Raw genomic sequence first — 141309 nt, forward strand, 5'->3', positions numbered from 1 at the left:
GTAGATTCTGAGTTTTCGCCTACTGCTAAATCCTCTTGAAGTTATATATGACATTGCAATCATTTTCAAAACAGGAGTCTCGAGTGCATGGAATATGTGGCTATTTCTGACTTACTAGATTTCTGACTTACTAGATTTCTGACTTACTAGAGGTGTTGCATCATGGAAGATTCGTGAACTACTCACTTTTATGTTTGGAGTTATTGAAATTATTGGACCTCAATAAAAGTTATCAAGTAAACTTTATATTTCATAAACATGTTTATATGTGTTTTGATAGAATAAAAAGGGTACTTGATAGTAATTTATAACGTATTGTGTATTGTGTTTTAATTTGTGAACTACTCTCACCTGGGAAGTGATTGATTGTTGATTATCTATCAATTCAATTTAATTTGTGATAAAGTTTTGATAGTTGTTTGGATATTATCATAATTATTAATACTATTATTATATTTTTATCCTCCTTCCAATTCAACTGTGCTTTCTCAAGTCTATGTAAAGTGTTTTGACTGTAACATAATTGCATATTGTCGACTCTCATGATTTATGCCATAAAAAGGTCGGATTGTGACACAAATATAGGTCAGACCAAAAACCTTTTTCCTCTGGGTTCAATTACCATATTTCGCCCAATTAGTTAGTTTCCTGTAGTGCAACCTTGCATCCTTTCCGCCTATCAAAATAAATAGGTCATTGCTGGCTGCCGTTTGATTCATGTTTGTTTGCTACAGTGAATCGATCTCACTCCTGTCATGGTTTACTTCACCTATTAAATACGATGATGGTGAAATATTGCATGGTTTTATGTTTGGTGATAATTATTGTTATTGTGTGATTCACTTCAAATTGTCAACCTTTTGCAGTAAGTTAAAAGTGAATCCTACTCTGTTTACTTTTTGAAGTGCACTTTCATGCAAGGCCTGGTCTTCTGAAATAATGAAGATGGAATTTTTCCTGATGTTTTTTTTTTAATTTTGTGTAGATATTTGTGATTTAGTATGCGAGTAACAGTAGATTCTGAGTTTTCGCCTACTGCTAAATCCTCTTGAAGTTATATATGACATTGCAATCATTTTCAAAACAGGAGTCTCGAGTGCATGGAATATGTGGCTATTTCTGACTTACTAGATTTCTGACTTACTAGAGGTGTTGCATCATGGAAGATTCGTGAACTACTCACTTTTATGTTTGGAGTTATTGAAATTATTGGACCTCAATAAAAGTTATCAAGTAAACTTTATATTTCATAAACATGTTTATATGTGTTTTGATAGAATAAAAAGGGTACTTGATAGTAATTTATAACGTATTGTGTATTGTGTTTTAATTTGTGAACTACTCTCACCTGGGAAGTGATTGATTGTTGATTATCTATCAATTCAATTTAATTTGTGATAAAGTTTTGATAGTTGTTTGGATATTATCATAATTATTAATACTATTATTATATTTTTATCCTCCTTCCAATTCAACTGTGCTTTCTCAAGTCTATGTAAAGTGTTTTGACTGTAACATAATTGCATATTGTCGACTCTCATGATTTATGCCATAAAAAGGTCGGATTGTGACACAAATATAGGTCAGACCAAAAACCTTTTTCCTCTGGGTTCAATTACCATATTTCGCCCAATTAGTTAGTTTCCTGTAGTGCAACCTTGCATCCTTTCCGCCTATCAAAATAAATAGGTCATTGCTGGCTGCCGTTTGATTCATGTTTGTTTGCTACAGTGAATCGATCTCACTCCTGTCATGGTTTACTTCACCTATTAAATACGATGATGGTGAAATATTGCATGGTTTTATGTTTGGTGATAATTATTGTTATTGTGTGATTCACTTCAAATTGTCAACCTTTTGCAGTAAGTTAAAAGTGAATCCTACTCTGTTTACTTTTTGAAGTGCACTTTCATGCAAGGCCTGGTCTTCTGAAATAATGAAGATGGAATTTTTCCTGATGATTGGTCTGTATTGTCGAAAAGCAGTGAAGCATTTGAAATTGCTGGACACTTCAGAAAATTATAGTGTTTTTTGATAAACTAGGTTTCGTTGATCCCGATTGAAAATTAATATTTCTGAAATAATTATTGTTTAAATCCACTGCATGAAAGCATAGATTAACGACTAGTTACTCTATGATTAAAGTTTAATAGTTCCATTAAAGTATAGTTTCTTTCCCAATAATTCATTATGAGTTATTAAGAATGTATTAGTGTATCTATGAATTTAAGAATAAATCAATAATATGATAATGTGTGGTGAAACTCGTAGACTAGTAGAGTGTTGATTATCCGCAGCTCATCCGTTCATCATGAAAGTTGGTCGTTGAAAGTTGATAACTAAAATCTTTGGAATTACCTCACCGAGCTCGCGCACGCGTTGTTAGCACAGCTATCCCACCGGGCTATCAAATATGGGACATGTCAAGAGCTCACACCCTCGCAAGAAGTGCAGCGGTGGACTTTCCACTACTCTTGCCGGGTGTTTTTTCTAGACGTCCGTCGCGGTACTTCCGCGATCTCTGTATGAAGTCAACTTTGATAACATGTTGGACATTTTTAAAATTGCTCTACTTATCAGGTCATCGGTCCTCTCTCAGTACTAGAGAGGACCGCTGTGAGCGCGAGCTCGGTTGGATGGCCTGGCTTACGAAGAAAATGTCCGCTAGCTCGCTACCGCGTAGGTACTAACAGACGTCGGTATGGCATGGTCTTCCGGTTATCAGAAAGATTTTTGAGCGAGCCTTGACTACCCCGAAAAATCGGGAATCGGGAACTCAAAAAACAAACAAATATATTGTAGGCAGGTTCTTTTTTCTGTGTTATGTCAGACTGCTTTCAAAAATGAGTTACACAAAGTAAAATGAAAATGAATACACGTTCAGCGATCAAATACTGTATATTTTGGGTTTATACTTTTGATTCTTTCCCAGTCATTTATTTAATATTGTGATTGTGTAAATGACATGAAATTGTATTTTCGCTCAGCATTTTCCTTGTCAATGATAGAAAGTTCGAGAATGCTTCGACGTAAACACCAGCAGTCATCAATTTATTGTTTGGAATGAATGTCAGTTTGTTTAAAATAATTATTTTAATGAATCACTTTGGTACGTTTGCACTTTCTTAATTAGTTTTTTTTTGTGATCAGTAAGTAGAATAATTATCAAACTAAGGTGTAAATTCTATTTTTGAGATGCTTTGTGCGTACAATAGAAAGTTGTCAGTTGGATAGTGTTGCTATAGTGAGATCCTCTTCGAACTGTCAGCATTGATTGAATGGGAAGCATTGATGTTATTTGTATGGAATGCTGACAGCTTGAAGTGAATCGGACTTCAACCTAGTTATGCTGTTGAATGAACCTTGACTTTATTGTAGTGAACCTTGTTCAGTAGAAGCCATCCTCACCTGATACTTGTGTTGCATTTTTGCATTTCAAATGCACTTGCTAGTATTTATTTATTAGCCATGTCATTGCCGAACCCATGCTGACGAGAGAAGCTCGTGTGCCTACTTTAATGTATGCATATCATAAAATTCGACTCAACTCCAAATAAGGGATACAATAAATTTATTTTGAGACGCAATAAAACTGTCCATCGGTTTTCGTATTAATGTCAATGTGATTTTACAACATTAGTCCTGATTCGGTTACTCTGCGTAATTTGAATAAGCCTTGAATATGTGATGCAAATTCTTGTATCATAAGACAATCTGATTGATAGATTTCAATATTTCATCCATGACAATAAAGTGTTGTATATTTACTGTTTACCGGAATCCTTGATTCATTGGTCAACATAAATTGCGGCTGCTAAGTGCTAATAGTAAAGTCGTCGAATGAATGAAATCAAACATTCGTGAATTGTAAAGATGTATTTAAGAGATAAAGCAAATCATCATCTCATACTTGATAATATTAGCAGATAGTTTTCTGTTTTATTCATTATAGAATTGTATCATTGGTTAACTAAGGAGATAGGTAAAATTCTATCTTGATCTTTCATCCAAGATTATTTTGATTGATCGTATTCACTGCCTTTCACTAAATCTTGATTGAAACTTGATCATTGTGATTAATTTCCTATGGTTCTGGCAGATTTGACTAGGCTTTGGCCTAGTTGGATTGGATTTTGAACAAAACTAGGTTTGTAGTGTTGATTCTCCTACGTTTTACTCTTATTTCTTGTTAATTCTGTTCGATTCGACTATTTTTGATGCAATGATTGGCTAAATTTGTTTTTTTCGCAATAGCTGAGTCGTTGACCTGTTTCGCAACTGTTGACCAAGGATTTTCTCGGCGACCGGAACGAATAGTTTTTGTATTGCGCATCTCGACTCTGCCCCATGGTACAGTTTCCCGTCATTATAGTCGACACCTCATCAGCTTTATTGGTCGTAACTATTTCCTATGTTACGATTCTGATGTCCGGACAGAAACTACTGTCCCTTTATTTCCGTTGCTTCTTTTTACTTTGCCTTGTTTGTCTGTGGAATCATCGTTAACTTGAATCGCTCATCAGTTAGAACAGTAGCATCATTGTGCACCATGTTCCCCATATGGCAAAGTTGAAAAACTCAAAACATTGAAAGCTCTTGATATTATAGATTCATTAATATTATGAAAATTAATGTGATCTGTGATTATATTTAGTGATATCACCAGTTGAATTAATACAAAATATTGAGATACAAACAATAATGTTGGGCTCTCATTCTTCATCGACTTGAAATACAGTAGATGTTCAATGATGAATTTCCCTGAAAGACATACATCAAATATCATTGCTGAGGAACTAAATTAAGGCCACTATATAACCCCCAAACTCAACTAAAAACTAAAGTAGAAAGTTATAGTAAATGTTAGACAGTTCTCCAAATTTTTTGTTAACTTACATAATTTTGTTCACATATTAAGGTTAATTCTATTCAACTATTTGTCTACTAGCTTTTTTGCACAATTAGTCGCTGCTCGTCCCAGTTCTGTTATTAGACGTAGGAGAAGCTATCATTCTAGCTAGACAAGTTTATAGCTAGAAATGAGTAGTACCGCAAAATTAATGTTACGAAAAAACGTAATGTGAAGCAGACATTGAACCTGAGTGAATTTCTTTTATCCATAGTTAGATACTGGCAGCTTTCCGTATAAACATTAATGCTATCATTGGTATCATCAATGCTTCCCATATTCTATCTACATACAGTATATACAAATGAATGTCTGTTTGTGTGTTTGTTTGTTCCCTATAGACTCGAACACTACTTGACAAAACGGGATGAAACTTTGGGAATATGTTGTGTGAATATTGGGGTTGGTTTCTGACCAGAAATTTTAATAGGGGGGCTAATAATAATTATTTATTAATCCATTTTACAGACCTATGTTTTCGAAATTTTCGGCCGAGCGGCTACCTATAATTTAGCATCTCAAGTTACCAGCTGTATAATAAACACGTCACCCTGTAATAAATTGTGTACTGGTATTAAAACGGTAGTTAGGAGTTGAAGTTAGTGGATTGGTACCAGCTGTAGATAATGTTTCCTTAGAAGACCTATACAAATAATAATTATCACTCCCCTATCATTGAGAAACTGTAAAATGTTGGAAAAAAATTATTCATCTCATGAAAGAGAGTTGTTCATATTGCATTCATTAATTACTGAAGAATGACAGACTAAATTACATTTTTTTTAAATTCAGCTTAGCTTATATTCATCCTAAAATGGAAGATGGAAAGAATATGGAATTCTGTGTAATTCATCGTACATCGCATATTTCTTGGACAATCTATTGACAATCAACAACCATGAAAACATAAAACACTGATTTAACCTATCTATTTTTTTCTAATTCACACTCTACTTATAGATATTACTACCAATTGATTGAGAAGAATATGTTTTCGGAATAATAAATGTTGCATGACTAAGCACATAGGAAGTCTGTATTGAGATGTAAATGAAAATATTGATTGTCAGATAAATTTCATGATTCACGAAATCATGATTTCATGATTCACATAAATTTGTCGATCGTTTGACCAGTCTCATCAATCAATGCAAGAAGGTAAAAGTGATACCTAAAAGACTTCGTCCCCTGAAGCTCTGGATATCTGAAGGCATCATAAGATCAATAATCACGCGGGACAAAATGCATTCTAGACTCAGAAGAGATCCTAATAACAATATCTTAAAGAATGAATATAAGGCTTATCGTAATGGTTTGAATAGGATCATAAATCATGCAAAGGAAGTCTACTATAAAGGGAAAATTGAAAATTGTAATAACAACAGCATGAAGTTGTGGAAGTGCATAAACGAAGTTATAGGTGAGGCCAGTATCAAGGAAAAGAGTACTGAACTTGATGCTCAAATCTAAAGAACAACTGCAGTCCTGGTATTGATGGTCTAGGTAATATTACCCTGAAGAAAATAGCCAATTTTATATCTCAACCTCTCGTTTTCATTTTTAATAGATGCTTTGAGGAGGGATATTTTCCCGAGCACCTCAAATCAGCCAAAATAAAACCTCTATTCAAACAAGGTGACCCGACTAATCCCTGCAATTATAGACCGATTAGTCTTATCAGCAACCTTGCTAAAATAATGGAGAAACTAATAAAGTCAAGAGTTGTTTCTTTCTTGAATCTTAACAAAATAATCAACAAGAACCAATTCGGTTTCCAAAATGGTAAAAGTACATCTGACGCTCTAATAAAATTCATCAATACTTTATCTGATAAAATAAACTCCAATAAGAAAACTATTGCGGTCCTGGATATACGCAAAGCTTTTGATACAATACCTCATAATACTTTGTTCAATAAACTGGAGTCCTATGGTTTCAGAGGAGTCTCGCTTAAATTGTTCAAAAGCTATCTGAGTAATAGAACCCAGTCCCTAACCATAAATGATCAATCTAGTGTAACTAACTTAACTTCTTATGGTCTTCCTCAAGGTACTGTACTTTCTCCCATCCTTTTCATACTCTATGTAAATGACTTTTTAAATTTAAGACTTCTAAACTAAACTGTGATATCCTTTGCAGATGATACTGCAGCTATTTTTCACGGTAATTCATGGAATGAAGTTCATACTATAGCTGAAAATAATATGCTTTTAATTAAGAACTGGTTAGATAAGAATACCTTAAGTTTAAATATTGAAAAAACTAATTACATAACTTTCTCTGCAAATAGAGTAGGGCAGCTTAACGAGAATCAAGATTTGAGACTCCATTCTCAGTGCAATTTAAACTTGGGTAATTGTGATTGTCCCACCATTAAAAAAGTCAATAATACTAAGTATTTGGGAATTATAATTGATGAAAATCTTAAATGGGGTGTTCATATTAAATGCATATGTACAAACATTAGATATTTATCTTTTAAATTTTACCAAGTTAACAGAATTCTTAATAAGAACCACCTGAAAATGATGTATCATGCTCTAGTCAAGTCAATTCTGCAGTATGGCATAGTTGTTTGGGGAGGCTGTTTCAACTGTCATATTGCTGAATTATTTGTAGCACAAAAACTGATAATTAAAACTATATTAAGCAAACCCAGGCTCTATCCAACGGATATGGTTTTTAGTGATTTTGAGGTCATTTTGAGACTCCATTCTCAGTGCAATTTAAACTTGGGTAATTATACGTCAATTATACATAAAAACCGTAATTGAGTACTTAATAAAATATAGATCCGATTTTCCTCTCACAAAACTCTACTCTTAATTATTATAATCTAAGGGCCACTGCTAACAAATATGTAACCTATAACACTAATATTGAATGTATAAGGAGGCAATTAATTTACATAGGTACTAAAATAATAAACCTCATTCCAAATCACTTTCTCATGGACAATAAGATCAGCGGAAAAATTAAACTGGATATAAAAAACTGGACATACAGTAATTTCTTCTTCCATTTAGATATATGACTCGAGATTTCTGCTCCAGCATTGTTTTTTCATTTTTCAGTGGACTGGCTTACCTTTATTTTGAGTACCTATTCCTCTGTTTTCTTCCTTCCCCCCATTTCTCCCTTCCTTTTTTCCTCATTACTTCTCTTCTCTTCTTTGCCTGCCTATTACATGGGAAACCATAGTTGGCTAGGTATCTTGCTCTCTTTATCTTGCCCAAACACTAAACCCATGGTTTTTTATATTTGTAACATTTTATTGTGTTTTATTTGTTTCGTAAATCTTTGTAATTTTGTTTTGTCTTGTTTTGTGTGTTTTTAATAAATAAATTGAAATTGAAATAAAGTCAAGTATGACATGAGATACATAGACTTTTTGGCGGTACGAAGTTCGCCGGGTAAGCTAGTTCAATAAAATACTAAAGTAGTGAGTATCACTATCAGTGGCAAGAAAATGCACTTGAAGGAGTCATGAAAAAACAAATGTGAGGCAAAATTTTAAACCTGGTTTGACTAGTAACCGAGATTTTTTAAAGACTGTAGAACGGTAGGTTAATGTTGATGAGGGAAGTTGACGGCTTGTGCGTGGAGCGGGTGATGATCGGTGTGTCTCAATGGACTTTTGAGCATCCTAAGCTGAATTACAAAGATAATGATGATGATGTGGCTTTGTTATTTTTCGTCGTCGCGGCTGCCTCCCACACAAAAAAAGACAGATTATGGGTTGAAGATGGCGTGTTTGGGGTTGGGGCTGTCATCCTCGAGAGATTGTTGAAAAAGAAAGGAAAGTACTAATCACGTGCCTCGGTGCCTGGCTTGATCACGCAGCGCAATAACGATTTTAGGACAATACTCGATGCAGCCGGCCAACATTCACCGTAGTGAGATTCTCTGTATACCTTACCAGCATTCATTAAAGATAACATCAATTCTCTCCATTCAGCCAATGCTGATGGTTTGGAGTGAATCTCACTGTAGATAGCGGTCTTTCTGTCGTGAGCAATGCAATAAAAGAAACTGAAAACACTGTTGAATTCACGTGGGTATTGAGCGGTAATTATTCTGTATAGTCTAGTAATGGCCGATTTTTCATCCAAGATTCAATATGAATTCCGCGGGAAAATGATAAGAAAAATAATTTCTTATATATTTTTCTTTGTTTTTACGTCTTATAGTAGTGATAACCGCGCAATTTATTCAAAAAACTGTTCATTATGCCGTTACGTCTTAGATATTAATACAAAGTTGGGAATAACGTCATCTTCAATTTTCCCTATTGCTTGAAAAATGAATTAAAATTACTACATTCCATTTTCTTGATATATAAAAGTTCAATTGGATCAGAGAAACTGAATTTGAGTAGCTTATATTGTCACACACATGGACTAGAAAAGCATCTGGAACGAAGGAGACAGCAGGACACATTTGTTTGGGTTTCGGGTGAAGCAATATCGCAGTGCAGCCTTGAACGGCTGAGTTTTGCCATCAGAATGCACAAAGCCAGTACGAAAATAGGCAGTTTGTGCGTGTGAGACGTAAACTGCGTTAAATATAAACAGACTCATGACTTCCACGTGGGTCTGGAAGTGGAGAGATAGATTTTATAGTGTGATTTACTTAAAACAGTCAGCATTGATTGAATGGGAAACATTGGTGTTAAGGAATGTTGACTGTATGAAGTGAATTTCACTTGCGAGGCCTGCAACCATATACAAAGGGGCTCTGTCGCTATTTTCTTGCTCCGCTGGAGCTCCAAGCCTGGCTGGAGCTGGAGTGATCTAATAATAAGAGAACGCGCGAAATGTCATTCAAGTAAATTAAATGCCAAGCACTCTCTGGAAGGCTCATTTTTCATTCCATATAATGAAGTCAACGAACTTCATAGGATTTGTAATAATGAGTATTGCACAAATCTATGCTTATGCAATACTTGGCATTGTGTTCGGATTGATTTGAAGCGGGCTGTGGTATATTTTTGGTCTATTTATGGAGGGAGGAGTGGTAGTAGTAAGGAGGATAAGTAGAAAAAAGTAGAGGAAAATAAAAAAAGTAACTCAACTTATGGGGGCGTTGTGCATCAATATGGACATCTACAGCCATATTACCTATCATTGAATGTACATAAATTGTTTCTATCAGTTTCAAAACTTATCGTTTTATATATTCATTCAAGTTAATGACAGGAAGAAGTTCAGTTTGCTTATCATGAAAAAGTTCATTTATTACCTGGATCTGCCTAGTGACATTGACATTGAGCTATAATATTAATTTGTCAATATAAATAGATATATAGGATATTACTGGCTAAACAGTAATTATTAGAGTTGATTCCTTGCATGAGCGTGACTAAACCAATCTTATCAGTCAGTCAATGTGTTACATTGGTTACATTTTTCCACTATCAATTTCCGATTGCCTTTTCCCAGTACAATTACCTAATCACCGTAATAAATTCATGAAGCTGTCTGTTGTCAGATAAATTGCTGAACTTCATTGCAGAATTTAGTGCCAACTTCTCAAGAAGAATTTGATTGATGAATTAATTTGAAAATGACAGTATTGTCTACCTTTTTTGTATTTCTTTGTTGGCCATTTTTCGGTTGGAAATGGGTATTATAATTTTGCCATTTTCATTACCGGAGCGGTAGTACATTAGTGACATCACCAATGGTGGAGAACTGCTTCTTGAAAATACCACGTATTGAAAATTGTAAGTAGATTGTCAAACTCTAGTGAGTTATAATTTTTAACAGCGGTTGGTCAGGATTCACGACTACAGACAAACCAATAATAATAAAATACTACTTTCTCATCTGAGGTAATTACGTTATCCACACCCAAGCAAAGTTTCTTATGGGCATCATGCACCAAAAACAAAAAAAATACCCATGAGTTATCAAGGTATCAAGAAGAATCGTAAAATGAAATGTAATTTTTTTATCATGACTCATATATTCAATGAAGTGAATAATGATGAAGAGTTTTCTTACATTATTTATGACTATTCTCTGATAAGGAGGATGGGAGATACACTTTATTAATGACTGCCGCTGTCCAGAGTTCAGCCTCTCCTGGGGGAAGAAACAGATTTAGTTGGAGCAGAGAGACTCATGTGTGCACGGTTCCAGAACAGAAACTACGAAAACTGTGCTCATTCAGTATTTGAAGTTTAATCGAAGGCGCAGTCCTCAGTCCACAGTTTGCAGTTTGCAGTAAATGGTTTTGGAGTCTGAGTTGTCACTGAGTTCAAGGTGAGGAGAGAAAGGCTGTCAGCATTGGTTGAATGGAAAGTATTGATTCAATTTATTATGAATTGTGACAGTTTTAAATGAATCTCGCTATGGTCTTGGGAGTGCTACACTACATTGCAATGCTCTGTTGGTTTTAGAAGAGCGGTGTGAACGAGATATTTGCCGAATAGTGTTCATCTTTGAAAGTAATGTGCAACGATTCGAATCCTACAACAGTTGCTTTGCCACTTTCTTCTACTTTTTCTCTACTACTTCTTCTTTTCTTCTTTATTCTCCTAATCCTTCTCCTCCTCTCCTCTTTCTCCTCATTATCCTCATCATTCCAATTCATACCTCTTCTTCTTCTCTCTATGTTCCTAATACACACATCACCTCCCTTTTCTATTTTTCTTCTTCCATTTGTTGTCTACTTCATCAACTAATATGCAGCATTTAAGATTAACGCTAAATTAGGTTTTTGCATGAAGAAAATGGTCGCATCTATATTTTTTATAATGTAACGTTTCACATTCCAGTTATAAAAGAACAGCTGATTAATCACTGTGATGGTGAATATGGATATGGCCCTTATTCGGTGCCCTTATGCATTATTCGGTGTAACGAGTAGCCTTTAAATCATGGACTTATTGTGGTACTGTCGATCCATTGCTGACACCTAATCATCCCAATAAGATAGACGAGGACTATCTCCAGCGACTATGTGGTACCTCAAGAAAGCCTTTGATCAAGAATAAACTTTAGTTTATCATTTCGGTACGATAATATTTATTCATTCAAAAAAGTAACAAAGATATAGAAATTTTAGGAATTTGTTCATTACTACAAGATTCATAATTTATTACATTTGAGTACAGATTTATAAATAAAGAATTATTTTTATTTCCAGTAGGCTAGAGGAAAATACGTAGTGCAAGTTATGAAAACATCTAGGAAATGAACAAAGTGAAAAAGTAAAACTATAGTACAGTCGTTTCATATAGAATAGATGTTGAAATGAAAAGTGACTCTGAGTAGCCGAAATGTGGCAAGGCAAGAAATTCGCCCATGAGATGAAGTGGATGTGGATAGACGGGGCAGGCGCTTAATCAATTATCGGTACGTTCGGCAAATTAGCACGTAATCACATCGATTAGTTCACGTGCAATTCAAGTTATTGCTTTCGATTATCTACTTGCCAAGTAATTTTCAATTAGTAAGGCGATCAGGCGTGGAACAAGGTCAGACTACTTCAACGTAAACATAACCTCACCTCTGAGGTTATCTATGATACTCACTTTTAAACTGAGATTCTTGGTTGAATTGATTGAATAAGGAATGCTGAAGAGTGGATTTTTTTTAAGATTTTTGAAATATTGGTAGAGAAGATTTTGACAAATAGGTAGAGTATTGATAGAACAATTTCACAAATTGTAATTGTATGAAGTCAACCTCAAAGTAGATGAGTTCGTACTCACAGATTCAAAATATTTGAAGTTCGTAGATTCAACTTTTATGATGGTGCAGTATATCTATATTCACAATTTTTATAGATTTTCTATATGTTTATAGGGTTCATTTTCAGAAACCTGAATATTGTTTGCAGTCATGGTAAACCTGACGTCATAGTGGTTGAGTTTATATTAGCAAATTGCAACGCCCGACTTTTTATCGATTGTTCTGACTTTAAACGCCCGTTTCCGCTTGCTGATGAAAACCGCAATCGGGAAAACCACCGTGCTTTTGCTGCTTAGGTTCGTCTAGTGCAGGATTCACTTGAAGCTGTCAACATTCCTTATTAAAGACTTGATTGCTTACCATTGGACCAAAGCTGTCAGGTTGAAGTAAATTTCACAATAGACTTGTGGCGTCGTCGTCGAGTAAATTACCTGCCGAGTTGTTATCAAAAATAATATTCAGTTTGCATGCATCGTTCAACTTTTAATTATTGTGTTGAATTGACTGTTTAATAATTGAGGTATTTTGCATTTAAATTGGGGCTTCAGTGGATGTGTCTTGTTTGTATGTTATTAGATTGTGTAACAAGTTGAGGTTTTTGTGTAACACTAATCGAATCAAAGTTCAATAGAAGTAACTTTCTATTAGAATCAATCAATCTTCAATATTTTTAAATTGCTCATTGTATAAAAACGAAAATCCTATCAACTCGTGATTAAAAATTATAGATCTCCTCGAGAAATTGGTATACTGATGGGGTAGTTGTATTGATCATTTTGTTTGGGTAGTTTCTTAAAATTCAATTGATTAGTTACATGATTCTTTGGCAATGACCCACAATTATTATTTTAATGGAGTAGAGTAATAATCAGGGTCGGATTCACGTTTTATTTTTATGAACCCTAGGCAGATCAGTGGTGTTTGTCTATCACTATTACAAATTTTCTGATGCAGATCCAGAATCATATATCCTGTTGCAGGGGGGGGGGTCATGATTGCATATTCTGTCCTGATTCTGTCTGACAACCTTTTATACTGTAATTCAATTGGAAATTCTGCCATTAGTTGGGTGCGGATCTTGGGTAATATTTTCAACTCCGCCGACTCTCTTCTGATGATTGGTCAGCAGTTTGGTCAATGCACCCAACTCAAAATTTTGAAATTAGGTGGCAGCATTTGCTGGATGAACAATTCACATGAATTCTTGACTCTGCCTACTCTTTTAGTGCTTACGCAATATTCTGAATTCAACTTCATATTCTATCAGTAGACGGCAGCAGTTGTTGGGTAATGTTTTAACTTATGTACTACTAGCCGTCAGGCTCGCTTCGCTCGCCTGCATTTTTATCATGTTAGGACAATCCAGTCGGGGTCCAGACTAAACGTCTGGCTAAACGGATACGGCGAGCGAAGCGAGCCTGACGGCTAGTAATATAATATTCCCAGGATTGAAGTAGCAGTGCCCAATCAATTTTTCCTCGATAAATGCATTTAAATCTTCAACTTGGTGCCAACCTAACAAAGTCAACTCAACTTAATGCCAACCTGACAAAATTATTAATTTAGTTGCCAGTTAACAACTGTTTCGAAGAGGTACTCTATCTAGATTATAGTTCTATAGTAACATATGATATGGAAATTTCAATTATAATTAAGAGATTGGGAGAAGAAGAATATACATGCTAAAAGACGAACTTTAAACCCTTAAAAACAACCCTTAGAGTTAAAATATTGCCAAAAGATTTCTTAGTGCGCCTCTAAAGGGTCAACTGAACATACCTACCAAATTTGAACGTTTTTGGTCCGGTAGATTTTTAGTTATGCGAGTGAGTGAGTGAGTGAGTGAGTGAGTGAGTCAGTCAGTGAGTGAGTGCCATTTCGCTTTTATATATATAGATAGGGTAATGTTTAACCTATGCTACTTCATTAGGGCATTCAAGATCAGTGCGTGGCTTTTTCAAAATATTTCTTTATAGAGTTTAAAGTGAGACACATTAGAAAATCTTAACCAATTGGGAGAGAGTAGGAACTACTGCCCAATCAGGAGAGATTAGGCGGAGTTTCAATTAATACCCAACTATTACTGCCACCTATTTGCACGTGGCAGAATTCCAAGCTGGTCATTTTTCACACAGGGAGAAGGAAAATTTGTCACCAGTGACCATGGTATGGCTAAAACGAATCATGTTTTCTATCGGCTGCTTGCTTTCACAGGTATATTTTGCAAGATTTAAATCTATTTCCTATGCTAATTTACATTTCAATAAGAATTTTATTCTTAAATATGAATTAAAATATTTTCAAGTTTATTCTCCATTCTTTTACATATTTTTATGGTAAAATGTGCATAGTTAATAATGTATCCAGGTTTATAAAAACTAATTTTATAAAGTTTGTAGTGTTAATGTTGATGTGGAACTTTTCCATAATTGAATAGACTTAGAACGTTGTCAAAAATCCACTTTAATTAAATAAAAATTAATATTTTTTACAGGAGCATGCTTTCGTGTGTGCTCACACATCATCAGCTGTAAGTTACAGTAAAGTTACAGGAAGTAGAAAGATTCCAACTTAACAAAAACAAAAGCAAGAGCTACTTGATCATTCTGACTAATTATCATTCCTATTTTTAATTTATATTTTAATTTTAATTCTAATTTATATTCTTAATTCTAACAAAATTATTAAAAATTATATGATTTCGGCCTACTTTTTATGAAAAACTTTTTACTTATTATAAAACTAACAAAAAGAAAAGCAAGAGCCACTTGATCATTGTAATTGATTGTTAATTCTAATTTTCTTAATTCTAACAAATTATTTGAAATTACATGAATATTTCGTATGGAAAAAAATTATAATAAAAATAAATAGGCTAGGTGTAAGGCAGTAAAATAGGTCATCTAAGTTAAAACGATTTCAGAGTGGAAATTTGTAATAAAATGAAGAAATTGTAAAATATCATCATCACTGTTGGAAATACTTATCTAGAATCCTAAAAAACTACTGAAATTGGGTTAACAACCTAGTCTAATTTTTTTTTTCTTAAATGTTTTATAATAAGTAAAATGTTTTTCATAAAAAGTAGGCCGAAATCATATAATTTCTAATAATTTTGTTAGAATTAAGAATATTCTATTCAATTTTGCACATTACTTATTTGCCGACTTTTAAGACTAATCGTCAAAAATATGAAATATCGTTTACTGGTTGATATTTGAAAAATTATATTCTGCAAGCCATCAGTGAACTTCAAACATGGCACTTCGTAATTTAGAAAAATTGCAATATTTCTCAAGCTGTAACAATAATTTGAAGTACATTCAACCTGTTTCCATTAAAGCTCAATTCATAAGATATGTTGTATAATAAAACTGGATGTGAGTAGACTTTACTGTGGATTGCGTCTTTTCTATGTGCATTATTTACATAAATTGATATATCGTATTGAGTTTTCCTCCGCTAAACAAAAAAAAAGACTAGCTCGTAGTTCTATTATCTTGATCATGGATTGTACAGTACTACTCTCACTTTGAAAAGTTCTCCTAATTCCTTGAGCTCTCTCATAATGGAATGGAACTGAATAGAAATGAGTTGAACAGAGTACAATCACGTCTTATCAAGTTGGTGCCATCTTCTTTGTTTCCACTTTTTCCTCTCCGAATTGAACGCCAAGTCTTTCGGAGTAATCAACTAATTTCATTAGCAGAGACAGCTCTGCTAACATCCTCACTAAAAACATCGTTAGGATGTTCCTCTGCGAACGAGTGATTATATTAATTGCTCATTGCAACTGCCAAATCGATTTCGAAAACTGTACTATGTCTATAATAAATACTGTACTTTGTCTGTACTAAATCTACTCATTTTTATTTGCAATTTATCCCGTGACGTTTCTTCAAAGAATGTAGTTGACTAATACACCTACGCTACTAAACTAATCAGAAAAGACGATAAATTGTGTCTCAAATTCATGTCAAATCAAGGAAATCTTTCAATTGAATCAATAAGTAATTGAACGACACTTCCTCAAACTTCTCTTGAAGTGTTAGAAATTCAGGGAAAATACGAAATTAAGATTTCAATTTTAGGAATTACATGAATATCTCAAAATTACAGGAGAGTTCTCTAGGAACCTACTCAATACAAGAGGTACAATTCTATGTTCACAATATTCACTATGTTTAAATTCAAAATAAACATCAGCTTCATCTTCATCACTTATTAAGAATACTCGTATTCATTGAATTTAATACTACGTCTTTTCTGTGGGTTTATTCAATAACCTGAAGTACATTCAACCTGTTTCCATTAAAGCTCAATTTATAAGATATGTTGTATAATAAAACTGGATGTGAGTAGACTTTACTGTGGATTGCGTCTTTTCTATGTGCATTATTTACATAAATTGATATATCGTATTGAGTTTTCCTCCGCTAAACAAAAGAAAAAAGACTAGCTCGTAGTTCTATTATCTTGATCATGGATTGTACAGCACTACTCTCATTTTGAAAAGTTCTCCTAATTCCTTGAGCTCTCTCATAATGGAATGAAACTGAATAGGAATGAGTTGAACAGAGTACAATCACGTCTTATCAAGTTGGTGCCATCTTCTTTGTTTCCACTTTTTCCTCTCCGAATTGAACGCCAAGTCTTTCGGAGTAATCAACTAATTTCATTAGCAGAGACAGCTCTGCTAACATCCTCACTAAAAACATCGTTAGGATGTTCCTCTGCGAACGAGTGATTATATTAATTGCTCATTGCAACTGCCAAATCGATTTCGAAAACTGTACTATGTCTATAATAAATACTGTACTTTGTCTGTACTAAATCTACTCATTTTTATTTGCAATTTATCCCGTGACGTTTCTTCAAAGAATGTAGTTGACTAATACACCTACGCTACTAAACTAATCAGAAAAGACGATAAATTGTGTCTCAAATTCAAGTCAAATCAAGGAAATCTTTCAATTGAATCAATAAGTAATTGAACGACACTTCCTCAAACTTCTCTTGAAGTGTTAGAAATTCAGGGAAAATACGAAATTAAGATTTCAATTTTAGGAATTACATGAATATCTCAAAATTACAGGAGAGTTCTCTAGGAACCTACTCAATACAAGAGGTACAATTCTATGTTCACAATATTCACTATGTTTAAATTCAAAATAAACATCAGCTTCATCTTCATCACTTATTAAGAATACTCGTATTCATTGAATTTAATACTACGTCTTTTCTGTGGGTTTATTCAATAACCTGAAAAATAGAATCAAATTCCATAAATATAGGCTACTATTCTCAAGCCCCAAATGTAGAATGAATTTGAAAATATAATAGCACAACAATTATAATATTATTGGGAATAATATAGGATAAAAATAATTAATTGCCGTTCTAAATAGAAGTATGATGAACTAGATTTTTTATTCAATTCAATCATAAACCATTTCTAGAAGTGTGTAGGTGTAGGAAACAAATCAAAAAAGCCCGCATTGTGTCTACTAATCAGGAATTCATGAATTGTACATACATTGTATTAGCTGAGTAGAACAGTATAGCAGGCTATTCAAACAGCAGCGATAGTCCTGTCGATGGAAGGAAATTGAATTTCGTCAGCCATATTGACAATTTTCCGGTGCTGTCCCCGCTTTTCTGTCAACATCATTGAAATTAGATTACATACCAGCCTTCTCATCACATCAAGGGCTCACTGGTACTTCTGTAGAGTAGAATTAATGTAGGCTGCAGTCCAATGAAAAATTTTTGGATAGTATTTCCTCCATTCAAAGAACTAATCAATTTGTATCGTTTGTTTATTTTGGTAAATAAACTCAGAAATCAATTGCTTACCTGTTTAATAATTCCTACTTTTCATGTGGGATGGAGCATGTTCAATTGATAAACATTAAATAATGTTTTCGCCACACTTGGATGTAATGAGCTGGTTTACGTTCGCCAAAGGTAGGCCGAAAGTGATTGTTTTCCGACCAGGCCGGTGAAACTTTACGGCCCTAGGGCTGTAAAATGACCTTGAATAACAGCTGATCGTGTCCGATCTCACAAAAATCATAGAGAGATAATCTCATAACGACTGTAATAATCTATATAATTATGTATCGTGAATCGCGGTATTATGTCTATAATATATTTTATAAATTACTGTTTCATAATTTAATATTTATTATTGTGTTTTTGATATCAAACAATGAATACAATGGCTGCATTGTCCATTGTCAGAAAGGTACGTATCGCAAGTATTTAAAAGTGAAGAATCGAATTTGAAATCAAAGTACAATAATTGTATCAATATTTAAAAGTGAGGTAGAGTAATAATTGTTTCTTTTTTATTATCGAATTCCACTTCTTAATGCAATACAATCAACTATAATAACAAGAAAATACAGCAGAGATCTGAAGTTTAAGGTAAGCCTACTGGTGAAACTCAGCCTTGACTAAAAAATTCCTAGTAATTTTTCCGTAATTCATTATTAAAACTTTTAGATAATTTTTCTTTAATATTAAACCATATAGAGAAAACATTAGGCCCACTCAAGATTGAATCTTCGAATGTTTTCTCTATGATTTCAGAGCAATATTTTGTTGTGAAAATGCCGGCAAACCGGCTTCAAATATGCCGCTATTATAGTAGCCTACATACGTTACCTGACTTAATTCAGAGTGAAAATTTTATTGTGAAACAGATAATAATATTAATTTTAATAATGATGACTTTGACTATAGAAAGAACAACCTTCTTTCTATAGTCAAAGGTTGTACGCTTTTTAGGAGTGAAGTAAACTTTTTTAGAAGTCTAGTTTACAGTATTATGTGTATGCTAAGTGCTATCAGTCAGGTCTCTACATTCAACATTACGCAATGGCCGAGAGCGTAAAGGCGTAATACATCAGAGAGCTCAGTGGATAACAAACATGATCTAGGTTCGAATCTCGGTCAATGACATTTTTTTTGTCGATGAATTTCGACTTTTATTAGCTATTTTTTATATTAGTTACTAAATTTAAATTTCAATCAATTTTTTAGATATATTTTGAGACAAAACTGTGAAATATGCAATTATATTAATTTTTTCATCACATTATTTCAAAATAGTAATGAAAATTCTATTCATCCATCTATCCATGAGATATTGCACCGGGCGCAAAGCGCGAGCTATAAAAATTTAAACAATTATTCGAAATATTAATAGTATAAAAATATGGTCACTATTGTAAATTATTAATTAGTAATATTGAAATTAATTGACAGTAAAAGTTGTCATAACCAAGATTCAAACTATCAAAATAGGCTGTTTGAATTTTATTAATTTTTCAATTTCTTATAAATATTGGGAAGTTTTTTTTTTGGTGTGGCGAAAAATAGCGTTCGCAACACGGGCAAAAATGTTTTTCCGGCTCTCGAACGCTTCAAGTTCTCGACTTCGTCTCGAACTTGAAAACCGCGATTTCGAGCCGGAAAACGTACATTTTCGACCCTAGGTGCGAAATATACTATTATTTCATAGAAAATCATGGAATGTAAGTAAAGTAGTGATCAGGTTCAGTAAAGTAGTATCAGAATTTATCTGGTCAGGTGGGTGTGCTGATTGAAATTCTTGTCAAGCTCTGATAATAAATTCAATCCGTTGCATCAATGCTATATTACAATCAAGGCTTTTTTAATTTTCTTTGCATGACATGCTACTTGTTTTTCATTCTGTTTCTATTATGATGTTTTTTCCTTATATTTTTCTCTTTATGGGGAGTATTCATGATTTTGTACTGTTTATGATGATAAATTACCACATTGTTATCTTTATGGTTATCATTTCCCTATTGCACTTTTTGTAGAGAACGCAGTATTAGGCATTTATAATGGCATTTTATTACTATTGCTCCTCTAGTTCAACATTTTTTCATATTCGTTTTCAAAGTGATGATTGAAAATATGATTGCAAATTTTTTGTAATCGTTGATTCATTGACGAGAATATTCATTAGGCCCTATTTGAATACTGTACATAAAATGTTTATTCCATTTTAATGACTCATGTCAATGGTTGATTTGATGTGATTTCCATTCATTTTAGTGTTGCCATAAATATTTATGATGATGTGAGAATTATAAAACTTGTTCAGATCAGTAAATAGTTGATTGAGCTGTGTTAAACTATGTTGTAGTTATTAATGAGTTTTGCTATATTTATCACCGATTTGAAATTAATTATTTGGGAATTATTAAAAATGTGCATTTTGAAGGCAGTATTAGTCAAATTTCAAATTCGTCTCTCTTTGTTACATATGTGCTCGTGAATCAGTTTCATGATTCATGAATTCAATGTGCTTTATTCAACATATTATTGTGTACATGAATCACGTTTTTATGAATTTACACAAACTTTTGCAAACTAAAGTTGAGCGACTGCAGAGAGTTCGTAGTTGGAACATGTGACATTCGGCGCAGTTTGTGCAAAATTCCATCCATTTAACAAGTAAAACTGGACTCTGGTACGAAGCCATGATTTGTGTTCCTTATTAAGCTACAATTGGCTGTTGTGCTCTGCTCGAGAACTCTAGAATATTGTGTGTGGGTAGTGACATACTTGGCTAAATTGCTCCAACCATTAGTAACAGTTCCAGGAGCCCGAAAGTATTTATCAATCTGTCCCTGTTTTTCGATTACTGCTTCATCACTTTTCGGCTCCAACATGTCCGCTTGCCAGCAGGAGTTGCAGGTAATTTTTCAAGTTAGCAATTTGTGGTATCTCAAGAGATTGGCATTCTTTCACACCCATCTTGTCTGATTCATGATGAGAGTAATTCGCGATCTCAAACTATTCTTTAACAAAATATTTATAAAGAGAATGTTTTTACAATAGAAATAGTATTAGGATAGAATTTGATTTGATTTGAGATCAAGAGATTGAAATTCGTTCACACTAATATCTCCTAATAACTCCAATCTCTTCACACCAATCTCTCTTTCCAATCTCTTAACACCAATCTCTCCTATAATTCACTAGAGGGCTCAACTATTCCTCAGCGAAAAATGGTAGTAATCAACCCTAAAATGAATTGCAATTAGAATAGAGTTGGGTATTAACTCAATATTCAGTTAGGTATTTATTTAGAGTTGGATATCATTTGTACTTCCCATCAATTTGATACTGCACCTCCTTTTATGGTTATGTGGTATCACCGTGTTGTAATTCCAGCGTTAATCGAGCAGTTGTTACTGAGCACTGAGGACTTCTCCAAGTAAATAGACAAGAAAATATTTATTATGTTTCCGGCTGAATAAACTATTTTCAATCAGTGAATATCACTGAAAATGAATGAATTCAATCAATGATTGAAAAGTCAGGTTGCTTGGATGGGAAGTTTGAAATGAAAACTGCTAATGCTGTTAAGCAGTAGTCTGTAGTTAGTTTCATAAAAGCCGTCTTTTGAATTAGTTATATTTGGTTGTTTGAGATGTGATAAAGTAGATATTTTGTTTTGTTATAATACAACTGTGGTACGTCAACTGACGTATACTACTTACTACATAAGACAGTGGGTAACTGTGTAAATTTGTCACCACTGAAAAGTCTTAATTTCAGATCCATATATTATTGTTCTAATTCTTTTCTTTCTGTTTTAGGTGAGTGTTGCTCCACGCTCGAACATAAATTTCCAAAACTGTGACCGTGAGTATTGTAACACCTTATAATACTCTTTTGCTTTTCTGTCAACATCTTTAAAATTAGTAATTTTCTTGACTTCCCAAAGATTCTTCTATTAAAACAGTTGGTTTATATGGAACATGCCCACGACTATAAGTACTGTTACTGTCACGCCTAAATCCAGTTCAATATTGCATTCAAAGTTTTAAGTCTGAGAAAAATAATTCTAATAGCAGATAAAAATTGGAACGAAATGCAATCTGAAAACAGCAGTATTTTAGGACAGATATCAAGAGATCCATTCAGATTCAGTTCGATTGGTAACCATTCAAAACCAATTATTATCAAGAAAATTTTCTTATTCCAAACCACCACTACAGTGAATATATTGTATATTTCAATTATCTTCTTACATCGCCTTATTTCCCGTTCTGGAGTTTTCAAAACGTATCCTTCAAGTATGAAACAATAATAATTTGTGGTCATTTTTCTTGCTTAGCTCATTTGTGGATGCTATCTGCTATGGGAAATTGATAACACCTGTTTGAAAATCATCATTCATAAAAATATTCTTATGTCTAACGATAATAATCATTGTCATCACACCAATACTCTTTTAAACATCTTTCGAAGACCATTATCACTTCTTAACATCCTATTTGGTATTCCGATTCATTGTGTTTTATGGTATCGAATCGTATCTATCGAATAACGATGGTTGTCACCTCGAGCATCATCATCATCATCAGCTGCACCATGAAGAGCATTCTGATCCTCGTATCCTCATTATCACTTCTTACCATCCTATCATTAGTACCCCATAGTCAATTATGGTTGTCATATTGAGCTCCATTATCATCAGCTCCACCATGACGTGCGTTTTCATAATCATCACATCATCATCAACTACATCATTATGAACATTATGATCATCATAATCATTTCCATCGTGATGAGCACTATGATATCATCATTAATAGAGAGGGGCCTGCAACCAAAAACATAGCTCTTGCTTTGGAACTACATAATAAAGTATTCATATGCAGTATTGCTATAGCCGCAGCACCCACTATGGCCAGACCCCACGCCGGACACAATAATAACGATAGGGTTGACTCGAACTGCAATTACCGACCAGATTGCGTCACCAAACAAATGCACTACAATCAGCCATCCAGCCGTCAATTCGAGACGTGAGATCAGCTGTTCTCAGGACAAAGGACTCCGTCAAATTCGACAACAACAACAAAGTACAATCGGAAACAACGATTCTGCTGCTGCAATCTACAACAAATTTGTTCGGGCAGGATGCTCTTCAGTGTGATTCACATAAAGCCGTCAGCATTCCTTGTGAATAGCATCAATGCTTTCCATTCAACCAATGCTGACAGTTGCAAGTTGATCCAGAAACAAGGTCAGACGGTCGTACGTTTACGGGCGACTGACATCATGCGCTGTGCTGCGCATTGTGTGAGCGGCTAAAAATAGTCAGTAAATGCCAGTAATTTCAGGTGAATTTTATTGTAGTTTTGTACAATGCTCAGGTGAATTAACGCCTACACCTGTATGTGTGGTTGTAGGCGCAATGTCAACCATAGCAGTATGTGAGAAGGTCATCATTTTCAAAATTACCCTAACTTTTATTTTTATTTTCTTGGTTTGTTCGATTTGCTTAATCACTCAAGTTATTTATTCAATAATGCATTGCTCTAGATCTGGATATAATTCACTTGCTACAACACGATCACTATGGGACAGGATGGAATGACAGTCATAATTATAGCCATCAAATTGGTTGGTGTATTTTGGTTCAGTTCCCCCTGATAGTAAAACAATTGAGTATAAAATTAGTGAATTTGAGAGATTTCGATTGTTCTGCTTCTCTTTGAAATGAAACAATTCATTAAGGAACATTTTACTGATCAATGCATAATATTAAATACGAGTGAAATATAACTTTCTCTAGAAAGCATAACCCAACTTTAATAAAACATTTATTGTCTCTCGTTGGAATTAGATTATTCATATACGATATTTTATACGAAGCTCCACTTGATCATCTTCAAATTCTCCTCAACCATCACAATATTTCATTCTTTTGCATGTGAACTTCATGTCTTCCTTGAATAATTCATCATTTCACACTCAAAAAAGTGTACATAAAGAAAGGTATGATCACTCAAGGGAGGCCTGTGTAGGAGTTATCAACAAACTCATACAGTAAGTAGTATAAGTAGTAGTGTAAGTAATAAAAGGTAAACCGATCCTTGAATATTTTTTTCTATTCCTCAATAATTAACCAGTGTACCAGGAAGTCAGTGTACCGTGGAAATTCTCCGCCCATCTGTAAACAAACCGGCAAAATGTGAGTGTTTCCACTACTTTGGCCCACTTTTCTCGGCAGGGTGCCTTCTGCCTTGTCGGGAAATTGGGGTTTGATCGGCTGCTTGGAAAATGGAGACAATCGCCAGTATCCAGCGGGCACTCTGCTGCTGTTGATTCACTTCAAACGGTCAGCTCTCCTTATCTATAACATTAACACTTCCCATTCAACCGGTGCTAACTGTCTGAAGTGAATCTTAAATAGCAAGTAGAGCGTATTTTGCTGCTCTGTCGGATGCCCGCCCCAGTCACAGCCACAGCTCCCGTTGTGTTCAAGTACCTCTTCACCATTTTTATAGTTCAGCTATTTATGGTAATTCAGTTTACCATAATGCTATGCAGAAAACAGACTACAATTTGAGTAAGAAAAACGCGATAAGCCCCGTTTGTCTGGTAGATTCACAGTGGGAGTAAACTTAAATTCGTGCCTTATTTACATTTTTCAATTATTTCGCACAATTCCTACAACCTGTACTCTCACTCTTTCAAAATGAAAACGATGAAGTAAAAATCTAGTATCATAAATATGGAGTCTGCTAAAAATCACTATGCATAATAAAGTATAGGTAAATAATGTGGGGTAGTGACTTTTCGATCATTCTTTACTTATCACTGTAACTCATAACAATAAATTATTATCAATAACGATCTTCAACTATATAACGTTAGAATTTTTTCCTTCTGTACTGAGTAGGCCTACTTGTTGAATTTAATACATTTCTGAAGTGAATCATTTATTGAAAACCTATTGCATTTCATGCAGAATCCATATTGTACGATATTGGTGTAAACCCTTATACGAGAATACAAGATTGTTTGAAAATTTCCAAGCTTGCAGGGCACTATATAGTAAAATCCATCTAATTAGTCTACAGAATAACCTGCAGTATCCAATGTAATATATATCCAACTATTCAACTATCGTGCCTCTAAAATTCCCTGCTTTGCTGCCTCTCTTGAATATTATCTTACCCCAATTTAACTGAAGAAACTACCTTATCCCAAATTCAAATTCAGTAGAAAATTAAGATTCACAAAACTCCTGTTGGAACTTGGTCCAACTTTCTCATTCTGATTACATCTCTGATCTCAAGCAGAGCTAACTACTTGATTTCCAACTGGCATGGCTTAAACCAGTATTGTAGATTATACCCACAAGTTTTGGTTGTACAATTATTATCGTCGACTTGCTTATGTGGAGTATAGATATTTCGAAACAGCACACTAGGGCACTAGGCCCAAGGATAGTATAATACTAGCCGTCAGGCTCGCTCGCCATATCCGTCTAACCAGGGGCCCCCTGGACCCCCGACTGGATCGTCAAAAAATGAGATCAGCGGGATCGCTTCGCTAACCTGCATTTTTCATTTGAGCATGCATCATTCCATCAGAAAGTCAAAGTACTGAGAAAACGCAAACACGTTGGAAAAACGCTGATTTTGGGCGTATCTTTGAAGAAATATTGAAGTCACCTCATCACAAAATTTTTAGACCCAAGCTCTGTACCAAATTTGAAAATTTTCTGTCTATTACTTGATGAAATAACTAAGAAAACGCAAAAAACGCTAATTTTGGGCGTATCTTAGGCGTTATTTCAAATTCCTTCTAACACAACATTATTACACCCCAGCTGAGCTTCTGTAGTAAATTTGAACATTTTCTGTTCATTTGTTCTCGATAAAGCTGAGAAAGCGCAAAAAACACTGGAAAAACGCAGATCTTGGGCGTATCTTTGGCGTTTTTTCAAATTCCTTCTATCACAACATTATTACACCCTAGCTGATCTTCTGTACTAAATTTGAACAATTTCTGTTCATTTATTCTCGATAAATCTGAGAAAAAGCAAAAAACGCTAATTTTGGGCGTATCTTTGACATTATTGCAAATTCCTTCTAACACAACATTATTACACCCTAGCTGAGCTTCTGTACTAAATTTGAACATTTTCTGTTCATTTGTTCTCGATAAAGCTAAAAAACGCTGGAAAAACGCAGATTTCGGGCGTATTTTTGGATTTTGTTTTCAAATCCGTTCTTAGTGCGCCTCTAAAGTAACAACCAAATTTGAACGTTTTTGGTCCGGTTGATTTTTAGTTCTGCGAGTGAGTGAGTCAGTCAGTGAGTGAGTGCCATTTCGCTTTTATATATATAGATTCTTGCACTAGCCTACTCTCAATATCATCAATTAAGAGAAATTAAAAAAAAACAAAATAATTCATAGTTTTATCTGCTATCTTGTGCGTGCCTATGAATGATTGTGTTTTTCATCCTTGCTTTTACATGTTCATGGAACAATCGGCAGCCAGCTGGTTTTTTTTCTAGCGAAGATGACGTCACTTTTATACAAATGTTATTGAGTTCAGATACAGCACCACTGAATATGGTAAATAATTGGAATTGGTAATCGAAATAGGTTAGGCATAAGGATTGCCGATATGACGTGAGCATAGTGGAGGGTTACAAAACATGTTCGTGTCTCCAGATAGCAGATGTCATCTGCGTGTTTCTTCTGACGCATAAGTACGTTCAACCACAGTAATTGGTCATATTATTGAATTCATTACTCTTATGTTTGACATGATAACTTACAATTAGGAACTCAATGGGAATAGTAATCCAAGTACAGAAGTATTGAACAATCAATATTTAAATATAGTTTTTATCTCATTTTCGTAATCAACTGAAATTCGGGTGATTTCTAAAATGTTTGAAATCCTTTTGCTCAATTCATCGCAATTTGTTTTACATGAGAAAAATCCTTTCTATTTCCCACCCAAAATGTTAATTGAATTCGTATCTAAAGACCTTATAAAACACTTCATTCACATGGGCTACTTTTTAAATTAATAAAACAATATAAAATCTTATAGTACCCTTTATTTAAAAAAAAACTTTAAAAACTATTAAACTATAAGTTTTTTGAAAATAAAGGGTGCTATAAGATTTTATTTTGTTTTACCAAAGAAAATTGCAAATAGAATCGTAAGAAATTGTTCCATTAATTTTCAAAACTGGTGCTATTATTTTCAAAAAATAATCAATTTCAGACAATACCAGATAATTATGGAGCATCTTTGTTTTATTGGGTTTCCCGAAAATTTAAGATGTTAAATTTATTTGATATTAATTGTTACAAAAATTATTTTTTTAAGATTTGGAAAGAAAATCGTTTAAAGTCATGAATAACGGATATAGGCTAGGATGCATTGAAGAAAAGAACCTTACCTACATTGATCAAATAGCTTACACCAATTTTACTTATAATTGCTAATTTTGCACCCATTTCATTACTATTTCTGATTTCAAATTAGAATATTGGCAAATATGACTTTTTTATTTGTTTTATTAATGAAAATATACAGAAGTATTTGAACAAACATAATTTTACCAAACTCGTACACTATGTTACAATTTAATAGCTGAATTTTAATAACTGAATGTAATAGATAACCCATCAGCTAATTCATATGCAGTGCATCAACTGAGTAATAGCTATTATGCTAATGACTGCAATTAAAGCCGATTGCAATGTGTCATTAGTAGTTGTGCTAAAATTAGACAAAAGTAGCTATTATTCAATTGAAACCGCCTTTTAGGCCAGTACAGTACAGCCGGCATTATTGTAGCGTGGCTGATTGCTCAATATTTGATTGGCGGTAGTATGAGTGAACGGAAGTTACACCATCATGCTTATAATGAGCAGTTATGTGTGTCATCTATGCAAATGCTCCTCAAATATTTTCAACTTACAGCCTTACATCTAATGTTCTAGTTTTGTTGGTAAACAAGGTTGTAAAATATTATAGCCTATCAATGACTAATCTTTGGCATTCGGAATATTTCATTAGCTCACGTTACAATTGAATTGAAAAATAATCCTATGAAATTTGTTGAATCAAAATTAGTTTATGTTTTTTTATTGGAATATAATTTAGACCAGCTAAACCTGAAAAGCCTATAATTACTCAAAAATTAGAAGAAAGATATTCAGTGTATTCTGTAGGATTTTTCATTTATTCATGGATTAATTCAGTGTTATTGAAGTTTACTAACGGTTGTCATCACCGTTTTATCGATAATAATACTGTGAAGAAGAATTTGAGCTAATCTGATATAGTAGAATCAAGTTTATGTGACCCTATGTAACCTTGAGGGACAAATAATATGGGTGATGAAAAGCCTCGATAAGGCAAGACTCATTACTTGAAATACCTGATCACAAATTATAAGACAAATCGTTCCATATCCTTCTGTACTACAATAGAAAAACACAATTTGTTGATAGGAAGATGAGCGACCCAAAGCTTCTTGATCCGACTTTATAATGGTTGATTTATAATGAATGTCTGGCTAGTCACATACCCGCATTCTTAGCTTCAGAAATCAAGTCAATTATTGACGCTGCATTGGACCTACCGTATATTATCAAGCATCACTTTCACCTCTTGCTTCTTCCTCCTCTCTTCCGCTCACCCACCTCGTCATACTCTATCCTCTTCTTTTTGTTCTCTTCATCCTTCTCTTCGCCGTCATGTTGACATTTAGTCACCAGTGAGCTGCCGGTAGGTCAATGACACTTAATAAGGTCAAATTGTAGTTCCTAGTCAAGCAAATTTCTACCTATAAATTTTATACTTTACTGAATACCTGGACAGTTTGTAATTGGCATTCCGTAATATTATTCAATCTTAATAAAAACGCTTTTAATCAATATTTGAAAGCAACTTTCTCTTCTCGTCTGTAAAAGTGTCTATGCCTATGGCACTTGGAAGTGTCCTTTTAGTTTTAATTACTGCTTTTAAATAATTATGATTGAATTTGGAAAATGAACTTCTAGTTTTGTCAAAAAAGTTGAATCTGTCCAAACGCCATCTGAAACTAAATTATCGTGTGTAACTGCAAAATTCCATAAAACACAATAATGATAATTTCACAAGTCATGAAGAATTTTCAAATTTATGATATCTATTCAGCAGCATGAACCCAATAACATTCGATTTCATACGCAGCCTATGTCTATATAAGAAAAACAAAAACCGTTTTCAAATTTAATGTAGGTGTAGGAAAAATGTTGTGTACATCACTTGAACAAAAGTGTTTTCCTAAGAAAACTTTTTCTTTTTGATAGCTTGATCCTTAAGCGATCCTTGATCGTGTCCTCGCGCGCCTCTCCACTAGGAAATACTGAAATGAAGTGCAACTAACGGGTGATTCTCATAGAACATAATCTCATGAGCTTATATCATTGTGGTAAATATCACTGTGAGGACAATATAGATGGTGATGATGGTTGAAGCTAAAAATAAGGTGTTTTTCACAATACAATGAGCATTGTTGTCAAGTGTACCTGGAAATCTATATGAGAGCGCTCTACCTAGTCTCAGATTTTAGAGAACAAAATTACGCCCAGAGGGATTATGAATTTTACATCTAGATTGTAATCGGGATATAATTATTGTTGATCAAATACATAATATGATCAAAATTGATTTTTTTCTTAAAATATCACTCATATTTGAAAAATTATAACTCAGTACTCATTGGAGATAGAGAGTTCCGAATGATCTCATTTCATTCAGAATTTTATGATCATAAAAAAGGCAATGCAAATTTTTCTGTCTGATCACTGATTTTGCCGGAAATAGCTGAAAACTGAAAAATGAACCTAAATACGAAATTTTTGGGCCACTCTGTATTAGCATAAGGGAATTTTAAATGGAGAATTCGGTTCTGGACTTCTCTTATGTATCCAAATAAAATATTAAAAAATCAGAACTACGATATAAATTGCAAGCAAACCCCCATTTTTATGTCTATATTGACTGGACTTTACTGTTCCCCAATATTTATATTTGTCAAATATTTGTTTAAATGTCAATAAATATTGATAAACATAATTTTTTAGAGTTTACTGAGACTGTGGTGTCGCATCACAGCGGAGACACAATAGTACCGGTAATGCTGGTTACACACTGGGCGGTTTCTGCCGCGGCGGCGAAACTGCCGTCGCCGCCTCGAAAAAAGGTTGAGCTTACACATTCAGCGGAAAAAATACAGCCAAACATCGAGCGGCAAAATTACCGCCACGTATAGTAGATCAGTAGCCAAAATAATTCTTGTAGTTCTTCATCGCAAATGTGTTGTGACTTCTCTGTTTCATGAGTGTTCAGTTAATTGTATTTTGCACATTTTTCAAAAGTATATATTATTAAGTGTTTCACTTAAAATAGAAAGGCAACAGCTTTTACCACTTTTGTTGTACCGTCGAAGGAAAAGAAGACAGCAGAGAAATCGCCTTGCTTGGATTCATTGAAATGAACATTTTTATTAAATCAACAGCGATATACAACATATTACAGTTTTTTCCTTGTCATCCAGAGTTTCAAAATCCCCCCTAATCTCCATACACACTTCCTTCCACGCATTCCTTGTTGCATCTCGATCCTTGAATATGTCGAGGGTTTTGTCCCACAAAACTGGCATCTGTTCTACAAATGAGATTAACAACTCATTGTCTTTCAACTTACTCATTTTCTCACATTCGTCAACCACAAACACTTAAAACAATATAAAATCTTATAGTACCCTTTATTTAAAAAAAAACTTTAAAAACTATTAAACTATAAGTTTTTTGAAAATAAAGGGTGCTATAAGATTTTATTTTGTTTTACCAAAGAAAATTGCAAATAGAATCGTAAGAAATTGTTCCATTAATTTTCAAAACTGGTGCTATTATTTTCAAAAAATAATCAATTTCAGACAATACCAGATAATTATGGAGCATCTTTGTTTTATTGGGTTTCCCGAAAATTTAAAATGTTAAATTTATTTGATATTAATTGTTACAAAAATTATTTTTTTAAGATTTGGAAAGAAAATCGTTTAAAGTCATGAATAACGGATATAGGCTAGGATGCATTGAAGAAAAGAACCTTACCTACATTGATCAAATAGCTTACACCAATTTTACTTATAATTGCTAATTTTGCACCCATTTCATTACTATTTCTGATTTCAAATTAGAATATTGGCAAATATGACTTTTTTATTTGTTTTATTAATGAAAATATACAGAAGTATTTGAACAAACATAATTTTACCAAACTCGTACACTATGTTACAATTTAATAGCTGAATTTTAATAACTGAATGTAATAGATAACCCATCAGCTAATTCATATGCAGTGCATCAACTGAGTAATAGCTATTATGCTAATGACTGCAATTAAAGCCGATTGCAATGTGTCATTAGTAGTTGTGCTAAAATTAGACAAAAGTAGCTATTATTCAATTGAAACCGCCTTTTAGGCCAGTACAGTACAGCCGGCATTATTGTAGCGTGGCTGATTGCTCAATATTTGATTGGCGGTAGTATGAGTGAACGGAAGTTACACCATCATGCTTATAATGAGCAGTTATGTGTGTCATCTATGCAAATGCTCCTCAAATATTTTCAACTTACAGCCTTACATCTAATGTTCTAGTTTTGTTGGTAAACAAGGTTGTAAAATATTATAGCCTATCAATGACTAATCTTTGGCATTCGGAATATTTCATTAGCTCACGTTACAATTGAATTGAAAAATAATCCTATGAAATTTGTTGAATCAAAATTAGTTTATGTTTTTTTTATTGGAATATAATTTAGACCAGCTAAACCTGAAAAGCCTATAATTACTCAAAAATTAGAAGAAAGATATTCAGTGTATTCTGTAGGATTTTTCATTTATTCATGGATTAATTCAGTGTTATTGAAGTTTACTAACGGTTGTCATCACCGTTTTATCGATAATAATACTGTGAAGAAGAATTTGAGCTAATCTGATATAGTAGAATCAAGTTTATGTGACCCTATGTAACCTTGAGGGACAAATAATATGGGTGATGAAAAGCCTCGATAAGGCAAGACTCATTACTTGAAATACCTGATCACAAATTATAAGACAAATCGTTCCATATCCTTCTGTACTACAATAGAAAAACACAATTTGTTGATAGGAAGATGAGCGACCCAAAGCTTCTTGATCCGACTTTATAATGGTTGATTTATAATGAATGTCTGGCTAGTCACATACCCGCATTCTTAGCTTCAGAAATCAAGTCAATTATTGACGCTGCATTGGACCTACCGTATATTATCAAGCATCACTTTCACCTCTTGCTTCTTCCTCCTCTCTTCCGCTCACCCACCTCGTCATACTCTATCCTCTTCTTTTTGTTCTCTTCATCCTTCTCTTCGCCGTCATGTTGACATTTAGTCACCAGTGAGCTGCCGGTAGGTCAATGACACTTAATAAGGTCAAATTGTAGTTCCTAGTCAAGCAAATTTCTACCTATAAATTTTATACTTTACTGAATACCTGGACAGTTTGTAATTGGCATTCCGTAATATTATTCAATCTTAATGAAAACGCTTTTAATCAATATTTGAAAGCAACTTTCTCTTCTCGTCTGTAAAAGTGTCTATGCCTATGGCACTTGGAAGTGTCCTTTTAGTTTTAATTACTGCTTTTAAATAATTATGATTGAATTTGGAAAATGAACTTCTAGTTTTGTCAAAAAAGTTGAATCTGTCCAAACGCCATCTGAAACTAAATTATCGTGTGTAACTGCAAAATTCCATAAAACACAATAATGACAATTTCACAAGTCCTGAAGAATTTTCAAATTTATGATATCTATTCAGCAGCATGAATCCAATAACATTCGATTTCATACGCAGCCTATGTCTATATAAGAAAAACAAAAACCGTTTTCAAATTTAATGTAGGTGTAGGAAAAATGTTGTGTACATCACTTGAACAAAAGTGCTTATTTTCCCTCGGGAAAATTTTCTTCCTCGGCTTGGCTCCAAACGTTTCTCATCAGGGAGGAAAAGTTTCACATTTCACCCTAAATTTGCAAATAACCATTGTTGCAGGCAATTTTTCTCCATGACAAAGTATTTTCTATGGCAATTCTAGCAAGAGACTAACTAATCTAACTAGTCTCTAGCAAGAGACTCTCTAACTAATTGCTAGATATGTATCGTCATGTTCCAGAAGAACTACAGTTCCAACTTTAACCATTAATTTTTTGAATATAAATCCCTTAGAAAACACATTCACCTTTAAATTTGCAATTTAAAATCATATTTGAATATAAGGTTTAGAAAAAACCGAGATTCCAATTATAAAAACTAAATTTACCTATAAAATTGAATGTACTCCCCAGGTTAAAGCCTAAAATTAATTTAATATACACACATCGATTTCTGGACACTGGACGTACGATTTTTTGCCGTCCTTATAAATTATATTCTACCAGATTGAACAGAACTTGGTAAACACATGATGTCATGTATTTGCCAAGTTATATTCAATCCAATAGAATTAAGGACGTCCTCACGCCCAAATATCGATGTGTAACTAGACATTGCAACTTGGATATTTGAACAAAATTTTGTTTTTGATTTATAAATGAAAATTTTCAACATTTCACTTCCTATCTCTTAAGGTGCGTACAGATATACGTGCCGCGAACATGAGCAATTCACTTTTAATCAGCTGACTATATCTGTATTTTTACAGAAACGGTATAAGACTTATATATAAAAAGCTTGGCATCAGCTGATTAAAAGTGAATTGCTCATGTTCGTGGCGCGTAAATCTGTACGCACCTTTACATGATCAGGATTACTTCCATAAAACCATAATGAACTTTGTTATTCTGAAAATGGATATTACGTCGCACAAATATCGGCAGACCAGCTGTTGCCCAGGACTCACGCACTAGGGCAGCTGGTGTCGTATGGTGAGATTCACTTTAAAATGTCACCATTCCTTATAAATAAGATAACATTTTCCAATTCAACCAATACTGTCAGATTGCAGCTGCTGTTTTTCAACAACAGATCCATTCCATTTCACGCAATATTGTTGGTGAGGGCACAAGGCACTACCCCCTAATTTTACTTACCTATTTCCGGTTCAGCTGCTAAATGCATGTTCTGATTAACTGGAGACTGATCGGCGTAATATCATGTTTTATAATGTGGTTTTGAATCGATTCTAGATTGGATAATGCATGGTAAAATACATCATTCATGATTTGTTTAATATGTTGAATATACATTTTAAATTATAGGTTACAATTTACATGTTCAGTAGTTCAGTATTAGGGGCCCACCAATATTTCCATGGAAGAATAATTTATTTCTCTTAATATTTTGTTTTAATATTCTACCCTTTCATTTATTTTTAGTGAGCATTCCTAAATGTGAAACTTAAATTGTAGCTGAATTTTTATTATTGTTGTATGTTTAAATGTGATTTGAGGACTAGAGATAAGATCTTGTCAATGAGGGCAAGTGCTTGTTTGATGATATATACCGTACACTTGAATATACTTCATAGACATATGAATATATACCGATAAAGAAAATAAAAGTGATAATCCTACAAAACAATTAATTCAATTGAAAGGTTGGTGCCTATAAAGACATATTGTACCATACTAGGAAGTTGAGATTTCTTACAAATCTTTCTATGCAAAGGCATTGATCCTCACTTATATCACTTATACATCACTTGCACATCCTCACTTACACGCATCATTCAGAACTTATTAAATTTAGATATTACTTCATCAGTATAATAATTCATTATTGCCATCTCTTTTTAATGAAAATATATGGAAAATAGTGCTGTAATCCAATTGTCGCAACTGTAAACATAATATTTGTTACATGTGTGGTTAATAAATACTACTGGGATGTGGGATGCAAAACTTGTTTTCTTTCTACCTCTTCAATTGATCCAAATTGTGGCCAGTGTTGCAACGGAGGTTGAAATTGATAATGATAGGCTACTGTTTGTTATAATAAGTCGAAAATGTAATAGATTTCTGTTATGAAACAGTAATTTTACAATTTCACTATCTAAATAAGTCGGTTACATTTTGTAAGAGTTATATTACCAGTACAGTTTTCATTCAAGAACTGGATTTTTTGAGCTAGTATCACAATGTCTGAGGACAAATTTAATACATTATAAGCATAATAAAATAAATTCCTCTCTTATAACGTTTAATCTTGAAGGAAAAACTGTACAACTAGTATTAAATACCTAGTATTATACTTACACTATATTATACAGATTATAGGCTCCAGTATAATTTATGAGGCTCACTAACTAATCTCAGATACTGTATGAAGTAGCTACTCAAATAAATCTCTTAGATACATATGAAATTTGCATCTCTTTGAAGTCAATATTATTCATTGTACAGTAGTATAAAAATTTGATCGGTGTTCTGATTTAAAAGGCATCAGGGCTTGTCTGCATGGAACGTCAGAGTTCGTGCGTAGAGCGTAGTAGCTCTCATTGATAAATTGGCACGGCTCAACTTATCTTTACTACTGTTTTTAATGATGAAACACATTGTTGAACAGAGTCTACACGTGCATAAAGTGTCTGGGAATGGGAATAGAAGCTAGGGGCAAATCGGCTACTTCCTCTGACTGCTGATGGTAAACAGTACGCGGTTGATGGGCAATGTTGGAGGGATTGCAAACCAGCTACTGCAATATCATCTCAGCAATCATTCAATCTTTTCAAGCAGATAATCTGAGATAAAATATGAAGTTTTTCATTCGATTGTTATTCTACTACAGAAAAGAAACATAGTTCTTATAAATTCTTCCAATATACTTGAAAAGTCTAACCTGTTGCATAAAATGAGATAAAAGTGAAATGATTTATCAAGTTCTGATACAATCATTCATTACTTATATTTGATTCACGAGATAGACATTAAAACTGTAACTTCTTAATATAAATATGGTCTTTATTATTTCTAAAAGCATCCACTAGGCACTATTTTCAGTGTATGTGATACTATATTTCTGCAAACCCCTTTCAAAATACATGATCCAAGTGCTGTCTGTCAAGTAGAAGAACTTGCATTATTTTTCAAGTTGAAATGAAGAACTTATTGTTGATCAATCAGCTTCATATCACAATACCTCGAAAGAATTCAATGGTATCCTAGTATGAGGTCTTTTTTGTCTGCGTAGTGATCAATAACAGCACTATAGAGAGATTCACTTCAAGCTGTCAGCTTAGCTTATAAGTAATATCAAAGTTTCCCATTGAACTAATGCTGACAGTTTCGAGTGCAAAGTGAGATTCACTTGAAGCCGTCACCACTACTTAATAAATAGTACCGAAGCTTCGCATTCAACAAATGATGACTGTTTGAAATGATACTCGCTATAGATGACTCGATTTGTAAAGCTGGAATCGTCGCTCACATTTGAAGCAGTATTTGCTCAAACCCACATGAGTGATTGGCAAACATCTTTTTACGCCAATGAATGCCCTTGACACTGATGCTTCTATTACTATTGATGATGGCCGATGTTGATGATGATTGTGATGGATTAGTGATGATGATGATGATGCTTCTATTACTATTGATGATGGTCGATGTTGATGATGATGATGATGATGGATTAAGGATGATGAAAAGGAGTGTAGTGTAGTGATGCAATTCCTTTCATCTACTGTTCGAACAACTTTTTATTTTCGTCTCGTTTATCGGACTTCGGTCCGCTTTGCTTCCATTTATGGACTTGTTATTGGTGGACATGGTAAGGACAGAAGAGGAGACAGTCCTTAGTCTCGCCGACACTGGTGACCAGAAAAAATGGAAAAATATATAACGGGCTTGATGTCGCATTCGCTTTTCGAGTGAAGGTCATCTGCTAGAAAGGGCACACGGTGACTGGCATTGAAAGTTGTTGGATTTTGTTGAAAACTGAGGAGTTGCGATGTATGAGGAGCAGATGAACCTACTGTATCAAACCAATGAAAGTACTTTATTTTGCTATTCTGAACACTCTCTTTCTGTAGCTTGATAACTTAATTTACTTCTGTATCACTAATTGAGAAATTTCAAAACGTTGTTCAAGTGGCCACTTCTAAGTATGAATAAATTGAGAAATACTTATGTTCTACTCATGCCTCAAATCGTCAGGACAATAGAGTTCTATTGAGACTCTATGTGAAAACACTACAAAAGTCATGCATGTGTATGAAAAATGAGAATATCTTATGAGTGGATGAGTATGTTTTGCAGTAAATGAATTTCATGCAGTCTACTTCATCAAATTTAATACATGCCCTATAAATGTTGTAAGAATGAAAATCTTGAGTAAAATAGACGTGATCAATTCATTACTAAATTAAGATAATTCAGTTACTCCCATTTTATTTATCCCTGTATTTGTTCATTAAAATACGGTTGTATTTGTCATTTTTGAAAAAATATTAAAAAATATCTTTGAACAGAAGGGAGTTATTGAAAATGTTCACTAAATCCAGTGTCTACTAGGATTGGTTTCACTTTCGAGGTGATTTCACATAAAAATTTTGATTCCATACTTAACTTATTTAGTATGTCTCCAATAATCTGCTTGTTTGTAATAGCTTCCTAGAGACTCTTATCAGAGTATAAGAATTTCCAAAGCATTCATGAACATATATCACAATTCACAAAGAAAAGATTGAAACACACAGGAACAGATGATAGAGAGGCTACACTCATACTCCTGCCTGTTATAGAAGACTCCACCTATTAGCAAACTAAATTCCTTCCCATAAACGGAGATTTTCAAAATTTTTCCAGTCGGGGAACCACTGTGAATTAGTAAAGTGCACTCTCATAAGTGAATGGGTTTAGTTAAGTAATTGAATTCCAAATTTAATCTTTGTCATAACGTGATTGGATTTGATATTTTTATATCGCTGGCTTTCAATCGCATGAGATCTTGTCATCAATAGCAAAATCAATTGGTTGCAATCAATGTACCTACAATAGTATTTTCCCTGGTTGCAATTGCATTCTAATTCCCTTGGTTGCAATAATAGTTTTCGCTTTTTTCGTATCCAATATCATGAAAGTTAAGACGTTCGAACAAAACTCGCAGTTGTCAAAAAACGTCAGATTCAATTCGATGTCAAGCAGCAATTATGATGAGACAGTGAGGGCAGAGAACGTTGATGTGTCATCGCCGCGAATTGCCAGTTGACCTTGACGCTAGTTAGAGGTCACTTCATTAGCTAATCGGATACCCTTTCTTTTGCGTTTTGACTGCTGCTGCACGCCAAAGAAAAGCAGTCACGTCGTTTATTAGGTCATTTTTTTCATTTGGTGTATGGGTGCGATTCTGTTGTGACACTGAAGAAGTGAGGAGGAGGATGAGGAGGAGGAGAAGCCCACAATTCGATAAATTAACGACCATCTTCGTGATGATTCTATAGTGAGATTCAATTTAAACTGTCAGCATTGGTTGAAAGGGAATCGTCGAGTTTTATCTAAGAAGAATGTTGACAGTTGAAAATGAATCTGAGTATAGCTGTCATTGTGCGGCTTCTTTTCTCTTTCTCTTTGCTTTCTTCTTCTGTTTCTTGTTCTCCACTTTGCCGGGCCCTTTCGCTGCGACGACGCCCTTCGCTTCTTGCCTCTAATGAGGTCAAGGCTGACCTCATTCCTTCAGTCCTGACCTTTTAACCCCCTCCCCCCACCACCCACTCATGTCACCTGTCATGAGACCGCCACCTGTCTTACGACTGAGTGTTGACAGTTCACGTTTCTTTTGCTGCCATGTTACGAAGGTATGCGTTGTTTTGAAAAGAAAGGATATTAAATGTATGTTTTACTTTCTCCTTGACGGGAGCCTTTCAATTTGCATTAATAGTTCTTCGCCCATAGTGACATTCACTTCAAACTGTCAGCATTGTTTGAATGGAGAGCATCGATGTTTTCTGTGAAGAACGCTGACACTCAGTTGAATCACTCTGAGCTGGAAAGTGCTCAAGTTTTAATTGTTATCTTATTATGATAATTTCAAGTATTTCAGTAGATTACTTATCTTATATTCCAAGTATTTAATAGTTTAAATATTTGTACATGCCTTCCTATATAAAATTAATGATAAATCTGATTTTATAAATTCCAATCAACCCATCAAAACCTTATAAGTTGGGACCTAGTTTGATCAATCTCGTTTCCACTCACAGGTAACCTCCTTCTTCCATCAGTTATACATTATTCTGTTTAGATATTCATAGATCCTATGTTATGTTAATCAAGAAGAAGAGTCGTTGAATAATATTCAATTTTAATCAGGTATTTGGGGTATTTTTTCATGGTTCTCTATAACTTTCTCCTAATAAATTATATTCAAGCATATAGGCACATTCTTTTCTTTGCATCTCTGTTTCTGTGATGTTCTTGTTGGTACCTAGTGTAAGTGTAATGATGCAATTGTAAAGATTGCAATTCTTGATACATTATGAGATGGACGCGTTTAAAATAATAGCATTTGATAACCTGTCTTACATAAGAAACTTTCCTCTTTGTTCTTTGATTTCGGATTATCCTTCTCATTAGATTTTTATCAAATTCCATCAAACTTCTGATCAAGAATTGTAGTATGAAGAATGAATACTGATTGTTCGAGTGTTTGAATTGAAACTGATTGTTATCGAACAATGAAGTGCCTCTCTCTATACCATTGACTAGAGTTGTTGCTTATGAAACAATATTTCATCATTGGAACATGAATAGAATTCAACATATCAATAATTTGTGAAGTCATTCTTGAAAGAGCAGGAATATGAATTTTCTAAATAAATATAAAAAATCAATTATTGGTAGGCCTATTGAAAAAGCCTCATGAATTCAACTTCTCTTTCAATTTAAATTTCTACTTGTTATTGATGTAGTTACACAATTTTTACTCAAATAGAACTCCAGTCATTCTTGAAAAGCTGAGATATTAATTTTCTTAATAAATTATAAATGAAGAAAACACATTTATCGGTACTTAAAAATCTCGTAGATTCAACTTCTCTTTTAATTATTTAAATTTCCACTTGTTATTGAATGTGATTTCCCAATTAAAACTCTTTTTACTCTTTTGAATGCAAAAAATCAGGTCTTAACTATCAAGCAAAAAGAAATTTATCGTCACCTACATTGGAAAAGTTACCTTATTGCTACTGCGATCTACCGGCAAAATTGAGAAGTAACATCATTTTACATTGATGACCAATCAGGAGAGAGTAGGCGCAGCTTGGAGGTAATGTCTGTGGACGTGTTATCTGAATCTGATTCGTGATTGATTCTACGTCTTCATTATCTCCTACCCATAAAATACAAATGCTAACAAATCCATCTACTCTTGCGTATATTCTCGTCTCTTTCCATATTCTGTTTTCTAACTGTTTTTATCTATTACACTTGAAATTAATACTCAGATAATCAAGTGATAAATATATTTACTGATAGGCTATGTCAAGCAATCCAGACGATGTTTAACAGAATCTCCATCAAAATATTTTTGAACAAAAGATGCACTGCTTCAATAAAACCACCGTAGTAATTTGAACTTATTCGAAATTTCCAATAATCATGAAATATATAATATTATTAAATTATAATTGAAGTGTTTTCCCCATATCAATCTTAAATCATGAATCAACTTTCTAATTTATAACTTTTCGGTTTCGAAGTGGTGTTGTTTTTTGTATTTTTCAGTGTTGATTCAGTAAAAAGTAACTTTTTAGATCATCAGTGAAAACTTTACTTTTCTTCGGTCGTATGCGCTGCGTATTAGTGTTGTTTTCTTATTTATTGTTTGATTATAAATGATAATTTTATTTCAAAAACAAACAATATTCCCTTTTCAATTTATGTGGGGCGTATTGATCACAGGGCACCCAAAACATCTCAAGTGGGTGTCCAAAATACTTCAAAGTGCATTCTTTTTCTTTTTTTCTGTTCTCAAGTGTAGTGTAACTTATGTTATTTCGATAACTGTATACAAAACGTACATCAAGCAGTATACACAGCTACTAGATTGATTATGTTCATCTTACACTTGTTACAAAAATAGAGTGTTTGTTAATGTTGTTTTGAAGCACTTCACCAAACTATTTTCCCCTCATTCCCTCAAGATAACACCCCTTCTCAGGCTAGATCCCCCCACCGCTACCCTAATACTCAGTGGATTACTTCCACTTTCAGTCCATGTTAACATGTAACACAGATTCAGAGGTGAGCTTTGAGTGAAGTTGAGAGCGCCTCACGAATATTCTATTAATACAGGCCTAGTATTGATTTCTGTCAGGAGTGTAGCAAGGATGGATACACTACTTTACTTTGTTTTCTACAAATCAGCGGTGAGAGCTTGCTCCTCTCTCTCATTTCAATACCTTTGTTGACAAGTTGATGTAAACACTGCTCTACTGCTTGTCACCTTGTCACCTCTCCCTCTCTGTACTCTGTTGCTGCTCTTTCATGCTTGAAGGCGGACACTTCCTTCTTTGGCCGTATTAGTTTCGTTACCGGATTAGACTACCATTGTCAAACTTGCAACTCCCAAAAGTCGTCGTTTATAACGTCATTTGTACTTGGTTTTGTTTGTGAACGATCTCATTACATTCAATATACTGTAGTTAATATCAATGCTATTTTTCACATTATCTTCTATTTCTCATTCTTTTACCATTTTTCCTGTCTTGTCTATTCCCACTTCCCCTCTTTCTACTATTTCTATCCCTCCTGTTTCTACTACATCATCTCCTATACCCCTCTTATTTCTACTTCTATACCTGCTTTTCCCATATTCTCTTTTTTTCTTTTCATCCCCTTTTTTCTTATTCCTCTTTTCATCATCCTTCTTTCTGTACTTCTTATTCCTACGAATCCCTTGTCCTTCTATCCTTCTCCTATTTCTCCTTCTCCTTTGTCTTTATTCTTCGCCTACTGTTCTTGTTCTTTCATCCTCCATCTTATTCCACCTAGGCTCCTTCCCTGTCATCGTGCTTCCTCTTCCTACTCTTTTTAAAACAGACTTTATCAATTGAGTTCTTGATTTTCTCCTTCGCCTGATAAATCCTACATCATATTTTAAGGATAGTATCAGCATATGTTTGTGAGGAAGAATCAAATTCCAGATCTAGAACCCAGAAATATAAAGTCAATTCAGTTGATTTTTCCCTAACCTCTATTTTGCGAAGGTGAAGATTATCTTGTGGAAAAAACAGTTCAGTTTCAGCCCAAGTGAAATTAATACATTCTATTTTATTTCTTGCTCTCCTTCTAATTCTCCACAGAATCATATATTCACTAACTGATTTATAATAATTTATATTGGTATAGTGGTTTATTATACATGTAGGCCTACTACGATCATAAAAGTTTGTTTCTCTGTTCTTTCATGAGTCATCATGAAATGTCAAAGTTCATTAACAAAAAGCTTGTAAGTTTTATAATAGATTTTATCTTATTCTCAAAAATAAAATTCCATCAGTTTTTTTCAAATTCCCCATTAAATAAATATTATCAAATCTCGGAATCTCCATGTTGTTGTCCTTGGCCTAATGCTGATTTGGTATAGAACTCGACTGAAAGTTTAACAGATCTTGGACCTAAATTTTGTTTAGTATGTTATGTCTTGCCGTGTAAAACATGGAGCTTACCAATAGTTAATTGCCATATAATCTAATAGGATTTATTTTAGAACTAGTTATAGCTCTGTGTCTATTATTTTCCATAATTTTCGTCAAGTTTGAGTTGAGTAAGCGAGCAACCTAATCATTACACTATAAACAGTAAGAGTTCCATAATCAATAGTCGATGTACGATGAAATTTATTATCAGATTCTGATGGATATTATCTGTTTATTATTTCAGTTCCTAAAATTTATTCAATCCGTAAATCGTTTATTCAACACAAATCGTAATATAGGCTATGGCGTGATTGGGAGATGAAAACAGGCTTAGCTTGAAACTGTTCTATCCCGAATTAAAGATATTTTCCGAAAATTAAGGTCATAAAATCATATTGATTATCTGAAAATTTATAAAAAGAGATCGCCTATGTAGAGGTTCCTTCCTTCAATGTGGATGATTCATTCACTCATAATAATTTATTTTAAGGCTTGTGCTGTGGTGGTTGAATAGTTTGTATGATTGATTCGATCTCAAATTATTTAAAACAATTACCGATTTTCCATTGTGTTGTGCTATTTGCAGAAATTGAAATGTAGGCTATGTTATTCTAATTTTGCAGTCAGAACAACATCTTTCGACTGGGGCCAATGACTTGTGATTCACTTGGCAGGAAAAATCTAGCCTGTAATCTCACTCAATATCCTCACAAAAGCAGCTGAAATGGTTCAGTATAAAGCTATGTAGTAGGCCAAAACTAATGATTTCTGTTTGGCTGCAATGAAAATCCAATTCTCAACTCGCATTTATGTGCTTTTCAGAATCTTTATAGAAAAATGGAAATAAATGAAAGTGATGATCAAATTGGAATTTTCCAAATTTGTTAATACATTAATTTGGATAATGGTTTGTTTTAGATCTATTTTTACAGGATGCTAGAATCTCAATTTAAGTCAGTAGTAACTATGCAAAATGTGATTACTTATGCTGCGTTTACACCAGCATAGGACTTATTTTATCTGTGGTTTACACCAAAGTTAATAACAAAAGTTAATAACTTAATCCGTATAGATTCTATTAGATTGAACATATCTTTTCATACACATGATGAACATATGTGTTTGTCAAGTTTCGTTCAATCTAATAGAATCAATAAGGATTAAGTTATTAACAAAATGTTAATAACTTATTACATTAATTACATTAATAACAAATTAACATTTGGTTAATAACTTTGGTGTAAACCCAGCTTTAGTATGTTATAATATAAATATTATTTTATTTCATTTTTTTTATTCATATCATCTAGGAGGTTTTATGTAATTTGGCTTTTATTTTTTATTTTGCAGTCCGATCCAGGGACTTCTTTTCTAAGAGCAGCCAGAGCAGGCCAACTGGATAAAGTACTGCAACTGCTAGAATCGGGAGTTGGCATAAACACCTCAAATGCGGTAAGTGCAAAAGTTTGGAAAAAGAATGCAAAGTTCGGTCTTGAATTATTTCTCCAAGTTTTTAAAAGCTAAACTTCTATCAAGTTACTTGTAGTACTATTCCTTAACAATGCTCCTAGCTATTAGTTTGTTGAATTCATATTGATATTGAAAAAACTGCAATCCTGTAAGTAACATTATTTAAGTGAAGCAATTCACTTACAATTATTATTAAAGTGGATTTGACAACAAAAACAGTATTCTGCAGCTGTTAGTTTATTTGTAGAGACTAGAGAGAAATTTCCAGTTTTAAATCCACATGAAAGAGGATATCTCTATTTTATGTTATAAGTCTGTTGAGATGGGCCTATAAATCCGAAAGCTCTCCACACGTGAGTAGTAGTTTTTAATAATAATTATTATTCAAAAATTAGACTGTATTGTCTTCAATAATAGTTCGAAAAAGAATTATTAACTAGCAGTTCGTCATGGAAAGTGAAATAGATTAGTATTCATGGAAGCTTTGAAGGAACTACTAACCACTATAAAAACTGCGTGTTCATCAGTGAATTCTTCTTAAAAAAACGAGAATCTATTCATTCCATTCATTCTTCTGTGAATTGTATACTGTATGAATAAATTGAATATTATGTCGATTCGATCTAGACTTTGGTGACTAGTGCGCCTATTCTTAGCCGTGCAAAATTTTATGTTGGCTGCAAAGAGGCTGTAAAGCATCTCATCTCAGCCAGCTTCTCCAGCCCGCTATAAACTGAACATTCCAGCACCTGGGTTCACATTGAAACGTCAGCATTCCTCATAAAATAACACCAACACTTTCCACTCCAACAATGCTGACAGTATGAATTGAATCTCGCTATAGATATCGTGCATCTCTTCCATAAGCTTACAATATTCATTCACAGCAGTTTGATGTTGCAAACGGAGACAGTCTTCTTCTCTCACCTAATATAGGTCGCACTTAAAGGTAATTGATACACTTTCGAACCTCTAATTAATTTCCTAGTGTACACGCTACCCATACTCCTAGCAATGATTAATTAATCACCCCTGGTGTCCTAGTGTGTTTGAAAATGGCAATTAGCTAGAAAGCCCAGCATTTCTTTGGGATACCTGAGAATATTTTCAGATTAAAAAATATAATTCCAGTGGGAATAAATGGGAATGAATTTGGAAATTGGGACTGGTGTAATAGAAATACAATACTGCTAAGAATGAATACAATTTGAATATTGGGAAATGTTTCGTTAGAAATATTTTTGAAACTGTGATAACTAGAATGCAAATTTATTTTAATTGTCTTGATTGAAACAATCCACTAATATCGATCCAAATAATACAAAGAGGATTTGATACTGAAGTGAATTGGTACAGATTTTCCAGCCAAATTCGCGGTTCGCCGTGGTTTAGATAAGGTGTGCTATTACAATCTGATACCAGCACAGTCGTGGGTTCGAACCCTTCAAGTGCAATGATTATTGATTCCAGAACTACTCATCTACCTCCATCTTATTACCCGCAACCTACACTCATGTTTGATGTTTGATAAGTTACTTTAATTGCTCAGTCTAATGCATCATAGTTACATGTTATCAATAGTAAAAACAATGTTAATTTAATTTTATCTTCTGTGAATAGGAAATGTGACTAGAAACTCATCGAGTTTCCTCAAACATTTTCAGCGTTCATATTAACGTGGATAGTAGTGATGATCACTAAGAATGTGCTGCCCGCACAAAATCCTGTTTAATTGCTTTATGATTTTATATTTTTTATGTTCAATACTTTTTCTCTAGTAATTTTTTTTTCAAAATTTTACAGTTTTTAAATTTATGTGTAATATCCAGGTATGACTATATTTTCATTTGATTTTTTACTTATTTCATTTCATTTTTTTTTCTATTGTGAATAAAAGTATGAAGAAGGGCCCCACACAGGATTACCTTGGGGTTTCTTTTAGACTTAGATATACAATGTATTGTGCATGCGACGGTGTTTGCTACACCAGTTAAGAGTGTTTTTTTTCTGAAATATTTTGTACAATGTATGTGGGTTGGTCGAATAAATATTATTATTATTATTATTATTACTATTTTCCATAATTTTCGTCAAGTTTGAGTTGAGTAAGCGAACAACCTAATAATTAAACTATAAACAGTAGAATCGAGAATCAATTATGGACTAATTTGTGCTAGTCGATGTACGATGAAATTTATTATCGGATTCTGATGGATATTATCTGTTTATTATTTCAGTTCCTAAAATTTATTCAATCCGAGGCACAAATCGTAATATATGGCGTGATTGGGAGATGAAAACAGGCTTAGCTTGAAACTGTTCTATCCCGAATTAAAGATATTTTCCGAAAATTAAGGTCATAAAATCTGGTGTGGCGCACTCACACAACTTTCCTTGCCGTTATGAAAATTGATCACCTGTCGCCAGTGTAAACGCGCATCTCAAGTCAAAGATCTGAGCCAGCTGGTGACAGTTCAATAACGCTGGAGACACACGAGATCTGCTATCTCTTCATAGTGAATGATTTAATAGAATCAACAGTTGCCAACAGTTTGCAATTGAATAATTACAAATTCAAAGCTCAAATTTCAAGCTTATTTTCAATTTTAGGTGAAAATGTTACTGGACATTAATTGAAGAGATTTCCATGCTCAATCTTTTCCCCTCGAAATTTTTCGTTTGAATTATATCTGAGATCTGATAATTGGAAATCTAAAATCGAACTTTGCATAGATGGGGCGGAGCTACTGAAATTTTTACAGATATGGGACTTGTGGCAGTTGATATAGCTTATCAATGACTATTTTAAGTATAAATTTGATCAAAATCGTTGGAGCCATTTTCGAGAAAATCGCGAAAAACCCTGTTTTTGACAACATTTTCGCCATTTTAGCCGCCATCTTGAATCGCATTTGATCGAAATTGTTCGTGTCGGATCCTTTTAGTGTAAGGACCTTGAGTTCCAAATTTCAAGTCATTCCGTTAATTGGGAGATGAGATATCGTGTACACAGACGCACATACAGTCATACACACACACATACAGACCAATACCCAAAAACCACTTTTTTGGACTCAGTGGACCTTAAAACGTATAGAAATTTAGAAATTGGGGTACCTTAATTTTTTTCGGAAAGCAATACTTTCCTTACCTATGGTAATGGGGCAAGGAAAGTAAAAATTATATTGATTATCTGAAAATTTATAAAAAGAGATCGCCTATGTAGAGTTTCCTTCGTTCAATGTAGATGATTCATTCACTCAAAATAATTTCTTTTAAGGCTTGTGCTGTGGTGGTTGAATAGTTTGTGTGATTGATTTGAACTCAAATTATTTAAAACAATTACCGATTTTCCATTGTGTTGTGCTATTTGCAGAAATTAAAATGTAGCTTATGTTATTCTTATTTTGCAGTCAGAACAACGTCTTTCGACTGGGGCCAATGACTTGTGATTCACTTGGCAGGAAAAATCTAGCCTGTAATCTCACTCAATATCCTCACAAAAGCAGCTGAAATGGTTCAGTATAAAGCTATGTAGTAGGCCAAAACTAATGATTTCTGTTTGGCTGCACTGAAAATCCAATTCTCAACTGGCATTTATGTGCTTTTCAGAATCTTTATAGAAAAATGGAAATAAATGAAAGTGATGATCAAATTGGAATTTTCCAAATTTGTTAATACATTAATTTGGATAATGGTTTGTTTTAGATCTATTTTTACAGGATGCTAGAATCTCAATTTAAGTCAGTAGTAACTATGCAAAATGTGATTACTTATGCTGCGTTTACACCAAAGTTAATAACAAAATGTTAATAACTTAATCCGTATAGATTCTATTAGATTGAACATATCTTTTCATACACATGATGAACATATGTGTTTGTCAAGTTTCGTTCAATCTAATAGAATCAATAAGGATTAAGTTATTAACAAAATGTTAATAACTTAATCCGTATAGATTCTATTAGATTGAACATATCTTTTCATACACATGATGAACATATGTGTTTGTCAAGTTTCGTTCAATCTAATAGAATCAATAAGGATTAAGTTATTAACAAAATGTTAATAACTTAATCCGTATAGATTCTATTAGATTGAACATATCTTTTCATACACATGATGAACATATGTGTTTGTCAAGTTTCGTTCAATCTAATAGAATCAATAAGGATTAAGTTATTAACAAAATGTTAATAACTTAATCCGTATAGATTCTATTAGATTGAACATATCTTTTCATACACATGATGAACATATGTGTTTGTCAAGTTTCGTTCAATCTAATAGAATCAATAAGGATTAAGTTATTAACAAAATGTTAATAACTTAATCCGTATAGATTCTATTAGATTGAACATATCTTTTCATACACATGATGAACATATGTGTTTGTCAAGTTTCGTTCAATCTAATAGAATCAATAAGGATTAAGTTATTAACAAAATGTTAATAACTTAATCCGTATAGATTCTATTAGATTGAACATATCTTTTCATACACATGATGAACATATGTGTTTGTCAAGTTTCGTTCAATCTAATAGAATCAATAAGGATTAAGTTATTAACAAAATGTTAATAACTTAATCCGTATAGATTCTATTAGATTGAACATATCTTTTCATACACATGATGAACATATGTGTTTGTCAAGTTTCGTTCAATCTAATAGAATTTATAAGTATTAAGTTATTAAAAATTTGTTTAGTGTAAAACCAGCTTTAGTATGTTTTAATATAAATATTATTTTGTTTCAATTCTTTTCAGTTATATTATCTAGGAGGTTTTATGTAATTCGGTTTTTATTTTTTATTTTGCAGTCCGATCCAGGGACTTCTTTTCTAAGAGCAGCCAGAGCAGGCCAACTGGATAAAGTACTGCAGCTGCTAGAATCGGGAGTTGGCATAAACACCTCAAATGCGGTAAGTGCAAAAGTTTGGAAAAAGAATGCAAAGTTCGGTCTTGAATTATTTCTCCAAGTTTTTAAAAGCTAAACTTCTATCAAGTTACTTGTAGTACTATTCCTTAACAATGCTCCTAGCTATTAGTTTGTTGAATTCATATTGATATTGAAAAAACTGCAGTCCTGTAAGTAACATTATTTAAGTGAAGCAATTCACTTACAATTATTATTAAAGTGGATTTGACAACAAAAACAGTATTCTCCAGCTGTTAGTTTATTTGTAGAGACTAGAGAGAAATTTCCAGTTTTAAATCCACATGAAAGAGGATATCTCTATTTTATGTTATAAGTCTGTTGAGATGGGCCTATAAATCCGAAAGCTCTCCACACGTGAGTAGTAGTTTTTAATAATAATTATTATTCAAAAATTAGACTGTATTGTCTTCAATAATAGTTCGAAAAAGAATTATTAACTAGCAGTTCGTCATGGAAAGTGAAATAGATTAGTATTCATGGAAGCTTTGAAGGAACTACTAACCACTATAAAAACTGCGTGTTCATCAGTGAATTCTTCTTAAAAAAACGAGAATCTATTCATTCCATTCATTCTTCTGTGAATTGTATACTGTATGAATAAATTGAATATTATGTCGATTCGATCTAGACTTTGGTGACTAGTGCGCCTATTCTTAGCCGTGCAAAATTTTATGTTGGCTGCAAAGAGGCTGTAAAGCATCTCATCTCAGCCAGCTTCTCCAGCCCGCTATAAACTGAACATTCCAGCACCTGGGTTCACATTGAAACGTCAGCATTCCTCATAAAATAACACCAACACTTTCCACTCCAACAATGCTGACAGTATGAATTGAATCTCGCTATAGATATCGTGCATCTCTTCCATAAGCTTACAATATTCATTCACAGCAGTTTGATGTTGCAAACGGAGACAGTCTTCTTCTCTCACCTAATATAGGTCGCACTTAAGGTAATTGATACACTTTCGAACCTCTAATTAATTTCCTAGTGTACACGCTACCCATACTCCTAGCAATGATTAATTAATCACCCCTGGTGTCCTAGTGTGTTTGAAAATGGCAATTAGCTAGAAAGCCCAGCATTTCTTTGGGATACCTGAGAATATTTTCAGATTAAAAAATATAATTCCAGTGGGAATAAATGGGAATGAATTTGGAAATTGGGACTGGTGTAATAGAAATACAATACTGCTAAGAATGAATACAATTTGAATATTGGGAAATGTTTCGTTAGAAATATTTTTGAAACTGTGATAACTAGAATGCAAATTTATTTTAATTGTCTTGATTGAAACAATCTACTAATATCGATCCAAATAATACAAAGAGGATTTGATACTGAAGTGAATTGGTACAGATTTTCCAGCCAAATTCGCGGTTCGCCGTGGTTTAGATAAGGTGTGCTATTACAATCTGATACCAGCACAGTCGTGGGTTCGAACCCTTCAAGTGCAATGATTATTGATTCCAGAACTACTCATCTACCTCCATCTTATTACCCGCAACCTACACTCATGTTTGATGTTTGATAAGTTACTTTAATTGCTCAGTCTAATGCATCATAGTTACATGTTATCAATAGTAAAAACAATGTTAATTTAATTTTATCTTCTGTGAATAGGAAATGTGACTAGAAACTCATCGAGTTTCCTCAAACATTTTCAGCGTTCATATTAACGTGGATAGTAGTGATAGAAAATAGAAGTGGAATGTTTTTTCAGTTCATATTCTCTGTACAGCAGGTGCCGAGTTCTAAAAGGGGTCTACAATAAATATATCATCTATTTACTCAATAAAAGCTTAAAAAACTATTAGAAAAAAGTAATTTTTAAAACTGACTAGGCACTTATTTATTTATATTATTATTTATTTTTCACTTATTTATTTATATTTATATTACATTATAACTACTTTTCTGTAATTATGATCAGTGTAGTAGAAATATAATTATTGACACTGTAAATAATGAATAAGTAAAATAGATATCAACCAGTCGGCAATCAAGGATATATTTTACAAAATGCTTTGGGAATATAAGAATTTGAACACACATTATTTCTGATTTGTGTGTACAATTATTATAATATCCACACTATTTTATGCATGAAAATGCACAAAAGAAGTATTTGGTAAAGCTAACACAGCTAAACTTGCTTAACTCAGTTCGGGGGTTGATGCAGTGAGAATATTTATTTTGCGCGGTATGTGGGCGGCTGCCGACATTTAATATGTACCTCGCTACAAAGGAAAGTTCAGATCTTGTCTAGGAGCAACAAGAATTCCTTTCATATAAACAAGAGCGTATGAAAGTCTACAAAATTGAAAAGGTAGCCATTAGGCTAGCTTTCAAAGCATCCCTTCATGTCAGCTATTCAAGTGGAAACACCACATTAATAAGCTTTTCCAGCTCGTTCGTCTCCCGTTTCTTTTCCACTCCAAGTCTAAATAGTAGTGGTAGTAAGGTAGTGGTATGAGGTGTTCCAGGGTTTGAGATATTGTTCTCATGGTTGGAACATCATTTCTTTCAAATCACATTGCTACAGTAATAATAGTAATTGCAAAAAACTAGTAAAATTATCAAATTATTAATGATTTCACAAATAAAAATGACTAATCAATAAAATAAAAAACGACAATAATAATGATGAAGGTCGAAAAAGTTCCAAAATAAGTACAGAGTCGAATCTCTGTAGAGTAATGGCGAATATTGAAAGTAGAACACTTGATGTGGTTCTCTTTGGTGTCTGAAAATTCAATAAATATTTATTTCAATGAGAATATTCCATATTTTATTACAATGAAACTGGCTAATATTGTAAAATGTTCGTACTCTAACACTTGGCATAGGTTATAAAACAATATTATAATAACAAATTCTCACCTCTACAACGGTACCTACTTACTTACTACATTAGATAATTAAATCATTTTTAGTTCACCAGGAATGAAAACTTTGTAAAAGATTCTCATAACACCAGTATGACTTTATGACTTTAAGAATTGGTTCTTGAAGCTATTTTCAGTTATCAAATTAAAAATTACGACATGGTTTTTTTTAAAATGATTTAGAATGAACTTTTATTTCCAGCTCTAATTACAAATGCAAATCAATGTTTTGGTGAGGTCGCGTAACTGATGCATTGATGCTGACTGGAATCCATCATACTCTTTACTCAATAGAAATGTTATAATGTAATAGATTTTATAAAATAATATTAGCATACTAGTCTTGGAACTGGAGAAAATGTGTCCTAAACAGGTCTTGTGAATGTATGCTAATTGCAAAGCTATGCGGTTGTAATAAAATCTTATCTCAAATTGTTTTGAGCAAGCTGCCGCAATTTGGCAAGAGCTCGTGTGTACTAGGCCTATGTAGGCTACTCCTGCGTTGGTTATTTAACTTGCTTAGCTGTATTGTAGGCCTAAGGATTATACAATACTATGTGAATGTGACCAATTAATTCTTTGAAGATATATATTGATTGTTATTAGGGATTGAATTTTGAATGAATATACTAATATTTCAGTCCTAAATTTGTATCTTTTGCGGTTATATTTTTCAAAAATGTATTTTGAATTGAAATCTCCCCCCCTATTGTATATTTTATGTGTGACTCCTCCAATAAGAAACAATGGCATTGGTTTGCGCGACTAGACAGAATTCATTGGAGGGTAACTCTTGAAGCAAACGCAGACAGACGAATATAGACAGACAGATAAAGAAGCAAACGTCTGCATTCAGATGTGAGCAGACATATGAAGACAGACGCACGTCTGTGTGCATTGCAACATTGGAACACCTGGGGAGGGATTTTTCCTCTCTGTCTGTGAGCAGACGTCTGTCTGTAGTTTGGTGCGCGTTCACCTGTAGGAAGTAGCATGACTTGTTCACAGTTTTCATACAAGTACCCAATCGAATTATATTTCCAAAAATATGTACTCATCTAATAAAAATTGTCCGAAATGCTAAATCCTCTTTTTCCCGAGTTATGGGTTGTTGAAAGTGCTTACTCCGTTTTCTTTCCAGACCATAAACGGTTTCGAAGTTTCCATTGGTTTTTTTCAATACATTCAGTATATCATTGGATTTGTTCTAATATGCTTTATTTCGCGATTTTTGCCAAAATAAACGAGTTATCGAATTTACAAAAAATGTTACTTTTTTATTTATAAACGATATGGGAATAAAATGTTTTAGTTTGGAAAAATACATTTTTTGAATTTTTAAGAGAAGTTCTAGTCGAAACCGTTTATGATCTGGAAAGAAAACGGAATCTGGAAAGTTAGCACTTCAACAAACCATAACTCGCTTATTAGACCACTTGAAAATTTCAGTTGCCACTTGTTCTCACTCTTATAATGATCTTAACAATTATATTGAAAAATATTATCCAATTTAAATAAAAAAGTGTACCGAACAGTCTTAAGTGGATTGTATGTGCAGTCTATGCTATTTTTCGTAGCCTAATACTAGTTGTTTGAAAATCATATATCTTGCTAAATTCACCTCTTCCCCTAATTTTGATGAACCAACGCTTCAAAAATCTATATTTGTTGCAATTAAATGAGTGTAGCATATTTTTATCCTTGGAATCAGGTGGGAAATAGGTGCTAGTTTATTACTCCAATACCTGGTTGTTTTAAAAAGATTATCTCGTTAAACTCTCACCCCCACTTTCAGCGAACCCCCTCATCGATAGTTTGTATACAACAAGGTGGACCCAAGAGCTTTTCATCCGTGTAATTAGGTGGGGTTCCCATTCACTAAAAGCCATAACTCTTTTTTAGTAACACACGTTGCATTGCAGTTTGGTCTGCGGTGTACTCCAATATGATACAGCGCATGCGTCACGGGGCGTGGGTGTGTCTGTGTTTGTACGTGATATAGTTTGCTTCTCTATCAACTGTCAGCAGGCAACTGTATGGCAGGCATTCACGTTGTATGTAAGGAATGCTGCCTATTTGAAGGGGATCCTAGTATAGCAACTGGAAACTGGAAATTGTACTTTCGTGAGAGAAATATTTTCCGCTTCTTTATTTTGAATCTCTTGTTGCTGACCTGAAAGTACTCTGGCGCTTCCTTTCCAAAGTCGGACTAACTCAATAATTGAGATGGATGTGCTGCCCAACACTATGAAAACTAAAATAGTTCTGGAAAACTATGTACTTTTTGTTTAATGGGCAATTATTTTCGGGAGAAACGGCTTCTCCAAAAAAATAGCAATGAATCAACTAGTAATGAGATGAATTCAACTCAACAAACTATTCTATTTATATAGGTTGGTCATGAGAAACGTAATTCAATTAATTTTTTTTCTAGAATGTTCTTCGGTTGTGACTCATTGTACTACAATAAATGTAGCATGTGAGCAAATTAAAAGTCCCTTATTTTGGGGGAAAAGGATTCCACACACTAGACGTGAAAAGCACTATGTGGTGACTTCACAGTGTCAGCAAGTGGGAGCCTTCCTCTGCCTTTCCTCATATATTGGACTTCTAAAGTTTTATGAAGGCTGAGAAACCCCCAAATTAATCAAGTGTAGGCAAACAATAATTACTAGTGTAGATAAATATTGTTAAAAGCTGATTCAAACATCTCACCGCCAGTATTAGTAATTGAAAGATTTATTGAACTTACTGTAGAATAACATTGTGAAGAATAAGTTATTTAATTGTGTAATATATTATGTTGACTTCATGATGAAATTTGTCGATTAGCAAATCTCCTATGTTAAGTGGAAGGAAATTTTGTAATAATATGGCAACTAACTGCGAAGATGACTGGGTTTTGTGGCCCTATTAAAACTTGTTACGTTGTGAAGAAAAACACCTTTAAGATGTGCAATTCAGTAATAATGATAAATGTACACCTCCAATATGTGCAATTCCAGTTTGGAGAAGCTCATCGAATAAAATTGATCGTCTTTTGAGAAGAGTTAGTACATTGTTGGGAAGAGTGAGTAAGAGAGGGTCATTGTATTGTACGTTGCTAAAGAAATCTTTTAGAATTTCATTGAAAATCGTTGAACTGCTTAGAGTATCTTGTCTGTACATGTTTGAGGTAGGCCTAACGGGTAATAAATAATGTATTCACTTGTAACATCACAAGATGATGATTCAGAATGGATAAGTTTATTCAAACGAGAGTTTTAATTACTAACTCAAGAAATCCATTCTCTAATGTCACAAAATATTGTCTTTTTTATGGAAAGCTAAAATTCATTTATGAATAATATTCATGGTATAAGTGAAGAACATCATTTAACCTTTCAATGAGAGATCCATATAATGAAGAAGTTATACATTTTGTCTTATAAAAAATTAAGGCCTTGTGCTATTACCTAACCAAAATTAACACAAAAACATAATTTTTCGACATAACTTTATCACAAAAATCTTCAAATTGTATAATTTAACGAAATTTGATTTATTAAAAATATTGTTTCTTTTATCATTATTACATAACTCAAGTTCGATACTGTTATTCATTGATATATTGTAAACATGAAATGTAAGAGATTTATTTATTTTGAAATTTAATCACAATATTCGAGTTTATAACAGAAGCAATTTATAACAGTAACAGAATCATTTTCCAATTTATAACGTTATGCCAGGGTGAATAACGTCTCCCTTACAGCACACAAATGTCCAACAAACAATCTTGTTGTCCAGAAATTTGACTTGACAGTCGGCTAGTGGTGAGATGAGAGAAAGAGACAGATAGAGTGGGACAGGATGGAAGAGAGGTACTGAGTCCCAAGAGAATTCACGAAACTGGGTCACTCCCCTTTCCCTCCAAAATGCTTGAAGGCACCATCCCTTCTTATCAAACCCCTCTTCCCTTATTCAAAGCATTATATTCTCTCCCTTCATGAAAACCCCACCTCATTCTGGAAGCGATCTCATCATCGTTTACTATGCAAGCCCTCTCCTTTCATGCGAAATCGTCTCTCCCATCTCTAATGTTCTGTTCGCGAAATATTCAGTAGGCAAGTAGAAGATGATTGGATAATTCACAGTTGCGTTATTGTGATGAAAAATACAGTGAATTCTTTCCTGTAAATTCAGGCTACCATAGTGAATTGTGGAGGCTATAAGAGTTTATTCTGTAGGCTATAAAAGAAAATTGTATGAATGAATGGTATTGAAAATTAATGGAGAGTGAAATGAAAATTTGTGTTCATCCTTCACTGTTTAGGATTCTAATGAAAAGTTGGCATTCCATTGAAATCTTTTAATGTTCATTGATGGATTGTTGCTGGATTAATACTCTTCTATTCACACTTATCATTGATCTTACTGTCGTATGATTGTATTTTTTAGATTACAACTTCAACTACTGTATTATTGTTCTGCATGTACGTATATCTCTTTTTTCTGTGCGTTCTTTATTGATTTATTCCTTTTTAAAATGTGATAAAATAGTATAACTAAGCTCATGTGTCTAGTTTCAAAAGGTGATATTTCGTTCAAATTAATAAATGAAAATTGTCATATTTCAAATTAGAACTTCTTCAACCATTTTAACCCTATACAAGGTAAACGTAAGGAAAGAATTGATTGTTGTATTGTTTCTTCAAGTTTAAAATATTGCAATTACATGAAACGTCTCACAGCACTCATTTTATTATCAACCTTTACTCATTTACATTTTTACGTTCTGTAGTGGTAAAAATCATTGCATAATTTACTTATTTCATCTAATGTGAATAATTTATTGTGTTGACAGAATGGTCTGAACGCGCTGCATCTAGCAGCCAAAGATGGCCACATTGAAATCGTCACAGAACTGCTGAAGAGAGGGTGCACAGTCGACGCTGCCACTAAGAAAGGGAATACTGCTCTGCATATTGCTGCCTTGGGTAAGAATGCCATGCCATGCTTTCATGTTTCAGCTTCCCTTTTATTGGACGTGAGAGTGAGAGTGAGAGTGAGACAAGTATTAGTAGAACTTTTGCTTTCTTTGTTGTAAGATACAATTTACACAGGCAGCATTGGTTGAGGGGGGAGCATTGATGTTTCCTGTAAGGGATGCTGACAGTTTGAAGTGAATCTCTCGATAATACATTGCTTCTCAGTTTGAATATAGTGCATATCGAGTGGAGAGTGCTTTCTCCTTTCTTTGAGTAACATCAATCTGTTCTTTGACTGCTAGAACTCTCCTGTTCTGATCGGAGAGAATAGAATGTAATTCTATGTAATAGGCCTCTCTGGTTCTGATTATTTTATCTTCAAAATTTCATTAAATTACTCATTATTATATCGTCTAGTTTTAGTAGACGTAATTGAATGTTGGCCTTAATTTGATGCCTAAATCAGCGACTTAATGAGTGAAGTTAGGCTGGCTACTAACTTGCAACATGCATGATAAGCAAGATTCTTCTAGGATTAAACAACTGGAAAATTGAAAATTATAATTGACCGAGCGAAGTGAGGTCTAAGATTCAAGTCGACGGTTTGGCATTTCTCTTAATGTTTAAATGTTTATATGTTGCGCATTTACGGCGAAACGCGGTAATAGATTTTCATGAAATTTGACATGCATTTTCCTTTTTTAATTGCGCGTCGACGTATGTACAAGGTTTTTGAAAATTTTGCATTTCAAGGATAATATAAAAGGAGCCTCCTTCATACGCCAATATTAGAGTAAGGCTATGTACACATGGTAGCGTCGCACCGCGCGGTTTGAGACGCGCGTCCGACCGCGCGGTGCGATTTACAATGGAGCTAATGGCAGCGTCCACATGCACAGCTCACTCAAATCTGGACGCGCCGCGCACTGCGCGTGCGCAGTGTGGAGAAGCCAGTCTATTGCTGTATTTCCATAAGGTCTATAGTTTCAATCAGGTACTTGTGAATGAGAATACTGCGTGAGGTCTACTGCTCACAGAACTACTAGTGATAGGAAAATAATTTTACCTCAAATAGAGCAGCGAAGAAAAAAGGAACAAAAAAATCGGAGATACAAAAACCCAACCTCAAACATTTTTGCTAGAAGCGTTTTGCTGTGATGCCAGATACAAAAATGTTTCGACTATGTATTATTGATGTTCTACCTACCCTTACTGGAAAGCCTTACTTAACTCATAAATCAAGTCTGGTGAGAAGCTGTGTTATTTGACACCATGTAATTATGACCCAACGACATCTTGTTGGTGTCGTGTCGTCGCAAAATCGGCTTGTGTGAAAACGGTCATTAATGAACAATACGATCTATTTTGCATTGTAATGCTTGTAATTTGATTGAAAAATAAGTAATTGATTTGTTTTGTAGCGGGACAGGAAGAGGTGGCCAGGATCCTGGTTGAAGAGGGCGCCGGTGTGAATGTGCAGTCGCTGAATGGCTTCACGCCGCTCTACATGGCCGCGCAGGAGAATCACGACGGAGTCGTCAAGTTTCTGTTGTCAAAGGGCGCCAATCAAGGCCTCGCCACTGAGGTACACTTATTTGATGGAAAGAGAACAGGCGTTAGCCCTATAATACTCATTATCTAAATTCAGTCGAACGCTTTGTCCAAAGCAAGGTTATGTTCTGATACAGTTTTCAAAATACAATTTTTATTTATCTTGGCTTTCTACACATGGGTGAAATATGGTGACCCTGAATATCGTCGTCGTCAGTCCTTGTGTTACACACTGCTGACCTTTTTCCTAGACTCCCCACCCCAAGATTTTCAAAAACACAGTCTGCGTCCTCAAAACCCCCCCTCCCACCTGTGACACTGTAGGCAGACGTTTTATGTTTCGAAATAACTTGTTACCTACTCAATTTCCAAACAAACACGAGATTAATTGCCCGATATGTAGCTTAGATATTGGCACTATATTGGGCATAGTTTTAAAATTGACAAACTATTCTCAAAGTTGAAAATTAAGCTTTCAAAGTTGTGAATAGTCTGAAGCATTTCACATGGAACCACAAGTGAACATGAAAAATTATAATATTTACTTGAAGCCCTGAGTTTAGCAACATTACAAGAATCGGGTCGTTTTACCTGAAATGCTTCATTCAACAGATGATGCTTTTTCTGTTAGAATTGAATGCTTTTATTTCTCTTGTTATCTACTTTTTTCTTGGTAAATCAAAGCTACATATTGAAAAAATGAAAGTTGATATTGATTGATAACATTAAATTTGACTCTTATCTCAAGTCATCCATTACAATATTTACAATAAAGCCTATTCCATATCCGTAGGCCACTATGCCATTGAATCGTGTAATGTTAAAATATGTAAGAGCACTGTACTATCTATTCATAGCACATTATAAAACTCAATGTAGAACGGCAAACCACTAGACTATAAAGTTTATTGTAAGTCGTGAGCCATAACAATGTACCAAGTAATTTTCATTTTTAATGAATTAGTCATTATAATAGTCATGTCGAGTACCGTACCGTACTGCAGAGATATGAATTAGAATGAAGCTGAGAAAAATGGATTTGAAATAGATAAATTCAGGCCACATGTTATGCTGATTGAAAGATATTTTAACAATTTTATCTTATTTGAATTTAGATTATTTTATTATGTAAACTTGAAATTCTATCTCTTCACAAAATTCTAAATCATTCACTATCTTTTAATAGCGTAAGCTGAATTTCTAATGAGTGTTTGTGAGCTCAAGCACAAATTCCAATTCAAAGAATCATATAGGCCGTCTCAATTGAGTAATTCATTACTTTTGATTAATGATTCAACGTAAAGTCTTGTGCAGTGTGAATCATTTTCATTAATGAGCATCGTATTGCTCAACTTCTTTCTAGTCGAATCCAATGAATATGAATAATTCAGTATGTGTATTCTCAATCAACATTGTGGTAAGATTGACTGACACAATTTGTTTAATGAAAATAATTTTAATTACAATATTGTACTGAATATGTAGAAATACGTTTTTGTATGGATTTTATGGAATTTAAGTTTTGTGTCAGATAAAACTATAAAGTTAGAAAAGACAACATATTCATATTATTGTGTATTTATTTAATCATCATCATTCATATATTCCATCAATACTTTTCTAAATCATATCTGGTGACATTGAACCAATAAAATTAATCGACCGAATAAAGTAAATTGTAGGTCTGTTTGGCAATAAATGTAAAAACTTGATTCGATATTATTGAATGTCTAATCAACTCAAACAATTTTTAATATTTTTATCAAATATTTTTTAATATTGGCCTCTTATTTTTGAAGTTTCAGATGAGTATTCGAAATTATACAACCTATTTTTGTTTGTAGTTTCCAACATGAAAACTTGAAGGTTGAGATTTGGAATAATCCATACTCAGTTTTTACTACAGTATTAACAAAACTACTCGTTGGAAATAGAGGAGTCAGACCGTCTCTCTGTGCTGATTCAATGGATGGCAATGACTTGTTATTGAAAAATAACAAAAATCATGAACAAGATGGATTTACTAACTTTCAATGAAATCTTAAAGAATTGAGAATTGTTACTTCTTTGAACTAGTACGCATCAAAATCTATAAATTGAGTAGTAAATGTTTGTATTGTTTGCTATTCAATAAATGAAAATTAATTTTTTATTGGGAATTGAAATGTTGCAGGATGGATTTACACCGTTGGCAGTAGCCATGCAGCAGGGGCATGACAAAGTGGTGGCGGTTCTGCTCGAAAATGATTCGAGGGGAAAAGTGCGGCTGCCTGCCCTCCACATCGCTGCCAAAAAGGACGATTGCAAAGCCGCTGCTCTACTCTTGCAGGTTAATTTGACAAATTCATCCAGTTTTTTATTAATTAAACTTCACTTTTCTAGACATTTTATAACTACCAATGTGAAGTGATAAAAAATTTATAATTTTGTGACAACCGTAACTAGTTTCTTGTTATTTAATAGTTTTTCTTAGCTGGTTGTTACAAGTATTTCTTTCCAATATGGATAAAACGTGCCATTCCTCCTCAACTCACTGTTAGTAGTGTTGTCATGGAGATTAATTCACTAAATCACCTAGGTGGCATTCACTAACCGCCATTGGTTCCACCCAATAAGTGTTGCTATAAGTTTATATTGAAAATCCACCATTTTCATAAAAACTATTCCTATTACCAGTTTTCAGGAGAAATTCACCATTTGAAATGAAAACAGGAAGTACAGTATTCTGTGAACAAAAACTTTTGTTTTGGTTAGAACAAAAAGTTTGGAAAGGCTAGAAAGGTTTCCGGCAAAGTTTTCAAGTTCAAGTTGATGAATCCAATAAAAATCTTCTTGCTTATCATATCTGAAACGTTGCATAATATCGTAACATTGGTATTTGAAAGTAGTTGGGTTGAGTACTTGAGCACTTTGAGTTTTATAGTACAACTTTTATATAAAAATTAATGAAATCGCTCAAAATCATGGTTTCCAGTCTCAAAATTCCCCAGTATTTTGATTTCACTTTCTCATTCTATTTTGATTTCATGGAGTGTGTAGAGCTGAAATACTTACTCAACGTTAGTCGAGTGATAAAATGTTGGGTTACACAAACCAAAATAAATAATCTGGGATCCTCCAGACCTGGTGCTCCACCACTTTGCTATTATCAGGTGACTCAATATATTTGAGCAACCCACGTCCCCTCTTGGACAAGTATTGAGGAAGTATAGATCATTCATAAATATGTTCTATTGGTCTGCCAATCACAAATTGATAATATTACTTGTACATTGAAGCTATTGAGTCTTATCACAGCCTTCAACTAGAGATAAGCCACCATATTTAACACAATTATTACAATTGCAAGTTCTTCATTCAATACTGAAAATGTGCAGGCTCCTCAGAGCCATCTCAAATTAGATCCTAGTAATTGTCAGATTGTGACTAATTCTCTCAATCAATCAAAATTCAAATAGATTGAATTAATATAATGAGGAAATTCTATTAAACCGATGATTTGAACTTGCAGAATGAACATAACCCAGATGTGACATCGAAGAGTGGCTTCACACCTCTGCACATAGCTGCCCACTACGGCAACCAGAACATAGCCAATCTCCTGCACCAGAAAGGTGCTGATGTCAACTATGCTGCCAAGGTTGGTTCCATTTCTATATTACATAAATTAAAACAATTATCACTGATATCGTTCTTAAATTTGACCTGACTAATTTGCTTGTTATTAGAAATACTTACATTTCGCCACACTAGAACGTAATGAGCTGTTTTTCTTATCTCATATGGAGGTCGAAAATGTTCTGAGCCTAGTGTCCCTATAGTGTTAAGATCTCTGACTGATGAATATCCTTGGTTGAATTACCACTCGGGAATATTTTTCTTCAAACAAATTTCAAGTTTCAATCAATTATTTATACACCATTCATCAAAATAAAAGCAATTAGTTACTGATCAGTCAAGGCGTCCGCGATAATCAAGACAGCTTCTTCACGTTAAATAATATCTTGAAAACACTCATTCCACATCTGAAACTGAAAATACAAAATTTAAAAAATGTACAAGTACACTTGACCATCAGAAAAAAGTTGTCGAATCTGCTAGAGTCATGCTCTGAAGCAATCATAACTGCACTTTTATTCTTTATTTAAATAATAAAAAATGAGCTTAAATAATAAAAAATGGGTATTTTAATTGTCAATTAAAATGAACACTATAACTTGATATGTATTATTCTGTAGTTTTTATATAACACAAAATACGATATTTTCAAATATATTCAAAACCTCAACAACACTGTATTCTTGCTATTCTTGATGTACTCTTGGAAAGACTGTATTTAACAACTGTATTCTTGCTCGTATCATTTTGTCTTGAAATTTTTCCTTCTGAACTGTCAACTTGACATCTGTTTCTTCATGGCTTCAATATGCTCCTTGTATCATGTTTGGAAATCTCTAGCTGTCTGTCCAAGTTGAACTTCATATGCCTGCTCCTCCCGTTATGGGCACGTTAAGAGCGGAACTCCTCTAAATAACATTTAAGAGTTTGAAATTGCTTTCTGGTGGTTCGGAAGCCACCTAAAGCTTTTGGTTCACTCATATTTTGTCATCAACCGGCTTATTATTTGAATTTATTCATAATCATCATTGGCTCGACAATCCAAAGCGGATCTTGGTCTCCTCTAACATTTACCTCCATTCTACTCTACCCATGGCAGCACGCCTCCAACTCCTGAACCCAACAACTCTTGCACCTCCGGCAACTGCATCCATCCACCTCAACCTTAGTCTACCAGGAGGCTTTCTACCTTCCATATTGTAAGCCATTATCTTTTTTTTGGGAATCCCTGATCATTTTTCAAGAGCAATATTGAAAAGCAGACATGTCAAGGCATCTCCCTGGTCCCTGCTTAAGACCGTTTACTGACTCAACCAGTTTATTAGCACAAACGCACAAACCGAGCAAAATCATCATCAGTAAAAACAAAATTATTAAGTTCAAGCTCGCATGAGAAAGTTGCAAATTTGCAACGAATGTATTTGGATATCTGGACGCTTTAAAAAAGCGGATATATTACTATTTATTCAATCATTTACACACACAACATTGCAAAATGAATGTACAATAATATATGCAAAACAATAACAGCAATAACAATTTAACAAATCAAGAACTGGTTCTGAAGCATTACCACCATGTGCATGATAGTGTTGGGCGTTTGCCTGTTTTTTCTCTTCTGGCTATTGTTTGCTCTATCCAATAAATAAATAAATAATGTTGTTACAGCACAACATTTCACCGTTGCACGTGGCGTCGAAGTGGGGCAAACTGTCGATGGTGCAGCTGCTGCTGGAGAAGGGGGCCAACATAGAGGCCAAGACCAGGGACGGCCTCACGCCCCTCCACTGCGCCGCGCGGTCCGGTCACGACCAGGTCGTCGACCTACTCGTCGAGAACAAGGCGCCGCTCTGCTCCAAGACCAAGGTATGCCACCATGCGATGCGAGCAAAAACATTTTCAAAACCAGGGTGAAAGATAGGAAAAGCTTTATAACGAATGTCATTTGAGAAACACCTCATGTCCAAAAAAGTAAATTTTTGGGAAACGACAAAAAACCTTTTAATTCCATCCACTGACATTTTTCACTCTTCTGGAGTTCATATAGGGTTGTTTGGGTGTTTAACGAGTTAACGATAATAAAAAAGATTTTAATATTTTCATTTTATGATTAAAAAAATTAATAACGCCACTGGAAATGTGTTGTTTCTCTAATGAATGGCCTAATATTATGTTGAAAGGTATAAGAAGGCATGAAATTAGAGATAATACCACATAACAAAAACTATGTTAAACCACATTAACAGAAACTATGTTAAAAACCACTTATTTATCCTACTAAAAGTAATATAAACTAGTAATAATTAATTATTTTTTTATTAATATTCTATTCAAAATACTTTTTTCATAAAAGTTCAATCTCATCTGCTTTAGTTGTCGGCCAATCATGAATTGATTTACTATGATACAGTTCATTATGTTATGATACAATATGAAAAAGTTCATATTTAGTTGTATTTTCAATTTCACATTAAAAATTGAGGTAACCGAAAAAAAATGTTGGGTATTTAGTGAAATTTGAATTTGAACGAGTCGAGAATGAGGTTGCACTCTGCTATAAAACTAAGATACCATGCCGAAAATTAATTTGAATTGTAACAGAAGATATGTTACATATAACACCACCAATATTGAATGTTCAAGAAGCCAGTTGATCTATTTACTAAAATAATAAACTCAATTCCGGTCCACCTTCTCACAGACTCTAGGATTAGTGGAAAAATAATACTGGATATAAATACTGGACCTACAGTAACATTTTCTTCAATATCGACGTATGAGGCTCAAGATTTCTGCTCAAACATTTCTCTAGCTATTTTTGTTAGAAGTTGACTCGCTTACAAATTTGGCTTGTCTTTATTTCTTTCTCTGTTTTTTCTCTTCCTCTTCCATTCTCTCCTCTTTCACTCCTCATCACCCTTCATTCCTTACATTTATACCCTTTACCAGCCTATTTTATGAGAAAGCATAGTTAGCTAGGTATTTTTCCTCCTTTAATTTTATTCAGCACACCCCACCATGAAGCCTGTTTTTTTTTATTTTTATAAGAAATTTGTGTTTTGATTATATTGTTTTTGTATTTTTATTCTTATTGGAAATTCGTATTTTGATTTAATTGTATTGAAGTTTCATTTTTATTCTCATTGTATATTGAATTGAATGAAAATATAATGTACTATTATAATAATAATAATATTGATATTAATAATAATAATGAATTGAAATTATAATGTACTTCATCCACTCCCATCTTCTTGGATGGGCACTTTAAATTGTCGGCCCCGGCAGTCGTAAGTCCCATTGAAGGCTTAAATTATATATTTTAGAGTTTCTCTGAAAATTCAACTTCGCCATTCTCAGTAACACAATGAACCATATCCGCCATGCTCAAATCAACTTTTTCTTTAAATTTGTCTTGAATCTTCATTGGTATACGTCTCGCTGAACTGGCATGTGGCATTGCGTCCTTTTTTAATCGAATTTTGCACTTGTCGGGGAAACAACCAAGGCCAGTAAACACATCAGAATACGTTTCAAAAAATACGTTCTATCCTTCACATTGTTGTTTCTACTTTGCTTCTGAACTTCATCAATTCGTTTCACCAGATTCAACTGAATACAAGCTTCAAGGCCTAGAATCGGTACTGTACTCTCTTTGACCACAACAAAGTTTATCAAATCAAATCTTTTTTCTGATTCCACTTGAGCAGTGAACTGACCCAGAGGTGAAATTTTAAATCCTCCGTATGCTTCTAATCGAACACTACTCTTTTTCAACCTACTCAATAACACACTGTCTTTCACAATTTCATATGGCAATATATTCACTTCTGCTCCTGTATCTAATTTGAAGTTTACTGGTTTATGTTCAATTAATAATGTTTTGAACCAAGCCTTTTCATTGACAGTGTTAACTAGATATACTGAATCAATAAACTCGTGAGCTTCTTCTATTGCTGTTGGATTTTCCACAACATTATGTAATGGTTGAGGTAGCCTTTGCTCACTCACTCTGAAATCATTTCTCCTAGCTTTATTCAGGCACATTTTGCTAAAATGATTCATCTTACCACATTTATTACAGCTTTTACCAGACGCTGGGCAGCTCCTACCTTCTACATGCTGCATTCCGCAATAGCCGCATACAATCTTCTGATATGAGTTTGTTATCCTTTTATCATACTTGGAAACTGGGTGCACTTCCTTTCGAGACTTTTCTTCATTTATTGACTTCTCATGTTTTTCACCTATTTCAACACTGCGACAATAATCAATTATTTTTCCAACGAGGCGTTGTCTCGCAACACACGTTGTTGCATTTCTTTCGACCTTAACCCCAATGCAATCATAGCTTTCAATAACTTATCCTCTTGTTCCCCAAATTCGCATCTTGTCACTAGCCCCTTCAATTGATAAATGATTGACAATGATAATAATAATATAATATCAACCAAATTATAAATCAGTAATAATTCATTTATAATGACCAATAACAAAAACTCAATTTTAATAGTGCTGTGTTCTGGGTTTTTGTAGGCCTTCACTACCATAACATTGGGAACACCATTGTGTTAGTTTTTCAAGAATCGATTTCAATTCCAGAAATTTCAGGTTAAGGTGGAGACAGAAGTTAAGTGAGTCAATGAAAAGAAGGACGAATTTAATCAAGGAAGACTTATTACCCTGTTTTTTCTTTTCTTACTATTGTATTTTTTGCTCTATCCAATAAATTAATATAGGAATTTACCAAATTCAGGAAAAGATGTGACGATGCTTATGAAAGACTAGTCGAATGGTTGGATGAGGACGTGTGTGATGAAGTTTTATTAGTGTATTTGTTCAATTTATCCAACGTCAATAAAGTTAGTACAGTTTGTTCCATTTTTATATGATAAAACAACTATCTCAATGTGAAGAACAACATTGATTCAAAATCATATCAAAAATGCTTCACATTTCTCAATAAAATTGAACTATGAACCTAAAATTTAAACAACCTGACAGGCGACAAGTCAGATGGGGCTACCTAAAAATACTTGTATACATACACAAATCACGAACCCTTGACGCCCTGAGTGAAACAATAACACAAGAAATTCGAGCGGTACCACGTGCAATGCTTCAGAGGAGTGTGGACAACTTCTCACTACGTCTACAGGAGTGTTTGGTCAAAAATGGACAGCCTTTAACTGAAGTTTCATTTCATAAATTATCAATGTTTTAATTTTTCCCCTTTAATTTTTATAATGGCAACATCCAAGGTACACACTAAAAAAAATAAATTTTGAGTTTCGTTTAAAAATGAGTGTGTAACTGTTATTTCATATCGTTCATACCTCCCTGATCAATCCTGTATAAGAAGATGGTATAGGGCGTTTATGTTCCAAATTTCACTGTTAACTCAAGCCGAAAGTCCTAGTAGTTCTTTTTCGGGAAGCTATGTGACGCAGTCTCTCATACTTACACTCTCATCCCATCAAAACATTAATAATAGACAGTAGTCGACAGTGAACGGTTTAAACCTATACCATGGGATATCTTTTAATGCTATCTTTTCTTTATGGTTCAAGCTTGCATGAGAAAGTCACAAATCCGCACTATGTGACAACGGAGATATTTGGATATCTGGAAGCTTTATAAAAACCAGTTTTACTAAGTCACTAAGTGCATAATAATTTTGTTCAATAACCTAATTTTTATTTTCTGACTATTGTTGTGTTTGCTCTATTCAATAAATGGATAAATAATAATGTTGTTACAGCACAACATTTCGCCGCTGCACGTGGCGTCGAAGTGGGGCAAACTGTCGATGGTGCAGCTGCTGCTAGAGAAGGGGGCCAACATAGAGGCCAAGACCAGGGACGGCCTCACGCCCCTCCACTGCGCCGCGCGGTCCGGTCACGACCAGGTCGTCGACCTACTCGTCGAGAACAAGGCGCCGCTCTGCTCCAAGACCAAGGTATGCCATGCGATGCGAGCAAAAACATTTTCAAAACCAGGGTAAAAGATAGGAATAGCTTTATAACTATGATACAAGAACGGAAAAAGTTGATATTTAGTTGTATTTTCAATTTCACCTTGAAAATTGAGGTAACCGTGCAAAAAATGCTGGGTATTTAGTGAAATTTGAATTTCACTAAGTCGAGAATGAGGTTGCACTCTGCTATAAAACTAAGATACCATACCGAAAATTAATTTCAATTGTAACAGAAGATATGTTACATAATTATAACACCACCAATATTGAATGTTCAAGGAGCCAGTTGATCTATTTACTGAATTAATAAACTTAATTCCGTTCCACCTTCTCACAGACTCTAAGATTAGTAGAAAAATAATACTGGATATAAATAACTGGACCTACAGTAACATTTTATTCAATATCGACGTATAAGGCTCAAGATTTCTGCTCAAACTGTTGAATGCAACGACATTCTTTAGCTATTTTTGTTAGAAGTTGACTCTCTCAAATTTGGCTTGTCTTTTTTTCTCTCACTCTTTCTCTCTCTGTTTCCTCTCTTCCTCTTCCATTCTTTCCTCTTTCACTCCTCATCACCCTTCATTCCTTACATTTATATCCTTTACCAGCCTATTTTATGGGAAACCATAGTTAGCTTGGTATTTTTCCTCCTTTAATTTTATTCAGCATACCCCTCCATGAAGCTTGTTTCTTTTATTTTTATAAGAAATTTGTGTTTTGATGATATTGTTTTTGTATTTTTATTTAATTGTATTGAAGTTTCATTTTTATTCTCATCGTATATTGAATTGAATGAAAATATAATGTACTATTATAATAATAATATTGATATTAATAATAATAATGAATTGAAATTATAATGTACTTCATCCACTCCCATCTTCTTGGATGGGCACTTTAAATTGTCGGCCCCGGCAGTCGTAAGTCCCATTGAAGGCTTAAATTATATATTTTAGAGTTGGAACCTACCCGGGTTCCCGAAAGGGACTTCCCACCAACAAAAGACATCCATACGAATATCTATTTTCATGTACAGTATTTAATTCTTGTTGATGTGTTTGAAATATGTTCAATTGAATTGTTTGTGTTGTTAGAACGGGCTGTCTCCACTGCACATGGCGTCACAGGGCGACCACGTGGACGCAGCTCGCATCCTGCTCTACCACGGCGCACCGGTCGACGAGGTGACGGTCGACTACCTCACAGCCCTCCACGTGGCCGCCCACTGCGGGCATGCACGCGTCGCCAAGATGCTACTCGACCGCAGCGCAGACCCCAATGCGCGTGCGCTCAACGGATTCACCCCCCTCCACATCGCCTGCAAAAAGAACCGCATCAAGGTCGTCGAGTTGCTACTGAAGTATGGCGCCTCCATCGAGGCTACCACTGAGGTAATTATCATTAGAATAAATCAAATGGTTAAAATAGATCATATAGATATAGACAGGACACTGGTAGAACTGTACATACACCAGCTCTTGTTTTGCTAACTCTGTCAACTTGGGAGTCCCTCAATACTGAGACTGAGAGATTTCAATTTGTCTGGTGTATGAACATAACCTAAAAGGTTCTGTTCAATTATTAGGTTTTTAAAGGTAAAAGGAAAGGTTTTGGCGTTTGAATGGCAATATGTTAATATTATTTGAAATGTGTTGATAATTTCAGATAATATATACACAAATAACGAAAATTTGGAATACTCTCATCTTTGAAATATCGCACTAATCTTACGAATGACACCCATCAACTACATCGTTGGGTCGGAGACTTTTTAGACCACACTTATACATAACTATGAAAAAATTTACACAACCTTTTTGAAAACGTGGGAAAAGCCTGTGGTGATATTTGATGGTGGCATAGGTGGTCTATGCGAATAGTGACTGAATATTTGCAAGTTCAACATTGAAGAGTGTAGGTGTTCTGTTTTAGAATACAAACCCCACCTCTTGTGCTTCAGTTAATAGAAGAGTTATTTTAGTACAGTGAGGTCCACGTTATAATGGCAGTCGAGAAAGATATGGGAACAGCATTGATAAGCCTCCTGTAGCTGCCTCCCATAGAGGGTAGCTGAAACCGGTATATCTGATGTAATATTAACTGTTCATTCTTGTATCTTGTTTGAAATTATCAATTATATTTTATTTATCAAGAAAATGTATTTCTAAATGATTGAATAATACATTTCTATGATTGGGATTATTATTTTGTTAATTCATCATATTTCTACATTGTTAGAAAACGATCTGGCAATGTTACAGAGCTAGGAAAGGATAGCACTATCCGCTTTGTCGAAATGTTGACAAGGATAGCAGCACTAACGTTAATCAAATACTGCCATTATAACGTGGACCTTACTATCAAATACTGCCATTATAACGTGGATCTTACTATCAAATACTGCCATTATAACGTAGACCTTACTATCAAATACTGCCATTATAACGTGGACCTTACTATCAAATACTGCCATTATAACGTGGACCTTACTATCAAATACTGCCATTATAATGTACTTCATCCACTCCCATCTTCTTGGACGGGCACTTTAAATTGTCGGCCCCGGCAGTCGTAAGTCCCATTGAAGGCTTAAATTATATATTTTAGAGTTGGAACTACCCGGTTCCTGAAAGGGACTTCCCACCAACAAAAGACATCCATACGAATATCTATTTTCATGTACAGTATTTAATTCTTGTTGATGTGTTTGAAATATGTTCAATTGTTTGTGTTGTTAGAACGGGCTGTCTCCACTGCACATGGCGTCACAGGGCGACCACGTGGACGCAGCTCGCATCCTGCTCTACCACGGCGCACCGGTCGACGAGGTGACGGTCGACTACCTCACAGCCCTCCACGTGGCCGCCCACTGCGGGCATGCGCGCGTCGCCAAGATGCTGCTCGACCGCAGCGCAGACCCCAATGCGCGTGCGCTCAACGGATTCACCCCCCTCCACATCGCCTGCAAAAAGAACCGCATCAAGGTCGTCGAGTTGCTACTGAAGTATGGCGCCTCCATCGAGGCTACCACTGAGGTAATAATTATCATTAGAATAAATCAAATGGTTAAAATAGATCATATAGATATAGATAGGACACTGGTAGAACAGTACATACACCAGCTCTTGTTTTGCTAACTCTGTCAAACTTGGGAGTCCCTCAATACTGAGTCTGACAGATTCCAATTTGTCTGTTGTATGAACATAACCTAAAAGGTTCTGTTCAATTATTAGGTTATAAAGGTAAAAGGAAAGGTTTTGGCGTTTGAATGGCAATATGTTAATATTATTTGAAATGTGTTGATAATTTCAGATAATATATACACAAATAACGAAAATTTGGAATACTCTCATCTTTGAAATATTGCACTATAACGTGGACCTTACTATCAAATACTGCCATTATAACGTGGACCTTACTATCAAATACTGCCATTATAACGTGGACCTTACTATCAAATACTGCCATTATAACGTGGACCTTACTATCAAATACTGCCATTATAACGTGGACCTTACTATGGATTAAGGTACATATTATAGCAAACTTTGTAATTGTTTAATTTTTTTTAGGAAATAAATTTTAATTGAATTAAGTAGCTGTTGTCTTCCCATAAATGGGACAATACATACATACAGTCGTCCCAACTGTAAAACTGTACATTTATATTAGCGACTACATTTACATCAATTTGTTTGTTTGTTTTAAAAACTTCCCAGTGGCTCTTTTTAGAGTATAGGAAATGTCAAAAATATCAAAAAATAAAAACTATTGTACTGTAGTTCTATAATAAATTGTCTAAATTTTTCATTTCAATAATTTCTTTGCAGTCGGGCCTGACACCACTGCACGTTGCCAGCTTCATGGGCTGTATGAACATCGCGATCTACCTGCTGCAGCACGAGGCGGGTGCCGACGTGGCAACAGTGCGCGGCGAGACCCCCCTCCACCTGGCTGCGCGCGCAAACCAAACGGACATTGTGCGCATCCTTCTGCGCAATGGAGCCAGCGTCGATGCGCGCGCACGCGAACACCAGACCCCGCTGCATGTCGCCAGTCGGTTGGGCAACGCAGACATCTGCATGCTATTGCTGCAGCATGGCGCTCAAGTCGATGCCACCACCAACGATCTGTACACGCCGCTGCATATCACTGCCAAGGAGGGACAGGATGAGGTGATTCACTTCATAATTTGATTAAAATTATGGAAATATAGTAAAACAGAAAACAATTGGAACTGTATCCAGCATCTAAAACAATATATTTATTTTACTTGTATTCTAAAACAATAATTAACTCACATTTGCGCACTTAACAATAAATGAAAAAAGTGGTATTGGCAATGTAGAGCTATAAACAACCTATTCCACTTGGGGCCAAATCCACCTTCCTAATTCCATGTTCAAATTTATTGTTATGTATTACATTCCGATTTTAAACTCAATAGGTGACTCGTCAAACTGAGATACAGCCCTTAAAGTCGTCCAAACGAAAATAGGTCCCTCAAGGTCGAAGGTTCCTCTTGACACCACCACCCTTCTCTCCCAACACTGTTGCCACTTTGTACTAAGGGTAGCTAGTAAAAGAGAAAGTAAATGTGTGTGAGAGAGAGGGAGTGAGAGTGAAGTTCTGTTCGTGTTCTGTTTTTTTTGTCTTCTATGAATTGTTTACTACGACGAGGACAATATAGTTCACAGTTTTATAAATACAATATTGACATATATACATATTATGTATTGTACATAATGATTCTTATATTATTATATATAATACATTTAACTTTCAACAGTTGTGTTGTTGTTTGAAAAAGAATAGAAGCATGGATGGGTTGAAATGTGAATAGGCCCAGTCATAATGATATCAATGAGTTTTTCTCATTGAGAAATATAATAACTGACAGTCTTTGTGATTAAAATAGAGAGAATGTTGAAAACGTTTTTATTTCTGAGTGAAGAATTGAAAGTGATTGATTATCGCAACAAGAGATAAGTTTGATAAGGACTGCTACTATTTCACAATGCAAGAGTCAGACTTCTCCAACACTCCTACTTCCAATACGATCCACCTACACAGGCTCTCATTTATAGTTTAGGAAAATTTCGCTGTTGTATGATCGCGCGTGCTCTGTCCCCCAGCAGACCAAGCCAGACCACCAAAATGCAGAGCAAAGCTTGTGCCAAGTTTACAAAAATTCACCTCAGCACAATATTTGCAAGGACCACTGCGATACAGAAACAAAAAACAAATTATTTGCCTTTCATAAAAATTAGTTTGCTTAAAATGCCAAATAAAGCTGAAAAGAGTAGGCTTATAAGCAATTAAGCGAAAATAGGGTGCTTGGAAATAAGAAAGTCCGACAAAACACGAGTATTACCCAAACTACAAGGCCAATGAAACCGATTGAAACAGGAATAAAAGAAACTATAGAATTTGAAAAGCTTTACAATTAAAACTTGGAAACAGATTAGAAAGAAGAATCAAAATAGGAATAATAGATTAAATATTTTTTAAATTTATTATAAGTAAGCAACACGGTATACTTTAAGAATTTTTAATTATATTGTTAAGATAATTATTAGTTAATGAAAAGGGCAATTTGGTGTATTTAAATTCAGTTTAAGAAGAGCTGAAAAGTTGTACTCGTATTATAAAAATTTGGCAAAAAGAACTTTAGAATTAATCAGAGCGTATTAAGTTCGTGTTCTTAAAAAGTTATAAATGTAACAAAATAGTATTTATTTGGGATAAATTTAAAAAATGGATTAAATATAAAAAACAAAAAACAGTAGTTATTACTTAATTAAAAAATGATATTTTGCTTATTAATTTGTTGTTGATAGAGTTATTATTAATAGACTATAAATACGAAAAAAAATCTGATATTAATTACGGTGAAAACAGAAAATATTGAAAGATTACTGTTAGAAATTATTTTTTTGAAATTTGGAGTATTTATCAGTTACTGTTTGAAAAAGTTTTTAAACTATAAAAGTGTTAGGTTAAGAAATACAAAAACCGAAAATGAAAAACAAGCAGCAATCTTATCACAGAGCAGCAGGAATTCAACACAACCACTCGGCACCACGGCACGATAACAACTGATAAATACTGCCATTATAACGTGGACCTTACTATCAAATACTGCCATTATAACGTGGACCTTACTATCAAATACTGCCATTATAACGTGGACCTTACTATGGATTAAGGTACATATTATTGCAAACTTTGTAATTGTTTTTTTTTTTAGGAAATAAATTTGAATTGCATTAAGTAGCTGTTGTCTTCCCATAAATGGGACAATACATACATACAGTCGTCCCAACTGTAAAACTGTACATTTATATTAGCGACTACATTTTCATCAATTTGCTTTTTTGTTTTAAAAACTTTTCAGAGTATAGGAAATGTCAAAAATATCAAAAAATAAAAACTATTGTACCGTATTTCTATAATAAATTGTCTAAATTTTTCTTTTCAATAATTTCTTTGCAGTCGGGCCTGACACCACTGCACGTTGCCAGCTTCATGGGTTGCATGAACATCGCGATCTACCTGCTGCAGCACGAGGCGGGTGCCGACGTGGCAACAGTGCGCGGCGAGACCCCCCTCCACCTGGCTGCGCGCGCAAACCAAACGGACATTGTGCGCATCCTTCTGCGCAACGGAGCCAGCGTCGATGCGCGCGCACGTGAACACCAGACCCCGCTGCATGTCGCCAGTCGGTTGGGCAACGCAGACATCTGCATGCTATTGCTGCAGCATGGCGCTCAAGTCGATGCCACCACCAACGATCTGTACACGCCGCTGCATATCACTGCCAAGGAGGGACAGGATGAGGTGATTTACTTCATACTTTGATTAAAATTATGGAAATAGAGTAAAACAGAAAACAATTGGAATTGTATCCAGCATTTAAAACAATATATTTATTTTACTTGTATTCTAAAACAATAATTAACTCACATTCACGCACTTAACAATAAATGAAAAAAGTGATATGGGCAATGTAGAGCTATAAACAACCTATTCCACTTGGGGCCAAATTCACCTTCCTAATTCCACGTTCAAATTTATTGTAATGTGTTACATTCAGATTTTAAACTCAATAGGTGACCACTTATCGCCGTTCACTGAGATACAGCCCTTAAAGTCGTCCAAACGAAAATAGGTCCCTCAAGGTCGAAGGTTCCTCTTGACACCACCACCCTTCTCTCCCAACACTGTTGCCACTTTGTACTGAGGGTAGCTAGTAAAAGAGAAGGTAAATGTGTGTGAGAGAGAGGGAGTGAGAGTGAAGTTTTGTTCATGTGAGGAGTATTTTTTGTCTTCTATGAATTGTTTACTACGACGAGGACAATATAGTTCACAGTTTTATAAATATTTGTATAATGTATTGTACATAATGATTGTATTATATTATTATATATAATACATATAACTTTCAACAGTTGTGTTGTTGTTTGAAAAAGAATAGAAGCATGGATGAGTTGAAATGTGAATAGGCCCAGTCATAATGATATCAATGCGTTTTTCTCATTGAGAAATATAATAATCACCTCCTTACTCATAAATGAACAATTATTGTGGAAAACATTATGAACACCTTCAACCTTTCAACACCATAGTGGCTATACTGGTGACAGGTAGTGATGGAAAAGAGGAAGAGGGCAGGTAGGAGAAGGAAAGAGAGATCTTCAGGGTTTTGTTTAGAAATTTAGTCAATGTATACAGACGGGTAGAGTGAGGGGTGGACATCAGTGGCAACATTGCAGTAACCTTGAGGGACCTATTTTCGTTTGGAAGATTATAATGTTTATGACTTGATTACATCTTGGATCTGAACAATTATAAATAGTAAATCGTCTTTGATGTCAGTAGGTATTGAATAAAATTCTATTTTTGAATGTTGTAGGTGGCTGCATTACTGATTGAGAACGGAGCATGTCTGGCGGGAACCACCAAGAAGGGCTTCACTCCACTCCACCTGGCGGCCAAATATGGAAACATCAAAGTTGCACGACTGCTCCTTCAGCGCGATGCTCCCGTTGATGCACAAGGAAAGGTTTGTTTTTTCAATCCCAGAATACAATTATGTTCAGTTGAGAATGTGTTAGGGTCATTCATATTTCAATTCCAGAATTGAACTTTGTTCAGGTGAGGAAAGTTTAGTGCATACCAATTCGTTCCTATTTTTGAATCGTACTACGTACACTCAGTTGTTCAAGTTAAACTAATCAAATAATTTATCCTTCTTCCAATTACTTAAAACGCGAGAACATGAGCTGAAATATGTAATGCTTGATTGGTATTGTTAAATAATTGGTATTGTTAATGATTGGTATTGTTAAATGACTTCGTAACTAATGTTTTATAAAACGTGTTATCACTTTTCTTATATTCATGTTCTGTCTCAGTTTAATCTGACATTTATTTCACTAAAGTATCAATCGATAAAGCAATCACTAATTTATGCATTCAACAAAGATTGGACTATATATAAGTTTGAATTAGCTTGAACAAATGCAATAATCACTAATTATAAGACCAGGTTATTCATGATTTCCAATCAAGTTGCATACGACTCTTTGATTTCATGTGATTCTGAAGAGTATTCTATGTATTTTTGTTGTAATTTTCAGAACAGTGTAATAACACTGCACGTGACTTGACAATAATTATCAATCAAACTGCATACGGTTAATTGATTTGATGTTATTGTGAAAACTATAATTATTTGTTTCAGAACGGTGTAACCCCATTGCACGTGGCTTCACACTATGACAACCAGAACGTGGCTTTGCTTCTACTCGACAAAGGTGCTTCGCCCCATGCTACCGCCAAAAATGGACACACTCCGCTACACATAGCCGCTAGGAAAAATCAGGTCAATTATTCAACCTAACGGCTATAAATCTATAAATTTAGTTACATGATAAAAATACAGATTCAGTTATTGCCGAAAAATTGTGTTACACAATAGGTGGATCAAATTCACTCTGCCAAATAATGTAAATGTTACACAATAACTGAATCGAATGTAGATTCATTTATTGACAAAAAAGTTGTGTATTAGACAAAACTACATCGGCACCGTTAGCCAAGCATGGCCTGATCGTTATGTAGATCAATTAATTATTAATCTTGAAAATTACTAATTATTTTAATTAATAAGTGAGTGGTTTGCTTTTAACCTTGCCTTTTAAGGCAAGGAAGATGCCTTGAGTATAGAAATGTGATTTGTGTACACCAATAAAACCAAGATAAAAAGATAACATAATTAATTTTATTGTGTTTTTGATCATTAGAAGATTAGAAATACTAAGGCGTATTTGAAATTATTATGATGTGATTCTTTTTTAAACAAATCATGTATTGTAATTTACTTGTCATATGGAAAAATCTGCTATGATGAAGATTGAGATAAGAATTGGTTTCATTCATAAATTAGAATATGATTCTTCTCATGTTTTATGTTATATTATGAACAGTTTTGACGATAAATCATTAAGAATTTTAAATGAATTTTTCAAATATAAGTTGTAACTTATTTTCGCTCAATACGCTCCAGTAATATCAAAATTCGATTTTCTTGTTATGCAAAAACTATTATTTTAGAAATAATTGATGTATGCAGGAACTACAGTCCTACAACATGTGTAATAACAGTTTTCAATTTAACAGAGTTCTCAAGCAATGAATTATAATTGATGATTGGGTAATATTGGTTATAGATGGAAATAGCGACGACGCTGCTGGAGTATGGAGCACATGCCAATGCCGAGTCGAAGGCTGGCTTCAGTCCTCTGCACCTGAGCGCACAGGAGGGCCACACCGACATGACGTCACTGCTCATCGAACACCAGGCCGATGTCAACCATCAGTCAAAGGTTCATATCCAAACTTTAATTCATTAACAAACATAAAGCCCCAGTTAAATTCACGGTTGCACAAATGCACAAATTAAAAGTTGAATTTTAATCGTAATTAATTTCACGAGAACCAATCAGAGAAGGCTTTTTTGAAAAGAATACATCTCTGATTGATTCTCGTGAAATTAATCACAATTAAAATTTAATCGGCACATATAATGTTATTATAATCAATATTCATAGCAATATTGCAGAATTGCTGTGTTTCGGTATGATTTGTGAGCTTCAAACTCTCCTGCCAGGGGCCATTTCCTGGTATAGCTACTATAGCTGCTGTTAATAGTCGCTAGACAAATTGATCGTTGTGTGGGTTAATGTGAGCCAAATATTTTTCTTCTATGAATAAGCTTTCATATTTCAAATCAAGTCAAGAAGGAAACATTTTCTCCTATTAATTGTAAGGAAATGCTAGAACGCTCAATAAATAATATAGATTTAGATGTTTGCTAAGAAATATTTAAAATTACCTTGACTTTTACATCACTTACAACTACATATTGAGTCTGCAAGACGTATCCGTTCAAGTATAAAACATAATTTTGTTCTTTGATAATTTATGTCATTTAACTCTTGGTTACTTGCTGATATTACTTGTTGTGTACTCAATTTGGCATTTATAAATGTCCTGTATTATAGATATGCTCATAATTGACCTCATTCTCAGTTTCAATTTTTTAACTCTCAAGACTTGAGTTGTATTGATGTGCTAGCACTCTTGATTCCTAACAACCACCCCTGCCCTGCCATATGATATAAGGTGCCCTGGAACAGATTTGTACTGTCGAAAAATGTATTCTTTGAGTTCTTAATGTTTATGTTTGTGATATGAGAAATGTTTCATTTTCTAGAACGGACTGACGCCGCTGCACTTGTGTGCCCAAGAAGACAAAGTGAACGTCGCGTCGATTCTCGTCAAGAATGGTGCCAAAGTTGACTCCACAACAAAAGTAAGTAGTTAATAAGTTTTAAACGAATTCCAAATTCCCAGGAGTAAGATTGCCTTACTTCATTCGATCATTAGTGTAATGTGATTTTTGAAATTCTGAAATGTTTTATTGACAAAAATTTAGTACCTGATTTACTTAGATTTGGACGTCTCATCATTATTTGCTGTTTCCAAGTTCTTAAATTGAAGATTGGATTTACAATTTTAACTTACTATCAGAGTTTAATTATTTTCCACTCTTATACCATCAGATACAAAGCATTTAATATTTTATATACTCATTACTTCACTTGTTTGAAGTAAGATTGGTTTCATGATGGATAAAAGTAAATTGTTGAAAAAATTCAAAAGTAATAGCTCGATACAAATGATTTTTCATAAAATATATTGTGAAATAATCTCTGTAATGTCTAACGTCTTTCTAAATTGAGTAGAATTTCATCTCCTTGTTAAGCAGCCTATTCAAGGTTTGTTGAAGGTAGCTTATTGATTCAATAGACGTTGTTTCTATTCTATTTTACTGATTGTACTACTTTAGTATAGTGTTTTATTGATGGAAAACGTGTGTGTTTGTGGTTTTAAGGCGGGCTACACACCGTTGCACGTGGCGTGCCACTTTGGCCAGCTGAACATGGTGCGCTTTCTGCTGAGTCAGGGTGCCAATGTGCAGGCGGCCACCAGTCTTGGTTACACTCCCCTCCACCAGGCGGCGCAGCAGGGCCATTCGCTCATCATCACCCTGCTGCTCGAGCACCATGCCAACCCCAACGCTCAAACCAATGTTAGTGCTATGCTATGCTACCAACATTAACTATCCAAACTACTGTTCTAATCTGTATGAAACTGTTCTAGCTAGAATAATTTGCATGTATGTTCCATAGAAGTTAACGACAAGTTTAACTTAATCTATGATCAAATCAATCGATGGTCGCATTCAGTAATCCTGTACACAAGTGATTGTTCCACATGTAATTAATAAATGACTATCGGCCGGTTGCAAAAAAAGCCTGTTAAATGTCAAGAGAACCAATCAGAGAAGGCTCTTTTGAAAGGAATGCTTCTCTGATTGGTTCTTGTGGCATTTAATCACGGTTAACATTTAACAGGCTTTTGTGCAACTGGGCTATTGTCTATCTATCGTATTGCTTGAAGTTGAAGGTGTATATATATTTTGTCGATCATGATCTAAATTTCTAATTACAAAGAAATGTCTAGGTTTTCTACCCACGCCTTAGCGTGGTCCGTCATATTGAAAATATTTTCAAATGTTCCATTGAAGGCTCTGGGGCATGCATTTATTATGTGGTCGATGTTCTGCACAGCAGCACCACAGTCACAAGCTGGAGAATCAACCCATCCCCATTTGTGTAGCAGGTCAGCGCATCTACCATGCCCAGTAATTAGGCGATTTCGACGAAGCCAGGTGCGGCGTGGTAGCTCAAAAACATTGAGTCTCAGTGTTGGATCCTCAGGCTTGAAAGGTGCTCTCAAAATTCATTCCTCCCACTCTCTTTTCCAGTTGCCTGATTGGCTGAATGAGCAGTCTGATAGCTCTTTAGCTAACTGCCAAGGGAGCTTTCTTGAAGGAAGTCTTCCTGTGTGTGCTTCTATATATTGATGAATGGGGAGATGTGGTTTTCCCTGCAGAGTTGACCATGTTCTCAGTAAATCACTCATTCTTCTTATGTGTGAGGGGACAATGTTGCTTAGAACCGGGCTATTGTGTTACAATTGGATCATATGATTGTTCAAACTACTATCACCTCTATTAAATGACATGCCGAACGAGTTTGAACGTAGGGTTTAAATCAGTTATAATCTGCAGTATCCATGATGTATTCAGTACATAACAAGCTGTCTTGGGCATTAAAATAGCTTTCCGCTCCTTTCAACTCGGGCTGAGAAGCTGAATGAGCCTACTACATATGTGCAATATTGCAAATCTCCCTAGCGAATTTTATTTTAGTACAGGAGGTTATGTTTAAACTCGTACAGGGTCAAGAATTTTGTAAAGCATATTATACTGGCAGATGTGGAATTATTGATTGAATCTAGAAGTGAATAGAAGATGAACAGTATTGAAAAAAAGGATTATGTGACACAATTATATGTTTTAAAAAAGCTACCACATTAATTGTACGAGTATTATTATGAGTCATTTTTACTTTTTAAGAATGTGTAATAAAATGTATGGAATATTGAATAATTTCTCTCAAAAATTTGAAAGAAAGGCAAATGCACTTTGTACAAACTTTTTGTTATTATTGGTCCAGCATGACATTTACATTGGCTTTCATGAAAATTTACCTGAATGCAAAAAATACAATGCTCTTGTCTATTCTTATCATTCATATTTTCTGGTGTAATGGCACTTGGACTTCGCTTGATTCAAGGACTGGCACCTAATGGACCATAAAGATCTAATGGTCATTAAGTTTTATAAGTCTTCTCGAAACAAGGCCTATTTTTTGCGTTTGTTTCTTGTCTGTTATCTTCAATGCACGCAAAGGCTCTTCATAGTATTTCAATTTCATTCTGTACATCTTACTATACATTTGTACTAATAATAACCTATTGCCTTCTGCAGAACGGCCAAACAGCTCTGAACATAGCGAACAAACTCGGCTACATAACCGTCATCGAAACGCTGAAAGTGGTGACTGAGACGACCACGATAACGACCATCACCTCCACCACCACCACCACCACCACAATCGAGGAGAAGTACAGAGTGGTGGCTCCCGAGGCCATGCAGGAGACCTTCATGTCCGACTCGGAGGATGACGGAGGTAGGCGCATTCTTGTATTCCATCTCTATAATACAAATTCTCTGTTTTCTTCCGTCTCACAGCAAGTTATTGTTGCTCTGTCACACCTCTCCTTCTCACTCTTCAGTTAGCTTTGATTAGTAGCGACTGGTCGAAGCAACTTTTCAAAAGTGTTTGTTTTTCAATAACTTACAAAAATCTTCAGTTTATTCCATTGTTTTTGGTGTGGTTTCATATGGGATTTTTTGTTATTAAAGTGTGTCGAATCATTAAAATAATTGAGAAATTGATCCATTTTAAAATAATTAAATGACTAATTAATAATATTGATAATACATTGATGTTAATAATTATTGATATAGTAGATACAGGCTATACTTATACTTCAGGCTGAAGCCAAAAACTACTTTAAACTGGAATTCAAAGCGTTCAAAAGCTCAAGCTGTAAGTGTTCAAGAATTCACAAAAGCTTTCCTTACTTGCTTATGTTTTTAGAAAAAAATTGCTCTAATGATTTCCTTTCACAAAAACTTGAAGCTAATTTTCAAAGCCAAAGTCATCTTGAACCGTAAATAATCCCGAAACATGAAATATTACAATTTATTGAACTTGGTTTTTGCGACGAAATTAATACCTTCCTTCTTGGCTTTATTTCTTGAAAACTATTATTTTTTAAATTAATTCAATCATGCCGTAAGAACAGCACCACAGGCTTCTGTCCAAGTCTGCCACTTGTCAATAATCTAGTATACAAATCTTAGAAGTATGGGTTCAGTAGAATTGGTTTTAATCGATTTTTAATGTTGTTTATTATTATTTACGGAGTGAAGTGATAATTTTTAATCTTTGTGAAGTGAAATTATATCCATTAGTTCGTATACCACCTAGAGCTGTAGGCCAACTGATTACTCACTTCTCACTATACACGCACAAGCCCAGAGCTCATGTGGACATCATCCTCTGCAAAAAATAATTTAATAAGAATGAGCAGTAAACCAATAAGCAGTTTACATAACTAGGCGATCTACAGTAATGAAAAAAATAGGTGTTTATTAGAAATAAAAAACATTTTAAAATAAATTCATACACCATAATGATTCTACGTTCCATAATAATTATTTATGCTTGACTGGTCGCTTCTAATAACACTGTTTGCCTTTTATAAATGTGTCAAATTTATATGTTAAATACCCGTCACCCCTACGTTTCATTCATTGTTCTGTATTTTGTTGCTCTCTGAATGTACAGTTTTGTTACATTGCATGTGTCTAAACTTTCTATGTATAAAATATCACAAATATTATGAATTCTTAAATTATTTTGACACAAGTAATATGTAATATTAGACTTGATTCTGTTTTTTCAATCCAATTTATCAATATCCGCAACGATTCGATAAAAATCATGCACTGTTGACTGATTTTTGAACTTACCCTTACCTTTTCAGTTAATATAATTTATGTTTCTCTAGTTTCTTTTTGATAAATACTACTTAAAAATTATCCTTCGAATAATAAAAATAACGATCTATATTTGAATACAAATCTATAGTATGAATTCTAATTCTCTTGATCTTATTATTGTCAAAAAATGCTATATAAACATTGTTTTACTAAACATAATTATTTGTCAGAAGCAATCGATTTATTTTCATTTATTAAAGTTTTCTCTAATTCGGTGCTTGAACGTTCCCTTCTATTCCTTGATTATTTTATTTGGTTCTACTTCTTGATTCAACCTTTTATTATATTACTGAAAATGAAAATTCTTACAATTATTCTTTATTGCAAACTTTGGTTAAAAATTCTTCCCCAATTAAGGCTCTTACTCCAAAATAGCATATCGCTTTTCTGTATTGGATTATACATGATTCAATTTACATAATTTCAAATTTGCTCGTCCCAACAACAGTAACTAACTTTATAGAAGTACAATATATTATTACGTTCAATTATTCTCCATTTACTAGCTTATAACATTATGGTTTCAACCGTCTCTTGAGATGTCATAGGCTGTAGTGAGTTAACAATAATAATAATTCACCTGCAGAATTGAAGTATAAATGAAAGACTTTTGAAATGTATAAATCTGTATCATATGCATTTAGATTTGTGCAAATCTGTAAAAACGTGTACCATTTGTAAAAATATTTAATATATATATTGTTTATAATACAAAATGGGTAACTACTTCTTTATTATTCGAGTTACAAGGTTTGAGTGACTTGCGCTTTGCTTGAACATACTAGTTGATTGGCATTCAAAAATGTGAATTTTTCGTATACATTCATTTGAAAAACATCCATTTAATTCTATAGAAATGAAATCCATTTGAAGAACTCTTATTAATTAGAAAACGTTCACCTTATTCATCTAAGTTCTTGATGCCAACCTCCAGACTTAGCTCCGTACTCTGTATTATTTTTTTTCGCGTATCACAGTGCTGTCGAATAAAATGTATTTTCTCCATCAATACTTATTTAATAATTATGTTGTAACTGTCTTCGATAAATTTCTAATAACCCTACTGAAACCTAACCATAAAATAGGATCTATTTATAGACAAGTGAATTTTTATTAAGTGATTTAGAGTGATTTTTTTCTATGACCAATCATTATTTTTACCAGTGTTAAATGAAAGGAAACAATTTTTTTTAAACATTGACTGTTGTGCTGGATCTTTTTTCTTTTTTCAATGTTTTCTCATTCTTTGCACTCTTTGATCTTTTACCATCTCGATCTGCATGATCAATACGATTGCTGCAAGATTTTATGTGTTTCCACACTAATGCAATTCGTTTGTCATTTTATGTTTTTGTGTTTCCATTATTGAATTTTTCAAACTCTTGTTGGTTGTTTGCATTCCCCTACCTGACTAATTTTTGGAATTTTTTCTCGATGTTTAAATCTGGTTTAAATCTTCATGGAATTCAACAACAGTGATATCATTATTAGATGTGTGAAGGATTATTAATTTTTTTTCTGTAAATCTCAAATTTTTAAGATATTCTATTGTGTAATACTGGGCGAATTCTAAAATTTGACTCTTATTCTTCATTTATCAAGAAGTAACTCGCTTTAAAGTAGATTGGTAATCCAGAGGTGCGTCCTTTGTAGAAGCGAGAAGCGTGTTAGTTTTTTATTATATACAGTACGTTCATTGACACCTATTCATCCAGAGTCAATTTTTTCCCGATCAACTGTTTATTTAGCTGTCTGTCCAATCTCTAGTTGACAATAATATTATTGAAAGGATATTTAATAATTTTCAGATTCTTTCAATTCTGCAAATATTCTAGTGAACGTATTATTATCATTATTATTATTATAGTGATACGCCAAAGATAATAATTATATTGGATTGTAAGTTCAATGCTGGTATTGAATTTGTAAAAGCTTTTTCAATAACGTAAGCCATTTTACAATAATAGGCTATCATTCCTGAGAGTATTATTAAGAGGATTGTCAACTAGAGAGTTTCAAAAACCCATTTAGGTTATCCTGAATGGATTATTATGGAACTATCAACTAAGAAGTTTGGATAAACTCTTGATTATTCCTAAAAGAAGGATAATGTTTTAATATTGATAGGCTCAAATTTCTGATGGGATTGTCAAGTAGGAAGTTTTGAAAACTCTTGAAACACTTTCCTTGAAGAGGAATATTGTTTCAAATTTGTTAGTCATATAGTTGGCTTATAATCCTGAGTGGATTGTCAACTAGAAAGCTTTGACAAATTTGAAAACCCATTCCAAAAGAGAATAATGTTTGAATATTGTTGAACCGATTTTCTGAAGATGACTGTCAACTTGAAAGATTTGTGAAACTCTACTTCCGAAAAGTAGAAATTATATCTGACTATTTATTGATAGGCTCTTTTTCCTGTAAAATAGTCGACTACAATGCGATCCACTTTGAGCTGTCAGCATTCGTTACAAATGTCATCAATGCTTCTCATTCTGACAGTTTGAAGTGAATCCCACTGTAGAACAATTTGATGGAATCTCCAATAACTTTCAAAAAGTGGATGATATTCTTGAGAAGGTAGATAGTTAAGTTTAAAATGGTGACTGTGAGTTGAGTGTGTGTGTGTGTGGGTAGGATGAGTATTGAAGGATTGGTTTGGGCAGGTGGGGATGAAATAATGTCAATGGCGATGAATGTGTATGGCAAGCCCACGCACGCGCAACACGTCTACTTGCCCTACTACCAGGGCCAGATGCTCTACACGCGTAAGTTGGCCACCATTCCATTTGGTGCGCGCTCTTGACGTTACTGCATGTTGCTAAACTAGCCTCCTAATTTCACCACGCTCTGCTTTAGTAGCTGCTCAGCACACTGGCACGTCGCCCAGTCAGAGTCACTTTCAACTGTCAGCAATCCATATTTCTCAAATATAATTATTTTTATGCACTCTGATTTGAAATAAAATCAAATGAGCATTGGTTGGTTGGGGAATTTTGGTGTTATTTATAGGAAAAGCTGACAGTTTATAGTGAATCTTACTATTGATGGGTCCAGACTTTTAACATCTATTCAAATTGAATCAGTAAGTTCTCAAACTTTTCAAGAAATAGCGTTCATAATGATAATGAGAGTAAGACTCTAAAATTTTCTTGAAAATGTAACAATGAAAGGAAGCAACAACAAAATGTTTCTCAAAAATGAGATTTTATACAAATAAAAATCTGAAACTTTATCCCAAAAATGAAATGTATCACAATGAGAGTAAAAACTCTTAAGTAAAACTTTCACAAAAATGAGATTCATTATAAATTATTTATAATGGGTGTAAAATTTGAAACTCAGAACATGGAATTTATTACAATGAGAAACAGTTCTAGAACTTTCGCTTCACCGAATACTGTCTGGACTCCGAGTCTGTCTCACATTATAAAATGACCATTCTTATAAACAGATAAAATTGTAATCACTTGTTCGAGGCTTGAAAGTTTCCCCAATAAACTGTATACATCTGTAGCTGAATGATGGTTTCTTGTAATATACATATCAATAAAGATATCTTTAGTTTAAACCACAAACATTTCCGATATGGTCTAAACTTTCGCTCTGTTCACCCTTATTGGTGCAAGGCCACTATTAGAATTATATTGCTCTTTATTGTTCTCCTTATTGTTTAGAAAAAATGGAATATTCAGTTCAGAATAACAAGATAAGTGAATGCTCCCTGGAGTAGGCCTATTAAATAGAATAAAAATCTAACTAGAAAATGAAAGCTTTTACTGAGTTATGCTCAACTTATTGGCTACTATTAAGAAGAACGTAAATAACGTGATGGAACAAATACTATCAACATTTATTCTAATTCAATGTATTCAATTTAAACCAAAATTTAATGTAAGTTTTCAAAGGAGATGTGTGAAGTCTGGGCTCTGAGCTGTTATTGTTAGAATCGATTCCCTATTTTGTTATTGAAATGCTTATTGCACTGTTTGCAACACATGCTCTTGTAAATATTCAATTATTGCTCATGGTATGCCTCGAATAGCAAATTCATTTTTGTTCAACTACTCTTTTATTTAAATTAGCCTATTATATTTATGTTCTGCTTCGTTAAGCATGTTAAATTTTCTTACAGTTGAATTGTAAAGTATATTATTATTTACATTGTCAATGCCAAAGCCAATTTTATTATCATCTTCATCAAAGCTATTTTATTATGATTGAATTATATTGTGAATTTGTTGTTAATAGTAGGCTTCGATTTCAATATTAAATTGAAATCAAATTCTTCTCGGAACTGCTAGACCTCTGCTGACTGTTTGTGTTTCGTCCGCTGTCGTAAGAAACATTAGCAAATATTTTCATATTAAATTTAGAAAGAAGTGAGTGTTTTAGTACATCGGCGTGAGCTAGAAAAAGGAAGAAATGAATTTATAATTTCCATAGTGCTATGAGAACTGTTTATAGTGATGGTAGAGTTGATTTATTTTCAAGTTTTATCTATTCATTTATACATTGATAGATACAATATAATTCTCAACTATGAATGATTGGGAACGGAACAACAGGCTTTAAGCGCAAAACTGTACCAAAATTTGGGTAATTATTATATTCATAATAGGTATTCTCATGAAATTACAGTAATATCGAATACATGAATACTTCACCTCCATACCTTGGTATTCTCTTTTGCTGTCGTGAATTTTTTACTTCTATGTGAATTTTCAATTTTTTCCAAGAGATTTGGTTAACTCTCAGATTTTTATGACAATCTTTCATAAGTGATGAAGCACATGGGATTATAGAAAAGCTCCAAATTCTTGGTTGTGTGATAAAAACTATCCCAAGAGCCGACTGCAAAGTTGCCTAATCCTCTATAATAAAAATTTCCGTTTAGTCTACAAATATACTATAGTAGAACTCCAATTATCCAAATCGATTGGGACCGGACCCAATTCGGTTAATCAAATGTTCGGATATTGGTGTTTTCACAAGAAAAAACGAGAAATTTAGACAACAAATCTCCATTAAATATATTATAGTCTTTAATTTACTCGAATTCTAAAAGGTTAAATACTTCATTGTATAAATACGACTTTGCTAAATGAGTATTGTGCTTTTTGATCATATTATCTGAAATTCGCGTAAACTCTTATTTTCTTCTAAAAGCGATTCGGATAATCGTAGTTCGGATAAAGGAGTTCTAATGTATATATCAATAAATAATGTGTTGAGAAAATACAAAAATATCCAATTAAAATTTTTTAACATTTGAACATTAGGCTATGCTTCTAATTATCTCATAATATTCAATTAATTGTTGATGTTTTTTTTTTTCAATAAAATCTTCCAATCTAAATAGCAAACTATGAAAATCTTTATTCCCACCTAGCTTTGTTCGTGGTAAAATGAAAACTTTTCACTTTTCAGAAATAAAATTTTATATCCATGAAAAAATAATCTATTAGCCTAATATAAGATTCAGTAGCCTTTTTTACACTTTCAACAATCTTGTAAAGAAATCATAATGTCAATTAGTTATAATTTTTGTAAGTCCCTGGTAAGTGGTAACCCTTGTAATTACTCAACTTAAACTTCTTATCTACAATTAATCGGAGGCCTGTTTTATTTAAAACTTGTAATCTCTGTAGTTAAGGATGAAGATGTCCTCCTAGTAGATTTGGATAGCACGGAGAGCACATATTTACCAGAGAGCTCTCGATTTGCTACAAAAAACGTATAAAATCAATTTCGATAGTGGAGCGCATTTTGTATTAATTTTTAACGATATGATAAACTCAAAATTTTGTTTTCGTAATAATTTTGAGCAATAACTACTTATCAAGTGTGGTAATAGTATAAAGTTGCTCCTCTTCTAATCTAATCAGGTTGCTCTGCTCATAATAAAAATCATGATGATAGTTGAAAGTGTAATCAACTGCTCTTGGACGTTATCATTTCACACTCCTGTAGGGTCATTATCTTTGTAAGTAGACTGTTTTCATGTTGTTGCTTCTCAGTTCTAATTATGACTCTGATCTTAAAACAGTTATTTTATCACGGAGTTTTAAGCAGAAATCAATAATGTACATGTTTAAAAGGCATAAGAGTTCGTCAGGTACATCAATAACTTTTCTAACCTGTCTAAAATGTAATATGTTAATTTGTATCGTACTTTCTTAATTTATTCTATGTTTCAATAATAGTTTCTTGTATTTTTATGCTTCTGCTTCATTTTGGTTGGCTTATTTATCAATACTTATTAAATGAGTATTATTGTTATTATTATACAAAAACAATACAGGAAATAAATTGGAAGATTTCTTGGAAGTTTTTTTTTTGAATAGCTCGTTTGAGAGCACGTCCAATCAATATTTTGGGTCACTATTATTCTATGTTCCGCTGCTCCATTCGCGGAGCTTTTAAAATGCTCTAAAATTTTCTTTGTTCAAAATGATTGATTTCTAAATTCATCTCAAACCTTCCAATTTCCATGATATCTGAATATTTTTTGGTATAATGAAACAGCAAAACACATATTATTTTACTATTTACAATGTAGATATACATTGTTGGAGAACTTATTCAACTTATCAAACAAGATTTTAAATCTTCAACTAATTGCCTTATTATAAAACTGATCATTGTTCATGCAACTGGCCGTGAATATGTAACATTAATTTTACACCACTATTGTCTATCTTTCTTACAGGGAAATATTCAAATTATCCATGTCAGATTAGTTGTTTTGAGAAAATGTAGGTTCCTGATACTCTACACTACTTGATACAATAAAGTTTTCAGTAAACTAGTAGTTTATATAGCTAGGGTATACAATTGGTTTTCAATAAAAAATTTCAAATATTTTGGAAATTTATATTTAGACTCTAGGTAGAGGAACTATGAAAGAAGAACTGTATACAAAAAGTATACTCTAACACTAAATGATTGTTATATTATGAGACCATTGGCTTGATTAATCTTTAAAAAAAATTAAATTCACTACAATAATTCCCATCTGCACAATAATGACAGTGTAAGGGAATCTATAATATGAATATAATGTATATTATATATTATATACAATTCTATGGTGCTTTAAAATCATCCAAATTTTTAATTTGTATATATCTGTAAATTATCCAGCAAAGTAGTACCTTTGATTATGGATACATTATTGATCGATCCATAATCGATACTCAACGTATCCATAATCAAAGGTAGTAGCCTACCTGTGTGGCTGTATGGTAGGATTACTTGAAGGCAAGTTTGTTTTTGAATATTTTCAAATGTAAATCGTATTATAAATTATATTCATATTATAGATTCCCTTACACTGTCATTATTGTTCAGATGGGAATCATTGATGTTATAAATAAATTTTCGCCACTTTTACTCCTGATAGTTTTAAGAGAATCTCAATTTAGAATGAACTTGTGGTTCTCGTTTGCGATTCGAGCTATTTTCAATGCGTTAATGAAATTGATGTTTGTTGATTGCAGGAGAAGATCCAATGCTGAGTGATCAGCAGCAGTATCGCTACATGACAGTCGACGACATGAAATCACTGGGAGACGATTCTCTCAAGATCGATGTCACCAGAGATGAGAGAGGCGATCATCACAGAGATTCCATTGGTAAGAGAGTTATCTCTTGCTCTCTTTCATTCTCTCTCTCTCCAGCCAGAATTTATCGAAATTTGTTGCAAAAATTTATTGGCTGGTGTAATACCAGTGATTTATTACTTGGGACTCACAAACTCATCCAGAACGTTCATCATTGCATCAATACAATATAAATAACGTCACAGTAAAAGAGGTCAAAGAATTTCAACATTAACAACAATTCAATTTAGATACTCCTGAATTGAGTACAGGCTCATAGAAATTAAATATCTCTTCAGTTCTCTCTTGAAGTCTGCACCCTCCTTCTCTCTGACATCAATCGGCAGCTTGTTGAAGAACTTTGCTCCCATGTATGATGGCCGTTTTTCAAAGAAGTGTCTCCTGTGCTGATGAAGTGCATATGTTCTCCTTGAGCGTGTATGATACCGGTGGGTAACATATTCTTCATTTTTAAATTTCAATGTCAGAATACATTCCATTATGTACAGTCCATAAATTGTCAATATGTTGAGGCTTTTGAATTTTTCTCTCACAGACTCTCTGAAACCTAACTTCAATATGATTCTGACTGCTTTTTTCTGAACTGTGAATAATTTTTTCAAGTTTTCAAGAGATGTTCCTCCATAGAGTCCTACTCCAAACGCTAGGTGAGAATGAATGTTTGCAAAGTAGATGGTTCTCAGTGTAGCCTGACTTGAATAATTCGACAATACCCTGAGTGAATAGAGGCCAGAGTTCTTCAATATGCCATCCACATGTGACTTCCAAGACAATCGTTGGTCTATTGTCAAACCCAGGAACTTTGAGTTTGAGGTTTTTTTAATTTTTCTTCCAACCGTTTGGAATGGAGAGGATCCACACAGAATGCTATCTTCGAATTTTTGAAGACAAACAATTTTCCTAACCTCCACCGCTGGAAGGAGAGGAAAAATTTTGGAAAAAAATGCATACCAGTTTTTCTGCAGAACAATGAGCTACATTACAAGAAGAAGATGAAAGATTGAAATGATGAGTACAGATTGGTGTAGTTGAGGGTGGTTGGATTGTGAAAAAGGAGAAGGAGGAGTGTGAAAGGTCATTAAGATTGTGCACGAAGGTCTTGATGACAATGTCCAAGGAAAAGCCTTGTCTGCTCATCGAGGAATGACATCGACAATTATTGAAATCATATCAAAACGGTTTTATTGGCCGAATTTCTCCAAAGATAACAACGATTACATTGGTGGATGCAGTACGTGTAGATATGTGAACCCTAAATGAATGAAGTTGGTACCAGAGCCGCAACCACCAATCCCAGTCCCACAAGGTGATGAGTCAAATCGGGATCGATCTTTCCCAAATGCCAGAGTACAGAGGCATGAAATATATATGTAGGTTATTTCTCGAAATGGGTAAAAGTAAGAGAAATTAAAAGCAAAGAGGCTTCGGAAATAGCTAACTTTATCCAAGAGGAAAAATTTCTCGCCATGGTTGCCCAGAATTTCAAATCAACGACAAGGGCAGAGTTCATGAGCTGTGTGCATGACGATGTGAGAAAATTGGAGCAACGATCGACTTCTGCACACCCGCAAGCCATGGATTAGTTGAGAGGTTGAATAGAACGATTGAGAGTCTCATCATGAAGACATTGCTGGAGAGAACAGATAAGGAATGGCGAGATTACCTCAATGGCGTTCTTTTTGCAACTATTAGGTTCACGCACTTCTAAGCAAAATAGTAAAATGTATAACAGAGAACCTAATTTTCCTGACGACATACTCTTTAATAGAAACAGAAACGAGCACGACGACAATAGTGAGCCAAATGAGGAGGTCAGCATGATGAGTTGAGGGCACGTTTGGATTGCTCTTTGGGGATAAAGGCTGCAACAGAAGAAAGCAAAGTGATAGAAGTCAAAAATCGCAAAAAAAGGCATACGATAAGAGCCTCTGCACAGGAACCGAAAACATTAAAAAGTGTGATAATGTTCTTGTGAGAAACATGAGAAGAGACGACAAAAAAGGGTTGTGGAAAGAACTGCATGGAGTGGTGCATATATGGTGGTGGATATAATTAATAGCCTACTCTTTGTGTTCTAATGAAGGGAGAAAGAAAAGTGCTGAAATGGAGGCAACAGCTGATGAAAGTTTTGTGTTCCAGAACCAATATTCAAGATCCTTATTATCAGTGAACAAATTAACAAATTTAAAAACAAATAAGTGACTTCAAATGAGAAGTATGTTTCCGTTACACTGCACAGAAAACGAGTAATCCTGGACAGTTTCTAGATTGGGAAGAAACCGATTCACGCTGAAAATGCTGCTACAGACAAGTGGTGGTTCAATATACTTTTAATACAACGTTGCATTTGTCGTACCACCAGACATTACTCTACGTGCCACCGTCTCTTCTCATCCCAATACTCAGCATATTTTTTTCTTTTGGATAATTCACTGAAAGTGCCACTTTAGACAATTGACAGTGGTGTTTCAAGATACTTATAATACGACGTTATATATTTTAAAACCAGCAGACAGTATTCTTCGTGCCACCGTCCCCTCATTTCAATACATATAATCGTGTATCATTGAGAGAATTCGCTGAAAATGCCACTGTGGCATTACCACAAACCACAAGTGGTTTCAAGAAACTTCTAATAAGACGTTATATTTGTTGAACCAGCAGCTGTTATTCTACGTGCCACTGTCCCCTCATCCTAATACAACTTCCCATAATTACAAGTTCTCAATTAACCGCCCGTGATCAATAATAATTATTGTTCAGATCCTGCCAAGTATTTCGAGAAGGTTGCTCTTATCATGGATTATAATTATTCGTTACAGGTAAAGGTATTCGTTACAGGTAAACAACTATTAGCATTATCTATTTAATATAGCATTATTTAGTCATAGTTGATAGCATTATTTCTCAATACACTCAATTATCATTAGCGTATGGCTTTCAATGGTGGGGAGACCCAAGGGTTGTTCCACCTCGCTGTATATAGTCCAAAGTTCCTTAATGGGAAACATTGGGAAACCGGACACTAAGGTTAAATGAGCAGAATACTTTAAATTTACACTTCTCACAAAGTTCTTTTTGATGTTAAAAAGTCCAAACATATACAAAACAGAAAAAAACACAAAACCACTAAGCCAAATTTAGAAACTATTAAATTTAGACAAAAAATACACTCAATTTTAATTTTCAATAAACCCAGAGATATAATATCATTGTATGAATAGTATAAATTATGTCAGGATATCTGTTATTGCTACTTTACTGTAAATTTTAGTTAAACTGTTGAGGTTTGATAGTCTGAATGCGAATGGAATGGAATCTGAATGCTGGATTACAGCACTTCATAGGAAATATAGCTGAAAAACAATTGAAATCAGTAAAAGATAAAGATCTTCACAAGAAAGATGAGAAAATGATAATATAATACATTTTCAACTACTTAACCCTAGAGAGGTCGCGCAAGTGAAAATCACATGAGGGGTTGCGCTGGGTGGATTAGACAAGGTGCAGTAATATGTAACAGAGTACGATAAAATTTGAGATTTTATTGTTGGATTTTCTAGTCTTTCTTGTTCACTCACGTCTTTCCTCTTTTTAACACTTTCCAAAAGTCTCAAAACTCGTTCCTCTTCCATTTAATTTATGTTTGAGAAGTAAAATTAGCACACACAAGGAGTCGCGCTGGGTGTATTTGACCAGTACTTGTTGAAAAGCGTGTGTGACAGTGACTGGGACAACGGAAATAATGCGCCAACTGCATCACTGTCTAGTGGGAGAGTCCATTTGAAGGTACTTAGGAGGGGGGATGCATACTTTTCATGAGTGCAAAGAAATGACCTTGATCAGTTATGACTGGGTGCAAAAGACCAGGCGCGACCCCTACCTGGTTAAATAGTTTTTTATTATCTTAATTATTATAGTCAACTCTATTGACTAGCCTTTACAACTCAATGAGTTGATAATTTTTGTGATTTGCAACTCATGGAAGCATGTTTTAATGATAGTTACTTGGCTCAGCGGCTAGTAAAAAACATAACTCAATAACAAATCATTATAAGAGCTTGAAATAGTCGTAACTAGATCATAAATTACATGTCTAAGAAGTTTTGTATAGTAACTTTTACCGAAAAAACGTAACCGAATATAGATTTTCTACAAATTTACTCTGAAAAAAGTTTTTTTGTTGGTTAAAATTTTGAATCGACTATTACGCGGCCCAGTCGCGACTCCCAAAGGTGCATCAAGTGATTCGGATATCCTGAGGTACCCTAGAATCTGAATATTAGGTTCCATCTTCACAAACTTGCCCACGAAACCTGTTTTTGTGGCATAAGATGCCCTACTAAGATTTTTTTCATTTCATATCATTCATCAATGATATCATCATTCATCATATTATTTATATCAGTGAGGGATACAATTAACTAATGTTTTTCAAAACAATAATAATTTATGTTTTTCATAACTCATGTTCAATAAGGTTTGCCAAATCTATTCATACAATCTGCCTCACCATACTCATGCTATCAATTTCTTAACCAATTTTCAATAACAATTACTGTTACTTTTCACTTCTCATTTTCATTATTATCTTCAACTATGAAATTTAACAATTCACTGGTCGCAAAATTCCAATTCGTCTTTCAACCATTTAAACTTCAACTGACACAACCCATTCACAATCCGCATTAACAAAATAAATTCTGCTCTCTTCCTAATGAGAGACAACTAGAACAAATGAGAACAACCTTATTCATAACCTTATTACAATATTTCCATGGTTGAAAAACTGTTATATGGTTTTTATTTGTTTTATGATAAAATTGTAATGAAATAAGACCGAGATAATTTGTAGTTTGTTGATGTAATATTAAGATGTAAAAATATACAATTCAATGATAGCAACATCACACATCATGCATGTCTGTAAGTGTTATTTCATGTTCTACACTAGCATTATTATTAAATAGCATTATCATTATCCAGAGCTAATCATAAAATTGTCATTTGGCATTATCCAACCACCCCTTACAATTATTTTTCGGAAAATGTCACTTCTGTTACTTTTTTGTAACTTGCTCTGACTTCAAACAAGTTTCTATAAATTATAAATTAGTCTCCTTCAAGTTTAGATATTGAGGAAAAATCCTTAATTAATTTTAATAACGATTGAATATAATTGCTATTCTTCCATCCTTTGAAAAGTATTTTCAAGAATTTGATTAATAGCATAAGCTGTCCTGTCATGTTGTTGAAAATTGTTTATATCTGTTTCAACCACATTATGTTGATTTTCTTTCCATGTGCAGGTGCTCTGTTATTTTCAGATGATGTGTGTCATAATGTAAATTATCAATGTATAACTTTGGCTTAATTGAAAGGGTTGTTGTAGATATTTTCTATCTCATTGTTCAATGATATATCATGCCTCACATTCTATTTCTTCCAAATCTATATTTTCTTTTCTTTGCACATCTTCTTTATTATAATTCAGTAATAACATACAATTTCCATTACCTTATTTGTATAAAATGCTCTTATCAATTGCTTTTCTTCAAAAATAGAAACCCAGTATTTAGAAATGATCACTTCAGGGGTTTCCCGTCTTTATCTTGTCTTCTATTCTTTACCTTTCCTAATGTACAAAGAACAAATGGACATCTATTCAATATCTTCTTTGAGACTTTCAAATGATGATTTAGCGCAAAAATCTTTATTATCCAGCTTTCTATGTTGTGCTTCATCTCCAATATCATGTAAATTTTGTTTCTTGTAGTTTTTAAACATTTAAACACGAGTTATCATTTTGAACCTAGGCATTTTAATAATAATAATAATTATTATTATTATAATAGGAAAAAAAACATTCAACATGTAACATGTACATTAAAAAAATGTTCTTAAAAATATTTTTAATAAGTCATTGCTATTAGTCTACCTCCTAAAACTTTAACATTAGTGTATGATCACATTGGATGCATGTATATGCAGATGAGAAATGAAATGTGGAAAGAGCAATAGGAACACTCACACTGAACGTGTCGGTCCCGGCTGCCGGAGCCAAGTCGTTAAGTCATACATGTCAGAGACACTGAAATTGATCAGGTGTGTCCTGAAAACTCTAACATCAGACTTGAGCCATCCAGTTCACTCGGCATTAATTTTAGTAAATTGATAATAGATTATGTAGAAGTTGAAATAAAAAGGTACTATCGACTATTTAATAATGTACTCCTTATACAGCTTTAATCCGGCTTTAAGGACAATAATATATTCAAATGTTCAATCAATTTATATTTTCAAAAAGCTATTAAAGCCAGTCAAGCGCATGCTGTTGTGCTTTAACAAGTATAGTATTACTTTTTTGACACAATTTCATTATTTTAATTTCAAATACGCCAGCTATTAAGCTATCAAATGAATGAGTATTCGAAGATATTAATTCAAAGAGGAAGCTTCCTTCTGAAGATCTATCTATCTATTGATCTATCTCAAGTGTCAGCTCTTGAACTTTCTATTCTCTGTTTGTCTTAATAGCTTTTATAAGATACCCTTCCTTTCACGGGCTTCAATTTTGGCAATTCTATTTGTCTATCTTAGCTGTGTAGTAAAGGTGAATAATAATTTGAAATTTCTCTGATATCACAGAAATTCTCTGATACTTCAACATGAATTGGAAATAATTTAAAGTTTGTGCTTGGAACTTAGAGTTTCCAATGCCATGTACAAATTTAAAATTTTCTCCAATTTCTGTTAAAGTATTAGATATTTTTTATAAAATATATGAGAAATTTCAAAATTCAAAAATCCAATTCACCCTTGAACTGCTGTTCTATTTGGCTTAGCTGGGTAGTAAAGATTTTCTGTGCGAATATATTATCGTTTGAACGGCTAAATGAGCGCTTTTTATGTTGTTGGTGGCCTTATGTGCGTGTTGTTGACTTGCGCCAGGTTGCTTAAGCTTGATCGTTCGCTGGCGCGCCTAGGCCGCTTTCCTTCCAAGAGTCCGGGGATGTGGCGGGAAAGGTACAAACACATTCAAAACTGACACAAGACACGCAGTGGTGTGTGGTTGCGCTTATCCTTCCTAATGCTCTCTACCATTCAAATTCAGGCTGCTCTACAGTATCATTCACTTTAAACTGTCAGCATTCATTGCCAAACAACTTCACTTCTCCCCATCCAAACAATGCTGACTGTTTAAGAGTGAATATCACTATAAAGGAACATTTTTACATACGTTATCTGTACAGAAAGTAGTCCAATTTTCTAAAACAATTGATTATTTCATTCTTTTGAGGATGCTCAATCCTATACAATTAGCTGCTGTACAAAAATCTCAAGATTGGTTTTTATTAATTAATTATAAAAATAAATATCACTGTGTATTAATAACTAACATAACGATATAGTTTATTCTAGAGAGAAACACATTGTAAAAATAATATTTGAGTATTCAGGTAGAAATTCATAATATCCAACCCAAGATTTCAGTTCTTGAAAACATATTTTTGAATCATGAAAAGAATTAAACTATCATTCAGTTATAAAAGTAATGTAAAGTAATATATAGTGTTATAAAAAAGTATATAAATGTCAAATAATAAGACGTGTTGATGTGAAAAGACAAATGCAATTCATAGTAATTCATAGAAGTCGTGTTAAGAAGGAACTTTGGATTATTCTATGTAGAAAGCGCATGTAAAATGAGTCTTTATCTTATATTTAGCACTGGATTTGTTTGCACAGTGTTTGATTTTATAAAGCAAACTTGAAAAAATTAATATACAAAATAGTCGTAAACAGATTACCGGTACAGAAAGTAACTAAAACACATCTTTCAACTGAAAGAACTAATAATAATGTAAAACTAGAATTAAATTGCTAACTTTGTGTTTTTGGTGTTTGGTTTGCTATTCCTTGACAATTCTAGTAACCTCTCTTTTTAATTTTTTACCAATCTTCCCATCTTAGATCACCGTCTAGAATAAATGTTTATTGAAGTAATAAACAGTAAAAGTTCGCTTCACATAGAAAATTGATTTCAGTTTTGTTTTGAGTTTCATCAACGTCTCTTTTGTATCATATTCGGAGTTCCTTTTTATTTGAAATGTTTCTTGAACTCTTTTCAGAAATTTATTAGAAACCTATTGATACTCTAGTATAAAAATGTATTCCATTTTTAATAGACCAAAATTATTAGATCCTCGTAAAGGATTTAGTTAGTGTAGAATCCTTCCTACTGTATTTTATTTTAATAAAATTTATTTATTTCTGGAAGATTAATTAATAATTACAGTTTGTATAAGTTTTCAGGCACACTTTCTAGTTGTTTTCAAAATAGAATGCGTGATTTTGTACCATATAGTGAGAAGAACAAATTATAAAAATTGTCGATATTTATTATTTTAACTACTATTTATTTATGGTTTTCTACTCAAAATCGATAGATTTGTACATTTTAAATTAATTTATTAAGCTTCCACACAGATTATTGTAGCCGTATCTAGATTTCTAGATCTTCAAATTCCTTTTCCATACTAATGATGACTACAAACGTGTTATTGTTATATATAGTGTACTATCTGTAGACATTTTTAAATCCTACATCGCTTCTCTAAACTTCTTTTGTTTGTTTTTCCTTTTGGGTTTGGTGGAAACAGCAAAGCTCAATGGAAGAAGTAAGTGGATATATAGTAGTTTTAGCTTTGTTCATCCCTTACACATATTATCCGATTTGCACTACCCTATACGTTCTTGAATGATTTATACCCCTTCAATGGCTAGAAATCCGTCACAGTTTAAAATGATTATTAATTTTCTAATCAAGCATTAGTTTTAAATTTAATAATTAGTTTTAAAACTGTGGCATTATTTCTATGGTGAGATTCAAATAGAAAAAAATACCAGCATTCGTCATAAATAACATCAACGCTTCCTATTCATTGAATGCTGGCAGATTGTAGTGAATCTCACTGTAGCCGAGCTATTCCTGTTGTATGACTTGAGTCTAGAGACCGTTTTCAGATTCGATGCTATAGCTGTATGGCTATGGTTTCTCTGCTAAAGCTCAGTGCAATTCATGTTATAATGTGTAGTAGTTTCTAGTCTTTTGTAGTTGCTTTTTGTATTATATTTGTAATATTTGTTCTGTAATTGCTTAGTACTTCACATATTTGATTAGTTTTGTTCTTTGGCGTTTGCAGTGGATCATATTATGTTGCATTGTAATGAGCAATTAAAACACGCTTCATTTGTTTTCTTGTTAAGTTACAGTATTGATGCTGTCACTTTTCTTTTGTTGCTGATTATGATGAATGTGTGGTGATTAACACAATGCCAGAGGAATACCTCATCATGTAGTTTTTCTCAATATTCTTAACCAATATAAATAGTATTGTAGTCCATCAAGGCTATAATATATAAAATATTATCTTAGTCTGCAATATCTGCTCAACTTGATCTCAAGTTATTAGATTGTTAGATAAATACCTTTATTTTCAGAATATATCTTATATTTTGATTTCTAGTTGACTAGTTTAGAGTCTAAATCAGGTATTGTTTGAATTGTAGAAAGCCTGAATAGTGACTTCCTCAGAAGCTAAAATTCATTCACCATAGAAGTAGCATAGAATTTCAGGTAGAGAATACGACCTATCTTTACCATAATTCAATGAAATTTTCCCTTCCATATTTTTTGAAAAACTTAGATCTACATTGAAAAACTTTTTGGCAGCAATCAGAGCGGTCTTTGGAGGATATAGACATTGAAATATTTACTTTTTCACTCTGACTGTCCTGATCAATCAATAAGTCGTTTCTACTCGCACACTACATCAATTACTGTGATATTGAAATATAAATTAGTAATTTATTAGTATTATAATTTATAATTATATCTTGGAGACTAAAGACATAATAAAGAACACATTTTGTTCATACAACCAAGCACTGTTATGTTGTAGTTCGTTAGAGAATCAGTATGTGCGTATGAAGTGATGGTTTGATACGTTGGGATGTGTCGTGCATTATAAGATTTAAGTCAATATAATATTATGTTGTTTTATCATTGAAGGCCGATTACTCCCTGTAGAACACTGTTGATTTTTTTCGTTGATACAAAAAATCCCCAATAGTAATTGATTATTTAGTAGTAAACTCAATAGTTTTGGACCATTTTAACAGCATGCTCAATAATTTACAAAATATACTTAGTGTATAAATTGACAAATAACTCATAATTATTTCAATATTGCATTTACACTGTATCATTTGATTGTATCAAATCTAGTTACTACTTCCACCTCATTTTTAGCATGCTGTTAAAATCAAATTTATTCTCAAACTAAAATAAGGATAACATAACAACTAATATTTCATGTAAATACCATCATTTCGTTGTGTCCTATTTTGTCAGTCTGTGCTTGACTAATATTTACAGTGTCATCTTAATCCCTCTCACGAAAAACCTTATTTCAATTTTTGAAAACAATGTTCATACTACATGCATATGCAATGTGTATATGCATGCACACATTAAAAACGTATTTCATGCACACAAAATAATCAATTTAATTTTTGAGGCTGTTCTTAGCCAAGCAAGCTTTATGTGCCTAGCAACCAATAGGTAGCTACCTACGTTGATTGTAATCTATTGCTAAGCAACAGAAGCATTCTTGGCTAAGAGCGTTCTTAAGAATAAATTTGACCCTGAATGTTGATAAAAAATAATTCATTCATTCATGAAATGTTTCATTGTCATATTTATAGCTCATAGAATGTTGGTTTAAGTACAGTAACTATATTACCCACAGCATGGCCATTGACTGTCACATGGTACAAATCCGCCATAAAGATTCCAAACAAACTTTATAGTCCTATCTTATTGCATTGGACATTTGGAACTTATCACTTTTTTCACCGATTGGAAACATATTTTGAACTTCCGATGAGTTTGGTATAACGTTTTCGAAGAGAAATTGATTAGAGATCAGTGGTTCCCAAAAAGTGATCCGCGAAAGCTCTGTTAGTGGTCCGCGAGGAGCCCGAGGGAAGAAAAATTGATGTTTTAAGCGTTATTAGTGCTATTTTAATCATCTTGATCGTTCTATATTAAAGTACCTATAATAAATTTCCCTTCGAAAAGGTTCTACCAAACTCATCGGAAGTTCAAAATAATGTTTCCAATCGGCAAAAGAAGTGATAAGTTCCAAGTTTTCAATGCAATAAGATAATGACTATATAGTAAGTTTGGAATCTTAATGTCGGATTTGTACCACGTGATCGAGCTAGCCAATCAAATGCGTGACAGTCAATGGCCATACTGTGGGTTATATAGTTACTGTAGGTTCCAGTAGTTCTTTAATATTTCTGGAGTTATATGTAACCTGGCTGTCACAGGCTAACTTCAGTTGATTTCAAATCAAAAAATACACTACCATTCTGAAGCTGTATTATAAACTATTCTGCTTCTTTTCTCTGCTATATTTCTTCCATTGTAAGATGGGAAAATTTAAAATGCTTACTTGTATGTATTCTCATAAGGTTTGGAGCTGAATGGAAATGGAAGAGTTCATTCTATTTCGTAAGATTTCGTGTGAGGGGCTTTTACTGGTATAAAAAATGTTATGTGGAGTCCACTTAGCCATCATAACTTCGACATTTATCAGTGTTTCAATACCTATCCCTTAACCTAAAACCTATAATATTCCTTTACCTGTGCTATAAGTTATTCATCTCATTACTCACGACCTATTTTATTTGTTTCATCAAATAAAGTTACATTGAAAAGCCTTAAGCTGTATAGTTTTACTAAAAATTTGTGGTTCATACTATATTATTGACACCATTGATGGATTCGATTGTTATACCTCAGCCTTCTCTAGTTGGGAGTCTTGCCCTAGGGAGAATGGCAACATTGTAGGTTTAGTAAACATGTCAGCCCGAGTTGAAAACCGTGAGTGGAATGCGAGTGGAAAGTCCCAAATAGGTATTATTGCATGCCACAGCTGCTGACAGCTGATTTCAACCCCACTATTGAAGTGTTGCCCACTGGGCATTGTATTCAACCATGATCAATAGATAGCCAACCAACACTATAGATTAGCCATGATTTAACTGAAGATGGCAATGGTTATACTACAGCCACCTCTAATAAATGCCATGCCCATCAAATTGACAGCACTGTAAACATAGATCTAGAAATAGTTGTCAACTGCAACATGCAATGCATAACACAATGCATTTCAACCTATCTGTGACTTTCAACTCGCTTTTCACTGTTTCAAATCGAGCTTACAAGTCGACTGAACCATAGGAATTATGAATAATTATTGGTTCCTTTTCAAACAGAGCCCTACCAGTTATGACTATGTGGTACTACACTAGCATCTTGTAAAATGTTTGAACTACGTCTGGTGTCAACTAGAGTCAGATCCGGCACAGTGTGTCCTTAGCGTCCCATGGTTCATCTGCTAGCGTATCCTTTAACAAAAGGCATTTTAACCTATCTAGGACTTTGTACTTGCTTTTCACTTTAATTTAAAGTCGGGCTGACGAGTCTAATGATCTAACATGTGCGACTTCTGTCATTCTCCCTAGTATGGGGCTTGGGAAATACTATTAGATATGGCTGTGGTTATACTAGTGATCAGTTTAGTTTTAGGACATTCTTATTGTACTTGTAATTAATTGGACTGGTTCGAATTGTGTGTAGTTTCCTGGTGAGTTTTCTGGTGGACGCGAGGGGTGGTGCGATGCGCGGATGCCGGCACTGGGGCGTGCGTGTGATCGTGCCGCCCCGCAAGGCTGCCGCCCCCATGCGAATCACGTGTCGCTACCTCCGCCGCGACCGCCTCCAGCATCCGCCTCCGCTCATGGAAGGCGAGGCCCTCGCCAGCCGCATATTAGAGCTTGGACCGTCCAATGCCAAGTTTCTCGGGTCAGTCATTCATATCTTCATAGTTTTATCAGTATTTACCAATTCGCAGTATCTATTTACTGTTTTTCAATATTTTTTATAGAATTTGTTAAATAATAAAGTATTTAAAGAGGGCTACTTGAATTGTTTATTAATAAAAAAATACTATGAAATTATTTCATATTAATAGTTTAATAATATTAATTCTCCTATTAATATAGAATTTGTCCAGTATCTTTAGACTGTTAATCGAAAGAAGAGACAACAATAACATACATTTTCCTCTTCTTTGCCCTGTGCATATAGAAGTAATGAATCAAATCCGATGTTAATTGGTGGACTCTTAAATACCAGTTCACTATATTAATTGTTATAATATTAATATTCATTCTTATCTTCCATCTACACTGATTATTGTACTGTGACTATTCAGTTCAATATCCTTATCCAACTCTTAGTTTCCAAATCTTGATCGCTCTTGCTGCTTCAAAAGTTTTTTTTAGTTTTGGTTTTAATATTTTCTAGTTTTGTTTCAATAAGCCAGATTAATAGAGTGATTTTTTTGTTTTACATAGTTCTTTTGAACGCCATTCCTGTCTAATTATTAAATAATAATAAATACTACATACTACTGATGTGGAGGTCCGCTGAACATCTGTTATTTCCGAAATAGCTGATGCAAGTGAGAATGTTTAGTATAACCATAGGAAAAAATAGCATAATCTTATGCTATCTATTCTCTATGCTATTACTCACAATAAATTAGTTGTATGTTGTATTGTAAAAACGTTTCAAATTAACCAGCTAGGATGTATGGTAAAATTTCATTTATCAAATAATTTTGTTTTCAGTTTAATTAATTAGTTAGTGTGTTGGTTGCAGGCCGGTGATCATAGAGGTGCCGCACTTCGCGTCGTTGCGAGGCAAAGAGCGAGAACTGGTTGTGTTGCGTTGCGACAATGGCGTCAACTGGTCCGAACATGTTCTCGATGCCAGCGAAGAAGCCGTTCAGGATGTTCTCAACGAAAGTTTCCAGGGAGAAGGTAAACTGCAGTGAATGGATCTTCACTCTTAAATAAAAATTGATTTCCACTCTTTAAAAAGAAAAAGATGTTGAGTAGTTTATCCCTTAATCGTAGAATAGGAATATCATCAAACTATCAATGTGTTTCATATTGATGCTAGTAGAGACTAATCAAGATGTACTCAACGAGAGTTTCCAAAAGAAAGTAATCTGAACGTATTGGTTGATCAAAAGACTTTTCAGATTCAAGGGAATGAATGTCTGCTTTATCATATCTATATTGAGATTCACGTTCTACCAGCAATCCTTATTGAAATACTGTTGTTTTGCGTTGGTTTGCTTTGTCTATTCGTTTTATACCTGTGCAAGTTTCAAGCTGCTAGTTCAAATTCATCGTCTTTGTCATTCTGTTAATCATGGCCGCTCTACTTTCCATTTGCACCAAAGACCTAACGTTTATTAAAATTTAAATTGTTGTTTACTGGGCCGAAATTCATTCGTAGACTATTGTGGTTGGTTGTCGATGGATTTTGGTCCCAGAAACACCTTCCGACCATAAGAACGGATCACTGAACGTTACTATTTTTCAGTGCAATTGGAAATTTGAGCAGTCATGAGTAACAGTATGACAGTGGTGATACATCAAACCTAGCAGCTTGAAACTTGCAAAGGTATAAACACAATCAACACCAAATAGCAGGACTGCCAACATAAACAAAAATACACCTAAATTGTGGGTAATATAATTGACTTACGCTCCCAAATACTTCTCACGAAGACCGAAGCTCAATCATTAGTATATTTTATTCATTTTTAACAAATTTAAAATATCAATTTTTTTCTTTTTGTCGACAGATTTGAGACAGATAGAGGACCTGCAGACGAGCCGCATAACGAGGATCGTGACTGTGGATTTCCCACAATACTTTGCGGTGGTGTCGCGGCTGCGGCAGGAGCAGCACGCCATTGGTCCGGAGGGGGGCGTGGTCTCGTCGACTGCTGTGCCGCAAGTGCAGGCTCTCTTCCCTCCCAATGCACTCACCAAGAAGATTAGGGTCGGCCTTCAGGTAATCACTCTATTTCTATCATCAATTTCTCTTGATCACATCATTATAATGCCAATATTGGTTCAGTAGAAATACGCGTATATCAGTAACATATAACATTATCGCTGGTTGAGTAAGTGAACAATGACTATACTCGGTTATGAGAGCCGAGAGACGATGTCCACAAACATAATGTGAGTGAAGTACAGTATAACCGATTCACAGTAGCCACCTAACAACTGAAGCTGTGCCGAACTGAAAATCACATGACCTGATTCAGTGAGAATGTGAGCATTGTGAACTGGAACTCCTCACGAGTGAAACAATGGAAAGAAGATCTGAGTCATCACTTTTATACTCACTCAAGCACAAACTTTATTTTATTGTCCTCCTTTCTCTTAATTGTCTATAGAGCCCAATTTGAGAAATTTGAAGTTGAAAGTTTTTCACTCTGACAACGAAAGCTATCGACTCGGAAGCCATCTTCTGGCTGTCATCTTTGAAAGACGGAGATTAGAAGGAAATTTTTGGAACGATGTAAGTGTTTGTTTTGGTGGGTACTGTTGTATATTAGGATTGGGGTTGTGGGTGAGGATGAAAGGATTGGGGTTGTGGGTGAGGATGAAAGGATTGGGGTTGTGGGTAAGGATGAAAAAGGTGATGATTGATCAAAAATGACGAGATTTCTCATTTAAAAGATCTGGTTATTTGTTTTATTGTGTGACTGTAGATTTGTTTTATTGTTCTATAGTGTCCACCAGTTCAGGTTCTTTGTATACAACGTGTATAATTTCAAGTTCAAAATCAGTATCCACAAACACACAACAGCATGAACTCCACCATATCCAAAATACTCATAATTCATGTTATTTATTTAATACTTCAACACAATTATTTGTTAATTAACACAGTCATTTATTAAAATAAACCCTTCATGTTTAGCAGGATCTAACATCGTAATTATCTGCAATAAAATCGAATTGAACGATTGCTCCGAAAACGAGACCAAGTGTGTGTATGTTTGCAGGCGCAACCGATCGCACCGGAACTGGTGTCGCGCCTGCTGGGTAACCGAGTGGGCATCTCACCTGTGGTGACCGTGGAGCCGCGCCGACGCAAGTTCCACAAACCCATCACCCTCACCATCCCCTGTCCGCAGGTGGCCAACAAGGGCATGATCAACCAGTACTCGGGCGATGCGCCCACACTCCGTCTGCTATGCAGCATCACTGGTATACACTCAATACTTTCAGCCTTTTTTTGGTCAATATGAAAAGAAACATTATATCAATCAAATCAAATCACTTCTTCGAAACGCACTTCAAAATCAATTCCAATCGTGTTAATATTAAAAGAATTCTCCTACAAGACAATCCGTGTGTGACCCCTACAATACCGTCTGTGTATAGGGTTGAGATTGATAAATACTGATAAGTCTAATTTTGATGTGATGAAGAAATATCAATTCCTAAAAAGAGTCTGTAGAGACATTGAATTGAATAATTCTAGAAGTGAGCTACTTTTTCATTGATTTATTGTTGTTTGTTGAACCATAATGGTTCTCTTCACTCGTACGTATTTACTTCTCAGTAACAATAAATACTCTAACTCTTGCGTTTACTGTTTTTTTTATTCTGGAGGAGTATTTACTTACCCTACTAGTTTTTATTTAGCCAGCTCGTTTTATCTCCCGGTCGTGGGTTAATGGGAAGTTATTGTTTTATATCCTTTTCAGAGAATGGACAGTTATTTGCTAAAAACCCATAGATTTATGTAGTTACATCACAATATTATATTATCGTTATTAAAATTGCATACAATCGCAGCTTTACCCCATTACAGCAACGTTTTCTTTATGCTGGTAATGTTTCATAAATACAGTTAATATGATTAATACAGTTTCTGTGAAATACAGTCTATTTTTACATCAATTAGTTTGTATTATTTCAACATAAATATTGGTCTATTTTTGATGTTTTCTATTTATTTCAATTCCGTTATTTATAATATTGCTATTTTATGGCAAATGAATGTGTTGTAGGCGGCAACTCGCGAGCGCAGTGGGAGGACGTGACGGGTTCGACGCCGCTGACGTTCGTAAAGGACTGCGTATCGTTCACGACAACCGTGTCAGCGCGCTTCTGGCTGATGGACTGTCGTAACATCGCCAACGCCACCAACATGGCTTCCGACCTCTACAAGGAGGCCAACCATGTGCCCTTCATGGCAAAGTCAGTTACATTTAATTTGTACCACATATGCACTATTTAAAACACATAAGTCGTGTTCCAATGATAATGTCACATGACATTTTTCATTCATGATCTATTTTTTAACGTGTTTAACCACATGTACCTTCAATAATAATAATATAAAGTGACTTGGCTGGCTCAGGTCTAGTGTCAGTTTTCAGGATGCACCTGATCAATTTCAGCGTCTTTGACATGACCCAACTACTGTTTTTAGGCAGCCGGGACAAACGAATTAACGTGTCTATCCGAAACACCTTCAATGACAAGTGAGAAGCTAAAATATAATTCAATCTATTAAATATTGAATTCATTAAATCTCAAATTAGTTGAACTCAATAAATGAGATATATTGAGAAAATATGCTGTAAAACAAGGCATTTCCAGTTCAAAGAGAGTTGATCATTTGAATTATACACATGCTTTAGTGAGTTATCTTTTTGCCGCATTCCTTATAAGTAGGAACCATGCTTCCCATTTATTGACAGTGATAATGTCATAATTATACTTTAAACAATGCTGACAGTTGAAAGTCAAGTTTATTATTGAATATATGCTTGGCGATAGTATCATAGACGATATTGGCAATAGTTTGTGCAATCTCATCTCTTATTATTGCCATGAATAAAGTGTTAGGTAATAATTTGTTTTAGATTCGTTGTGTTTGCAAAACGCGTAGATGTGATGGAAGCGAGACTGAGGGTGTTTTGTATGACCGACGACAAGGAAGATAAGACGCTGGAACACCAGGAACATTTCACCGAAGTTGCTAAAAGCAGAGACGTTGAGGTTAGTCTCTATCCTATTCATTATGACTTTCTTGTTTTTGTTTGATTGTGATTTGACTTCTTTCAACTTTCATCAATGGTCACCCTGGTCTTACATCTTCCATAAACAAACCCTGCATCATTCGTCTCAAATATCTCTTTTCATGTCTGTACACTTCACCCATTCTCGCATCTTGCTCCTTCTCACACATTCTTACTGTCGAATGAAAAAGACTAAGAAATTGTCAAAAAACCACTGATTTATTGATAATTAGAAAGACCGGTTTCGGTTATTACACCATTGTCAATCTCTGATGGTGTAATAACCGAAACCGTGAAGCCGGTCTCCTGGTGACAAATGATTTTGTCGGAGAAGGCTTAGTTGTTGAAATTGTGATAGACCCTGAGATCTGCGGGTTTTTATCTGATCAATAATGTGATCCTAATCCTAGTGGTTTGAGGGTCTTGGAATTAAAAACATAGATATGCGGTTGACTGACTGCTCTTATAATAATGAGAATAATATAGAGAATATTACAAAATACATCTTTACATGGATAATAGAATAATCAATCTGTCTTTAAGAGACCAAGTATAATACGTCTTTAAGAGACCAAATATAATACGTCTTTAAGAGACCAAATTTACGGGGGCACATCTGATATTGTAGTGGGGGGTATCAAGTACTTATCTAAGATCTGTCGTCCTCGAGTCCGGTGTCCAAAGGGTGATGGATGAGGATGAAGGGTGATGGCCTCCAGGCATTGGGCTAGTGGCGTCAGATCGAAGATTGTCACATTTCAGCCCCGCACGGCAAGGTCAGATGTCCGATATCACCGGCCATCTCGGTCGGCGAATTCGTAAGCCCTCGTTTGACAGCAAGACATATTTACAGCACGATCCTCGAATGAGTATTCAAGAATACACACACACAAAAAAAAACCCTGCAACACAAGTCACAACTACTTAGTAATGCTAGAATAAATAACATACTAAATATTGCATTCAATGAATGATTTCTCAAGAAATCATCTAATGAATACAATACATACAATTTACATTGAATATAAAATTAGAGGAATATTATAGGTTTTAATAGTAGAATTTTAAATCTATAATGAATGGGATTATGAAAAGAAATTACTAGTTAAAAGAATGATGAACAAACAATTACAGAAGGTCAGAGATTTAAATGACTCTACCTATAAAATAAAGAATAGGAAGATACTCCATTTAGTATCACTTCCTTTTACATTAGTATATTGTCATACATCTCAGATGTAAGACTACAAAATTGAGTTATAAAATATTTGAAAACGAAGAATTGTTAAATCAGGGGTTGTTACCTGTAATATCAAAATTATTAAAATAAAGACAATACAACAATACTATAAAATATTCATTACTCACCCTTAAATGGGTTTTCGACTATCACTAATCCATAGCCTACAATAATAATAAAGTGCAGCAGTCAACCGCTCTGAATGGAAATTAACTATGCAATTAATAATTTAATAAAAGGATTGGCGATTTCAAAACTGATGGGATAAATGATTCCCAATAATATAATTTTAGTCTCCGAGAGAGAATAAAAAACTGTCTGGAAAAGACATTATTGAATCAGGTCAATAAATAATTAAGCTCAGAAAACATGTCTGTACTCTACAGAAGATAAAAGCGGTCTCTCGTTCAGGTCTCCAAGTCGACCGAATCAGGATCAAAAATAGGTATCAGGGCTGGCAATGTAGCCAAAAGAAAATTACCAAATTACAAAGGACGTGGTGGGGACGACAATAATTTCCCTCAATAGAACGAGAAAGGAATACAACTAACAAAGACAGAATTCAGGAAAATTCCCTCAATCAAAGTAGAAGACTCAGCAACAGAATGGACGTTCAACTGATTTTTTATGATGATTTTGCGTTTACAACAATTCTAAGTACTCTAGGAAAACGTTTGAAAACAATAGAGAAAATATCCGAATTTAATTACGTAATGTGCGGAATGACATCATGAAATTACTCCGATACCGTGAGAAAATCACAACGTTAATCTAGCACTCTAATAAAATTTTATCTTGGAAAAGTTATAATTTCGAAAAAATAAATAAATTTTGGCACAACCGGTCTTTCTAATTATCAATAAATCAGTGGTTTTTGACAATTTCTTAGTCTTTTTCATTCAATATGAATTACCACAATATCAACTTCTCAACTACACAAAAAGATTCTTACTATTCTTAATAAATTATATTATCACGTACCGTATATAGTTTTCTCTTTCTCTTTCATCCTCATCTTGGTTATATCCATCTCCTTATGCTGTCTCTGATATAATCCAGCCTCAAACATATTCAAAAAGTATAAGTGAATAAGTAAATAAAAATATAAATCTCAGTACCCTTTTAAATTATTTTGGCAACATGTTTCAGACACTAGCCTACTGCCATTTTCAAGTCATCAATTGAAAATTGCATTAGTGTCCGAAACAAGTTGTGACAAAATAATTTGAAAGGGTACTGAGATTTATATTTTTATTTATATTAAAAGTAGCCCTAAAGAAAAAAGTGAATAAGTATATTAAAATATTAATCTAAAATAAATCTTCTTTTGATTATTATCAAGAATTCTCAAGTGAAAATTGAACAAATTGACTTCTTGAATATACTATTATTATTATTATCGATCAATGCAATATTTACTTACGAAGTAATGCTTTCCAAATATTATAGTGTTATAGTGGAAAATTAAAATTAAAATTCCTCATGGAAAGTTACATTAACTATTACAATCTCAATGGTTATCAACTGCAATTTTGTATGTCAAAGAAATCGATTTTACAGGATAGACAAGAACATTCAATATTGAGCTTGTGATGATGAACTCATAGTTTTTCTACCTATTCCGTGTATAGATTGCAAAAAAAATATATTATAAAAATATTTTTATTATAAGGATAATTCACAAGTGAAAGCTTCAAATTGCAGCAACCAAATGGGGGGGGGGCAGCCATATCGTGAATAGATAATCATTTTTTATATCTTAAACTCTAATTTTTGAATATAAATTGGCAGGTGCTGGAAGGCAAACCTCTGTACGTGGAGTTCGCCGGCAACCTGGTACCCGTGGCGAAGTCGGGCGAGCCGTTGGAGCTGGGCCTGCACGCCTTCAAGGAGAACCGGCTGCCGTTCACGGTTCGCGTGCGGGACGCCGATGAGAAGCCGATGGCACGTGTTCTGTTCATGTCAGAGCCGCGCGCGGGTCGTGGCGAGATCGCGCATGCGCCCGTGTGCACGCTCAACATATCGCTGCCCGATAAGATAGTCGCGGAGTCCACCCCCTCCGAGAGCGACCTCTTCCTACTCGACAAAAACTACAGCTTCCTGCAGGAGAATGGCTTGGGGAACGGCGAGACCATACATCGGGCTGATATCAGGTCATTTTGATTGTCCTTATTAGAGTTGAGTTCGTCAATTATCTTTATTCTTTATTGATTCATGCAATAAGTACATCATTAAAATGATAGGAAGAAAAAAATAAGGTAACCTTGTGCTATTCCTCTCCCAAATTTAGATTAGGTTACTCATAGTCCGGAATAGGTCAAGTCTTGTAGTTCTTCACTTGACAAAATTTTCAGTCTTTAATTATTTTCATAAAGTAGATTTTTAAATTTAGATTCTTCAAAACCAAACATAGAAGAAATATTTAACATTATTATCACTAAAATATGAAATATTCACATCTATTGAAACCCTCATATCATGGTGTATTAGTTGGAAAATAAGATTTTTATTTATTTCGAAAAAGCAACACAACTTGGAAACAACAGGCCCAAAACTGTTCCTGTAAACAAATATTATATTGTATCTTATACCCAGATTGATTGATATTTGGTCTCTTGTACTAACAATAAAAAATACTATTTTGTACGTTACCTAGCCATTAAAACATTTAGAAACTATAAAGCAGACTATATATAATGTTTAATGCTCTCACAACCTCATAACCACTTTGGTCATCAATGGATAAACTGAAGTTTTAGTTTTTCATAGATTAAAGCCGCGTTTACACCATTGTTGTTAATTTAGTTTTCAATAAATTTGTTTTCAATTCATTGATAAGCACAGCAACATTTTGTTGTCAACTTGTGGAAATTCTTGTTTTCAACAAAATCTTTGTTTCTCACTCGTAAATTAAGTTACTATAATAGTTTTTGAAATTTGTACGATCCAAAATATACTAAATTCATTTTTTTGTTAATTTGAGCCTATGCTTATCAATTCACCTATTTCTTGAGAAGTAGCTTCTTGCCACCAGCTCTTGTCAACAGTTCTCTGAAACAGAGAATTGAAATGACATAAAAAATGTAATCTGCCATACAAAAAATGTTATTAATTGATTGCTAGTAAGTTATATATAGTTGTTTGAAAAATTGAACAAAGGGTTTTGTTTTGTTATGCATTAATCTGTCTATTTATAAATGTATGTATTTATTGCTAATTTGTAGGTTGGCGGATATCTGCAACTTGCTGAACAGCGACTGGATTCCTTTGGCCAGAGAACTGGACATGTCTGAGTCGGACATCACCCACATCCAGAAGGAGTACCGCAACAACCTCCCCCAACAGGCCATGGTCATGCTCAGGCTATGGATGCAGACCAGTCAGGCTCATGCCACAGGTATGCTATGCTATGCTACATCTCATTCAATAGGTACAAGCTGAATGTGTTTCGAAACTGTATTCAAACCTATTTCAATGAATCGGTATTAAACCTTGTTTTGGATCTGTATTTAACCTTTTATTGATTATGTTGGATTGGTATCTCAACTAGTTGAATTCAATATTTTAATAACTTTGTTGTGGTTCAGACACTGTGCTACTTGTAAATATTTGAAAAAACACTTTCTTTTCTTGGAGTATTGAGGAATGCATTTCACTCCTGAAGAGGAGCTTCATCAGCCTGACACCAGGGGCGCTTGCTCTTATGGGTTGGACTGCGTGGCCAAAATGTGGGAAAATATTACATTTGATTTGAAGTTAAGTTGATCATCACTTTTCAAACTCCACAAAGAGAACACACCAGTAAGACCTATCATAGAATACAAAAAGCTCCAGCATACAGATTAGCTAAACAAATGGATTTACAACTAAGGAAACTAATACCAGTAGACCAGCATCCTGCTTATTTAAAAACAGCTTGGACATTTTAAATAAAATTAAAGACATTCACATTCCATATAATTCCACTCTAGCATCATTTGATATCAAGAACCTCTACACCAACATCCCAGTTAAAGAAACCATAGCTATTATTGAAAAAATCCTGAACAACAAGAACAATTCACCAGAACACACCAGAGAGCTAATAGAAATATTAAAAATCATAACATCACAAAATTACTTCAGTCAAAAAGAGGGCCTTCCAATGGGAAGCCCAATCTTCTGTATACTAGCTGAAATTTTCCTGCAACACATGGAAGAAACAAGAATATTCAAAAATAAACATGCAGAAAAAATCATTCATTGGAAAAGATATGTTGATGACATAATACTACTCTACAAAGGAAATGCCAGACAATGTGATCAAATCCTCTCAGAATTGAACAAAATACACAAAAACATTTCACTGCAGAATATGAAACCAACAATGCCCTAAACTTTCTGTACCTCTCAATATCAAAACAGGACAACAAACCAAGATTTAGTATTTTCAGAAAGCCCACAATGACAGATACACTCATGCATGAAACATCAAATCATCCACTACAACACTAACTTGCTGCCTTTAACTCCATGATCCATAGACTAATAAGCATTCCACTTACAAAAGAAGATTACCAGACAGAATTGAACACAATAAAATATCTGGCACAAAACAATGGCTACTCATCCAATGTAATAGACAAAATACTTCAAAATGAAAAACGAGAAACAGAAACCCCCAAATCCCAACAAATACGTCACACTAACCTATTTCAATAAAAAATCACAATTCATAGCAAACATATTCAAAAAATCAGGCTACAAAACAGCATTTAGAACCAACAACAACATGAAAACCCAACTAAAAACACGAAAAATAGACAGCTCACAATTTGAAAAAACAGGAATTTATAAACTAAAATGTAATACATGCCCAAAATTCTGTATTGGACAGACCGGCCGTAGCTTGAAAATAAAGTACAATGAGCACATAAAAGCAGTAAATTCAAATTCAGAATCCACATATGCAGGAAAAACGATCTAGTAACAGCCAGAAAAGAAGGTAAATACGCCGTAATCAAGTACGATAAATTAGTCTTGATGGAATATAAGAAAGGAAATAAAAAAAGAGAGTTGAGTGTTTCTCCAACGAGTGAGGAAAGCCAGGCAAAACAAATGAGGGCATCAGATGAGAAACAGAAGGAAATAGTACCCGACAAGACAGGAAAGGAAAGTAGCAGTGTAGAGAAAAGGGGTCCTATAGACAACTATTTCCAGATAAAAAGTAGGGATAAGAACTTGGATAGGAATGAATAGCGTTTAATGGAAACTAGGCTGCCAACCAACAAAAACGGGATGATATTAAAAGCAAGAAATTCAAGAAATAAAATTTCCCCAGAAAGGTTGGTCACCGAGGAGAATTGTGACCGTAACCCCCCAGGATTAGTGATAGGAACACTAACTGTAAGAACTCTTCGTACGGAAGACAGACTGTGTGAATTAGAAGAAGCATTACAAGAAACAAATACAGACATTCTTGGTTTAGCAGAGGTAAGGAGAAATTCTGAAAAAATTATATACAGAAAAAGCGAATTCCTTTTCTACCACTTAGGCGAGACACAAGGCCAAAACGGAGTTGGATTTTTAATAAAGAAACATTTAAAAGAAAAAAATAATCGAACTCAAGGGTTTCTCAGAAAGAATTGCAGTGTTGAGACTGAGAGTTAGAATCTGTAAAACGTTTGAATATTCATCAAGTTTACGCTCCTACAGCTGAATCAGATGTGATAGAACGAGAACTTTTCTACGAAACTCTTTCTACGATCTTGTCTCAAGATAAAAGCAATAATTGGAAAAACTCTACGATAATACTAGGAGATTTCAATGCACAAGTTGGATTTCAGGAAGACAACGAGGCGAATGTCGTAGGTAAATATGGATATGGAAGGAGAAACGAGTCAGGCCAAATGCTTATTGATTTCTGTTTTCAACAAGGGTTGAAGGTGATTAATTCATTTTTCAAAAAAATAAGAGGAAGAAAGTGGACATGGATCTCTCCGAATCAGCAAACAAAAAGTGAAATTGATTATGTTTTGACAGCGTATAGAGGCCTCGTGGAACAGTTCGACGTCACCGGAAAAATTAAATTCTTCACAGACCACAGACTGATAACTATCATACTGTCTAAAGAATGGAATTCATTGAGACCGAGGCGTACATGGAATAAAAATGTTGTTAAAATGCTGGCACTTAATGAAACAGAGACACATGAATTAGCGGCAAATTTACGACATATAATTGAAAATGAATCGCACCTGACACTGCAGGAATCATACAATTTGATGGAATCTCTGGTTGTGAGTACTTTTAAACAATCAGCATCGACGAGACCAACATAAATTTCACAGAACACGAAAAATATAATTTGTTCGAGAGAAGCTATGAAGAGGAAAAATCCAAAAACTGTAGAGGAAAAAAATTGAGTATAACCTTCTATGCAAATTAGCGAGATTCCATATCCGAAATGACCTAAAAATTCATGAAGATCGAATCATATCAGAAGCCTTAGAGTCAACTAGCTCAATTAAACAAATGAAAAAAAATATCGTACGGTCTTCAATGGAACACAGGGTTGAAAGATAAACATGGAAAAATAGATAGAAGAAGACAAGGTATAATTGGAAAAGCGACACAATTCTACAAAGAGTTATTCAAATGTACTGGGAATGCGACTTTCGAAATCTCAAACGCTGCTTCCATCACAGATACTATACCAGATTTCCGAGTGCAGGAAGTAATGGATTGCATTAAATCACTAAAAAGAAACAAAATGGCTGGTAACGATAAAATCACAAACGAAATTATTCAAACTCTTGCTCCCGTGATAATAGCCTTATTAGTGAACATATTCAATAGAGTATTGAAAGAACAGCAGATCCCTCATCAGTGGAAATCAGCCGATATGATACTTCTATATAAAAAAGGAGACATCTATGAAATCAATAACTTCCGTCCAATCAGCATCACGTCATCCATAGGAAAATTGTTTATGAGATTGTTGACAAACCGCATCCAGCCGATACTTGAAACACAACAACCTGTCGAGCAAGCTGGTTTCCGAAAAGGATTTTCAACACTTGATAATATCCAAGTCGTCGATCAACTCATTGAAAAATGTTCGGAGTATCAAATTGGTCTATATTTGGCATTTGTTGATTACCGAAAAGCATTCGATAGTATAAGCCATGCATTCTTGTTCACAGCCCTTCGAAATCAAGGTGTCCAGAGATTTATAAAGTTTGGTTATTGAACTAATAAGAGGAAAACTCGATGTAAGAATTGAAAACTGGGAGGTGGACTTTGTCAGAAGAATAGGAAAAAAACGAAGATAATACAGCCAGACCAATTGTTCTGGCACTGACAACGCTGTCGAAAAAAACGGAAGTTTTGAAGAATAGTAAGAAATTGAAAGGATCTAATTTTTCTGTCTCTGAAGACTATCCTGAGGACGTTCAACAAATTAGGAAGAGCCTTAAAAACGATCTAGTAACAGCCAGAAAAGAAGGTAAATACGCCGTAATCAAGTACGATAAATTAGTCGTGATGGAATATAAGAAAGGAAATAAAAAAAGAGAGTTGAGTGTTTCTCCAACGAGTGAGGAAAGCCAGGCAAAACAAATGAGGGCATCAGATGAGAAACAGAAGGAAATAGTACCCGAAAAGACAGGAAAGGAAAGTAGCAGTGTAGAGAAAAAGGGTCCTATAGACAACTATTTCCAGATGAAAAGTAGGGATAAGAACTTGGATAGGAATGAATAGCGTTTAATGGAAACTAGGCTGCCAACCAACAAAAACGGGATGATATTAAAAGCAAGAAATTCAAGAAATAAAATTTCCCCAGAAAGATTGGTCACCGAGGGGAATTGTGACCGTAACCCCCCAGGATTAGTGATAGGAACACTAACTGTAAGAACTCTTCGTACGGAAGACAGACTGTGTGAATTAGAAGAAGCATTACAAGAAACAAATATAGACATTCTTGGTTTAGCAGAGGTAAGGAGAAATTCTGAAAAAATTATATACAGAAAAAGCGAATTCCTTTTCTACCACTTTGGCGAGACACAAGGCCAAAACGGAGTTGGATTTTTAATAAAGAAACATTTAAAAGAAAAAATAATCGAACTCAAGGGTTTCTCAGAAAGAATTGCAGTGTTGAGACTGAGAGTTGGAATCTGTAAAACGTTGAATATTTATCAAGTTTACGCTCCTACAGCTGAATCAGATGTGATAGAACGAGAACTTTTCTACGAGACTCTTTCTACGATCTTGTCTCAAGATAAAAGCAATAATTGGAAAAACTCTACGATAATACTAGGAGATTTCAATGCACAAGTTGGATTTCAGGAAGACAACGAGGCGAATGTCGTAGGTAAATATGGATATGGAAGGAGAAACGAGTCAGGCCAAATGCTAATTGATTTCTGTTTTCAACAAGGGTTGAAGGTGATTAATTCATTTTTCAAAAAAAGAAGAGGAAGAAAGTGGACATGGATCTCTCCGAATCAGCAAACAAAAAGTGAAATTGATTATGTTTTGACAGCGTATAGAGGCCTCGTGGAACAGTTCGACGTCACCGGAAAAATTAAATTCTTCACAGACCACAGACTGATAACTATCATACTGTCTAAAGAATGGAATTCATTGAGACCGAGGCGTACATGGAATAAAAATGTTGTTAAAATGCTGGCACTTAATGAAACAGAGACACATGAATTAGCGGCAAATGTACGACATATAATTGAAAATGAATCGCACCTGACACTGCAGGAATCATACAATTTGATGGAATCTCTGGTTGTGAGTTCTTTAAACAATCAGCATCGACGAGACCAACAAAAATTTCACAGAACACGAAAAATATAATTTGTTCGAGAGAAGCTATGAAGAGGAAAAATCCAAAAACTGTAGAGGAAAAAATTGAGTATAACCTTCTATGCAAATTAGCGAGATTCCATATCCGAAATGACCTAAAAATTCATGAAGATCGAATCATATCAGAAGCCTTAGAGTCAACTAGCTCAATTAAACAAATGAAAAAAATATCGTACGGTCTTCAATGGAACACAGGGTTGAAAGATAACATGGAAAAATAGATAGAAGAAGACAAGGTATAATTGGAAAAGCGACACAATTCTACAAAGAGTTATTCAAATGTACTGGGAATGCGACTTTCGAAATCTCAAACGCTGCTTCCATCACAGATACTATACCAGATTTCCGAGTGCAGGAAGTAATGGATTGCATTAAATCACTAAAAATAAACAAAATGGCTGGTAACGATAAAATCACAAACGAAATAATTCAAACTCTTGCTCCCGTGATAATAGCCTTATTAGTGAACATATTCAATAGAGTATTGAAAGAACAGCAGATCCCTCATCAGTGGAAATCAGCCGATATGATACTTCTATATAAAAAGGAGACATCTATGAAATCAATAACTTCCGTCCAATCAGCATCACGTCATCCATAGGAAAAAATTATATCCAAGTCGAGATTTATGAAATATAATGGAGCATATTATGAAAACAGTACTGCAAGGGTAATTCTTGAAAAACCAGGCAATTATTTCAAGCTAGAAAGAGGAGTGAAGCAAGGCGACCCGGCATCACCGATACTGTTCAACGCAGCTCTTCAAGAGGTTTTCAAATTATTAGAAATGGGAGAGATTCGGCATCAATATCAATGGAGAAAATCTAAATCATCTTCGCTTCGCTGACGATATCGTGGTTATTGCCAAGTCAAGTCGAGAGCTGCAGGATATGTTGGAGGATCTCGTAAGCGCCAGTGAACAGGCTGGACTCATCATCAATCCGGATAAAACCTTCATAATGTCCAACAGAGAAAACTGTGAAATACAGATTGGGGGTAGAATGTTGAGTCTGACAAACGAAGTGGTTTATCTGTGTCAAAGCTTCTCATTTGCAACGAGGGAACAAAATGAAGTGAAGAGAAGATGCAACATAGCATGGAAGAAGTATTGGGCTTTGAAGTGTATTATGAAAAATAAAGAGCTCAATATCAAAGACAACAAAGAATCAGGAACTCTTTTATAAGAAGTATTACAAGCCTTGAGGATGTGACAAAAACAGTGAAGTTGCTGAAATGGAAATGGGCTGGCCACATCGCAAGATTAGAAGACGAGAAAAGTCACCAGTTGGGAGCCAACGTGGAAAACAAGAAGAGTAGGTCGACAGAAAGCCAGATGGAAGGATGATATCGTAAAGACTGCAGGTATAAACTTTATGGAGACGGCGAAAAACAGGCAGAGATGGAAAAACCTAGGGAAGGCCTATGCCCGCAAGTGGGCCTAGTTTCCAGAGAAATTATCAAATTTATGTATTGGAAAAGGAAATTATTGTTTTATTATATTCTTCTTTATATTATATTATTCTTTCGATTTCATTAAATTTCATAAACTAACATTTTTTCATTTTGCTCGAGGAAGGAAAAAATACTCCTGTATAACAGGAGTAAAAACTAAATTTGTACGACTGTATGGACTCTATATATGTATTTATAAAAAAAAGAAGAATTTCTCTAGTGTATTGAAAACTGAAGATGAATGGTTTGTAATAGATTGTAAATTGTTTTTCTAATGATGTATTGAAAAATGTTGTCTGGAGACTAAATAAAGGCTTTATTTATTTATTTATTATTTATTTATTTTATTAAATCATCATACAAGAAAAAAGTTTTGATTGATTTGAAATTTATGTGCAAATGTGTTTTCCATGATAAAACACTCAGTTGTAGTTTAGACACTTTTTCGGTCACACAGTCCAATCCTTAAAAAATGTGGCGAATAATCTGCTGAATACCACTCATGAGAATCATGTGATTAGAAAAACTTGTACTGTATAAAGCTGCGTTTACTCCAAAGTTGTTAACAAAAATAACTTATCCTATTAGATTGAACGGAACTTGATAAACACATATGTTTATAATGTGTATGATAAGTTATGTTCAATCTATAAGATAAAGTTATTAACATTTTGTTAATAACTTTGGAGTAAATGCAGCTTTAGTTTGTTGTTTAGTTGTTATCAATATTCCAGTTCAATATTTTTCATCAGTTCATTAAAGTTAAAATTATTCATCTAGTCCAATGTATTTTGGAAATATGCAACAAAATTCCTATAAAACAAGCGACAAGCGTCTCTAGTGTTAAGCTGATGAAGCTCCTCCTTAGGAGTAGAACGCACTTTCCATTTCTCATTAAAGAGTAAGTGTTTTCTAAATATTTATGTGGAAACACAGTGTCTCAACTACAACAGAGTTATTCATTAATCGAATAATCACAAATCTTGAAAAATACTAGGTGATTGTGTCATATTCTTCCACTCTATAACTTCAATTATTCAAAATCATTAATAACCTGATAACAATTAATTTTAATAATCTTCTACTATGATTCAAAAGCATTAACAAACGTTTTCTTCTGTGTAGGAAACAACCTGAAAAAGGCGCTAAGAAGTATAAACCGCGAGGACATAATCAGTCAGTGTATATACAACGTGGAGCTAGTGACTGATGACGTGGAGCGGGCCGTGGCGAAAGTGCACCTTGACCAATCAGGCTTCGAGACTCTCAAGGAGGAGCTCGGCCCCCCCTCCTCCAGGGACACAACGCTGCATCGAAACACCACGCTTGACCAATCATTTGATCCCAACAAGGTTAGAATAAAACTAGAAAGAAATTGTTTAATTCTTTTTATCATTAAATATTGTACAATTTTACAGAAATAGGTTTCATGGCACAATAGCAAATTAGTCAAGTATAGGTTAGTGACACTAGCACCGTGTGGCATGCATGGCAAGAAATATTATTTAGGATAGCTTTAAATCCCAATCATATTACTTGACAAACCATTAGAGGAATCGAGGTTTTTCATTGTGATGTTGGATTTTGAATTTTTCTCTACTCAATTTTGTTTTCTACTCAAACAAAAGTAGTGGAATTGATCTTTGTTGAATAAAGGACTGAATAGAGATTATTGAAAAGCTGTAGCTCTAGTTATGATTCTATCTTTATATTCTTATATATTTCGTCTATAATTTTAATTTTCACTTTTCCAGACAACTAATTCAGTTGAAGAACTAGAAGTCGCAAAAGACGAGATTCAACCAACAAAAGGTAAGTAATAGTCTCATAGACAAAATTTCATGTTATTATCGTTGTAAGCTTGACTTATAATTTATTATCAGAATCCAGTCAAATCTTAATCCAAAATCCAGAAAAGAATCTTACTTGCATCAGTATGTGATTAGATAACTAATGCTTTTTTATAACATACAAGGAAGTACTCATCAATTCACAAATGAAATGATAATTTCCTATAATCTATTAAATAATATCAAAGAGTCAGAAAGTTGATTACAATTTTTATTGAATCAAGTTTCAACTATGCTTGGAAATTAGCCAAACATTTTATTAATTGGATATTTTTAATTTTTATATGAATGTATGTATAGTTCATATCAGAACCTAGACATTGACCACAATAATACGTGAAAAGGAACACTTTAAAATAAATTGAATTTTTTTTGGAGGGAAATTTTTAATTTTTTGTAACCACACTATCTATTATATCTGTGAAAATAATGAAATAAAAAATGAATAGAGAGAGTATGAAGACGTTGTGATTGAATAGAATATAAACATTGACAGAATTAATCTGTAAACGTAATAAGAAGATTAGTAATATAACATAACATTTTATGAATATAACTGGTCACCCTGGTGATAAGACAGTTTCCCCTAATATTTGAAAGCTACGTTGTTGCCGAATCGGTTTGGTTAAAGTCTGGTCCTCTGAGATCTGCGAAGTTCTGGATTTAATTGAGGTTCCAGTCCCGATTGATGTTCTGTTTCTGATTGAAGTTCTGGAACACTTGAAGATCGGAACTGGGTAGTAGATGTTGTAGGTTCAACTGGATCTATTAAGACAGGTACATCAAAACTCTATTACGAAGGAACTGTTGCTGTCTGTTCTTTTTGTTGAATCATAGTTGATATGAGTTGATTCAGGTGTCTTTTGATTATGCGACCAGAGTCTAATTTTACAAGACCAAGTTTTCTCTAACTTGACCAAATTGCCAGTGTAACCTCATCTGAACCTGGATTTCCGAAGAATTGCTTTATGTGAAATAAATTTTATCATTCATGATCATACCCTTATAGAGTTAGTGGGTGAATACCAAAGTTAGTAGACAGAAGGTTGATCACTCAATGTATTAGAGTTGAAATGCAATTGGAGTGGGGGAACTGCAGCTGTGACGTAGGCTGTAGTACAAATTGTAGAACATGTGCTCGATTCCAGCATGTCTTCAATGCATAATATTATGTTAATGAAAAGCTTCGAATTCATCGGGATCAGTTTATTGGTTTTTTTTTATTATCGATGTATATATTATTATAATCAACAGTCGAATAGAGTAGTGTGTTTAACAATGCAGTGTTAGGCAATGTTTGTAGTGCGTTATTAGTTTATTATTATTTTGTTATAGATATTAGTTTGTAGTCTTTCTGTGTGCATCGCATGACTGTAATACAAATCAAACTTTACTTCAGTTTATTCTTGACCACATGATAAATTATTTTCTTTCTTGCAGTTCAGAGTTTTAAAAATTATCTAGAAAAGTGTTGAAAAAGGTGTTCAACGAAGGTCAAATTGCAAGGCTACTGAACAATAAAAGACTGAAATGGAATGAAAGTGATATTGTTTCAGCATTAACACTTTGTTATTTATCTAGGACTACAACTTTCTAAGATTAAAAATGAACTTATCATTACCAGGATTGTCAACTCTATCAATGTGGACAAGGAATATTAAATGTCTTCCAGGACTTCAAAAAGAAGTTCTCACATTCATGACAGCAAAATCGAAAGCTATGGAGACAATCGAGAAATTGACTATCTTGAGCTTTGCTTTAATGAGATTAGTATAGATTCACGTGTAGTGTATGACCAAATTCTTGGACCACACTCAAAAGTTCAGGTTGTGAGGGCTTGGCGTCTATGTAGGAAATGGAAGCAAATAATATATTATGCATTTGATCAAAAAATGACAAAAGATATCCTTTTTGAAGTTATTTCTGAACTGCAAAAATCGGACTTCAAAGTTGTTGGTGTAGTGAGTGACATGGGCGGAGGGAACTAAAGTCAATGGAATTCATTAAATGTGACAATTGCAAAATCATTCTTCAATCACCTCTCATCATATTTGGGTATTTAATGATGTGTCACATCTTCTGAAATTGCTCAGGAACAACTTCCTTGATCATGGAATAAATTTTTCCAAATGTCAAGTGTTGAAGAAAAAGAATATCAAGAGCATCATAGAAGGAGATGAACTGAAGCTAGCTCCAAAATTGGCAAATTTACATTTGGAAGTTTGTGGAAATGAGACACAAGGTCAGCTTGGCGGTTCAATTATTTTCACACCATTCAGCAACTCTCCTCAAATTGAAACATCTAAATAATCCTGAATGAAGTGATTTTTTTTTAATTGGTTGACAAGTTTTTTGATGTGATGAACTCTAGATTTGTGAATGATCGAATAAAACCGTGGCATAGTGCATATGGTGTTGAGTTGACTGAGCAAGAAGGCATATTGAATCGATTGGAAGAATTGATTATTGAAATAAGGATGAGAAGTGAAAAATCATTAATGCCATTCCAAAAAGGGATATTGATGACAATATCATCTATGAAGGGACTTTTCAATGATCTACAGAAGTCATATGGTTCGGAATTCATTCTTACCCATAAGCTGAATCAAGATGTGTTGGAGAATTTCTTCTCAAGAATAAGAGGGATTGAAAACCAATACTCTCATCCAACACCAGTGGAATTCAAAAATAGATAAAAAATTTTGATTATTGAGGCAAATCTTCCCTCTATTTCCACTGGTAGCAATGTAGAAGAAGATGGATAAAATTTTCTGACTAGTACAATGCTTTAAAAATTCCTTTCCAAGAAGCAGAAGAAGAAACTAGATACGATGAAGGCAAAGATTAAGCTGCAGTTTTGAATAAAATTATGAAAATACCTTGTTGAACACACAAGAAGAAGAAGCCCTGAAATATGTTGCAAGATATGTAATTCATAAAGAAGCTGATTCCCCCAGTACAAAGAAGTAATGTACTCGAACAGTAATTGGATTGAAGCCTTGAGTAGAGGGGGTTTAACATGTCCTACTGATGAATTTTCAAGGATCATTCAACAAGCGAATGACATATTTATGAAAATTCACGGAAATACAGTCTCAAACACAAAAAAAGTGATTGGAAAATATCTGAACATTTTGAAAAAAGCATTCTCAGAAGTGAATGATAGAATCTTACGAAAATTTGCGCGGACAAGAACTTTTATTAGACTCAGTTACATGAACGAGAGACTGAAAATTGCAAGTGAGGAGTGAAGAAATAAGAAGATATACATTAATCTCTTTTCTGTATAGGGCTACTTGTAATAACAATAGAAATAAAAATAAAAATCTCAGTACCCTTTTTGAATTATGTTCGAAACATGTTGTGATAAAATAATTCAAAAAGGGTAATGAGATTTTTCTTTTTCTTTCTATTTTTAGATATACATTCAGTTTGTACATTCATGCAAGTGAATATAAAATTCAAGGGAACCAAAGAGCATGATATTTTTGATTGTAAGGTCAAGGTTAGTCTACTTGGAGAAAAAATGAACAAATGAAATTTTAAATTTATCTTTTCATCTCGAACTTTCTCGCTAACAAAACTTGCCTACCCGAAAAATTAAGAATTTTCTAGCTTATTAACTTCTTCATATCACGTTTTTAAATTTTGAAAAACTTCCCAACTTTATTTTATTTATACAATTTGAATTAACTTCAAATTCATGTATTAAACTTCATTATTAGAATCGGTGATTCATTCGTTATAAGTACAGAAAATTTCAATGTTCTTCTCAATTGTAAGGGTGTTAAACGACGATGTATTTGAAGCTACAATGAATAAACTGTATGCTCAGTGTAGTTACCGTACTCATCACTTCTTTACTACACGTGACGTCACGCTGGCGTACCCCCCACCACTTTGAATCTCACACCTGTGAGTGATCAACCTTCTTTCTACTTACGTTGGGTGAATACCATATGCTGAAGTTGGTGGCTTGGTTGGTTGATGACTTACAATCATTCAAATTTAAAAAAATAAATCCAAATCATATGCAAACTATAATCGAAAAGCTTCTTGTTTATACAACTTTACTTTGTGTAAAGTAAAAAACTTTACACAAATGATTTACCTAGATATTTGATTCACTGTAAGATTTTTTGTTTGCGGATGATATTTTGTTGATTTCCTCTCATGATTTCGCCCATTATGTGGCCGAAACCCGGCTTCAACATGGTACCAATACTCTGACTAAATGTTCTCATAATAATTGTTTGAATATAAATGTCACCAAAACCAAGGTTCTACATATAACATCATCCTACATGAAAAGATTTAGGGAACCCAAAATTAAGCAGCATTGTTGTGTATACAGCAAGTTATATAAAGTTGTATCAATCATAAGTGTTTAGGAGTAACAGTGGACAGTCATTTTCGTTGGGATATTCATATAAAAAATGCTTGTAATAGACTCAAACAGGTATTGACCAAAATGTATTTTAATTAAAGATTTATTACCCAATAAAGTGAAGAGGATGATCCATAGGATATTCCGTTATGAGATATGAATTGCAAGGTTGAGTATTTTCTAGCAATGTTTTTCTTAGGAGAATATCTTCGGTGCAGAGGAAGATTTTACATTTGATCAGCAATTCTCAAGGAGATAATCGATAAAGTTTGATATAACTGACCTCTTGTACGAAGAATACAAACTACTTATGTATTTCATCTCTGATTTGCATGGTATTGATTAATAATATGAATATCTTCCAAAAGGTTTAAGATATCGATGTGCGGTTTTCGCCATTCATTTTGTCTTGAAATTCCGTATCAGAATCATGTATCGCATGACCACCTTCCTATTTAAAAAAATAAAGTTGCATTCAAAATGGCGGATCCAAGATGGCGAACCAGATTTTTAAAGTAGTAGTAAAGTATTTTCAATTTGAGTAGGATCCCCAATCACACTCACCGTCAAATTACCTTTGTGTATGAGATATTAAGCCGTTCTCGGACTTTTCACCCACTCTGTATAATTGGGGATATGGACACTTATCCTCCCGCTTTATCATAGTGATAAACTTTTAAGTGTATACATATTGTACTTTAGAATACACTTTAATCTGTCAGCATTGGTTGTATTTAAAGCTTGTATTACATGCTAGCATATTTTTCAGGATTTGATGAAAAACAGTCTTGGAACAATGTTGAAGAAAAGAAAGCCACCGCCGACTTCATTAATCATGAAATTTGTAGTGAATTGATCAAACCACCCCAGATAAAAGCTGACGGTAAGAACAACTCATATCAAATAATCTTTTATTTGTTTGAATAATATTTGTAATATAGGAATTAGTATATTTGTAACTAATATTATTAAGAAACTGATATTGATTAATTCAATTATATTTTTAGAAATGGCATCTTTGGGGAACTTTTTATGAAAATAATGTTAATAACACTACAAACAAATTGGTTTGTTTGTTCATTACAATTATTGATTTATTCGCAAATTTGATCGGTCTGGTCGTCTGGTCCATGTAGCCTACTACACTCTTGCAATATTATAACCTGAAGTCTCTTTATTATCAGGAACAATTTTAGGTAGGTCTAATAAAATTTGTTGAATATGCATTCATATTGTGGAACTTCTCCGTAATTAAAGAACACCGTTCTATTTCTGTCAAATCCAAATTTCAAATATAATGAAAAATTATTAAATTTTATCAATTTATTTATTTATTTAATTTGTGAATGTGGATTTGACAAAAATAAACAGTTTTTCAATTTTAGATGAATTTTATCACCGCTCTGTTACTTCTTATATTAGCATACAAATTATTATTATAATGTTTCTGACCTTTTTTATAAAAATTTGGAACTCATCAATTTTTTGATTGCAGTGGATGTGAAAAGAAAAACATCAACAACACCACCACCCAGTCCTTCTGATTTCCCTGAGCAATTAGGTGAGTTTTATTTGTTGTGGTAAATGCAACAATTCGTAATATACTCGACAAATATATAAATGTTTTAAATATACAATAAATAATATCTCTTATGTTGGCACTTGGCATTTCAGGTGGCATTCTCATCACTCATTCTGGCCAAGTGTCCAAGCCATTTAATCCTTGTGGCTTTAATGAATCGCACCATATTTCCTGCCTGCTCCAATGGCCTGTTCTATCTAACTATTAAATCTGGCTCTCTCTGGTCTATCTCACATGTTGGTCCCCAACCAAAGTATTTCAATCCCATAAAATTCACAACTGTTTTTAATTTGATTATTGAATTTGTTCAAACTAATGTGATAATTCACCTTTTTAGATAATGGACTTGGACAGTGGGAGAATACTCAAAACTCACCAGATGCGTTGAATTGGCCAAACTCTGTAGATACTGTTGACATGACCAACAAAGATGGTGAGTCTCCATTCAACAATATTATGTTCCTTGATTGTATAGCATTGACTGTTGCTGTCACGAGTATGGATCTTTATTTATTATAGTTTATTGAAGATAAACTTGAAGTATAATTTTAGTGTCAGTAGATAGAAACTGAAAACTGAATGAAAACTGAACATACAAATGTTTATTTTTTTTAGATATGGAAAACAGTTTTTGTGGAAATTAGAACAGAACTAATTGGAAAAATAATATCTATCAATTGTAGTAATAATGACTGAACAGAACACAACTCTTGAGCACGGTAAACTCAATTTGAAATATAATCTAAATCATGAAATTACTGACTATATACTTCAACTAACAGAACTTTTAGTAATCTGCTAGATTGAAGTTAGGTCTCAATTTTAGTACGTGCTCATCCTTTCGTCAATTTAGTTTAATTATATTCTTTCCTCAAAACACATCCATTTATGTAATTGGATTTTATTATTAGTATTGATGATTATTCGACTGTTTACCTATTTGCCCTTAATTTGCAACCCATAAATCAGCAAATCAAAACGGCGAATCAATACAAAAATTGCATCATTTAGGAACTAATGCGTTGGCTCACTTACTAGTTGATGGAGATAGTGCCCAAAGATTATTGACAACTACTACAATCATTGTTCATTAGTTAGAGTTAAATGTATACTATCCTATTTGAGAATGATCGATTATATCTAACTGGTGCTTGGTGAATTTTAACTATGAGCTTCATTCTATGTGAACCATTTCTTTTTGCATATTGCTTTTGCTTAACAATGTTTTATGTAATAATAATTTATTATAATTATGTAATGTTTCTGTGTTGAATGGATTTATGTGTGTGCTGAATGTGCTTGGTTTGGTTATTAAGTGTATGTGTGTATATATATGTGTACTACTGCTTAGTCGCTGTGAGATGCGTCACGCATCCATAGATATAGGATCCACCACGGGAAACAGACGTTTTACAAATAAAAAATTTATTTCTATTCTGAAGTGGAAAAATATAATAGAAGAAATTAGTTTCTCAGGCCCGGTTAGAGAAACCGGTTACAATTATTGAATCTATTCAACCTATACATTTATTTAATGGTACATTAGATTCAATAAGTGTCCTAGAAACCGGGCCTTCGAGCCTCGGATTACACACTCACATTAAGTGGCGACAATTTAAAAAGAAACAAGAATACCGCGCTACTAACAAGTCTAGAGATCAGAATGCAAGCTTTTGTAACGGAACGACAGCTACATAGTTGACAATTATAGTCGCATAAATTTGATGATCGTTGATCTTTGATTGATTATAATCATCAAATAGCTGCAGTTCTTCTGCTTGACTGCTATATTTAGTGAAAGCGAAGGAGGAGTGAAGTGAAGTTAATTTGGCGAACTGTTGAATCGTATGTGTGGTGGATCCTATGTAATGGTGCTTGCTTGCTCAACTTGCGTGGTGTGGACAGGGGCTCTGGCAAGTAGCGGCGCAGATTCGGACAGCGAGGAGGAGGGGAGCCGCAAGCGACTGGACAGCTGCAGTCAGAGCAGCTCCAGGCATCACGTGGCTTCGGCCAAACACCATCACCACAAAACCATGACAGTCGGCAGCTCCAGTGGTTCAGATGTCGCTGTGCATGAAGGCGCTGACCTTTCTGACACCGGTCAGTGTCTACTAACGCTCTCTCTTTCCTCTCTCTTACACACACTCTCCTGGTCTGCAACTTTTCTCCTTCTATTTTAGGCCAGTCACTAATGTTACGTTTCGCCGGACATTTTTGACTGAACAGTCGAAAACCTTAACGTTAGTGCCAGTCACTTCCGACGCAGGTGCAATGAGGTGCAATGAGTTCAAATAAGATAAAAAAGAGTTTCAATGGTTAGCAACCAGGCTACGTTCAATTTTGTGTAATGTTGGCACCATATTGTAGGTTAAAGCAAACATCAGCTGTCACGAACAAAGTCGCTATCTATTCTCTGACGTCGGAGCTTAATAATTGCTGAGCAACGTTGTAACCATACTTTTTGATTGAGAATTATTGATTATTTCTTTAAAAACTACAATTTCAATACTCATTTTTTGTAAATTACAATAATTCATCAGCCCAAAATTATATGATTGAGAATAGCTCATCTAGCATGGGCCGCTTATGGCTGAAATGTGAGCCACGTGAAATTCATGTTTGCTTCAATGGTTAGTCTCAAAGCATTTCTATAGTTTACATGGTATTGGGTTGAAAATAAGTTGTAGATGTTTTCAATCAATATCTTGGCTCTGTAGGAAGTTAAGGGTATTTTAAGATATATGCATTGTAATACTCATTAGAAAAAAAATAGACGGGACACTTCGGTCTCAGAGATTTTCTCCCGCCTCCAGAATTTATTATTGAACTGAGTGCAGGTGTGCAGGTGTACTACTCTTGCAGATGATCTAGTACAGCAGATTGTTTTCGCCTTTCGCCAGCCAGTCGAAAATGTCCGGTGAAAAGATATATTGGTGACTGATTCTGTACAAAACAAGGTTTCTATAGACCTTGGTACAATACAAATATAATAAGCATAGCATCAGCTGATGAAAAGTGAAATGCCCGTGTTCGTGGCGCATAAGTCTGTACGCATGTCTACATGAAGTTCGATTGCAATCGCGACATACACTGAAACATAAATGTTAGATTAGTCAGATCGACCTGGCCGTTCTGTTCTTATCCTAAGTCTCTCTCTTCCTATATTTCTCTTTCACTTGCTGATTTCTCTTCTGCAGCATTTCTTCTCTCTCAATATGTTTTACCTGCTTGTGCATGTGCATGCTTGTGAGCGGAAATTCTATTGGATGTACGATTGTCATGAACTTCTTTCATTGTTTGAGAAAAAGGGATGATAGAAATAATATGATCAACAGAGAGGTTCTGTTTAAACTGTCCTTCATCTTAAATCACATCAATTTGCTGACGGTTGAATCTTCCTTCTGTTCATAATGTTTGTCCTCAGAAAGCTTGCTTGGTTAAATTACAAGGTCTTCACTTAATGGACTATCTTTTAGGAGACTATCTTTAGGAGATACCTTCAAAAGTTGCTAATGATAAACTCAGTCCTTATTATGATACCCCACTGTAATAAATGTGTCTGGGCGATCATAATACAGTATGTTTATTTTCTGAAACATATATAATACAAATAATTTTAAAAAAAATAGTTATGAAAGTTAGTTAGCTATAAACGGTAGAATACATACTTGTTAAATGTTTAATATATTATAAAACTAGTAGGTAACCCGTGCTTCGCAAGGGTCTATTTTAAAACTGCAAAATGATAACTTGACGTAAAAAAAATTCGAAATTTGAAAATAGGCCTATAACCATCCTCGGTTAATGAAGAATCTTTATGCAAAATTTCAAATCAATCAGTCCAGTAGTTCAGACGTGATGACGTTCCAAACATAATTTTCCAATCCCGTACGTGTATAAGCCAGTTCTTTCCATTATTATAGTTTAGATGATGGATCCATATATGGATGATTGATTTACCAGTATCTTTGAATGAGAATAACTTTTGAACGGTTTGAGAAATCGGTGCGGTTTTGATGCGACAGAAAATCAGTTATTTTTTCTCGAATAGGATCCCCAATCATACCTATCATCTAGTGTCCCTTTTAAAAGAAATGTTAAGCTGCTTCTATACAACAGCTGGAAGCATGACAAATTGAAAACTTGACGTTATGAAATCTTGAAGAATTGAAAATAGGCCTACAACCATCCTCGGTTAATTAAGAATCTATATGTAAAATTTCAAATTAATCAGTTTAGTAGTTCGGACGAACGTGATGATGCATCAAACATAATTTTCCTATTCCTTACGTGTATAAGCCTGTTCTTAAACTGAAAAATACATAATACTTGAAAACCTCACAGAATCATATTGATTTTTCCAATACATCAATAAATTTTAGTTCGATTAGGATCCTCCTCAATTTGAATCAGGCAGCCCTTTGTTTCCTCAATTCCAAACAAAATACCTAAAATACTCGTTTCACTGGGAATTCGTGTCTGATAGTACATTATAACTGAAGAATATGAATTATTACTTATTTTATTGTGATCTATTCATGTTTTTCTTATGAAATTCAATGATAGGCCTACAGCATGAAGACGATGTCCAATTAATTTGTACTGGTGGCAAAATTTTATATTGAAAATAATTATTTTATAAAATCCAAGTTCAATTGTAATGAAAACAAATTTCTTCAAAAAATAATTGATAATAATACGTTTCGAGGGAAAAAATTAAGAACAAAATAATTGGGTAGCATCGGGGTTCGAACCGAGGAACCATCGCTCCGTGAGCTAGCGTTTTACCGTTGCGCTACACAGGCGTTCAAAAATGATAGTCTTGTAACAGCATTATAAGGAACCTCCTCTTAAAAAAACACACTATGGGCTGCAACAATGTAGCCTAATGGAACTTCATGTACGGTAGCATAGATGAATTTGAACATTAATTCTGAAAAATCTAGAAGGAAAATTGAAATTTGGGCTTCCAGGTGCAAGAGATTGATATTTTTAGAATCTATGTTCAAAATTTGGAGATCTAAATCATTCCCGTTTTTCCGGTATGCAATCCACAAGTTGACATGTTTTGATGCGAACAAACGAACACACGAACAAACACAACCCTACTCTCTCTTATATAGAAGAAGATAACTGTAGTTTATCCTATTTACAATGAGCTCCTCGATCTGGTAGGTTCCAGTATCATATAACCAGTTTCTTACAGTTCTTTTAAATGTATTTATATTTATTTCGTCCTTTGCTATCTGCGGGATTTTATTGTAAAATCTAGGACCTAAATATTCTACCGATCTCTGACTAAAATCTATGGGAAATTAAATCAGTAAAATTTGTATTCTTCTTATTATAAATTATTAAAACTAATACATATAAATGTCTGACGCAGAGAACTTCACTTTCGATGAACAATTCAAAAGTAAATTTCTCAGCTTCAGATATGTTATGTTATATTATATTATGTACTATGATCTGGCATTCTATAATAGCCTACTTGGGATTAAATTTCAAGAAATCCAATATTACTTTAGCAAATACATCATTGCGTGCACTTGTATTTTGTATACAGTGCATTTCATGGCTGAATGCCTGTTGTCCAAGTCCAGCTAATCATAATCTGCTGGCCAGAAGAATTTAGCCATGAAATGCAATAAGTGATTATTGTTATCAAACCATTACGTGTATTTCATTACTTGATGTTTTAAGTTGGAATTCTCAATTTTCATGGTTTATGATAATGTATACAGTTGTAGATTTTATGATCGTTTTGATAGTGAATGCATAATACTTTATTATCCTCACACTCCTGTTTCGGTGGTTTTTGATTATTTGTTTATTGTATATTCTAAAATGCAACATTCTGCTTAGAGTGTTTGTTAACCGTCCAGCTCAATGTCTAGAAGAGAAAATATATCTGTAAACAATCTATCCTTGAGTTAGTAAGACACCTTATTGGCACACAAAATGATTATTTTGGGATGAACACTAAATCTTGCTTTAGAAGCTTCCATTGATACCATATTCTCATTTTTGTCAAAATGTGTGCTTCTGATTTTTCTCGTCCATTGAATATAAAAACTATATGAATATAATATATAATGTGTTGCTATCATATGTGAGATTTGTTCATGATTAGTAAGGTTTTTTGTATTTAATGATATCCTATTGTCTTCCAAAAGGACGGAGTGGGTCAATTTAAAAACAATGGTGAAAGAATGCATTGTCATCGTCCAGTCTTGAGCTACTAGGCAACTCATACCCATGTAAATGAATACTAAGTAATAACATAGAGAAACTATAGCGTAAGTAGATATCCCATGGTATAGGGAATTTACTGTCGATTATTGTCAATTTCTACTATTTTTTTGGGGTATATGGGTGATAGTGTATGAACGGCACAATTTGAGAGACTACCAGCGTCACACAGCTGCATAGGAAAGAACTACGTGAACTATCGGCTTGGGATAACAGTAAAAGTTGCGACATAAACGCCCTATACCATGGGATATCTACTTATGCTATCGTTTCTCTATGGTAATAATCACTGCAGATCTCCGTTATTGAATTTGATCATTAACATGTTTTATTGCCTTGCAATAAATGACCACGAGAAGCCTTTTATTAGCCGAAATTAAAAGAAAACTGGGATTTTCTGCTGATACGTAATTAGCTTAATATGATGTTGAATCTTCTCCACTTCTCTCCTCAAGTAATTAATTTTTGTGTTAATTGTAATTTTTATAATAACTAATGCTTCATTATTTTTTGATGGTCGATTGCATTTAATTTGTTTCTTTTTACAGGATCTGACCTGGTTCAGGAGTCTACCATGCATGTTGGTAGTGATCTTGAAATTCACAGGTAACCTTATTTTAATTTTCTATCCTTATTTCTATGTTTCGTAAGTTGATTCAAACCTAATTATGATTAGGTGAACGTTGTCATGCGTATTTTATTTTAGAATATCGAATAATTCTAGGTTTTGAAGCGCAGCATATACGATATAATTTATTTGTTTTTACTTTCCTTGTCCTATTACCATAGGTATGGAAAGTATTGCTTTCCGAAAAAAATTAAGGTACCCCAATTTCTAAATTTCTTTAAGTTTCAAGGTCCCATGAGTCCAAAAAAGTGGTTTTTGGGTATGTGTGTGTGTGTGTGTGTGTGTGTGGTGTGTACGCGTCTGTGTACACGATATCCTCTTCTCCCAATTAAAGGAATAACTTGATATTTGGAACTTAATGTCCTTACAATATAAGGATCCGACTCTAACAATTTCGATCTAATACAATTCAAGATGGTGGATAAAATGGCAAAAATGTCAAAAACAGGGTTTTTCGCGATTTTATCGAAAACGGCTTCAACGATTTCGATCAAATCTATACTTAAAATAGTCATTAATAAGCTCTATCAACTGCCACAAGTCCCATATCTGTAAAAAATCCAGGAGCTCCGCCCCATCTATGCAAAGTTTGCTTTTAGATTCACAATTATCAGGCTTCAGATAAAATTTAAACAAAAAATTCCCTAGTGGAAAAGATTGATCATAAAAATCTCTACAATTAATGTTCTGTAACATTTTCACCTAAAATTTAAAATGAGCTCGAAATTTGAGAAAATGTTATTATTTCAATTATTGCAAACTGTTGGAAACTGTTGATTTGATTCTATTGAATCATGCACTATGAAGAGATAGCAGACTCCCTGTGTCTCCAGCGTTATTGTCCTGTCACTAGCTGGCTTGGATCTTTGAATGGTAGACTTGAGATGCGCGTTAACACTAGCGTCAGGTGATAAATTTTCATAACGGCAAGGAAAGTTGTGTGAGTGCGCCACACAAGTTTTTTAGAATAATCTTTTCAATCACCCGTAATAACACATGTGCATGCAGCATACTTATTTGCCCATCATCAGCTAGATCCCATTCAAGTAACGATGACATTATTGACGAGTATCAATATATTGCATAGTAGGCCTATATCAAAGTGTTAGTCTGTCTACTAACGTTGGGCCTATATATTCTAAATTTTAACATTTGTATATGTAGGTCTATACTAATTGAATATTCATTTATATGTTTTATGTTATTTGTTAGTTTTATGTAAATTAAAATAAATTTGTTTTGTAGAAAACTGAAATTTATTGAAGTGGTGTTTGATTACCTGACTATCTATGATAGTTGAAACTATTTTCGCATTTGGTTTAAAACTACAGTAGTTGTAAATTCTCATGTTTCAAATGAATTCTTCATAATATCAACAATATAAATAATTAATTGAAAAACATTGTTAAAATCTGTGCGTAATGCATCTATTTTATTTTTGCAGGTATGTTACTTCCCCTTGATTACGATGATGAGGAGATAGACAATCACGTCGAACCACAATCCCTCAAAAACTCCAATAGAATAAATGATATTACAATAATGTTGAAATATTCAATGACGACATATAAATACTCTAAATAGACCATGAAAGATATAGTGTTATTCTGAAGATATTCTTATCTATATAACAGTTATATAATTGGAGAGTCTTCTAAAATATCGTTGATCAAATAGCAGTATTTATAAATAATTATAAGCATATTCTTATTTATTTTAAGCTTTACTTTGTGCGCTGAATAGTTCTAAAACTATCTTTTGCCAAGCAATCGTTTTGCGCATTCTAAAAGTATTTTCATCTATAATAATAATAATGCACAATTCATTAAAAAGTTTAGAATTAAATTAAAAACTCAATTTATATTTGAATATAAGAAGCGTGCACGTAGACAATTATTGTCAGTACTGTAAATAATTATGAGCGATTGATTGCAAGATTTATTTATAAAGGATTTTCTTGTAAAAACTCTGGATATCTTTACTTCACATCATGCTCTCCTGCAATATTCAACAATCATTTCATTTGATGAAAGATTTAACCGCTTGAATTTATAACAAATCATGGGAGATATACGGTTTTATATTATGTGAAGACAATTTTCGTCATCCACTTAGTGGCAGTTCCATTAAATAGTGGACAAGATCGTTAAATGGTAGAGATTGTAGAGATAATAAATTCTATTTAAAATTAATAATTCAATCATAAAAAAGAATATTTAAGGAATAAAAGCAATACGATGGTAAAATATTTGCAGTAATTACAAGAAAACATTTAAATATTTACAAGTTATGCATCTTGTACTCACACGAATTTTCATAAATCGGATCGCAAAGCACATTTGAATCGCTAATAATTATTATTGTATGAGTCTTTTCTCGTAACCGAAAATTTATTTTAGTACTGACCAATACAATATAGATTCTCTTGCTAAAAAGAACATAGTATTATATTTATATGTTTTTATTAAATATTACTTTAATATTTATTCTATTGATCTTATATTGTATGATTATTCCTATTAATTTATTTATTTATCTAAATACTCAATTTCATGTATGAAGCATTTTGAAACTGAGACTTCCACCTTGTCAAATTAAGCTACTTATCATTGTTTTAGTGTGATGACTTGATATTTTCAAAATTGTTGACCTGAATAAAGCACTCTAATATATTTATGTAACATGTTATTGTTTATAGAAGTAATGAGAAATTTATTTAAGGAAAGAGTTTATCTGTGATTTTGATACTCTAAAATTCATTCTTTTATTTTTAATAAAATTTTGTGTAGTGACAGTAGAAAATAAAGCTTATTGTTGATATTCACAACAGTCATACGAGTTTTTCTTGATGGAGACCTATTTAATTATCTTACTATTTTCAACTTGTATTACAGTAGAACTTTGATGATTCGTAGCTCACAGAATGAATGTGAAACTACGAGTTACCATATTTCGTACTGTACTGGTATAGTGAGATTCACTTATAAAGCCGGCTCCAGACATGTGTCATTCGGCAAGCAGCGAATGTTCTGCGTTTGGCGAACTATTCGTCTTGCTATTTGCCAATTAACGAGCACACATCTACACATACATGCGTGGTTTCCCGAGCACTTGCTCGTTTTGGGAATAGCAAATACTCGTCAACTGAATGTCATCTACCGTCAACATGGATCTCGATATTGAAGATGCTCTTCTTGTTTATCCTGCTTTTATAAATAAACCAAACTAACCCTTTATACCCCGGTCAATAACTGTATAGGACATGAAAAGCCCTAGAATTTTAACTTCAATTGATTAAAAATAAATATTTGTAGAAATTTTTGAAACATTTATATAATTCAGTAACCTGGACGGGACTGTTTATCATATAGTTTTCATCAAGATTTGAATTATTCATTAACTAGCAGGTAACCCGTGCTCCGCAAGGGTCTATTTTAAAAGTTGACAAACTGAAAACTTGAGCGACTGGAATCTTGAAGAGCTTGAAGTAGGCCTAGAACCATTCTCGGTTAGTTATATGCAAATTTTCAAGTTAATTTCAGTCCAGTAGTTTAGGCGTGATGAATAGAATAGAAAAATGCTTTTATTCTCCATTACATATAAGTACAAAATAATTAAACTCACATTTACGGCTTGATCACACGATCGCCAGCCGGAAAGTCGGAAAAACATGCGATTGTGGAAAATACATAAATATGGTCCAAGTGTATAGTAAAAAACCAAAAATATACGAAATAATGACCAATCAAGTAGTAACACATTGAGCAATAAAATAATGTATAGTGTAATGATCTAGTCAGTAATGTAAGTAAATGCAACAATGAGAAAGATCGAATTCTTAAATTGAAACAAACTCAAAAACCATTGAAGGCTTGAACTAAAATAAACAGAATGAGAATGTTAACGAGTCCAGAAAATAATAATAATAATAATCAGTGATACAAAAAATCACGTAGTGAGTGCCTCGACAAAGTAGCCAATGATAGCTCTACCAATTAAATTCTTGGATGAGAACATGTCTGTAATTCCAGGCTTCTCTATAGTAGGAGGCTAGTTTCTTCCAATCTTTGCTGTTCATGTACATAGTAAATTCTTCCCTTGATTGCTCAACAACACCAAACCAATTCTTCCTCCACTCCTTCAAACAAGGGCATCGAGCAATGAAATGGAATATATCATCAACCTCCTTCAGATTGCACATTGAGCAAATATAGTTCGCATTAGCTACCCAAGGTTTAAAATTAAAATGAATTAGCTCACCCCTTGCCTTACAAATCCACCTCATAACCCACCTTGTCCTTAGTAATGTATTTTTTTACATTTAGCTCAAAGTCAAGAGTCTTGTACTATGCATGAAACTGTCCCGCTCGTGCTTCACCTATAAATTTATTTATGTGAAACTTTTGCAAAACAGACAATATGTTTTTGAAAGACTCTCACCAAGTTAGCACATTTTCTAATGAAAGACTCATATTCAAGTTCACTTTATTACAAACGACTTTTTCCACTCCTTGAACCAAAAACATTTATTTCTTATTACTTGCTGAGCTAAATTTTTGGTAGTCTTTCATCTTCAATTTTCATGATTTGTGAAATATAATTAAAATGCAACCTGAGGCAGTATTCAAAGAGAGGAGTTGGTTCTGTTTTGATGAAGAGCATATAATTGGGCGTATTTATGGGTAGAGCAAATACTTTTTTGATGACGAAGCGCTGCAGTTTTTCAATATTGATGTACTGTTTACAACCCCATATTTGAGCTCCATAACATAAGACTGCCCTAGCCTATGCCTTAAACAATTTACATTTAGAAGAAAAGAAAAGTTGACCCCATTACTATTCAGCATTCCTCCCCATGCCAGATTCAAACCTAATTTTGCTTTAGACAGTTTATCACTCAGATGCTTTTCAAAACTAAGGGTGGTGTCAGAACTACCCCCAAATATTTATATTCCTTCACGCATTCGATTCTCTATCCCTTGTAGAACCATGTTTCGTACCTGCTCAATTTTCCTACATTTCTGAAAACCATTATGTTTTGAATCATTCAGTAACTAGCAGGTAACCCGAGCTCCTAATAATAATTTTTTATTTATTCAGATTGACCTTCAAGTTCCACATTTCGCAATACCAAACATTCATCCATACTACTCGTGATTCGGCGAGTATGCTCCGTGTTTGCCGAATGACGCATGTCTGGAGCCGGCTGAAACAACGAGCACGAATGTTCACTGTTTGCCAAATACCAAACATTCATCCATACTACTCGTGACTCGGCGAGTATGCTCGGTGTTTGCCGATTGACGCATGTCTGGAGCCGGCTGGAACAATGAGCACGAATGTTCACTGCTTGCTGAATACCAAACATCCATCCACACTACTCGTGATTCGGCAAGTATGCTCGGTGTTTGCCGAATGATGCATGTCTGGAGCCGGCTGAAACAACGAGCACAAATGTTCACTGTTTGCCAAATACCAAACATTCATCCATACTACTCGTGATTCGGCGAGTATGCTCGATGTTTGCCGAATGACGAATGTCTGGAGCCAGCTGTAAAAACGAGCACGAATGTTCACTGCTTGCCGAATAGACAAGCATCCATCCACACTACTTGCGATTCGGCGAGTATGCTCGGTGTTTGCCGATTGACGCATGCGTCTGGAGCCATGCAAATAACAACAATGCTTCCAATTCAACCGATGCTGACAGTTG

General features: G+C 34.0%; 2 protein-coding genes across 2 annotated transcripts; both read left to right on the forward strand.

The window, feature by feature from the left end:
• The first annotated feature begins 21318 nt into the window (after positions 1-21318).
• LOC111049354 (ankyrin-3) lies at positions 21319-86192 on the forward strand. The gene is made up of 20 exons (XM_039420156.1): positions 21319-21345; positions 44507-44608; positions 49449-49550; positions 57299-57431; positions 58844-59007; positions 61147-61302; positions 62485-62613; positions 64260-64457; positions 68353-68550; positions 69666-69962; positions 71310-71606; positions 72402-72746; positions 75067-75411; positions 76487-76636; positions 77318-77458; positions 78306-78461; positions 79352-79450; positions 80033-80230; positions 82037-82238; positions 86089-86192. The coding sequence occupies exons 1-20, from the start codon at positions 21319-21321 to the stop codon at positions 86190-86192; spliced, it is 3543 nt and encodes a 1180-aa protein (XP_039276090.1).
• Positions 86193-86318: 126 nt separating this feature from the next.
• On the forward strand, positions 86319-109377 carry LOC120349664 (ankyrin-3-like). Its single transcript, XM_039420158.1, has 10 exons — positions 86319-86448; positions 91183-91317; positions 94128-94146; positions 98257-98331; positions 104021-104245; positions 105107-105267; positions 106104-106315; positions 107322-107526; positions 108336-108525; positions 109197-109377. The coding sequence occupies exons 1-10, from the start codon at positions 86319-86321 to the stop codon at positions 109375-109377; spliced, it is 1533 nt and encodes a 510-aa protein (XP_039276092.1).
• Positions 109378-141309: the final 31932 nt, after the last annotated feature.

The sequence above is a fragment of the Nilaparvata lugens genome, chromosome 2 (genome assembly GCF_014356525.2).
Source record: "Nilaparvata lugens isolate BPH chromosome 2, ASM1435652v1, whole genome shotgun sequence".
NCBI classification, from domain to species: Eukaryota; Metazoa; Arthropoda; class Insecta; order Hemiptera; family Delphacidae; genus Nilaparvata; species Nilaparvata lugens.

What these genes read in the sequence shown, in the direction of transcription:
- LOC111049354 (XM_039420156.1), top strand. Translation starts at nt 21,319, where the DNA reads ATGTCCGCTTGCCAGCAGGAGTTGCAG. An exon ending in CCATCGAGGCTACCACTGAG is followed by an intron (nt 69,963 to 71,309) that starts GTAATTATCATT and finishes TTGTGTTGTTAG; the next exon opens with AACGGGCTGTCTCCACTGCA. An exon ending in TAGCCGCTAGGAAAAATCAG is followed by an intron (nt 77,459 to 78,305) that starts GTCAATTATTCA and finishes TATTGGTTATAG; the next exon opens with ATGGAAATAGCGACGACGCT.
- LOC120349664 (XM_039420158.1), top strand. Translation starts at nt 86,319, where the DNA reads ATGAGTATTGAAGGATTGGTTTGGGCAGGTGGGGATGAAATAATGTCA. An exon ending in TCCAATGCCAAGTTTCTCGG is followed by an intron (nt 104,246 to 105,106) that starts GTCAGTCATTCA and finishes TGTTGGTTGCAG; the next exon opens with GCCGGTGATCATAGAGGTGC. An exon ending in CGAAAGTTTCCAGGGAGAAG is followed by an intron (nt 105,268 to 106,103) that starts GTAAACTGCAGT and finishes TTTTGTCGACAG; the next exon opens with ATTTGAGACAGATAGAGGAC.